This window comes from Peromyscus leucopus, chromosome 23 (genome assembly GCF_004664715.2).
Source record: "Peromyscus leucopus breed LL Stock chromosome 23, UCI_PerLeu_2.1, whole genome shotgun sequence".
Taxonomy (NCBI): Eukaryota; Metazoa; Chordata; class Mammalia; order Rodentia; family Cricetidae; genus Peromyscus; species Peromyscus leucopus.
The window spans coordinates 15,217,808-15,334,390 of NC_051082.1; the positions used below are offsets into that span (position 1 = coordinate 15,217,808).

At 50.5% G+C, this 116,583-nt stretch overlaps 3 protein-coding genes across 10 annotated transcripts; 2 read left to right on the top strand and 1 right to left on the bottom strand.

The window, feature by feature from the left end:
* The first annotated feature begins 506 nt into the window (after positions 1-506).
* On the top strand, positions 507-44,941 carry Ccdc62 (coiled-coil domain containing 62). 7 transcript variants are annotated; one of them, XM_028885828.2, is made up of 13 exons: positions 507-677; positions 3,218-3,410; positions 8,181-8,347; positions 11,058-11,159; positions 13,869-14,040; positions 17,516-17,617; positions 24,202-24,290; positions 24,796-24,911; positions 26,949-27,677; positions 31,011-31,155; positions 35,070-35,186; positions 43,012-43,104; positions 44,166-44,941. In XM_028885828.2, exons 1-12 carry the CDS (start codon positions 513-515, stop codon positions 43,063-43,065), a joined length of 2,151 nt encoding a protein of 716 aa, XP_028741661.1. In that variant the 5' UTR covers positions 507-512; the 3' UTR covers positions 43,066-43,104; positions 44,166-44,941. The 7 variants fall into 7 exon arrangements, with proteins under 7 accessions (XP_028741661.1, XP_037054627.1, XP_028741660.1 ...); XM_037198732.1 differs by having other exon boundaries at positions 44,169-44,257; XM_028885827.2 differs by lacking the exon at positions 43,012-43,104.
* A 4,433-nt stretch (positions 44,942-49,374) lies between these two features.
* Hip1r (huntingtin interacting protein 1 related) lies at positions 49,375-79,938 on the top strand. 2 transcript variants are annotated; one of them, XM_028885826.2, is made up of 32 exons: positions 49,377-49,586; positions 66,252-66,315; positions 66,553-66,695; positions 66,931-66,987; positions 67,803-67,883; positions 68,278-68,354; positions 68,596-68,657; positions 71,650-71,790; positions 72,380-72,437; positions 72,527-72,602; positions 72,714-72,854; positions 73,015-73,076; positions 73,264-73,336; positions 73,414-73,597; positions 73,683-73,771; positions 73,848-73,964; positions 74,195-74,296; positions 74,514-74,708; positions 75,490-75,637; positions 75,758-75,844; positions 76,159-76,266; positions 76,438-76,574; positions 76,769-76,879; positions 77,006-77,064; positions 77,248-77,278; positions 77,373-77,435; positions 77,676-77,776; positions 77,887-77,992; positions 78,090-78,213; positions 78,292-78,353; positions 78,455-78,661; positions 78,824-79,938. In XM_028885826.2, exons 1-32 carry the CDS (start codon positions 49,494-49,496, stop codon positions 78,869-78,871), a joined length of 3,207 nt encoding a protein of 1,068 aa, XP_028741659.1. In that variant the 5' UTR covers positions 49,377-49,493; the 3' UTR covers positions 78,872-79,938. The 2 variants fall into 2 exon arrangements, 1 of the variants encoding a protein (XP_028741659.1); XR_005089912.1 differs by lacking the exons at positions 77,373-77,435; positions 77,676-77,776; positions 77,887-77,992; ... (2 more) ...; positions 78,455-78,661; positions 78,824-79,938 and having other exon boundaries at positions 49,375-49,586; positions 76,974-77,064; positions 77,248-77,282.
* A 3,631-nt stretch (positions 79,939-83,569) lies between these two features.
* On the bottom strand, positions 83,570-111,234 carry Vps37b (VPS37B subunit of ESCRT-I). The gene is given in 5 exon segments (XM_028885825.2): positions 83,570-83,941; positions 83,943-84,164; positions 85,023-85,105; positions 87,739-87,910; positions 111,068-111,234. Coding segments are annotated over 5 exon segments (861 nt in total). The 5' UTR covers positions 111,179-111,234; the 3' UTR covers positions 83,570-83,668.
* Positions 111,235-116,583: the final 5,349 nt, after the last annotated feature.

Genomic DNA, 116,583 nt, shown 5'->3' on the forward strand with positions numbered 1-116,583 from the left:
GTGGACCTGCCTCAAAGGCCTTTGGGGGGGGCACCAACTGGAAGTTGTCCTCCGCACAAGTGCAGGGGTGCACACACCTGAAAATGAGACCGGGTCTCCCCAGGTCTCCGGTCTTCCAACCTCAGCCCCAGGACCCAGCAATAATATGGTAGATGCTGATATAATAAAGTGTCACGGTTCTCATCACTATTGAGAGCAGACAGATGATGGACAGGCTGATTGATCCTTCTGTCCTGAGTGATCTTAAGTTTAGTCCTGCCTGCCGGAGCGATTATCCACAGGGAGGGAAACGGACGACCCTCTGGTTGGGTTACGGGGAACCAGAAAGCGAGTGAGCCGGGGCTCCGGGACCTGGAAACGACTTTGTCTTTGGCTCTGGAAGGCTTAGCCTTCCAGCGTGAGAAACCAGGTTCCCGTTCCCAAGCCCGGCGCATGGCCGCAAGTCTCGCGAGACCTGGGGCGCCCACCTGCGCGACGCCTCAGCGCGGTCGGGCCGGGCGGTTTGGGTGCGCATGCGCTGCCGCGAGGGCGCGGCGTCCCGGCCGGCGGGCTTGCCCGCGCCTCTGCGGCCCGGCGCCTATGGCGTTTCTGGGGTGACGCGCTGGTGGCACCGACTCGCTCTGGGGACGGGGGCCTCACCCATGATCCCTTCGGCGACCTTCTTCTCCCGGCGCCAGGTGAGCGCCGCTGCCCCGGGACGCGGTGCAGAGAGGGCACGGAGCGGCCGTTTGCTCAGCCCGACAAAACCCGGGGCCGGGCTGACGGCGACGGCGACGACGAAGCGCGAGCACCCGGGCATTGCTGTTGAACGTTGGCAGGGACCTTGCCCTCCCTCGCCTACTTCGCGGTAGCCCGGCGAGGGGACGGACCGTCTCACAACGTCACTTTGACGGTCCCGAAAGGGAAGTTGCCCGAGGTTTGCATGTGTGCATCCGCGTCGGGCGAGGCGAACGCGCTGGATGCTCGGCTCCTCGCCCGCCCGCCCGTTTTCCTCCGCCGAGCTCCGTGCCCCTTGCCTGCCCTTCCTATAGACTGGAATTCAAGTGTTGTGACTTGGAATTCCAAGTCCTTTCGTGTGGGTGTGTTAGTTACTAGTAAGTGTAAACCATTATTATGTATAAGTCCTTTTCAAAACGCTGTGGTCATACACGTGAGTCCCCGATGAACTTGTACCGCCCTTCACACCCCGTGTGTCTCCCTGCCTCTGCCTCCTGAGTCCTGAGGAGCTAGGTATGAGCCACCGTGTCCCAGCTTTAATTATTGTCTTTAAGTTAGAATTAGCTTAGTGGTAGAGTTGCCAGGAGCGCGTGAGTTCCAGTCCTGCTCTCCACGCATAAAAACAGAACATAATTCGGCACCATATGGTTTACAGTACATTTCATAGTAGCACAGTGGATAAAGGTTCGTTAAACCTGGCCTGATGAATTGTGTTTGATCCCCGGAGCTCAAATGGTAGGAGAGAACCAACTTCTGAAAGTTGTTCTCTGACACCCCCCCCCCCAAACACACACACACATACATGAATTAAGCCAGGTGTGGTGGTGCACACCTTTAGTCCCAGAAAGTACTTGGGAGGTAAAGGCATACTGATTCCTGTGAGTTCAAGGCCAGCCAGGGCTGCATAACAAGACCCTATCTAATTGTAATTAATAGTAACAACAACTAATGTTGAGAGATTACTATAATCGAGGCACTTATAAAGCCACAGGCCTGTAATCTCAGATACTTTGGAAGCTGGAAAGTTCGAAGCCACAGAGCCTAAGGGGAGGGCAATTTAGTGAGACTACATCTCAAAAGGTATTTCCTTAAAAAGCTGTGGGAACTGGAGAGATGTTTCAGCAGTTGGTCAGGAGCATTGGCTGCTCTTCCAAAAGACCTAGGTTTGATTCCCAGCGCCTATCTGGTGGCTCACAAATGTCTATCATTTCATTTCCTGCAGACCTGATACCCACTTCTGACCTCCACAGGCACTGAGCTTGGAAGTGGTACACAGATACATATGCAGCAAAACACTCTGCGGTACCATCCCACCCCTTTAAAGATTTGTTTTTTATGTGTTTGGATGTTTTGTCTGTATGATATCTGTAGACCACATGTATGCCTGGTGCCTGGGGAGGTAAGAAGAGGGGCATCAGATCCCCAGTACTAGAGGTACAGACAGTTTTGAGTTTCTGTGTGGGTGCTAAGAATCAAACCTGTGACCTCTGGATCCTTTCTGCCCTTGTTTTTAACTAGATATTTTGAGTTTGGACAAGCAGCAATATTAAATTGCCCTTGATAGATTGAGTGCATTTCAATAATTTGTCTGTTAATAGTAGGTTTTAATTATTGTCTGTCTCTTATTATTTTTGTTATTGTTGCCGTAATATCTCACTATATAGTCCTAGCTGTCCTGGGACTTGACATGTAGACCAGGCTGGCCTTGAACTCATAGAGATCCACTACCATTACCTTTGAAGTGCTGGGACTAAAGACTTGTACCACCATATCCAGCTTAAATTTTCTCCACCTCACCCCCCCACAGGGTTTCTCTGTGTAGCCCTGGCTGTCCTTGAACTCACTATGTAGATCAGGCTGGCCTCAAACTCACAGAGATCCACTGGCCTCTCCCTCCCAAGTGCAAGGATAAAAGGTATGCGCCACCACAGCCTGGCTATTTTCTTATAGATTAAAATTAACATTCTTTGACAAGAATTATTTATAATATTGTTAAAAACAATTATTTCATGTTTACCTTTCCTTGATTTCTCCAAAATTTCTAGGCTGGGAGTAGATTGGGACTGTAACTCAGTTAGATCACATGCTCATTAATGCTCTGGGTTTGAGCTCCAGGACCACACATACAGAAAGGTTGCCATAGGGGTCTGTGTGTGTGAGTGTGTACATGCGTGCTGCAGGGCACAGAAGGGCAGAGTAGGGAATAGCATTGTTGACTGGAACAGGAAGATGGACAGCAAAGCAGGAAGCCGCAGAAGCGGAGTGTGCTGTGGTTAGCCAGAGGTTTTGGAAATGGTCCTACTCTCAGAACTGTGTGGTCTGATGGAAGATGATGGCGGCAGACTGTGTGGTATAACTTGCTGTATCGCTCTTAAATGAGGATAAAACTCAATTTCACAATTCAGAGTTGGCAGCGAACGAGTATAATTGTTTGGAGATATGTTGTGGCTGATGTGTGGTATCGCGTTTCTCTTGATTCACAACCACCCTCCATGTTTAGAACATCGGGTCAGAAGTTGAGAATTCCACTATTGAAAAACAGCGGAAGGAGCTGCAGCTGCTCATCGGAGAACTGAAAGATCGAGATAAAGAGCTCAATGATATGGTCACGGTGCACCAGAGACAGCTTCTCTCATGGGAAGAGGATCGGCAAAAAGTGTTGACGCTGGAGGAACGTTGCAGCAAATTAGAAGGTCAGAAACACACGCAGCTCCGTCTGTCTGTCTGTCTGTCTGAGTGCTGACACCTAGGTAAAGAACTCAGCTCCTGGTGTCCCCGAGTCCAGTCCTGTTGAAGATGGGCGGACTTGATAAACAGCCACGTGGGAGAGTGCTGGCCAGAGCTACAGTTAGCGTGGAGGGAAGGCTGTGGGGGTAGCCCAGTGGTAGGAAATGCTCAAAGCCCTGACTCGCCACAGTCATTTTATAAGACATAGACGGGGTGGCAGGATGGCTCAGCAGGTAAAGGTGCTTGCTGCCTGAGTTCAGTTCCTAGTACCTAAACAGTAGAGAGAGAGAGAGTTGGCTCCACAAGTTATCCTTTGAATTTTACAACATATAGATATGTTCTTATAAATATACCATAAATAAGCCGGGCAGTGGTGGCGCACACTTTTAATCCCAGCACTTGGGAGGCAGAGGCAGGCGGATCTCTGTGAGTTCGAGGCCAGCCTGGTCTACAAAGCGAGTTCCAGGAAAGGTGCAAAGCTACACAGAGAAACCCTGCCTGGAAAAACCAAAATAAATAAATAAACCATAAATAAATATTTTTTAAAAATTTATGTGTATGAGTGTATGTATGCCTGCACAATATGCATGCAGTGCCAGAGGAGGTCAGAAAAGGGTGATGAATCCCCTGAGACTGGAGCTATAGGTGCTTATGAACCATTATATGGGTGCTGGGAATCGAACCTGGATCCTCTAGAAGAACAGTAAGTGCTCTTAACTACTGAGCCATTTCTTCATCCCCTAAATATAATTTCAAAAAACTCAAAATAGTGCTGGGAATATAGTGTTAATCCCACTAAATGAGAATAAAGACCATTACTCAAATTCTTTGGTCAAATATGCAAGCTTTATTTTCCATCAGACACAGCTGTCTTCCTAAAAGGGGCTTTGAGTAAATAGCATCAAACATAGGAGACAGTAGGGTTTATATAACCCAAAAAACTGCAATCAATACCAGGGAGTTTTCAAGGGTTTGGAGGTTTCCAGAGGAATTTGTGTTACATAGGAACTTGGCTGAAATTTCAAAATTACTTGACAAAACATCTTATCAGGGTGGAAGTTAGGTATTGTGGTGATATATTGTGTACCCTAATAGATTTGCCTGAAGATCAGAGAACAGGACAAGCCACTAGATTAAACATAGAAGCCAGGCAGTGGTGGCACACACCTCTAATCCTAGCACTTGGGAGGCAGAGATCTGTTTGCATCTCAGTGAGTTCAAAGCCATCCTGGACTATATGAGACTGACTCAGTCTAAGAGAGAAACAGAGCCAGGCAGTGGTGGCACACACCTTTAATCCCAGGATTTGGGAGTGTTGGGATTAAATCTTTAATCCCAGCATTAGGAAAATTGAGACAGGAAATGATATGGTAGGCAGAGAAAGGCATATAAGGCGTGAGGAGACAGGAACTAAAGTCTTTTGGCTGAGGAAGGCTTTTCAGGCTGAGGAGTCCTAGAGGTAATAGGTGGCTTGTTCCTTTGTCTCTCTGGTCTTTCAGCATTTACTCCAATATCTGGTATTGTTTTTTTTAATTAAAAGACCATTTAACATTCAAGTTACAGGTCTAGGGTATGGAACAGGTCAAATTCTAGAAAATGAGTCAAGACCTGGTCATATCCAAGTTTTATTTTGACCTTATAACAAGATGGCTTTTAATCTTAAAGTAGAGTCAGGCTGGTCCATCAGTAGCTCAGTTGGTAGAGTGCTTGCTTAGCATGAATGAAGCATTGGGCTCTATCCCTGACATCATATAAAACCAGGATGGTCAGTGGAGGTCAGATGACCAGAAGTTCAAGGTCACCTTTGGCTACGGTAAATTTGAAGCCAGCCTGGAGTTCTTGAAACTTTTCTCAAAAATTCGGAAAATAAAAATAAAAAAGCAGAATACAAGTATAAAAGATTGCTAATTGAAAGTAATATAAATAGGGCCTGAAAGATGGTTTAGTTGGTAAAGGCACTTGTTGCCAGACCTGGGGACTTTAGTTCAGTCCCCAAGAGCCTCATGGTGGAAAGAGCGAACCAGCTCTCACAAGTTGACCTCTGACCTCTGCACACACTGTGACACACATGCATAAGCATGTGCACACACACAATAAATGTAATTTTAAAAAACTATAAGTAGTATAAACAGCCAGGTGTGGTGGTACACACCTTTAATCCCAGCACCGGGGAGGTAGAGGCAGGCAGATCTGTATGAGTTCTAGGCCAGGCTGGTCTACATAGTTCTAGGACAGCCAGGGCTACAAAGAGACCCAGTCTCAAAAAAAAAAAAAAAAAAAAGGTAGTATAAAGATACTTCTTTAAATAACACAGATTGTATCTAGCCATCAATACCTAGTTTTTGAAGTAAGCAGGATTGGGGCTGGGTATGCACATTAGTGGAGGTGCTTCTTAGCACCCAGAGGGCTCTGTTAATCTTCAGTGCCACATACAAGAGGAAGCCTTAATAAGTTCTTCATGGAAAGAGGAACATTTAATAACCAGTCAGTATATTAGTATGTCCTCATTCTCATTAGTAAGTAGGGAAACACAAACCATAATGATAGACCGTTGAACGTTCGTTAGACTGGCAAGAGCCATCAGGTGTTGGTAAACCAAGCTGGAGTCAACTCTGCAGCTATGCCAGTCTGCCTCTTGGTACCTGACCTGGGGAGCCGTGGAGGCTCAGACCTTGCTAGCCCACGTATGGGAAGATAGAGAGCCACAGGAGGGCTATGCACTGCTCATGGGAGTAGGTTACCGCAATTATTTCACAGTGCCTAGTCAAGCTGAAGACATACATACCCTACAAGAAAGGGTCTAAAGTCTGAAAGATGTTCTAGCTGTGGTCCAGCCATTCCACCTCCAGAAATTGTCACTTTAGCTGCCTAAAGAACCTAGTAAATGCAGATTGTGGGCTGAGGAATATGACTCACTGGGAAAATACTTGAAGCCCTGGGCTCCATCCCTGGCAACCCCTGGCCTCACCCCCAAAATAGGAGATTCTGATATAATAGGTTTGGGATTAAGAGTCTGCATTCTTTTTGTTTGTTTGTTTTGTTTGTTTGTTTTAATTAAAAAACCCTTTTTAAAATTTTAATGTATATGGGGTTTTTGCCTCCATGTTTGCCTGCTCACCACATGTGTACAGTGTGTTCAGAGGCCAGAAGAGGGCGCTGGATCCCTGGGACTGGAGTTAAGGTTGTAAACTATCATGTGGGTAATTGGAATCGAACCTGGGTCCTCTGAAACAGCAGCCAATTCTGTTATCCACGGAACCATCATCTCTCTAACCTCTTCTTCTTCTTTTTTTTTTTTTCCAAGACAGGATTTCTCTGGGTAACATTCTTGGCAGTCCTGGAACTTGGTTTGTAGATCAGGCTGGCCTCGAACTCAGAGATCTGCCTGCCTCTTCTTCCTAAATGCTGGAATTAAAGGCATGCACCACCACGGCCCAACAATCTCTTATTTATTTTTTAAATAGATTAATTTATTATTTTTATTTTATGTGTATGGGAGCTTTGCCTGGATGTATGTATGTGTGTTGCACACGCGCCTGGTACCCTCTGAGGCCAGGAGAGGGCATTGGATCCCCTGGAACTGATAATACAGGTAGTTGTGAGCTGCCATGTGGGTGCTGGGAACCAAACCCAGGTCTGCAAGAGCAACACTGAACCATTGCTCCAGCCTTTACTTTCTCATTATTCCATGGGGGTGTGTAGGCATGTGCACACGGCTAAGTGCTGACTCCTGAGAGGGTGCTGGTGAGAGTCTGATCCTCGAGAGCTAGAGTTACAGGCAGTTGTGAGCCACCCAGTGTGGGGGCCAGGAACCAAACTTGAGTTCTCAGCAAGAGCAGTCTCAGTGTAAGCTCTTAACTGCTGGGTCACCTCTTCAGCACTTGTTTTTGTCTTTTCTTTCTTGTTTTTTAATTTTGGAAAGGGTATGCTGTAATTCAGGCTGGTTTTGAACTTGCTTTGTAGCAAAGGATGATCTTGGGCTCCTCATCTTACTGTCTTCACCTGCCTGGTGCTGGGCTGCTGGGATTACAGATGCCATGCCTCGGGTAGGGGTCTCATTTCTAGCAATTTCCCCAATGATGCTAGTGCTTCAGGGGCAAGGACCAGATTTTGAGTAGCAAAGCAGAAAAGTCCCAGGACACATGTAAATGATCATTCAGAGCAGCACCATTTAACAGCTGCAAAGTAAGCATAACATAGATAATCACCTAGGTAGATGTAGAGTAGATAAATGCATGTTGGAGTTATAATTAATAGACTCCTATTGCAGCGTTAGTGATGAACACAAGTTATAGCATGGGTGGCCCTCAGGATCTAATCTCAGCAAAACAAGTGAAGGGACAAACTCCTGAGTATAACTGCATCTGTGTCCGGCTCAGACTGTGCTTTGGGGTGGATGCAGAGCAAGGTAGAGAACATTAACAGTAAAAAACTTGGTGGTCAGCAAGTGCCTGGCACACCATCCTCAGCATGAGGGGTAGGTGGGCAGCAAGGAAGGGACCATTCTAAGATCAGGGCAGTGGCTTGGAAAGTGGAAATTAGAGAGATTATGTTTAGGAAGGTGTCTTCTGGGTTAGTGCCAGTGTTTATTTCTGGAATACATGTTAGGTATTGTTCATTTCACAATAAGATGGTTTTTAAAACATTTAACACACCTTTACTCTGTGATCTGATTTTGAAAAAATGTTGCCTATTACATCTCAGTGCAGACACAGTGATTGAAAAATTTCCCTCAGGTGAGCTGCATAAAAGAACTGACATCATCAAGTCTCTCATGAAGAAGGTCAAAATGCTTGAATCCAATCAAATAGAATGTCAGACAGCTCTTCAGAAGACTCAGCAACAGCTTCAGGAAATGGCTCAAAAGGCTACACACTCTGCCCTCCTCTCGGAAGACCTTGAGGTTGGTTGTAATTTTTAATGAACTTCATTAGTCCATTTCAGTTACAGAAAAATGAACTTTAAATGTCACCATTAAAAATGGCCTGTGTGTATGGAAGTGTGTAGTGTGTGTTCTGTCCGTCTTGGCTTTGTGTTCTCCCAGCTTTCTGGCTAGCTGCACAGCACTGTTCTGTCCTGGAGGTGAAGTTTCATCATAGCCCATAAAGGGCTTTGCTGTTTGGTTTAGAAGCATTGTCCTTTTTACCAACAATGGCTTATTTCAGAAAACCTCCTTTCTTGAGGTCTGAAATAAGTACCTTCAAGTTTTGGTAGCTTCAGATTTGGCTTTCTAGATTCTGAACCCCTCTCTTGTCCTCCCCTGCCCTCCCCTCCTCTTCCTTCCCTCTCCTTCCTCCCTTCCCTTTTCCTCTCTCTCTCTCCTTTCCCCTCTTCTTTTCCTGTTGTGGAGATTAAACCCAGGGCCTTGAAGAAGCAAGTGCTTTACATTCCCAGTCATTTTTCCATGTCTCCTTTAGTCTCCTCTAGCTAGTGTTGAACTGTGGTCCTCCAGTCTCAGCCTCTCTCTCAAGTGCTGAGATTAGCCTAAGCTCTGTCTGATACGATAAACACACACATGCCCAAGCTAGTAACATATCTGGGGTAAAATTGGTAACATCAAGTTTTCAGTATTTCATTCTTTGTTTTTTTTTTTTTTTTTTTTTTTTTTTTGTTTTTTGTTTTTTTTTGTTTTTTTTTTGTTTTTTCAAGACAGGGTTTCTCTGTGTAGCTTTGAGCCTTTCCTGGAACTCACTTGGTAGCCCAGGCTGGCCTCGAACTCACAGAGATCCGGCTGGCTCTGCCTCCTGAGTGCTGGGATTAAAGGCGTGTGCCACCACCGCCCGGCTAGTTACCCTCATTCTTTCTTTACTATTTGTTTATTGTTGGATTTTTTTTGTTTTGTTTTGTTTTGTTTTTTTGAGATAGTCTCACTATGTAGCCCAGGCTGGTCTCAAACTGGTAATCCTTCTGCCTCAGCCTCCTGAATGCTATGATTACAGTTTGTGACACTGTGCTCAGCTAAGCTGTATATTGTAGAACAGTTTTAGGGTTACAGCAAAATTGTATGGCAAGTACAGAGTTCCCATGTCTGCTATATCCACACACTCAGCCTCCCCCACTTCTGAGGCCCTGCAGCACAGTGGTCTGTCTGTTATAACTGGTGAATGTGAGTGGACACATCATTACCAGCTCAAGTCTAGTTAGAGAAAGAACGGCTTACTTTTTGTGTTTTGCTTTCTATAGGATTTTTGCAAATGCATATTGGCATATTGAACGAAATCCAGGATAAAGGTTTTTTTTTAGCCTGGATATTAAAAAAGATGTGCAGAATTCACTAAGGCTACTTCCTTGATGAAAATCCAGTTCTCATTTATTTATTATCTTCTTTACTCCCAGCCTAGAATTATGAATAAAAAATAGGAAAAGGACACAAGTCATGAAAGAAGATGTAATTTATGTTTTTTCTAGTTTCAACTATCATAGATTTTTTTTCTTTTTTTTTTGTGCTAGATAGTAATTGTAATTGACAGTGAATGTGTAAAATCATAAGCAAAGCTCCATGACTTCAGAACAGCCACTCTGTGTTCATGGAGAGGCATAGAATTTGGGACTGGGCTAGTTTTTGAGTGGCTTCCTTAAACCATCTGTGTGGTGTTTTATTTGTGAGTTAACTAAAATAAAATGATGTTACTTAAAAATAAATGTTTATCAACTTAACCTATATAAATCAGTACAGGTTAGAACAGTTGTTAAGTATTGAGAGAAGGCTCGAGTCAATAGGAGAATAGGTATTTGCCTTCTTTTTTGACGATTGTTTATTTAGCCCACTTTGTGTGTAACTGTTTGCCTTTTCTAACCTGCTTTTCTTGTTATCTGAAAATACAGTTCTATGATAACGTTCCGTGAAGAGGTTCCGTGGACAAATCATCTGTGTAGCACTGAAGTCAGCATTTGTGCATTTTTTGTCTTGTCTCCTCCTGATGGCAGTGGTGCCTTTGTCACCTTTTGGAAGGTTGACATTTTGTTTTTGTTTTGAGTGCAAGTAGTAGCTTGCTTTTCACTTCACAAATATATATATATATATATATATATCTCCCCAGTAAAAGATAGATAACATAGTGTGTTACCATCCAGGCTCTATTGAAGCATTTGCTTCCCCCACCCACAATCAAAATAGATACAGTTGGTGGGGACCGGCCAGTAATAATGTGTGGAGTCTTTAAACCAAGAGTAATTTTTTACATTTGAAAATGACTCGTTGACAAGCAGCTGAGTTAAGTGAACTGACTTGGCTTGTCTCTCAGGAGGCAATAGGGTACAGGTGGTGGGCATGCGAATCTGTGCAGTCCAATCTCAGTGGGTGTGAGCACTCGATGGTGCCGGCACACCTCATCATCTGTGTGTCAGTTTCCCGGGCATTGTGTCAGCCAGTTAATCCCCTAGCTCTTAGGCAGTAAATGCAATGTTTCCTCCTCATTTCCCCCCTTTAAGATTTTATACTATGTCTTGTTTAAAGGCCTCTGAATGTATGTGTATGTGTTATTAAAACATTTTTCTCAGTTGAAAAAAAAAAAAACATCAAATTTAAAAAATAGAGACACGAGTGTTGACTGTAGTCAGTAACATAATGAGAGCACCCACAGACTCAATATTTTTGTGTTGTTCCCTTGTAGGCTAGAAATGAAAATCTCAGCAGCACGTTAGTGGAACTTTCTGCTCAGGTAGGACAGTTGCAAGCTAGAGAACAGGCTCTCACGACCATGATAAAGCTGAAGGTAAGTGAAATGCCATACCTCCACTCCCAGGGCACTCTGTACTGACAGAGCTCACCCACACACCCCGGCTCTCCCCAAGTCCTTAGCAGCCCAGAAACAGAGCTGCTACTGTTGCGAATTTCAACTTCCTCTTTTAAAAATGAAAGAAAGCGTGGGGCAGTGGTGGTGCATGACTTTAATCCCAGCACTCAGGAGGCAGAGGCAGGCGGATCTCTGTGAGTTCGAAGCCAACCTGGTCTACAAAGCCAGTTCCAGTACAGCCATGACTGTTACACAGAGAAACCCTGTCTTGAAAAAAAAAAAGCCAGAACAAAAAGAAAAAAGAAAAAGGTTACACAGTGCTCCCAAAGCTTCTGCACTCCATCTCAGTGAGTCCGTCCCTCCCAGGTACCTGCTGTAGTCTCCTGAAGATAGTGACCCTTAGATGCTCGCTAGTCTTTTAGTAAAACAAGAGAACTGGCAGCTGGCAGATGCTGGTACAGTGAAGCACGGGCTCCTCAGAGACAGGGCGCTCCTCTGCCGCATGCATCTTTGGCAGTTGCTAAGCAGGGGATGATGTTGGTGTAGTGGGACATTTGTATGAATTCATCTGTAATTTTCCCCCAGCATTAACGCTGGGACATGATCATGAGCAACCTTTCTGAAAATTAAAGAGAAAATATTAAAATCTGTAGAGTTAGCTTTAGTGAAAATAGTGACCAGCATGATGTCCATCACGGCACTGGCAGAGCCTGTGAAAAACTGAAGGTGTTTCCAGGTGTCCCCATGTTAGGGCAGTGTGTCCATAAAGAAGCAGCATGCCCTCGATCAGAGTTCTAATGGAGGTGAATGGTCTTCGCTAGAAGCACATGCTTATCCTGACATACTTAGAAAGACTGAAACAGGAACTCCCAGGTTCCTTGTTTAAGACTCACAGGGATTGAAGGAATTGTCTCTTTTGTTATTGGCTTAACTGCTTATTATTTTTAAAGTTAGACACAAAGTTTTTGGTTTTTGTTTGTTTGTTTTTGTTTTTTGTTTTTTCAAGACAAGGTTTCTCTATGTAACAGCCCTGGAACTTACTCTGTATCACTCTGTAGACCAGATTGGACTCGAACTCACAGAGATCCACCTGCCTCTGCCTCCTGAGTACTGGGATTAAAGGCATGCGCCACCACCAACCCAGCTTGTGTACTGTTTTAATAAAACAGTTTTTTAAATGTATGGCAGTGGGATCTGAACCCAGGGCCTTTTACATGCTAGGTAAGCACTCTAATACTGATCTACATCCTTAGCCCTTCTACTGTTTTTAAAGATTTTGTTTTGTTTTGTCTACTGGCCTGAAACTTGTACTGTAGCCCAGACTGGCCTAGGACTCATTGATCCTTCTCCCTTAGCCTCCAGAATGCTGAGAGTCCATCCTGCCCAGTCTTCCTCGAGCTATTGAGTGGTTTGCCCCAGTTGTTTTCTCTCCATAAGCCCTCCAAGCCTGTGAGGATTTTATCAGGCTGCATGTGTGGTGCTGTGGGAGCAGTGGGTGGGCTCAGGAAGGTATACCTGTTAATCATAGTACTTCAGCAAGTGTCCCTGAGTCTGAGGAGTGAACCTGGGCAAGTGCTCTGCCACTGAACTACCTTAGCCGCTTATTGTTGTACATTAATTATGGGTAGAATTGCTTTTCAACCATAAAAGTTTCTAATGCAGCATGTTGGTCGGATGAGATTTTAAGAGTCTGTCCTTTTAACAAGCTGAATGTAGGTAGGAAATGTTGGCCCCATGGGACTTAACCTGTCATCCAGAGAATAACATCCCCATGGAAGAGCAGCCAACCCCTTACTTGCTGAACATTCTAGCCTGGCCATCAAATTGTCTGATTTTTGCTGGTTGTGGTGGCGCACACCTTTGATCCCAGTACTGGGAGGCAGGGCCAGGCAGATCTCTGTGAATTTGAGGCCAGAGCGGTTGGTCTACAGAGCGAGTTACAGGACAGCCAGGGCTATGTAAAGAGACCCTGTCTAAAAAAAAATGTCTGATTTTCAACTTTTCAAGAAAAGTAAGGTGTCGTGACAGCACATGGTTCCCCAGACCAGCCAACAACATTGAAATGGCTGCTTTAGCACCATGGTCAGATAAGAATTGTTTGTGCTGGGCGGTGGTGTGGCGCACACCTTAAATCCCAGCACTCGGGAGGCAGAGCCAGGTGGATCTCTGTGAGTTTGAGGTCAGCCTGGGGTACAGAGTGAGATCCAGGACAGACACCAAAGCTACACAGAGAAACCCTGTCTTGAAAAAACAAAAAAGAAATGAAAAACAAAAAAGATCTTTTTTTGTGTCTACTGATTTCTTTGCCACTTGGTGCTACCATAGAGTTACAACAACTGAGTTAACCTGAAAGGTGTTTAGAAAGGAACTCACTGCACAGTACAGTCTAATTAAGAACAGCCTAACTGATTATTTAGAATTTAAAAATTTAGACTAACCACTGCTGACTAGCCCGACAATCTGAGTTCAGTCCCTGGGACCCACATGGTAGAAGGAGAGAACTGACTCCCTACAAATTGTCCTTTGACCTCCACACACACAGGCTGTGGCATGACAACACCAAGCTCCTCCCCTCCACCCTCCACCAAATAAAAATAAGTGTAAGAGCAGACCACCACACACAAAAAATAAATGTAAAAATTTAACTTAAAAAAAATCTAGACTAACAGTTTTCTCCTTGGTTTTTAGGACAAAGATATTATTGAGGCAGTCAATCACATTTCAGACTGTTCGGGTAAATTTAAATTGTTAGAGCATGCTTTACGTGATGCTAAGATGGCAGAGACTTGTATTGTGAAAGAAAAGCAAGATTATAAGCAGAAATTGAAGGCACTTAGGTTTGAAGTCAGTAAACTGAAAGGTAAGGAAATAATTTAAGATAGTAGTACCTTGTCTTGGGAGTTTATTTCTTCTGAGTTCCCTTAGTCTTATACTTGAAAGTGGGTTTATTCCTGGCTATAGATCCTAACATGCAATATCTGTTTCATTTATATAGAATTGTGCCATAAGTTTTGTGATACAAGATAACAGAATTGTGGTTAAACTGCACCTTTTCCCTCAGAGCTGAGGACTGAACCCAGGGCCTTATCTTTGGTAAATCCCCAACCCTGCATCATATTTTTAAGGGACTCCTGCTTCAGTTCACTTGACTCTATCAGCTAGCTGTTGCTGGGACATGCTGTGTAATAAACAATGCAATGTAAGTGCAGCAGTTGTTAAACTGGAGCCGCTGGAGTTGGTCCACATGAGTTGGTTTAGCCTAGACCCAGCTAGGCTTCTCACAGACTAGTTCTGTTTCAAGTGTCTCTTCTCCTCACCCATGGGCTAGTCAGAGCATCTCTTCCCACAGTGAGGGCAGAAACTTGAAAAAGAACAGAAACGTTGGAAGATTTTTAAGGTTTAGGCCTGGACCTGCCATGGTGCCACTCTGCTTCGTAAGCACCTCATGTGGCCGAACCCAAAGTCAGTCAGTGGGGAACTGCTCAGCTCTTTGGGGGAGAAACATGTAAAATCTTATCAGGGGAGTTGAGGGATCTTGCAAATGCCTTTTGGGTGGTTTTCTAGTTTTGTTCTAGGTACTTCTGTGACTCACTTCTTTCTGATTCTTGATGTCTTCTAGTGAAAGATAGACCAAATGCCGTGTGTGTGTGTGTGTGTGTGTGTGTGTGTGTGTGTGTGTGTGTGTGTATAAGAATACCCATGATAGTGTCAGTTTACATTGATCTGTGAGGACCTAGAAGTAGGCCTACTCCTCTCTGGTCTCCCCCACCCCCGGGGGGCAGCTTGACCAGCGTGTGGGTGCTGAGGTGACCGTGGGACTGAGGAGCTATGGCTCTAGCCTCACATCTGCACCATTTTATAAATGGTGCCTGGTCAGGTTAGAGGACTGACTATTTCATAAGCCTCTGAGGAGCTGCCCCAGAGCCACAGCTTGAGGAAGTTGTTCTCACGCCTGTCCAGGGTGAAATGCTTCATAAGACAATGGCGGGCCTGGAGAGATGGCTCAGTGGTTAAGAGCACTGGTTGCAGAGCACTGGTTGCTTTTCCAGAGGACCTAGGTTCAATTCCTAGTGTCCACATGACAGCTCACCACTGTCTGTCAGTCCAGTTCCAGGGGATCCAACGCCCTCACAGATATACATGCCGTAAATGCAGGCAAAATACCAATACACATCAAATAAAAACAAATCATTAAAGACAGTAGCTTAGTCTTCCTGGACATAGTCAAGCATGAGTATAATGTGGAGAAGATTGCTGCCTACTCTCAAATTAAGTTGTTGAGATTCCGAGATCTGAGCCAGGCATAGCAGTACAGGTACTAACACTTGAGAGGTAGAGGTAGGATCGTCAGTTCAAAGTCATCCTCCACTACATAGGGATTTCAGAGGCCAGCCTCAGCTACAGGTGACCCTGTCTCAGCCCCATCTCCTAAATCTGAAATTGTTATCTTGACCAATTTAATGTAACAGTCTGAGGCTACAGAGATGGCTGCTCAGAGGTTAAGAGCACTGACTGCTCTTCCAGAGGTCCTGAGTTCAATTCCCAGCACCCACATGGTGGCTCACAACCATCTGTAATGAGATCTGGTGCCCTCTTCTGGCCTGCAGGGTCACATGCAGGCAGAACATTGTATACATAATAAATAAATCTAAAAAAAAAAAAAAAAAAAAAAAAAAAAACCAAAAAAAAGAAAAAAAAAAACAAAACAGTCTTGACCTTACCATGCCTTCACCAATGGTCATAAGTTCTTTCTCCATTTATAACATCAGCTAAAACCATCGTTTCACAAGACCCATAGCAGTAGTGGGGACAGACGGTTTGTCTTTGGGTCAGCACAGCACCAAGGATACACTGTGGGTCATCAGTGTTTATTGAGTTTGTGTGTGTGTCAAGAAGGATGTTCAAAAAGAAGTCTGTTGTGTCAATATTTATATGTTGTAAATATTTGATTAACCCAATATTTATTTCAAACATTTTTTAGAGTAGGGTAATGGGAAATAGAACAGAGAGCACTTAGTGCAGGTTGACTGAGAAAGTAGCTGTGAAGAGCTAGCACTTGAGCTATAACTGGAGTGCAGACAGAACTAGCCAGACCCCAACTGAGGACTCTCTAAGCAGAAGGCCCAGCGTGGATTGTAAGTGGAGCCGTTCCTGGTTTGTTTGTTTCCTTCTTGGAAAATGGAGCTCTGTATTTCTCTTTTCCCAGTTAGGTACACAGACATTCACTTCAGTTTGATGCTTTTGATGCTGTCTGTGTGCCTGGAGTTAGTGATGGATCTCACAGGTTCATGCCCAGGAGACTGTTCCCACTTAAGACACCAGTTCCAAATCCCAGGGGAGGCTCACATACTCGTGACCAACCAACTGGCAGTAAAGCAAGGGTTCCCACAGCCATCTGAGCGGCCGCCACCATTTTCTGAGCCCCAGCATTGAAGAAAGCTCAGGGAAGCACTTTGCCCCATTTCTGGTCTGGCTGAAACTCCGGAGCTGCGGATGGAAGTGGCTTCCTATGCAGAGCTCCTACATCCTCTCCTAAAGCAAAACCTGAACCCACATGTATGTAGCTGGGACTCTCCATCTCAGGTCCTCTGGAGTCTCTATAGAGCTCTGTCTTCCCCTTGGTTTGGAGGCAGGTGAGTAAGGCTGAAAATTCCAGCCCTTGATGGCCTAGGACTAGCTGGTGAACAGAGGGTTCTAGATGCTAGCTGGGGGGGGGATCTGGAAGGGTCCCTGTTTTGTTTCATTTGGCTTTGCTTTGTTTTTTGAGACAAGGTCTTGTCATATAGCATAGCCCAGGGTAGCCTCAAATTTGAACTTTGTGATCCTCCTGCCTCAGCTTCTTAAGTGCTGTCATTAGCAGAGGGACTTCTTTTGAATGGCAAGACATACTCATCAGTCAGAAAATTCCAAGAGATTCAGAATCTGTTCACCAAGATGGAGAACAAAACCCAGATTATGTCTTCTTTATCCCAGAGGCAGTCAAGGAACTGAGAGAAAGAAGAGGAGAGAGGTAGGGAACAGGGAAGGCCATGTCTCTGTGGGCCTCGCTGTTTACAGCAATGAATTTGGGTTTCATCCTGGTGCAGCAGGGAGGGCCTCTTACCAAGAAACGACACAAGGAGTTTTATTTTTAAAGATTGCTCTGGGTCCCCTGAGTGTAGCAAGAGAGGCCAGGCCAGAGCCAGGGAAGCAGCCAGGCCAGAGATCGTGAATGGCCCAGTTGTAGACCGGGCAGCGTCCTCAGAGGCGGCTGAGCACTTGGAGGTTTTGTGTAGTGTCTGGTTCCTAGGAGGCTGGTATTTACCTAAGGAATTTTCTTCCTTCTATGTATGAAGAGGACCTAACTGAAAAGACCACAGAAAACAACGATCAACGAGAAGAGATCATTCGCCTCAAGCAAGAGAAAAGTTGCCTGCATGACGAGCTGATTTTTACTGGTAAAAGAATTGGATTGAAGTGTTTGATAGTTGCATGTTTGTAACCTCAGCTTTTTGTCACAGGCTAAGGGGTGGACACTTCCCTAAAAATAAGGTTTTGGGTGTTTCCCCGTCTTTTGAGGGATTGGTAAGAGACTGGGCTTGAGTTTTTAACATTCTTTTAATATTTATTTATGTATTTTTGGTTTTTTGAGACAGAGTTTAACTGTATAGCCCTGGCTGTCCCGGAACTCACTCTGTAGCCCAGGCTGGCCTCAGACTCACAGAGATCCACCTGCCTCTGCCTCCCGAGTGCTGGGATTAAAGGTGCGCACCACCACCCCTGGGCAAGTTTCAACATTTTTATTCTCTGTCCAAGTAGCTGATTTTCTTCCTGTAAAGTGGAGATACCTCTTGTCCAGCTTGAATGGGTCATTATGCTTCTGAAGAAAACAAACGACTCCTCCTGGAAGCTCACGCTCGGGAAGGCGTGTGGCTCAGTTGGTGGAGTGTCTGCCCGACACACACACAGCCCTGGGTTCAGTCCCCGGCAGTAGCTGGGCCTGGGAGCAGATAACTTGTAATCGCAGAACTTGGAAAGTGGAGGCAGAAGGAGCAGAAGTAACATCATTTCAAAAGCATCTTACAGATTGATGAGGGGAGGTTGTTTGTGATTTCACAAATGCTAAGTAAACAGTCAGGAGTTCAAAGGGCTGGGGTGTAACCTAGTGTGCAGAGTACTTAACCTAGCACTAGACTTACCAGCACTAAAAACTCTTTAGGAATTCAGCACTGAGTTTGCAAATTGATTACCGTCAGTTACTAAGTTGGGGAAACACTCATGTATATGTGTAACTCAAAGTAAGAAAGCTAGGCACGAGTCTTCCTCAGTGATTCAGTGATAAGTGTCCCAAGCCTTCCTGTCACACACCACCATCCCCAGCACTGCCCCTGTCCATCCCACCTGAGACTTCCACTGGTGAAGTCCTCTCCCTTCTCGCTGTGGACATCGAGCTTGTTTATACCCCTGCCCACCAAGGGTTCCCTCATTTCAGCAGGTAGTATGTTAGGAAAACATAGTTTTGGAGGGAAAATTTCAAAGAGAAAAGAAATGAACATTTTTGGCCCAGACATTCTTCTCAATCCCCTCCTTTGAAGAGGAGAATTCCTGCAGTTTAAAGGGAAAACACAGCATTACCTAATTTTCACATACAATGGAATCCTCCATTTTAATCTGGCCTTAAGGATTAGGGTAGGACAGTGCCGGTTTCACCACTAGAGGTCACTGTGTTCATTAGTTCTAGGATTTCTGTCTTAGTTGTGCCTTGTGTGTAACTAAAGATAGACTTTATGGTTGAAATCAGACACTCTGGGTCAGCCTGTATGATTCCACTAAAGCCAAGACAGTCACAGGCCACAGAGAATTAGAACTAAGCAGATGCTGCAAAGACACTGCTTGATTTCCTGTGGTATATTCTGAGGTGTAATGCCAAAGATAATGTCATACAAGTCTTCAACTACCTGCATATCATATTAAGATACATATGTACACATAACACTGTCTGGGACGGTCAGAGGATGACGTCTAGTTTACAGGCTATTTTACACCACCAGCCCACCCTTGATTCATAAATATAAAAGCCTCCTTGATTCGTAAAATGTATGAGACTTGTTAAATAAAACTATAATCCATTTTGGGAAATAACTTTTAAAAACATTCCTTCAACCGATTAACTTTCTACTGAAGACAATTATACGTCATTGTTTCAAAAACAGTTTTTGTATGTTTTAATTATAAAAGTAAATTGAGGTGGCTAGCGATGTAGAGTTGGTAGAATGCTTACCTATTATACCTTGGGTTTATTCCCCAGCATTACAAAAACCAAAGTGTAGCAGGGTGTAGTGGCATGTGCCTTCAATCCCAGCAGGCAAAGACAGAGGCAGGTGGATCGTTGTGAGTTTGGGGCCAGCCTGGTCTACATAGGAAAGCCAAAGCTACATGAGACCCTGTCTCTAAACATACAAAAACAATGAAAAAACCAAGGCAGGTGTGTGTATGTGTGTATTATAGGTATACATCTGTAATTCCAGCACTCAGAGAAGGAGCAAGAGTGCAAGGTCGGCCTCAGTTTATATATAGTCAGTTTGAGGGTGGCCTGGATTATGTGAGACCCTGTATTTAAAAACAAAGTGAGGGCTGGGGATGTAGCTCAGTGGTAAAGCCCTTGTCTAGCATGCCCAAGGCTCTGGGTACACATAAAATAAGTACAGAATTAAATACATGAATAAGAATTGAGGGTGTGCATGCATGTAACTCAGTGGCTGAGTGCCTCCTGCCGAGCATACCCTGAACCCTGGGTTCAGTCCTCAGTGAAACAAAGGGGAGTGGGTAACAAAGAACTTGAAAAGGCTTCCTGTGGTAACATGCTGTCCGTTCTGTGGAAAGACTGTGGCAGAAACTTGACACATTGTATTCAATGTTGGAAGACGGTCTCAAGTTTTACTTTGAAGTTCAGAACTTTGTTTCCTCTTGTTGAAGGTGAAGCTGTTCCATAGACTTAGAGACATGTTTCATTTCTTTGTACCAGCTGGTCGGTCGTGTGGAGCTTGCAAAGAGGAAGATCTTAGTGTGTCTTGCCTGCTATGAATGAAGGCTTGTCCCATTGAAGTTCTACCTCAGGCTATACAGTCAGGACAAGGCAGGCCTCAACTAGACTCAGACCCCAGAGCGCCCTCCTCCATGCTGTGTTGTGTTCACGCAGAGCTATTAGCACAACCTCACGTCTTTCGTTTCTGTAACCAACTTGTAGAAACGGACAGACCCATTGCACTCTGCTCCCTCAGCCTAGCAGCTTTGCAGACCTCTGTCTGGACCAGGAAGCACGGCTGTTTCTGTGAGAGTTGCTTCCTGTGCGGCAGAAGGCTGTTCTAAAATCAGCATTTAGCTGGGTGTGGCAACACATGCCTGTAATCCGAGCCCTGGAGAGGTAGAGGCAGAAGGATCAGGGCTCAGGGCCTACCTTGGCTACTTAAGGTGGTAAAGGTCAGCCTGAATTACACAAGAGTCTGGATCAAAAACACACAGTGGGGCTGCGGAGGTAGCTGAGTGGTGAAGAATACCTACCCTGTAATCCTGAGGACCAGATGGGTCCCAGCGCTCAGCACCAAGCCAGGCATCCTGAAGTTCCCAGCTCTGAGGGGAACAGAGACATGGGATCCTTGAGGCTTGCTGGCTTCTAGCTCAGATCTAACCAGATTCAGGGAAAGACTTTGCCTCACAGAAGTAGGTAGAGACTAGCTAGGCTCTTGAGATGGCTCCAAGCCTGAGCATCTGAGTTCAATACTTGAGACATACACGGTGGAAGGAAGGAACAGATTCTTGCTCTCTGACCTGCACATGTATAACTGTGTGTGGCTCAGTGGGTAGAAATGTTTGCTGCTAAGGCTGGTAAACTGAGTTTAATCCCCAGGACCCACATTGTAGAAGAGAACTAAGTCCCAAATCCTATGACCTCCAGAAGTGTGCATAGCACGTGTGCACTTGCAGTTACTTTAAAAACAAATACAATAAATTATTTGCTCCTTATAAAAATATAGGTGGACCGCAGGCAAGAGCCCCCAGTTGGTTATCAACACCAAGTGGTCAGCCTTGAAATCACATGTGGCTAAGTAATGTTATATGGACTCTGTGTGTGTGTGTGTGTGTGTGTGTGTGTGTGTGTGTGTGTGTGTGTGTGTAAAACCCACAAAGAAAAAGAGGCTATGAATTTGAAAGAGCAAGGCTACATGAATGGGATTGGAGAGGGGAAAGGGAAAGGGGGAAATGATGTGATTTTATTTCACTTTTAAAAGAATCATCATTAAAAAAAATAGGTGGAAATTGATACCTCCTTTGGTCTCCAAGCATCTCACACACACTCATAGACATGCACATTAATAGACAAGTAGAAGTAAATCCTAATCACAAAATAATACTAAGATTAGAAATTAATGTTAAATTAAAATGTGTCTGTTTGCTTGCTTATTGTGTTTTTTGTTTTGTTTGAGCCAAAGTCTTATGTGGCCCAGGGAAGCTTTCAGTTCTTGATTCTCCTGCCTCTACTTCCCATGTGTTGGGAGTATAGATATACACTAGCATACCAGCTTCTAAAGTTTGTTTATTTATTTGATATTTTTTAATGAGTATGAGTGTTTGCCTGCTTGTATATCTGTATACCATACACATGTCTGGTGCCCAAGGAGACCAGAAAGGGCATCAGATTTCCTGGAACTGGAGTTACAGATTATTATGATCTGTTGTGTGGGTGCTGGGAACTGAACCAGATCCTATCTCAACTGCTGAGCCATCTCTTCAGCCTCCAAAAATTTATTTTTAATTGAGTCGTAATTCATCATATTGCCTGGAAATATAGCTCAGTATTAAAGCACTTTCTTAGCATGCTCCAGACCTAGATTTGATCTCTAACACCACTGATGTTATACACTTATGAAGAACAATGTATTAATTTAAAATACACATATATAAGGTTTGATACTATGGTATTTTAAATGAGAATATGCCCTATAGACTCCTATGTTTGAATACTTGGTGCCCAGTTGGTGGAACTGTTTAGGAAGGATTAGATTATATGGTCTTGTTGTAGGAGATGTTTCAATAGGGGGGGCTTTGAGTCTTTCAAAAGCCCATGTCATTCCTAGTGAGCTCTCTCTGCCTCTTCTTTTTTAAAAAGATTTTATTTTTTATTTTAAATTATGTGTATATGTGTGTGTGTGTGGGTATGTGCATGTGATTGCAGTGTTCTGGAGGCCAGATGAGGACAACCATGGGATTGGTGTTACAGGCAGGTGTGAGCTGCCTGAGATGGGTGCCAGGAACTGAACTGTGGTTCTCTGGAAGAGCAGTAAGCCCCCCTAACCACTGAGCCATCTCTCCAGCCCTTTCCCTACCTCTTACTTGTGGATAAGGATATAAGTTCTCAGCTGCTGACATGCTTCCCACCATGAGTCATGGACTCTAACCCTCTGGAATTGGAAGCCCCAGTAAACTCTTCAATAAGTTGGTGTGTCTCGTCACAGCAATAGAAAGTAACTAAGTAACTAACTAAAGTAGTAACTAAAGTAACTAAGACAAATACCAACTAAGAATAGTTTTATTTCCATCTCTTGGTATTGATTTTTTTTTTTTGGTTTTTCGAGACAGGGTTTCTCTGTGTAGCTTTGCGACCAGGCTGGCCTCGAACTCACAGAGATCTGCCTGCCTCTGTCTCCCGAGTGCTGGGATTGAAGGAGTGCCCACCACTGCGCAGCTCAAATCAGTTCTTCTGTACACTGTTAATGTATGTTTGGGGACAGTACCTTTTTCTTTCTATATATTCTTTTGTGTAATACTGATGCTAGGGATCAAACCTAAGGCCTTCCATGTGCTAACTAAGCACTCTACCACTAAGCCTTATCCCCATCTCCTAAAAATTACTTCTTTATATGTTTTTGTAATGTTTTAAATAGGGTCCTTCTGTGTTGCCAAGACTATTCTCTAACTCTTGGCCTCAAATGAATTTCATGTGTCAGACTCTGGAGTAGCTGGGAACACAGGTGTACATCACTAAGCCCAGCTTGTTAACAATAAATTCCTAGGACTGGAGAGATGGCTCAGCAGTTAAGAGCACTGACTGCTCTTCCAGAGGATCTGGGTTCAATTTCCAGCAACCACATGGCAACTGACAGCTCACAATTGTTTGTAACTGCAGTTCCAAGGGACCTGGTGCCCTCTTCTGCTCCAAAGGCATGTATGTGGTGTACATACATATATGCAGACACTCACATGCATACAATTTAAAAAGTAAAATCTTTAAAAATAAAAGCAATTCCTTAACCAGAGCTGGTAGGATACCATAATCCCAACAGTGTAGAGGCTCCAGGAAGATCATAAGTTCAAGGCCAGCCTGGATTGATAGAGGGATCCTGTCTCCGTGAGTAAAGATAATGACTACTTCTCAATACCTGCTCTCAAGCTTTGGGTTTTTGTTTGGTTTTTTGTTTTGAGTCAGAGTCTCAGGCTGGCCTTGAATTTCTGAGTTTCTCACCTCCAACTCCCAGGTGATGGAATTACAGGTATGTGCTCCTGTGCCTTGCTTGCTTTCGGGCTTTTTTTTTTTTTTTTTCTTCCATATTTTCCTATAAGCACAAACATATACTTTAAATCCTTTTTTTTTTTTTAGATTTATTTTTTTATTTATTATGTATACAGTGAGTGTTCTGTCTGCAGGCCAGAAGAGGACACCAGATCTCATTGTAGATGGTTGTGAGCCACCATGTGGTTGCTGGGAATTGAACTCAGGACCTCTGGAAGAACAGCCAGTGCTCTTAATCTCTGAGCCATCTCTCCAGCCCCTTAAATCCTTTTTTGACTTAACATTAATTACTTTGTGCATTTTCCTGTTTCATGAATGATCTAATTAGAATCACACATGAAAGCTCTTCTCAGTCAGTCATTCTACAGTTTGTAAGAACCACAGCAAAAATGCTAGTTGTTAAATCTTAAAACCTGAGCGATGTGTGTTGATATTACTGATGAGAAATATCCAATCATTTTTGTCCTTGTGCAGCCGAGAGAGAAAAGAGGAAGGATGAGTTACTTGATATTGCCAAGTCAAAGCAAGATCGCACAAATTCAGAGCTACACAATCTAAGACAGGTATGTTCCAGCTGTCCACTGGGACCATAGGCAGGGAATGTTGGGGAATTAGGAAGATGTCTGCCTGTTGATTTTGTGTGTATGTGTGTGTGGGGGGGTGGTGTTTGTTTGTTTGGGGGGCTTTTTTTTTTTTTTTTAATGAGACAGGGCCATCCTGGAACTTGCTCTGTAAACCAGGCTGGCCTCGAACTTAGAGACTGACTTGTCTCTGCCTCGAAGTGCTGGGATTAAAGGCGTACGCCGCCATCACCCAGCACCTGTTGATTTTGTTAATGGTGCCTCCTGGATGTTCACTATATCAGGCGTACGACATAGTTAGTGTAGCAGGTAGTGTCTTGGCTGTGGGAGTCAGAGTTTAGGAGACGTGACGTATGGAAATATCCTTCTGCTACCATAGGAGACAGCAAAGCAAACCATCTGGTCTGTTTTAGGATTTCAAAGTGCCAAACTGTTGATTCAGTTTGGATTTGTTCTTACTGTTTTGATTTGTTGACATCTCTGGCAGATTTACGTAAAACAACAGAGTGACCTGCAGTTTCTTAATTTCAATGTAGAAAATTCTCAGGAATTAATACAGATATATGACTCAAAGATGGAGGAATCAAAGGCCCTGGGATGCAGGTAATCTTAGCTGATGGTATTGATGTTGATTTTCACTTCCTCTGTGCTTGCTGTAAGCCAGTACCTGCTGCTTTTTCTTGTATACTAGGAAATAAATCTGTGTACACTAATAATTCATTATAATAATCCTAGTGCTGTGGAGGACCTGATGTGAGAATTTATGTGTAATCGGTAGGTGTCAACTAGTCATCTAACAAAAATAAAATCATAGGCCAGGTCTGTGTGTCTGTGAGTAAAAGGCTCTGAGCCTGAGTAGACACTGCAGATGACCAGGCCTTCAGTAGTGCAGCCCGGCCATTGCTTAGGCGATGGACTTACTGTAGAATAAGATCTGTGGGACTTGCTACCGGCCTCAAAGAATAATGCAAAGAATAGCATCAGTGGCTGCAGCAGGGGCTCAGCTTTTCCTGTTTGCCAGTTAGTAGGAGGCATCCTTCCCTCGATTGTGACAAGAATTGTGGGGATGAGGGGGCTGGGGAGATGGCTCAGTGGTTAAGAGCACTGGCTGCTCTTCCAGAGGACCTGAGTTCAATTCACAGCAACCACATGATGGCTCACAACCATCTGTAGTGAGATCTGGCGCCCTCTTCTGGCCTGCAGACATACATGCAGGCCAGAATACTGTATACATAATAAATAAGTCTTAAAAAAAAAAAAAAAAGCATTGTGGGGATGAGTGTAAATCCAGAACACTTTGGAGTGGCTTGATAGTGCAGATGAACTACTACGGCGAAGTCCATTTCCTTCCTTCTTCTTTTCTCTCTCTTTTGTTTTTGAGAGATAGTCTCACTAAGTCGTCGCCCTGGCTGGTCTTACACTGATGGCAGTCTTCCTCTTTACTGGGATTACAGACCTGTGCTGGCATGCCTAACTAAAGCCACTGTGCTTTTCAAGAAGAGGGATCCCATCTAGAGGGGCCACGAAGTCTGAACTGGATTGTCAGTGACCGGTGACTCCAGCTCCTTGGGAGAACTGGAATCGGTAGCTGCAGGGCCAGGGCGTGAGAGCTGTAACCGCAGCTGGCAGCAGCAGGCTTCACTGTGCTGCGCTGTACTTCTCCTCAGACCTTCTGCAGGAACTGCCACTCTGTTGCTCTGTGTCCCATCTATGGCTGCCACCAGCAGGCCAGGCAGGCCCACACAGTGTCTCTTTCACGCAGAAGCCTTTGACATATGTCTTCACTCTTTGAACTTCATTGCCACTGGGAGGCACTAGATGAGTTGAAGTTGCTTCTTAGAAGTAGTTCATGCCATGGCTGGCAGGATGGCTCCAGAGGTCATGGCACTTACCACCAAGCCTGAGGACCTGAGTTCAATCCCCAGCCCCCATGTGGTACAAGGAGAGAAGCAACTGCCATAAGTTGTCCTCTGACCTCCATTTCTCTCTCTCTCTCTCTCTCTCTCTCTCTCTCTCTCTCTCTCTCTCTCTCTGTCACACACACACACACACACACACACAACACACACACACACAACACACACAAACACACACAACCAACCAGCCAACCAATAAATGTATAAAGTAAAAAAAAAAAAAGGAAGGAAGTGGCTCAGGCCATCCTGGAAAGAAAGAGCTGTGCTTTCTCAGGGATCAGAATTGGTGAATACAAGCCCAGCATGGTGTGCACGCCTGTATTCCTAGTACTCAGGAAGATCACGGTTTCTAGGCCAGCCTGGGCTACAAGTGAGAACCTGTCTCAAATCAAACATAAAATCCCTGATAGGAAAAACCTTAGAGGGAAGCATGGCAAAGGTCTTGTTACATTTCTCTAGTGGTTTTGATTTTGTTGCTATTGTTCTGATGGTAAACACAGTGAGTGAGGGATGGGAAGGGGAGGGGATGTAGGCTTGATGTTCAGAAAGGCATCACCTCCTATGTTCACCTGTAGGAGGTGGGGCTGAAACTGGGCTCTGAAAGTCAGACCAATGGGTTTTATTGGGATTTAGGACCACTAATGAGGCTTGGGGGAGGTAATACTAGTAGATGATAGTATCAAATTTATCTTATAACTCCTATTTTTTTGTAATGCCACTGTAGCAGAGACATGTGTTTATCAGACCTTGACAATAACTACCCAAAAATCGATATTAAGAGAGAGAGAAATCAGAAGTCATTGGTTAAGGATCAAAAGTTTGAGGTCACGTTGGCTCAGCACAATAGGTCAGACAAGAGCTCTTGTGCCGTGTGCAGAGAGAAGAAGCTGCAGGTTAACACTGCGTTTGGGGAAAAAAGTGTAATTGCTCTCTCGTCTCTGTTTACCAAAGACTTACTGGAGAAACAAAAGTCTTGGTCTCTGGGTGGAAAAATCCAGACTGAACCGGAAAACAAAGTTACACTGTGCAAGATTCATGCAAAATCTCCAAAAAGCGATGGACTAGAGCTTCAGATAGAAGAGAAGCAGCTCTCGGAAACATCCATCTCGCTGCCCGAAGAGAAACAGTGGCATGACATCAACGTTTACCTGGGCCTTTCTAACTGCTCTGTTGCGAAACAGCCGGAAAAGCTTGATGGGGACTGCCATGACCCTGCAGATATGTCTGAAGTCTCATGCTGCACCCAGAATGAAGTCTGTATGGGGGACAGTGACCTGTGTGATTCCAAGTGCTGCCACCCGAGTAACATCATCGTCGAAGCTCCAGGACACATGAGTGACGTAGAGTGGATGAACATTTTCAAGCCTTCCAAAATGCAAAGGATTGTTCGCCACAAAACTCTGTGCACTTGTTCAGGAGGTGTCAGTGGAATGAAATATAATTCCTCAGCAAGGTTAGTGATGTTCACCTCTGTAAAGACAGGTGCATAAGCGACCACAGGCTCAGACAGGGCTGCAGTAGACATGTATGCCTATGGCCAGCGAGAAGGCACCGTTTGCACACTGCAGTCGCACTTAAGACAACCCTTGTGCTCTTTTCCTCTTGGCATAGACACTTGAGTCTTCGTGCAGGAAGACTTTATAGACTCCAATAAAGAGAGTTTGCACTGAGGGCGGCTTCTGAGGCAGAGGTTTTACTTAAAAATAAAACCAGTTATGAATTGGGCAAAGCTGTTTTGTTAGAAAACAAACAAGTAGGTCACTGTGCGGAGAGGAATGCTGTTCTGGAGCATTCCTCACCCTAGGATCCTTTCCACTTGATAGGCTGACCCTTTGAGGCCCAGACTGACTGCAGTACAGACCCCAAGTCAGTTTCTGTTTGTTCTTATCTAGGATCACGCCACATGGCACATACCCATGATGCCTCACCTCTGTGTCCAGCTCATACCTGTTTTCAGTTCCCAGGCGCCTCTGTGTCTAGCTCCTATCTGTTTTAAACTTTTCATTTCCTATGCTTTCTTATTTTTTAAATAAGTGAAAGACAGAACATTGGTGTTTAACAAGCTGATAAAAGCAACTGGCTTCTTTTTTCATAAGACAATTAGTATATGCTAAATTATTCAAGCTTGTCTTATTGTTAGAGTTGCTGAATCTTGTGGCTGAGTGGCACTGTAATAATGCCTGCTATTTTTAAGTAAAGCATAGCTCTTCAGAGCACAGAAAGGATGAAGTTTCTATATTGAGAGCCTTTTCTAATCATTGCATTGACTTTCACAGGACTTTAGGATTAAAATTTCTAGTACTTACATTATGTAGGGTATTCTTTGAGCCTTTTAAAGAAGCTTGAGTCATTAAAAACCATACAGATATTCTGCCAAGTGCAAAATTAAAAATCATTTGCTATACTAAATGTCATTAAGTCATTTGGTTTTTAAAGATCTTTGGAATGCTGCAAGTATCAGGAAGGCATAGCTGTCTGTTTATCCCTAGTAAGCAAGATCTTGTGTGTGTGTGTGTGTGTGTGTGTGTGTGTGTGTGTGTGTGTGTGTGTGTCTCTTGCTGGGAATTGAAATGGGGGATTTGTTCATGCTGGGCAGGGGCTCTGCCACTAAGCTACAGCCTTGAGAACCATCCCCCAGAAAACATTCTCTATTAGTAGGGGAAAGTCTGCATTGGGTAGTTTTGAGAGCTGTGTGTGTGTGTGTGTGTGTGTGTGTTAAATTGAGTGTACAAATAAATTCAAATTTACATTTGGGGTTTTCCTTCAAGGCCCCTTTGACCTCACTAACTTCAGTAATTTAATGTCAGCTTGTTCTGCCAGCTGAGCCACCTGCTCGGGACCAGTGCGTGATTAAGTAGGAGATAGTGGTGTTTTCCTGTTTCCCTCAGATTACAAGAACCTGTGTATCCACTTGATTATCTAGGTAAATGTTCACATTTGTGCCTCTTTCCACTAAACAAGTGAGGTCTCTTGGTGAGGGGAAGCACAGGCACTTGCTCTTCTGTGTTTCCTGAGCTCTGGTACCTGCAGGGACACCTGCCCAGTGCCGCTCCACTTTCACAAGTGTGTTGTGGGCATGTGTCATTTCACAAGCCAGAAGCCTAACTTTTCACGGTTTATTCTTACACTGTTAGTAGTGCTTACCCCTGCCGTCTGTGGGATCTTATCCCGAGCACCTTCTTGGTTTTTTTCACTAAAACTGTTTCTTTTGTTTCAGAGTTTGAACCCAGGGCTGAGAATGTTAAGCCAGTGAGCTTGCACCCCTAGCCTCCATACTTAAAAAAAAACAAAAAAAAAAAACTACATTTATTTATTAGTGTGTGGAGTTCAGAAGACAACTTAGGGAGTTGGCCCTCTCCCACCATATGGGTTCTAGAGATCGAATCCAGCTCCCCAGACTTGGTGGCAAACAGCTTTACCCATTGAGCTGTCTTGGTCCTTCTGTGCTTCTAAAGCTTCATTTATTGGTTTTTTTGAAACGGGGTTTCATTGTCTAGCTCTGGCTGCCTTTGAACTCACAGAGCTCTGTTTGCCTCTGCCTCCTGAGTTCTAGGATCAAAGGCGTGCTCTGCCATGCTGGACTTGGTTGGTTTTTTTTGTTTTTTTTTTCTGTTCTGTTTTTTTTTTAAAGGCTTTTTGAGACAAGGTTTCTCTGTGTAGCCCTGGCTCTCCTGGAACTTGCTCTGTAGACCAGGCTGGCCTCAAACTCACAGAGATCTGCCTGCCTCTGTCTCCTGAGTGCTGGGATTAAGGATGTGTACCACCACTGCTGGACTAAAGGTTTAAAAATACATTTTTTAAATAATTTTACCTTATGTATATGGGTGTTGTCCAAAGAGGACATTGGATTCCTTGGTACTAGAGTTAAAGCTAATTGTGAGCTGCTATGTGGGTTCTGAGAACTGAGCCCAGGTACTCTTCAGAAGCAGTAAGCAGCAGTGTGTGTGTGTGTGTGTGTGTGTGTGTGTGTGTGTGTGTGTGTGTGTGTGTGCGTGCGCAGTTGTTTGTAGAGGCCAGAAAAAGGTGTCAGATCTCTGGAAGCTCGAGTTGCAGATGGTTGTGAATGACCATGTGGGTGCTAGGAATGAACTTGGGTCCTCCGTAAGAACAGCACATGCTGTTAACTGGTGAGCCATTTCTCTACCCTACCTCTGTACTTTTTGAAAGAGGAAAATTCCTTGTTTTTGTAGTTACCCTGAACTACAGATTTTAATTTTTACTTGCAAAAGTATGTGTTAATGTATAATATGCTACTCAGATGAAATTATTCCATTCAACTTTGACTTCTTTCAGAAAACATGTTTAAGCTAGAGGTGGTAATGTATGCTTGTTAGCCAAGTTTGAGGCCAGCCTGGGTTACATAGCAAGACCCTGTCACAACCTTTTTTTTTTTCCCCCTGTGTAGTTTTGGTGCCTGTCATGGATCTCTGTAAACCAGGCTGTCCTCGAACTCACAGATTCTGCCTGGCTCTGCCTCCCGAGTGCTGGGATTAAATGCGTGCGCCGCCGCCGCCGCCCAGCTACATTCTTCTTTCGTTTTCCCTCTCTCTTTTTACTTTTTCTTCAGACAGCATTTCACTCTGTCCCCTAGGCTAGCATGGAACTTACTGTGTAGCTCAGACTGGCCTAGATGTGTGGTGGGTTAATCTTCCCGCTTTGGCTTCCTTACCAAGTGCTGGGATTATAAATCTGAGCAACACGCCGGCCCTTTTTGGTCCTCTTAGCGTACTTTGAAGCATATGAGTGACAGGTGTGTGACACTGTTTCTTTTTGGTCTCGTTTGCAGTGAGCTCATAACCATCCAGCCCCCACAGTGTTTGGGGTCCTCCAAGTCTGCTGAAAGAGAAGATGAGTCAGGGGCCTCTCCAGACAAAAGAACCTCATCCAAGAGCATGTTCATCAGCAAAGATGCAGCACTGTCCAATGAAAAGGTTTATGTTTTACGTGAAAGCTCCCAATTTAGCCAGCAAAGTTTCTCCTTGGCATACTTTTATTCTTCTGTAGCATTGTTGCTTAATTTTGTCCATTTCTAGGTTTTCCCGTCACGGGCTTGTGTGACTGAACCTTCTTACACACTGGAGAGATGGTTCAGCAGTTAGTGCTTGTTGCTGTTGGGCAAGACCCAGGTTTGGTGGCTCACAACCATCTATAAATCCATTTTCAGGAGTCCTCTTCTGAACATCACTCACACATGTGCTCGTGCATATAGGCAAAACACTCATACACATAAAATAAAATGCATCTGAATGTATTTTGGGGGTTTTCTCTAGGGGGCGGTTAATTTTTGGTTTTTTGAGACAGGGTCTCTCTACATAGACCTAGCCATTATGGAACTAGTATCCTGGAACACTCTGTAGACCATGCTGACCTCAAACTCAGAGAGATCCTCCTCATTTACCTCCTGAGTGCTGGGACTAAAGGCATGTGCCACAATATCTGGCACTAAATTTATTTTAAGTCATAGGCCTCTAAGGTTACTTGAAAATTTTTATTCTTTCACAATTTATACACACACACACACACACACACACACACACACACACACACACACACTGTTAGATCTTGTACTTTTCCCCATTGTCTTCTCGTCCCTTTTTAGGTTCTTTTCTTTTCTTTCGTGTGTGATTTTTTTTTTTTTTTTTTTTTTTTTTTTTTTTTAATCAGTGTTTCACTGAATAGCACTGGCTGTCTTGGAACTTATTCTGTAGACCAGGCTAATAGGTGTTTTCCACAAACACAGTAAGCCAGTTGTAGTGGAGTTGAAGAAGTATAACAACAGGTGTATTGAGCCAAGCAATGCAGGACAGGTTCACTGGACTCCAAGAACAGGCCAGAGAAGTCTGGAACCCGAACTAAGGCAGGAGATTTTATAGACTGTGGGCGAGGAGTGATGATCCACAAGCTGGGTTTGTGCCCAAGCATGGTCAAAAGCTGGGCATTGGGGGTGTGGGGTGGGGATGACTTGGGCGGCTGGAGGCATCAGGGGAGGAAGTGGCTATAGTCTCCAGGAGTGCAGAACTGGGCTTCTTGGCAGCCTTTCCTTTGTTCAGAGACTCTGAGCAGGCAGGGTTTGGAGAGACAGGAGTGGGGCTTTCCAGACCGTGCAGGTGAGCCGGAGGCTGGCCTTGAACTCAGAGATCCACCTGCCTTTGCCTGCCCCCCCTCACCCGCCCAGTGCAGGGATTAAAGGTGTATGCCACCACCATCCAGCTTACTTTTCTTTTCTTAAATTTTCATTTATTAATATTGTCTCTGTGTGTGTGATGTGCATGTGTGAGTGCAGGTGTGTGCTCATTCATGGGAAAGTCTGAGGCTAGCTTTCTAGTGTTGGTTCTGTCTCTCTACTGTGGGTTCCAGAGATTGAACTCATCCATTCTGCCACTCCTCAAGGTTCTTTTTAAAAAATATTTTTTCCTTTCAGAAACTGCTGTATTGATTTTTTTTTATTCAACCTGAAACCAACAGCAATACAAAAAGAATTGGCAGCAAATTCCACTCAGCTGCCTGTCCTTAGCCACCCATTCCTCCACACACCCTGTGACAGCAGTCTCCATAGAGTCAAAGGTGACATACTGGCGACCTTAAAGACGTGGCTGCAGAAATGACAGTGTGCAGTGTGGCATTTTACTACAGAAGGAACCCCTTACCTTTGTGAGTCCCCGGAAAGCTGGGTCTGGATGAAATCTCCATTCTGCCCATCATCATGGGCAGAGCAGGTCTGGTGATGAAAGCAGAGGATGTAGCTTTCCTTCCACTCTCCTGCCCGTGCGCACGTGTTGTTGTTGTGTGTGTGTGTGTGTGTGTGTGTGTGTGTGTGTGTGTGTGTGTGTGTGTGTGTGGTTTCTTCGTCAGCATCTTACTGATGGTAAGGATTCAGGAACTACAGCAGGGATGGGCACTTTCTCTAAGTAAAGGATGTTTTATAAATTCTTCCCCTCCTTTTTTGTTTGTTTGTTTTTATATGTTTTTATGGGCTTTTTTTTTTTTTTGCTTGCTTGCTTTTATTTTGAGACAAGGTCTCATGTAACCCAGGCTGGCCTGGACCCAGCTGTGTAGCTAAGGACAACCTTAAACTTACTTGTGCCCAAGTGCTGGTGTTAGAGGTGTGCACAACATCCTCTTCCTTCTCTATTTCTTTCTTCTTTAACAGGGTCCCCTCTTCGGTGCTTGAATTATAGGTATCAGCCGCCACACCAACATTTTCCTCCTTTCTCAAAACAAAAGTATAAACAAACAAAAACTAGCTAGGCTTTGATTACACACATTTAATCCCAGCACTAGGAAGACAGAAGCAGGCAGATCCCTGAGTTTGAGGTCGGCCTGGTCTACACAGTGAGTTCCAGGGCAGCTAGAACTACACAGAGACCCTGTCTCAAAAAAGAGGGGGATGTTACTGTCTGATTTTAAATAATAAGTGAGCGCAATAAGCTTAGATACAACAAATAGTTTTTCAGATCTTTTATTTCCTTTTTTTTTTTTTTCTCTCTGTGTAGCTTTGCGCCTTTTCTGAGACTCACTTGGTAGACCAGGCTGGCCTCGAACTCACAGAGATCCACCTGCCTCTGCCTCCCGAGTGCTGGGATTAAAGATGACACTGCCAGGCCTCCTTTTTTTTTTTTTTTTTTTTAATGCACAAATCCCATAGGAAGGAAGGCAGACAAGACAGAGGTTGTGTACACTCCTGTGACCTGACACTGCAGTCAGAAGCAGAATGATTGTGAGTGTGAGCTGACCTGAGCTACATAGTGAGTTCTAGGCCAGCCTGGGCTACAGAGTGAAATACCAGTCTCAAGAAACCAAAAAAGAGCTGGTGAGATGGCCACCTCCTTCTACATTATTTATTTGGCTGTAGGGTGCTTGGGTTTGGGTAAAGGCAATCGCAGCCAAGCCTGGTGATTGAATCAGACACCCAAATCCACTGGGTAGAAGTAGAAAACTGACTTTGCAAAGTTTTCCTCCAACTTCATGTCGTGGAACATATCTTCCACACACAAAACAAATCAGTGTTTCGTTTTTAAATTAAAGGCCATTTAGATGGCCCAGAGAGAGAGAGTAGGTACTTGCTACCAAGCCTGACAACTGAGTTTGGTTCCTAGAACTTATACTGGAAAGAGAACTAACTCTTTTAACTTGTCCTCTGATCTTCACCCTCAAAAACACCAATAAAAATACAATAGCAGGATTAAATTAAAGCACATATCACATACCTTTAGTGCTAAGGTTCTGTTTTGCCTGTTCGACCTGCTAATTATGACTTGATTTTTTAAGACTTATTTATTTTATTTAATGTGTATGAGTGCTCTATCAGCATGTATGACTTTATGCCAGAAGAGGGCATCAGATCCCAATTTAGATGGTTGTGAGCCACCATGTGGTTGCTGGGAATTGAACTCAGGACCTCTGGAAGAACAGTTAGTGCTCTAAAGTGCTGAGCAATCTCTCCACACACACACACCCTTTTTTTTTAAAGACGAGGTCTCACTATGTATCCCTAGCAGGCCTGGAACTCATTAAGTAGACTAGGCTAGCCTTGAACTCAGAGATCTGCCTGCCTCTGCTTACAAAGTCCTGGAATTAAGGGTATATGACACCATACCCATCCAGGTTTTTATTTAGGAAATGTCTAGAAAACTTTCCTTATAGTTAGTCGTAGTAGGCTCTGTTTACGTTGCATTATTTCACTGAGTAGGTTATAAGAAATGAAAGGAATTGGGTTTTTTTTTTTTTGTAATACTGATATCTACCATTGATAGAGAGTTAACATCTGTGTTATAAGCTGTGATTGTGCAAAAACACTTAAAAACCGCACGTTGGCTCATGGTGCTGAACTGCATTGTTTTTTCAGGATGACTTTTCTCCTACTAGTAAGCTCCAGCGCCTGCTGGCCGAGTCTCGGCAGATGGTCACGGATCTGGAGCTGAGCACACTGCTGCCCATCAGCTGTGAGAATCTCAACAGAAGTGTGCGTTCCCCTTTCTTTCTCTTAAAAAAAAAAAATTGTGTGTAGGTGTACGTGCAGCGAGGAGTGTGCATGTCTCTGTGTGAGTGCGTGTGTGCCTGCATGTGTGCCTGCGCATGTGTGTGTGTTGTGGGGGTATGTAGGCCAGAAGACAACCTCAGTGTTGTTGCTTGGGAGCTGTCTGCCTTGCCTTGTTATTTGAGACAAGGTCTCTCCCTGGGACCTTGAGCTTGATGATTAGGCTAGTCTGGCTGGCCAGCAGGTCCCAGGGGATCACTTTCTCCAGCTCCCCAGCACTGGGCTTACAAGAGCATGTATCACACCTGGCTTTTTATGTGGATGTTGGGGGTCAAACTCAGGTCCTCCTGCTTGCATGGCTACACTTACTGTCTGTTCTATGTCCCCAGCCCGGATTCCATTTTTTTGAGATGTACATTGATAGAGTCCGAATATGCCTCTAAGCGGTAGGGCTCAGGGAGTACTGGGAGGTGGCCGTTCTGATAAAATGAAGGCTTCAAGAAGAAAGGAAGGCAGGCCCTGTGCTGAGGAGAAAAAGCCATACTGTGGGCTAGAGAGTAAGACAAAACCAAAAACTGTCACTGTGTCAAAACTGCCCCTGCTTCTTTCTGATTGGTGGAACATCGGAATGCATGCATTTAGTGTTTGTCATTTTGTGCTGCTGCCTAGGGCCGTACATAGCACCTTACCCCTCACCTAGGTTCTTGGGTTGTTTTAAAATACACAGAGTTTCACAGAGTCTCCCTGTGTGGCACTGGCTGTCCTGGAACTACATAGACCAGGCTGGCCTCAAACTCACAAAGATCTATCTGCCTCTGCCTCCTGAGTGCTGGGATTAAAACTGCATACTACCATGTCTGGCTCCAAAATTTCAAATTTAAAGTGTACACAGGATTTTAAGAACACACAAAAGTAGAAAAAAATAATATAATTGCACATCTGCCATTTACAGTTTTATGTTCCTCCTCTGTATGCTTTAAAATGTACATTTCTTTACTTTTGTGTGTGTGTTTGAGACAGGGTCTTATCCTTAACCCTGGCTAGCCTGGAATTAATATGTAGACCATGCTAGCCTCTCACCTCACTCATGGAGATCTGCCTGCCTCTGCTTCCTTGGTGCTGGGATTAAAGGAATATGCCAGTATGTCTGGCACGTCTGTGTGTTTTCGTGTGTGTGTGTGTGTGTGTGTGTGTGTGTGTGTGTGTGTGTGTGTTCGCAAGCATGTGCACAGGCAAGTGAGAGAGCGAGGAGAGAGGAAGAGAGGAAGAGGGAGAGTAAGTGTGCATAGTATATGTGGGGTAGTCAGGATGGCTTGTGGGGTTAGGTCTCTTCCACTCTTGGGCTCTGAGGATCGAACTCAGGACACCAGCCATGGCAGCAAGTGCCTCTGCCTGCTGAGCCATCTCACTGGCTTTCCATATGCTTTCAGAAGCAGTTTAGAGCAAACTCAAGACATAGTCTTTCCCTCATGGGTATTTCAAGATGCACCTCTTTCAGGTGTGTGGTTTCTTTGGAGGGCGGGGGCAGGGCTTACTATGTAACTAGCCTAGAACTTACCCTCCTCCCACCTTTACTTCCTAAAGTACGAAGATTATGTGCATGTGGCACCATACCCAGCAGATGAGGACTTTCAAAAAACAACCATAATTACCGGGCGGTGGTGGCGCACGCCTTTAATCCCAGCACTTGGGAGGCAGAGCCATGCGGATCTCTGTGAGTTCGAGGCCAGCCTGGTCTCCAAAGTGAGTTCCAGGAAAGGTGCAAAGCTACACAGAGAAACCCTGTCTCGAAAAACCAAAAAACAAACAAACAAACAAACAACAAAAAAAAAACCCAACCATAATAACATTAACTCACTCAGGAAAGCCACTGTAGATCCTCAGTGACCTCTAATGACTGTCTTTGCTAGCTCTCTCCCACTTACTCCACACATCTGTTTTCTCTCTTTTTTCTAAGATTTTTTTTTATTATGTATACATTGTTGTGCTGCATATCAGATCTCATTAAGATGGTTCTGACCATTGTGCAATTCTCATGACCTCTGAAGAGCAGCCAGTGCTCTTAACCACTGAGCCGTCTCTCCAGCCCCTGTTTTCTCTTTGTTCAGATCAATATCCAGCCAAGGTCTGACCTTTGCATTTCTCCCCTGAAGTCTCTCTAATCCTAGTTCATCATTTCTTTTTTTTTTGCCTCTTAACTTTTTTTGTGGGGGGGAGCTGAGGACGAACCCAGGGCCTTGCACTTGCTAGGCAAGCGCTCTACCACTGAGCTAAATCCCCAACCCCAAACTTTTTTTTTTTCAATGTTGATTTTGAGACAGGGTCTCTCTATGTAGCCCCAGCTGTCCTGGAACTCTCTGTAGATTACACTGGTTTTGAACTCACAGATCCTTCTGCCCTGCCTCCTGAGTGCTGGTACTACAGGTGTGTGCTACTACTCCCGATCCCCCTTTTGTTCTTTATTTGTCCTGTTGGTTTTTTTTTGTTGTTGTTGTTGTTCTGTTGTTTGTTTGTTTGGAGGCTGGGATAGAACTGCTCTCTGGCTCTTACCAGCTCTTCCCTCGGTGTTGGGTGGATGTGACTAGACTTTAGCTGCTAAGCTTCTCCTTAGTTGAAAGCTGTCAGTCTTTCAGTTTTACACAGTGATTTGAGCTGTTTCTTCTGAGCATAGTAAGATTTCAGTGACAGTTGAATGAGCTGCTTTTTTTTTTTTTTTTTAAAGATTTATTTATCATGTATACAGCATGTATTTCTGCAGGCCAGAAGAGGGCACCAGATCTCATTACAGATGGTTGTGAGCCACCATGTGGTTGCTGGGAATTGAACTCAGGACCTCTGGAAGAGCAGTCAGTGTTCTTAACCTCTGAGCCATCTCTCTAGCCCCCATGGCTTGTAGATTTTATTGCCTCTATTTAAACAGTGTACAGAACACTAGACTTGAAGTCTATTCCCTAATTGTGAACTAAGAGCCCGGAACTTACACTTCTCATTTCAGATTCAAGGTACATTCCTTGGACATGCTGTCTGTGTAGTTAAAGATACTTGAAAGCCATTTAAGTTAAACCATTTTTGTATCTCTGATCAAAACCACAAATAATAATTTTTAAAAAGGTCCATAAGAGCCGGGCGTTGTGGGCACGCTTAATCCAGCATCGGAGCAGAGAGCGATTCTGTGAGTTGAGGCAGCCTGGGTACAAGTGAGCTAGAAAGCCAAATACACAGAAAATTTCAAAAAAAAAAAAAAAAAAAAAAAAAAAAAAAAAAAAAAAAAGGTCCATAAGAATATTATACAGGGCTGGAGAGATGGCTCAGCAGTTAAGAGCATTGGCTGCTCTTCCAGAGGCCCTGAGTTCAGTTCTTAGCATGGTGGCTCACAACCATCTATAGTAGACTCTGATGCCCTCTTTTGGCATAAAGGCATACATGTAGATAGAGCACTCATATATATTAAATAAATCTAAAAAAGAAAAAAGAAAATATTGTACAATACAAAAAATACTGTAAAGTACAATTTTTCCTTTGTAAATTTGACCTTTAAGCCGAGCAGTGGTGGCGCACGCCTTTAATCCCAGCACTTAGGAGGCAGAAGCAGGTGGATCTCTGTGAATTCAAGGCCAGCCTGAACTACAGAGTGAGTTCCAGAACAGCCAGGACTATTTCACAGAGAAACCCTGTCTCGGAAAAAAAAAATTGACATTTCAATATTTTTATATTTTTGTATCGATCAATTGATTGTGTGCGTGTGAATATGCACATGTATAGAGGCCATTACAGGAAGTAGTTGGCTCCTTCTACCATGTAGGTTCTGGTGATTGAACTCAGGTCATCAGGCTTAGCAGCAAGCTTCTTTACCCCCTGAGCCGTCTCGCCGACCCCAGAATTGCTTTCCTGTTAAAATGAACGCTGCTGGAGGTGTAGTTCAGTAGTATAGTGTATGCAAGGCCCTGGATTCCATCTCCATGGCTAAGAAAACCCTCCAAAAAACAAACAAAAATACCAAATCTTAATGAAGTATAATTCACATACAGTAAAATGAAGACATCTCATTAACGATTTTAATGTGGGGCTGGGGAGGTGGCCCGGCGTAAGAGCACTTGTTGTATAAGCGTGAGGACCTGAGTTCACACCACAGCAGCCACAGAAAAGCCACGTGCGGATGTGTGCTCTGAACTCTAGAGACAGGAGGGTCTTGTCGTCTGTCAGCCTTGCTCTAGATTCAGTGAGAGACTGGGTCTCAAAGGAGTATATGGCAGAGTGAGAGCAGGATACCCGTGTCCTCCTCTGGCTTCACTCACATGCGTGGGTGCTCACCCCTGCACACACAAGCACACAACACACACGAGATGTCTTCACTGCCTGTCCTTCTACTCTAATGAAAAAGTAGTAAAAATCCTGCTGATTCAGGAACCGTGTGTACCCAGGTAGTGTTCAGTGAGAAGAGAATTTCTATCACAGGAAGTTCCCGAGAGCCCTTTGAAGAGAGGCCTCTGTTCTCACCCACAGGCACTGACTGCTCTGATTTTTATCACTGCAGATGGTTACGCCTGATGCAGAGCATTGTAGAATGCAGTCACACAGCATACACTGGTTTTCCATTTGGTGCTGGGAACCAGCATGGGACCTCCCTCTGGCCTGTGTTTACTCTTCACCTTTTCCTTGATATTTTGAGACTTATCCATGTTGTTGGTGCATTGGAACTATGTCCTTCTTCATTGCCAATTGATAGCCCGTTGTATGACTGTGTGTGCATGTGGGGTGCACTTGTATGTGCAGGTACACATGCATATGTGTGCAAATGCCATGGAGGTTGGAGGACAATGTTGGATAGTGTTCCTCAGGCGCCACCCACCATTTTTTGAGACAAGGTCTTGTACTGGAACTCACCAAGTAGGCTAGTCTGAGATCTTCAGCCTGTTCTAACACATTCATACTCTTTCGAAGACTATTTTATGTGTGAGAGTGTTTGCCTGCATGTGCTGTGCGCCATGTCTGCTCAGTGCAGGGAGGCTAGAAGAGGGCGCTGTGTTTATGTCAGATCCTGTCTGCTATCTCAGATCTAACTCAGCGCTTCCTCATTTTGGTCTCCGTGGTCTGTGTATTTATCTCCATCAGCATTTCCATCAGGGTACACAATGGTTGATCCCCCTGCTACCCAGGCCCCACAGTAATGACTGGGAGTGGAAACTGAGAGGAAAGTTCAGGGAAAGGGACAAAGCTGTGACCTTGGGTCTAGACTGAAAAACGTACTGAAGCTGTGTGAGGCTGGTGAAAACTTGATTTGAGGGAATTCTGAGTTGGGAAGACCCAGAAGAAATATATAGTCCTAACCCTGTACTTTATAGATGAGGAGAGGGGATTAAATCCTTTGCTTAGCATTCCACAGCCAGGATCAGAAAATCAGTTAATCGGGGGAAAAAGAAAAAAAACGGGCTCCAAACAATATTTTTGGGGGGATTAACTGATTCTGGAGATGTCAGGAAACCGGATTTAAACAGCAGAAATGTTCTTGGCAACGTTTCACACGCTCTTTCCCCATGCCTTTGAACTTACTAACCTAGAAACAGGAGAAGCAAACAGTTTTATTAAAAATGTTGTCTCTGTAACAAGGAAGCAGGGTAATGGTCTGAGCAGCTGTCAACTCCGTGAGGTGCCACCGTCTGCGGCTAAAGTGAGGGCAGTGATTGTGGGGAAGAGAGAGATGCTCCTCAGGAGACCGCACGGTTTCTGCCCCTTTGACAAGCGATGTCACTTTGGGACTCTCCCAGACCCCTCTGCGTGGGTACAAAATGGCATCATTCCAGGTTTTCCTTGCAGCCTTGCTTAATAGCAGAGCGTACGTTTACATAGGACAGGGACTGTTCGCAGCAGGATGCAAAGGTACAGACCACATTCCTTCATGTGGGCACTATATTATTTACTGAATAAGAGAGATGTGCAAGAGCTCATGGGTGGAGGTCAGAGGACAACTTGCAGAAGACCATGTGGATCCTTGGGGCTGTAACTCAGATCATCAGGCTTGGTGGCGGGAACTTTAACTGCTAAAGACATCTCACGGCCCATTTTTAAATATTAGTTGGTGTTTTTGAAACAGTGTAAATGTGTTAACTATTCAACAACAGTAACAGCAGAACCCAGCAATTTAAAACGTAGGTAGACCGAACAAAGGAAGGTAATTTGCAGTGCTGCTGACCACACCCAGGGTGACCCTGACTGCAGCTGAGAATGGGGCAACTCGGCCCTAGACCGAGCTGGCCTTGTGACCAGTACACAGCGCTGGACATTCCATTTATGAGCTTAAGATTATGCCTGTAATCCTGAAACTTGGGAGGCTGAGGTTAGAGGATCATGAGTTCAAGGCCAGCTTGGGCTACATAGTGAGACCCTGTCTCAAAAAAACAAAAAAGTCATCAGGCATGGTGACACATACCTTTATCCCAGAGCTCACCAAGTAGGCTAGTCTGCCTGCTCAGTGATCCACCTCTCTGTCCTCCAGCTATGAGAGTACATGCCCATATTAACATTCTTGGTTTTGTTTTGAGACCAGGATTTCTCTGTGTCCTGGAACTCACTCTAGACCAGGCTGTCCTCAAACTCACAGAGATCTGCCTGCCTCTGCCTCCCAAGTGCTGGGATTAAAGGCGTGCGCCGCCCAGCCACACTTGTATTTTTTAAAAGATATATTTATTGTTATTTTATATGTATGAGTGTTTTGTTTGTATGTATTCTATACATATCTGTACAAGCTGGTCTACATAGCAAGTTCCAGGCCAGCCAAGGCTGCATAGCAAGACCCTGTCCCAAAACAAACGTGCAAACAAACAATAAAATAAAGAAAAATTTGTGCACACCTTGAATCCCAGTACTTTGCAGGAGGATCTCTGTGAGTTGGAGACCAGCCCAGTCTATATAGCATTCCAGGACAGCTAGGGCTACATAGAGAGACCCTATTTAAAAAAAAAAAAAAAAAAAGCCAGGCGGTGGTGGCGCACACCTTTGATACTAGCACTTGAGAGGCAGAGCCAGGCAGATCTCTGTGAGTTTGAGGACAGCCTGGTCTACAGAGCGAGATCCAGGACAGCCAGAGCTATACAGAGAAACCCTGTCTCGAAAAACAAAATCTAAACAAACAACCACAAAAAATGTCAACAACAACAATGATGAGCTGGTGAGCTGGCTCAGCTGGTAACGAACGGCTCTTGCCTGGCAAGGGTTCTGTATCCCTAGACCCACCAGTGGCAGGGGAGCAGCAGCTCTCAGGAGTTGTCTTCTGACCGCCATACCCACGCCATGATGTGTGCTTACACACACTCGCACACATACACGCACATCACCATACAAACAAGCAGAGAAAGACAACAACAGAAAGGCTTTGTGAGCCAAGCACAGTGCTAAGTGCCTATAGTCCCAGACACACGGAGACCCAGACGGGAGAGTCTGAATTTAGGCTAGCCCAGCTGAGAACCACACAGTGAAAGTGTCCCCCAAAGACAAGGACATTATAGTGTGTGTGTGTGTGTGTGTGTGTGTGTGTGTGTGTGTGTGTGTGAGAGAGAGAGAGAGAGAGAGAGAGAGAGAGAGAGAGAGAGAGCGCTAGCACTGTGGCATGTGTGGAGCGGTCAGGGAGTTGGTCCTCTCCTACTGTGAGTCTCAGGTACCCTGTTGAGGTTGTCAGGCTTGCTCCTCCTGTACTTTTTCTAGTCCACCAGTCCCTCAAGATCTTTGGAAGGCATTCCCGCTATACGCGTGTCTAGTTGTCTAAAGTATTTTTAATGTCTGTAACCTGGATACTAATTTTGGAGTTGTTTTCTAGAAATTAGAAGTCTCAGAAGAGCCAGATGACAAAAACACCCTTGTCAGTCATTGAAGGAGACAAAGTCAACTTGGACATTCACTGTGGCCATGTGTAGGTCACCTTTGCTTGTCTCACTTTATATTGAAGTTGATATTAATAAGTAACTAGGACCGTTGATAATGTAGAGTCAAGGCCACATATTCATCTGACCAGTAATTCTTCCTCTTCTGCCTGATCTACCTTTACTATAATTAACCTGAGTAGAATGCCAATTACTTGTAAGAGAAAAGATTTTTTGTTCTCAATACTGATACTTTTATATCTAAGGAAGTTGGTGTATAAATCCAACTTTAAAGATTGGAATCTTAGCCAGGTGCTGGTGCTGATGCACACCTTTAATCCAGCACTCGAGAGGCAGAGGCAGGCAGATCTCTGTGAGTTTGAGGCCAGCCTGGTCTACAGAGTGAGTTCCGGGACAGTCAGGGCTACACAGAGAAACTCTGTCTTAAAAAACAAAACAAAACAAAACAAAAAAGCAGGCACAATCTGTAATCCCTGTGGGGAGTCTGATGCAGGCAGAATTACAAATTCAAGGCATTAGATAAACCTAAGACCCTGCCTCAAAAGGAAAAGGGGGTGGGGTGGGGAGAACTCAAGGCCAGATATGGTAGAATACACTGTGGGAATCCTAGCACTCTAGAAGTTGGGAAGACTGAAGCAGAAAGATGAGGCGTTGGAGGTGAGCCTGGGCTACACTGGTGAGACCCTGACCCAGAAAATAGAATTTTTCAAAAGGCATCTAAATTTACATTTGAGGATCACTTCTGTACGTCTGCCTAGAAAGAATCACGTGACTTCGAGCTTTGTGAGCCTGCCACCCAGGAAGTACTTTGTTGGGTTCTGTTTGCTTCTGTCAGACCTTCTTTCCAAGTGCAGCTCTCTGGACTGCGGCAGAGATGCCACAGGTGCCGCCCATTGAGCGCAGGAGCCTTTCCAGTAGGAAGGCAGGACGTCTGAGCACCCCTGCCTCCCCACCCCCACCCCCACCCCCACCCCGTATATAGTACAGTGAGGGAGCCAGGATGTGTAGTCAGGGTCTCAGAGGCCAGGAACTCTTAGCGTGCCGTGCAGCACTAACCTTTCATTTTGTTAACTACTTCTGTTCCTTTCAGAAGCAGGACTCTGTTTGGAAGGCAGAAAGCGGATACCATACTTCATGTAAAGACAAAGGAGATTGTGATTTCCACATAAGCAGCATTTAGTACAAAGGCGAGCAGAATCTCAAAATTTACTTCTTAAAGCAACTGTATTTTGTTTTTGATGAACCATTTTTGTGTAAAAAATTTTTATACCAAAGAAATGAGGTCGTATTCTACACACCTGTTTGGAACTATGCTAAAAGGAAAAAACAAAAAACCTCTGTCAGGATGCAGACACGATTTAATTAAGCAGAGAAGCTCTTTAAACCGGGCGGTGTCCAAGAACCCGGCATGTATGATGCTGCTTTCGCTGGTGTGTATTCACATTGTAACTTCTCAGAGTCAGCTCCCTATGTGTGACGTAGTCTTGTCTTCTCTTAGGGTTTTAGCACTGGACTTTGTTGTGTTGATGGGCATGAGATAAGATGGTATAAAATGTTTGTAATGGGACACTATCACCTTGCTGGCAGTTAAGGCCAGTCTGTCCTCGGTCGACAGCTGCATCTTGTCTGGCTCTGTAGTAGGCAGTTCACTTACACAAGACAGCGCTTGCTGGAAGATCAAGTTTTGTATGGATTTTTAAAAATATATTGAAGACTATATAGATAATAAAAATATATTATATTGAAATATAATTCCATTTTAACTTTAAAAAATTTTAATTAAAAAAAAGATTACACTATTTGCTTCTGCCCCTTCTACTAGAACTGATCAGTTTCATTCAATAAAGATATTTTTAATAATAAAAATAATGTTTTGGTTTCCTTTTACAATACAGGACTAAAACACAGAACTTTATTATGTATTTTTTGGTTTTTCAAAATGATTTCTTTGTGTAGCCTTGGCTGTCCTGGAACTAGCTCTGTAGACCAGGCTGGCCTTGATTCTGTGAGATTCAACTGCTTTTGCTTCCCAAGTACTGGGATCAAAGGGGTGTGCTACCACTGCCTGGCTAACAAGGAACTTTAAATGTAACCTGGCAAGTTAATTTCTCGGGAAAGTATTCTCTTAAGCAGATATCAAGGTTGTATTGTGCTGGGTCAGTGCCCCTTTGTTAGAGGCTTCAGGGTTTCTTGAGAGATGATTGTTATGAGGGGAAAGGCTCACCCTTGTATTGAGGGTGCTGAAAAGAAACTGAGCGAGTCTGGCTACACTCTGTAAATACTGGCTTTCTCTTCAGACTGGTTGATGAATCCAGCAAGACTGAGAACATAGAGCTGATTCTGAACCAGCACTTGCCAGTTGGGAAACCCAGAATGCCCTTGGAGAGGCCCCAGGTTCCAGGCTGAGAATTCAGATACTAAATTTTTTCCTGTTCTGTGTACCAGGCTCATGACTGCTCCACTGGCCTGCTGACAGGAAACATCCATTAGACATTCCATGGAGGAAAACTTAGGGTAGAACAGGATTTGAAAGACTGCATTCTTTTATAGCTAAATGTAATTTTAGTTCATAGGCTTGAAATATCTATGATACCTATGTACTCCAGGCTGGCTCAAACTTGTGATCCTCCTGCCTCAGTTTCTCAAATGCTGGGGTGACAGGAGTATACCACCATGCCCAGCTTTATAACACCTTACTCAACAAAATTATTATGAATTAATTAACATAAAATTCAGAGTGACCGATTTTAATATGGTCAGCTCCTCTGTCTCAACATGTTCTGTTTATATAGGAGTCATTTGTCATGTGTGTAGGAAAGAGTTGCAAGATAAACTAGCCTTTAGGATTTGTGTTGTGTCTTACCATTCTTAAGACCAGCATATCAGGAGGCAACTGATTTACACTATAATCTGTCTGCCAGAAATGATCTCAGCATTGGAAAAGACTGATACAGGGTATTTTTGGAACTTCTGAACAGACCTTTTAAACAGAAATAGAAACACCCCCTCCAGACGAAATTCTGAATCAAGACTATACATAAACACTTAAAACAGTTTTACCCAAAAGGTGCCAAGAGAATGCTTAGAATTGAGACTGTGTGGTATGAGGCCAAAGACGGAAGCCTTGTCACACTCTGGATAATGACCCATGGTGTCTTCTGTGTCCCTGATTTGTAAGCCTCTTGCTAGGGTAATGCCTCTAGCTTTCTTTCCTTTAAGACGGTGTGATTCTGGTAGTGTACAGTGCAAGAAGGTTAATCACTTAAGCCTCCAGGAGAATGATCGTAGCTAGTAACTCTGATGTTCTGGAGAACAGAGTGCATAAAGTCAACTAAGATGCCAGACTCATGCATCCGGGTTAAAATGTGTGGCCTTCCAGAAGAGTCTATCAAATGCACAGTGCACATTAACCAGCCCTGTTAAGGAGGACCCCTGGGTTCTCAGCCAAGTAATGCTTAAAACAAACAAAAAGGATCTGTAACCCCATCTACTGGGGAGGCTAGGCAGGAGGATGGCAAGCCGAAGGCTTAGGCTACAGAGTGAGTTCAGGTTCAACATGGGCAACTTTAGTGAGACCTCATCTCACAACGAAAAGTAAAAAGAGGGCTGGAGCTATAGCCCAGTGATAGAGCACTTTCCCAGCATGCACAAGGCCCTGGATTTAATCCTGGCACCTCACACATACAAATTCATCATGAGCACACCACACACCTTTGCCAGCCATGGGAGATAACAGTGTAAGCCTTGCTTACATTCTAGTAGGGGACACAGACCCTAAGTAATCACTGGGAAGACTGGTGCTATAATGCAGAATGTTGAGATACTGGCACATAGGTCAGGGTGGAGGAATCAGGGAGGCTTCCTAGAGAACTAGCATCTAAACCAAGAGCTGCAAGATGGGCAGACACTCCCAGGCAAACAGGAAGAGAATTCCAGGTATAGTAACAGCATGTGCAAAGTCCCTGAGGCTGTGGAAGGGGGATGATGCATGTGCAGACTTGATAGTCCAGGATGGCGCAAGATGAAACCCGAGAGGGGCTGGGAGGATCGTGCCTGTGTGTGTCAGTGAGGCAGTGGCTATTACAGCATACAGTCTTTTTCAGTGAGCTCCCAAAACTTTGCTGCCTTCCTGAGTTCTCCCAGACAGGATCTAGTCTGTATTCCCCTGGAGGAAGATTAAACAGCCGTCACAATTTACCAAAAGGGAATCACGGCCAGTTAGTGACAGCCTGGCGTGGACCAGGCCCCTTAATTAATCAAAGGGGTGGAGTTTGCATCTTTGTACCCCCAGAAATGCCCATTTATAACATAAGCATACAGTGAAGTACCCATTCTGTTCTCTGCTCTCTGGGGCTGGTGTATTCTTTCAAACCTTCATTTTATACTCCACCGCCTTTTTTACTCACTCTGTAGACCAGGCTGGCCGCATAATCACAGAGGCCCCGTGCCTCTGGCTCCCAAGTGCTGGCATTAAAGATGTGTGCTGCCATGCTTGCGCTCATGCTCATTTTTTAAGTTAAATTTTATGTGTTTGTGTATGTGTACATGTGCAAGCCACAGCTCGAAATAAAAGGTCAGAGTCCTCCCTCTCCTTCCATCATGTGGGTCCAAGCCTTGAACTCAGGTCATCAAGCTTGGCATCATTGCTGGCCCTCATACCCATTTTTTTTAAAAAAACATGGTCATGTATTAGGTGCTCTGCTAGGCATGGAGAGCAGGATGATGGTTAACACAAGGCCACCTTGACCTCCGGCAACTCAGAAATCTCACGAGCAGATGCATTACTTGTAAAAGCCATAGGAACTCCAGTATCATCGAGTCAGTGGCGTGCTTGTCAGAGCGCACTGGCTCGAAACGGGGCAGGTGGGAGACCACATCCTGACAGCATCATTTTGCAATTGTGAGAGCCGGGACTGAACTTGGGTGCTGTGAAGATAAGCCCTTTTCTTGGTCTGTAAAGATGAAATGCGATCCTGCAATCCTGATGACTGGATGGTGAGCACCACACCTAGCACACTAATGCCTCTGTTTACTAAAAAGAATGGGCGTGTTTGATAATGACAGGCCACTGTGGGAGGTGTGCTATACCCAGTGGGAGCTGTGACCTCGTGTGTGTGTGTGTGTGTGTGTGTGTGTGTGTGTGTGTGTGTGTGTGTGTGTGTGTGAAAATTACAGGATAACTGCTTTGGTCCCCTGTGAGAAAAAGTCTGAGAAACAGCTGGCACAGAGCAAAACAGCGCCTTCTTTTTTATTTTTATTTGAAACCATGGCCGTTTAGTGAATTGCTGAGGATTAGGAACTAGATAATACATATAAAGGGTTTAGCCCCGTACCTGACAAATATCGGCTGCTGTTGTTACTCTATCGTTATTCGGGCGAAGAAGCTTTTCATTGATTGGTATTAGATAAAGCACGGCTAATCTCGGTGTCGGAGAGGGCCTTGTCCAACTCTGAAATGTTCAGTGGATGTCAGCACAGTAAGGAACGGGCAATGGCAAAGAAACTGTCCCCCGGGGTCCTCAGAGAGCTTCATCTAACCTGGGAGACGATGGTCAGGCGTCTGACTCAAGGTAGCGTTTCCTCTGACAGGTCGTTGAAGCTTCATCTCAAAAAGCAAGGGGGCTGGAGGGATGGCTGGGCTCAACTAAAAAGACAAAGAAGCCTGGCTGTGCGGCTTACCCACCGACCAGACTCAAGGAGACCCAGTTTGTTCCGGTTCCGTGTCTCCCCACCCAACCCCCCCACCCGCCACCCCGAGGTTGTAGAGGGAGACCCAGAATGAGGAAGGTACGGTGGGGCACAACTAATTTTTCCTCAGATTGGGAGGCGAGAAGAGGGTATGTAGCGGGGCTAAGGGGGGATTTGGTTTGTCAGGGGGCGGGGTGTGTTGGGAAGTCCTGGGGAGCTAGAGGTGTGCAAGGAGATGTGCAAGGAGATGTGCAAGGGGCATTCCCCGTGAGTCCCCGGGGACAAAGCAGGTGCAGAGTCTTGGGGCTCAGGGCGTCCCCGGGGGACCAGAGGGGTGCTGGGTAGGGCGTCCCAGGGGACCAGAGGGGTGCAGGGCAGAACGTCCTGGGTGACAGAGGGGTGCAGGGCAGGGTGTCCCGGGAGTCCTAAGGGACCCAGGTGGGTGCAGGGCAGGGTATCCCTGGAATCCTAGGGTTGATGTGGGGATGCAGGGGGGCGGGGCACGCCAGGAGTCCTGGGGACCGGGGGGGGGGGGCGGCGGGGGGCGGAGCGTGCGGAGCCGGGGAGGGCGGGGCGCCGGTTGGACGGGCCCGAGTGACTGGCGGGAGGGGCGGCGGCTCCTCCCCGCGTGGCGCGGCGCGCGGCCTCCGGGTGCCTAGGCTCGGGGCCGCGGGCGGTGACGCCTCATTCTCGCGGAGCCGGGCCGGGGACACGGTCGGACGGCGGCGACATGAACAGCATCAAGAACGTGCCGGCGCGGGTGCTGAGCCGCAGGCCGGGCCACAGCCTGGAGGCCGAGCGCGAGCAGTTCGACAAGACGCAGGCGAGCGCGGGCGCGGGCAGGGCGGGCAGGGCGGGCAGGGCGGCAGGGCGAGCGGCGGCGGCGGCGGCGGTGGTGCGGGGCCCTCGGTAGGCTCGGCCCTGCGCGGACGGTTGCGGGTTCCGCGGCCCGGGCGGCGCAGGTGACCGGAAGCCGCGCTGCCGCCGCCGCCGCCGCCGGGCCGGGCTTCGGGGATGCGGACGCGGCCCAGGTGCGCACGGCCGGCCGCGCGGGGCCCGGGGCGCCCTCGCGCCCTGCCCGGCGCCTTCCCGGGGAAGCGCCCGGCTCCCTTTTGCTGTTTCCACGGCCGCACAGTTGGCTGATGATCTGCTGGGGGAAAAGTTTTCACGGATGTCGCCAGACTTGTTGGCCCGCGCGGGGGCCCACTTATAAATAGGCTGCCACCCCCTCGTTAAACACCGGCGCCTGACAGACGGAAACTTCCCAGGCTCCTTCCTGCGCTCCCACGCGCCGCTCCTCTCCCGGGAGAGGGCCCGACCTGAGAAGGTGGCGTGGAAAATTAAATAATGCCCTGGTGCGCCCTCATTCACGCATGGGTTCTGGGTTCTAGGACCCACGGTGCAGGTGTGGCTTTGTCTATTTTTTTTTTCTTGGACAGGGTCTCATGTAGCCCCACGCTAGCCTTGAACTCCTAATCCCCGCCGCCGCTTCCACCTCCCAAATGCTGCTATGGTGGCCATCCACCACCACGTCTGGCTCCCTCCTTTTGGTTTTACAAACTCTGCCCTGTCTTGGGTGGACGCGCAGTGGGGAGGGGGATGGTCACTACTTGATTATTTGCTAGATAGACTAAGCCAGCCAAGACCGAAATGGCAGCGTTTTCTGTTTAAGCTTTAACAATAAAGGAAGCCAAAGACTCCTCCCACCTGAGTCTGAAGCAGGTTGCTGATATTTGCATTTGTGGGTGCCACTGGCGAGTTCCCCCCCACCCCCCTTGGTCAGATCAGAGAGCAAGGACTCCTGCGGTTGCTTTCAAAACAAGTTAGCACAAGCGGTTTCGTTTTGAAATAGGAGAAAACGTGAGATCTAACCTTTGTGCTTCTGATGGACTATGATAGTAATAAACTTCAGGACTCGAGTGAACCGTGCCTGCCAAGTGTCAGTACCAACCTGGCTTGCAAATGATTATTGTATCCATGTGAGCTCCATCTGGTCCAGCCTGGATCACCCATCATGAAAAACAAACATGGCGTTTGATGTGAAGTCATTAATACATAATTAATTGTGCTAGTAGACTTGCAGAGCCTAGGGAGATGGACGGCTGGCACTGAGAATCTGGGTGTTATCAGGACCCTGATTTATTCCATGAGTTTTAGAATTGACCCCCTGCTTTTGAGCAGGTGCAGAGAAAGCTCTGATTTTAGCTGCAGGAAGAGATGGGGGAGGAGATGGGATTTTAAAGGTCAAGTTCATTGATCTTCCGCTTTAATGATTATGTCAAGGGTAACCTTCCTGAATGTCAGGGGGACAGAGCCACATGTGGTAGGTGGTTGGTTTGTAAGTGAGGTGGTACTTTTGACTTGGCTTTGTCCATTTTTAAAACTTTTAGTGCGTTTGTTTATTGTGTGCGTGCACACTTAAGCGCCACAGCCCATGAGTGGACGTCAGAGGACAACATGCAGGCTTCCTCTCCTCTCACCCTGTGTGTTCCAGGAATCAAATCCAGGTTGTCTGGTTTATCCGCAGGCGCCTTTACCTGCTTGAGCCATCTTGCCTGCCCTCCTTGAGTTTTTGAGGGATTGAAGGGATTGCTCACGAAGCGTAACTTTGTACTGAGGAGTCTCATGGGGCTCACCCACTCCAGAGCAACTTTTTCACAGGAGAGAGAGAGAGCCTGAGCCCGGCATCCGGCTATGTGTCTTCACGGTGACTTAGTGAGGGATGTAAGAATGAGAGTTTGTAAGTGGTTAATATTTAATTAGATCATTCCCAGAAATATCGAGCAAGCCGCCAGCCTGGCTCCTTGCAAGTTAGGCCTAGAGAGAGCCCTGGTTACCGCTTCCGCGTCTCCGTTGGGATAGAAAAAAGCACATCCAGTACTAGGAGCTGCTTCCCTTTGGAACACACCGCCTGTCTTGACATTGACTGTGGCAGGGTGGCGGCCATGGGGCAGCTAGCTTGGAAGTGAAATCCTCAGCAACCTGGCAGTCTCTCCTCCGGGCTCCTGGGGCCCGGAGGAAGAGGAATGCTTACTTGTTTGCTCTGTGGACAGGACACGCCCTGTTTTGCACAGAACTCTGTGGTTACCTCTCAGGAGTGTCGAGGGAGGCAGTCATCCTTCCATTGGCAGCTGGCGCTTGCATTATGAGCTTCGGACCCCGGTGGCGTGTCCCAGAGACCGTCCGCCCAGCCCCATGACTGTAGTCCCTTCGCGGATAAGACCCCTTTTCAAAATGTCGCGTTTTGAATATAAAATGCTGCGCAGCTCATTGTACCTGTAGTCTGAATCCCAGACCTTTAAAAAGACGGCGTGACTTCTTAGAGCATACTCGTGGACAGGGTAGATCTGATCTCTCTCGTCTGTGTTAAGGGCAAGTGGTCTGACTACAGAGCCTGCTTTTTCTGCCGAAAGCAGGGCTGGTTCTGTGTTTCTGGAAGAGTGTACTCGTGAGATACTGGGAGGTAGGTTGAGTCACGTCCCTGCAAAGATGACCGCAGCCTAACTCAATGTATTATTTGCGTAACTCCGATTGCAGATGGAATCAGTTGCTCACCCACTGACCTTGAGATGGGAGGTTAGTATGAGTCACCAGGTGGGCCCTATGTAGCAAGGGTCCCTAAATGGAGACGAGGGAAGCAGGAGCGGCAGGTGGTCCCAGTGACACGAGATGACACTCTGCTGGCTGCACGCAGCGTTGAAAGAGCCGACAGTTAAGGAATAATACCATCCTTTATAAACCGGAGAAGGCAGGGAAACAGATTTTGCCCTAGAACCTCCAGAAAGAAACGCAACCCTTTAACCCTGTGATACCCATTCCAGGGGCCGGGAAGGTAGTTCAGTGCATAGACTACTTGCCCAGCATGCATGAACCCATGTGGTTGATCCCCAGCACCACAGAGCTCTATCATGGTGGTGCATGCCTGTAACCCCAGGATTTGGGGGTGGGGGACAGAGCAAGAGGATTAAATGTTCAAAGTCATCCTTGCCTGCAGGGCCAGTGCATGGGCTATGAGAACATTCCAGACTTCTGGACTGCGGAACTGTGAAATGTATCCGAGCTGCTTACTAAAACTGTAGCAATTTGTTATAGCAGCCAAGAGGGGCTTATACACACTATACAGTAAACACAAGTGGTGCCTAGGACATAGTAACGGCTCAGCAAATAGTTGGCTGACTGTTCTCCTGTCTGTCCACCCCCAGAGTTCAAAATCTGGGACCTCCTGAAAGAAGTAGGCCATCTTTGAAGCACACCATGACCCACGCTGCAACTAGAAGCTGTGAACATCCTGATTGTATCTTCCTTTCTGTGGGAAAACACATCGCCCTTTTCATTTGCTTCTCTGAGCCATGATTTACCCACAGCATGCAGAGACAGAGGGAGGGGCCTTTCTCAGGTCGGGATCCGAGAAACCCTTTAATCATAGTGCACGGTTCAATCCAGGGAAACACTGGCTTCAGAGGTGAAAGGGTCAGGGGTGAGGCGTGCCCACTGGGGAGCCAGGGGCTGAGGCAGCAGCAAATGGAAATGGTTCATACCTTTGGTTTTCCAGGTCAGTGACACATCTCAGTAGCCCCCGAGGGACCAAAATCTTGTAAAGATTAACATTTATTGACAAGTCATGACTTCCGGGTGCAGCTGCTCCATACGGCAGCACAGCTGAGTTCCATGCAGAAGAGAAGCCAGGCGTATGATACATTGTAGGTCATCTTCTGGCTTCTAGAACAAGGTAACAGGCAGGTGAAGTTAGTTTGGGTTGTATCTTTGACTTCGAGCACATGTCCTGAATCAGTCCCTCTTAACACCGGATTACTGTTAAGTATGAATGGGGTATTTCTCATTTTGCTCATCCACGGAGTCAGCCTTTCGGGCATTCAGCAGCTGCCTGTGTGAGAATCGGCCAGACCTCAGTGATGGCAAATGGGGGTGATTTGGCAAGGCGGTGGAGCCCCCAGGCATTGCTAGCATGTGGATTTTTCTCAGCCAGGTGATTCTCAGAACCTAATTAGTAGAGGCAGGCCACCGGAGCGAGCAGGTGTCCGGAACCTGCCCTAGGTTTCTGGCAGTTCTGGAAAGCAGTTCTAGAAAGCAGTTCTGGAAAGCAGTTCTCAAGTTCCGGGATCCTTTCAGATCCCGTGCTATACGTGGGGCTGTCACTCACTCAGCCCTGGTCTGCTCAGAGCTCAGGGTGCTGCTCGTCAAAGCTCAGCCGCAGAGCGCTTGCCTACACTTGAGAAGCCCCAGTTTGATTCCAAGCCCTGCAGAAGGGGGAGGAGTGTGATTATAACATGTTACTTACATGCTTGCACACTCAACATATTTATAACAATAGGAAAAAAAAAAAACAGCCCCAGAGTTGGAGAAGAGCCCTAACCCACATGGTGGATGGCCAAACCCCCCAGCTCTGTCCAGCTGTTATAATTGGTACTGGCTGAGGCCTTGGGGGCTGAAGTGGTCTGCCCTCCGTCCACTGTGTCCCCAGGAGCAGGCAGATGCAGTGTCACCACAGCTGGCAGAGTGAGAGGAGACAAAGTCAGGAAGGGAAGAACAGGCTGGGCTCACAAACGCTTTAAAAAACCTCCGAATGATTTGAACCCAGACCAGCCGTCCTTAAAGACCCTCACAGTGCACCCAGGTGGGCTGGGGCCAGACTGAGGCTGCCAGAGTTCTGAAGTCCCCTCTCCCGGGCCGAGCAATCCTAAGGGACACTTGCTGTCAAGGTGGGACGGGACTGGGCTGCCCGTTCTTCGCCCTTCTTCCTGCCTTTGCTCCTCTGCACCCCTGGGACACACTGGCAGGGCACGCCCACTACCTCTCTCCACCTAGTCCTAGAATCGGGGTGTGCAGAGGGAGAGGAAAGAGTCACCACTGTATCCCCTCCCCCGGGGAGAAGGGGCATCAGCTTTGACAAGTGTGCCAAGAAGTTAAGAACGTGGGTCACTGCTCTGTGCCTCTGTTTCCCCACTTTCAAGACAATAATAATCACACAGTCCTGCCCCGATGGAGTAGCTGTCGGCATGTGCAGGGGTGGAGCAAATGTGGAAGCAGTTGGATTGTATGCAGGAAAGCAGGCAGGACTGAAGGAAGAGGAAGTGTCCCTGTGTCCCAAGTATAGCCAGCCGTGAGGGGACAACCGAGTCAGACTGCTGGACAGAGGGACAGCTGGGTAGTGCCTGGAGGGTGGTGCATGGGGCACCATCCCTTCAAGAACGAGTGTCTGGTGTACACCTTTTATAGACCATCCAGCACAGGCCTAGCCATCCCTGTGGAGATGTGGTCTGCCATACGGGTTCCCGGGAGTATGGGGTAGAGGCAGCTTGGGACTCCCTGCAGACCTGTCCCCTTTCTGAATGGGGTAGCAGCTCCTCCCTGACCCAGCTCCGAGGCCAGTGTCCAGCTGCTGCTGTACAGGAGCCCTGTGAATGAAACCCAGCCGGTCACTTGATCCTAGCAGCTGGGTCCCTGCCGGCCGTGAGTGGAAACCCTATGGGTGTAGGTCTGATTGGCAAGGGATGGGGAAAGTCAGCTGGCTAACCTGAGACGCCTGGCCAGCCTGGAACTGCCTTGGCCAGCCTGGCTGTACTGGCCAGCCTGGCCCCTCCTCTCCTCCACCTGGGAACCCCTATTCATTTCAGGGCTAACTCGAGTATCACCTTGGTCATGACGCCATCTGCCTTCCTCTGCCCAAGCTTTTCTTCCCTTTGTCCCTCTGGTTCTGATGGCATAATGTGTGGTGTCTTCTAGCTCCTCTGTATAAGTGACCTGGCAGAAATGAAGATATTCTAGACTCGTGGTTCTCCACCTTCCTAATACTGCAACATACAGTTCCTCACGTTGTGGTGACCCCCCCAACCATAAAATTATTGTCGTTGCTGCTCATAACTGTCATTTTGCTAGCGTTATGAGTCGTGATGTACATATCTGATATGCAGGGTATCTGATATGTGTCCCCAAAGGGGTCATAGTCCACATGTTGAGGACTGCTGTTCTAGAGAGACACACCTCTTCGCTTGGACTGTTGAACCAATGGACCCCAAGAAATGGGGGTCTCCCCCGGAATCTGACACCGGCAGAAGGGAAAGGCTGAGAGCAGGAAGGGGGACTTGTCTCCTGAGGGGATTGTCGGTTCTGAGACCTGCAGCCCAGCCTGTGGGGGTCAGCGGGGCGTCCTCACAGGGTCCGCTGGGATGTTCCTGGCCATGGCTCTCTGTTTAAACTTTAATCTGACTGCAGAACCCTGAAAGTGGACTTGAGGGGGTCATTAGATCTTTGCCCCTCTTCCCAGTGTGGCCACGTTGACTAAATCTTCCTTTTTTGCTTTGTACTGTTAATTTGGCTGTTTTCATTGGCTTCTGGAAGACAGGTCACTGAACAAGTTCGGTGACGTGGACACGTCACAGCCAGCCTGCCGAGCAGGAAGAAGTGGCCGCTGTGGGGTTGGGTATGTGTTTCCTTCCAGGGTCAGCTGCTGTTCAGATACGCCCACCGCCATACCTGAGATCCTCAAGTGGGGACCGTGTGACCTCCTTAGGGCTCCACTGAGCCTCATAGGAAGGACAGCCTTGGGAACTGGTAAGCCCGAGAGGTCCTGGCCTCCATGGCCCACAGCACCATACTGGATTGAGCAAGCCCATGGAGGAGGACATTAGTCCCGGCAGGACTTTTTTCTTGGTCTTGCTACGTAACCATAAGCCGCCAACTGCAGTAGGTTCGGCTGCCTGGGTGTGACTCAGTCCTCTGGCTTGTGGGACAGTCAGGTCTGTGTTGACATCACCAGTACCTTGGGAACAAAACCGCCCAGCTGCCTCCCTGTCCGTCTAGATTTTGGCACAGCAGAGGTCTGACTCAGGACCACATCTTTCTCTCTCTCTTCCGCCCACCAAGTCTGGAGCTGGGGTGGCAATGGGTTGGGCCATGAATTTGTCAATAGTGACCATGGACAGATTCTTTCCCGGGACTTTCATGCTGTCCTTCGAGGTGTGGACTGTGCAGAGTCATGCCTGTGTTTCCTGAATGGTGGGATGATGGGGAGGCCAGGAGCGAAGGGACAGGAGACTTGCGTGAAGAGGGGCGCAGTTGAATGAACCAGGACCAGTCGCTGCTGACTTCCTGTCTGCTGAAGTGACCCGGCCTTCGGTCTCTTCGCTGCTTTGCACGTGGCCCCTTCTTCGCTTCCTCAGCTACAGAACTCCTGTGTTTGTGGTCATCAATGGCCTTTGAGGTAGCAAAAGTGTTTGAATGAGAGCACTCTGTCCTCCAAGCCAGTCTTTGGAATCACAGAGCAAAATAATTCACCGCCCTGCCAACAGCCCTGAGCCCGGGCTCTTGAGGAACCTGCCTGTCCCTGCCAACTGCTGCTGTTAGGCCTCGTGATAACCACACAAGGAGGCTTCAGTTGATTCATTTCAGGGGAGATTTTAAAAATAGAAATTGTTTTAAAGCTACCTTAATAATTAACTCTAGCGGCTCAGTTATTAGCTGGAGAAAGACACTTCCTTGAAGTTACCCAGGGCTTAGGTCTGAAAGAGCTTGTGTCTCAAGTGCCCCCTCTGACACGTGTCCAATAAAGATTTATTGACTGTCCTGGAGACGCCACAGAGGGGAAGATGTATGGTCGTTGCTCAGTGTCTAGGGCAGTGGTTCTCAGCCTTCCTAATGCTGTGACCCTTTAATACAGTTCCTCATGTTGTGGTAACTCCCAACCGTACAGTTATTTTCACTGCTACTTCATGACTGTGATTTTGCTACTGTAATGGATTGTAATGTCAATATCTGATATACAGGATATCTGATATGCGACCCCCTGTGAAGGAGTCATTTGACATCCCCCCCCAAAGGGGTTGCGACCCATAGGTTGAGAACCACTGGTCTAGGGAGTTAGGTCCAGAACCTCTGAAAATATCAGGATCTGAGGGACCTGTTGACACACATCTTTAATCCCAGCATTCAGGAGGCAGATCTCTGTGAGTTCTAGGCCAAGCCTGGTCTACATAGTGAGTTCCAGGCTAGCCAGGGCTACGCAGTGAGACCCTGTCTCAAAACAAACACACCAGAATCCATAGATGTTCAAGTTCCTTGTATAAATGTGCAGTTTTCACATATGTGGTTTATACACATCCACTCACATGATTTAAATCATGGACCTGATATCAATTACACAACATGATCTGGTATCCTCTGTTGCTCAGGGACTTATGGGACAGAGGCTGGGTGTGGGCAGTCCAAATGCAGAGTTTTCTCCTTGAATATTTTAATTGGCATTTGGTCAAATCTATTGAGTATGAAATTCATGGATGGGGTGCCTGTGTGTTCATGGAATTGGAGACAGAGTGTAAGTGATAATCTAACAAGACACTTTCAGATGTGAAATTAAACAGGATACAGCCAGGCATGGGGGCGCACACCTTTAATGCCTGCACTGGGAGGTAGAGGCAGGCGGATCTCTGTGAGTTCCTGGCTAGTCATAGGCTCTCAAAAACAAAACCAAAAAAATCCAGGATGTCTTACAGCCTAGTTAGAGTAGCTATGGACAGGCCACCAAGAGGCTCAGAAGTGTGACGGGAGAGTCATAGAGACGCATTTGACAGTGCTGTGCGTTGATTGGGTTTTCCTTCCGCTTGCTGGGGATGGAGCCCAAGGCCGCGTGCGTGCGTGCGTGCGTGCGTGCGTGCTGGACAGGAGCTCTTGTCTAGAGCTGCTGTGTCTTCACTTTCAAGGAGGCCCCAGAGTTCTCTGCTTCACAGCTGGGGGAGCTAAAGTCAAGGCACAGGACTAAAGCAGTGTCTGCGGTGTGTTAGGGGCACCCAGCTGAGGTGCTGCAGCCAACAGCAGAGAAACTGGGTGAAAGGAGCCACCTGTCTTGGGTGTGTGGGCTCCCGGAAAAGCAGGTGGCGAATCCAGTCCACCTTTATTCTGGGCCCACTGGGCTGTAGGTTGCAGAACATGGGGCTGACACTATGAGCACTGTCTGAGGAGTCCCACAACCCCCTTGCCAACCCCACCATGGCTCCTCCGTGTGCTGGATGGCCACAGGGGGTGGTGTGTTAGCACTGAATGCACAGCCAGTCTCTCACCCAGAGCACCTCACTCCCATGTGCTCATGTAGACAGTGTCTCCTCTGCTGAGACAGGACCCTCTAGATGCCTGCGGGGACCCCTGTAGGTCATGGTCCAGTGGGCTTCACCGGACCCGCTCTTCATGGCATCTCTTTTTTCTGAGACAGGAAGAATGGCGTTGTCGTGGATACGCAGGGCAGGTACACCCCGAGGACTTGGGCTCCCCTGGGCTGTTGTCCAACTTGGACATGAGATTGAAGCTGCTATGAGGATCCAAGGTAGGGAGGCGAAGGGCAGGTCCAGCGTTAAGAGTACAGCACCAAGGCGTGAGACGGGGTGTGTGTGTGTGTGTCCGTGTGTGTGTGTCCCCGTGTGTGTGTCCGTGTGTGTGTCCTGGCTCCATCTGTCTGCCTGTCCACCCAGGCTAGCCCTTTATCACCCATGTCTTAAACAATCCCACAGTCCAGAATCCATGTCCTGATTTTAGTCAGGCCAGGTCCTCTGTGCTTGGGGAGCCTGGGAAGCTTGATTTCGGAGTGGGCTGAAAGGACACCCACATGGAAGCTTCTTCCTGAACTGTCCCTTCAGAGAACCGGAGAGGCTGCCTCTGTCATTCTCCAGAACCAGGGGCCTGGGAGTGAGACTTGCCAACCACTTGGAGCCGAGGGACAGTGGGCAGACGCTCTGCCCTCCCCTGTAGCTGTTCCCATGAGAGTCTCAGACATGACCACACGAGGGTTGTCCTGTTGTGATGTGTGGATGCTTAGGTAGGTACAGGCCTGGGTAGAGTGACACAGTGTGTTTTACTTTTGTGACCTGGGGTAAGTGGCTGACTCTCGAAGCCTCAGTGTCCTTCTGAAGACCTGGTGAGGTACCTTGGCCAAGCCCTTGGCACAGGGATGGAATCCTTATGGTACTGGGACCTGGTTGCTGGCCCTGTGGCACATGGTGTGGGTTCTTTGAGCTTGGCTGCGTTGGCGAGTCTGTCTCGGGGCTGGGAGGCCTTTATCCTCCCATGGGCCTGTGTGGCTGCCCTGCGCTTCCTCCATCCGCCGCCCTCCCGAGGGTCAGTCCTCAGTCCGTCCTGCTGCCGGCACCGAATGGAGCAGGATGCAGATACCCCGTCAGCGACTGCTGGTTCCTGGGGCATAGGCGTGGTCCACACGCCCACCCTCTGCCATGTCTGCTGACCGCCATCTTCCTCTGCAGGTCCCCTAGCAATTTCCAGGCATCTCACAGTCGCCATGGAGTCCATTATTGCCATTTCCTCCAGAACTGTCCCCTCGCTGACTGAGGGGGCCAGGCAGAAGTGGGCAATGGGGCCAAGCATGTGGCGCACCCCTCTAATCCCAGCACTTGAGAGGCAGAGACAAGTGGATCTCTGAGTTCAAAGCTAGCTTGGTCTATATAGTGACCAGCAAGGGCTACATAGTGAGACAGACAGAGAGAGAGGAGAGAGGGAGAGAGAGAGAGACAGAGACAGAGACGGAGAGAGACACACAGAGAGAAACAGGAAGGGAGAGGGAGAGAGAAAGAGAGAGAGAAAGGGAGAGAGAAAGAGAGAGAGAAAGGGAGAGAGAAAGAGAGAGAGAAAGGGAGAGAGATCCCCTCCTGTATCTCTGGGATCCCCAGGTGCACGCTTCCTCTTCACTCAATTGTATGGCAATGGCTCTTCTTGGCTTCCTGAGGAGGCAAACAGGACTCGGGTGGGTTGCCCTTCCCTGAGGTCTCTCCAGAGTGGTGGACCCTGAGAGCTAGGAGGGATCACCTTTGCCTGAGTGCAGCTGCTGCTGCTCCTGATGGACCAGGATGATAGAAGAATGTTCTGGGCCAGGGATTCCCTCCTCCCTCCCCTTTAACTTTGCGGTTTTCCACCTGCTGAGTGAGGGTGAGGGTGATCTGGTTCCAGAACCCCAAGTTTCACTGAGGTCAGACCATATCACACTTTAGCCTCAGAAGAGAGCGAGCATACTAGAGTCCGTCAGACTCTGTTCCGCACACTGTGAGGGTCTGAGGTTCTCTTCACTCCTCTCTTTGCTCAGATGTGCCCCACAGCCGCCTCGCTGGGGAAAATCCACGTGGGAAGCCCAGGGGAGGGGGCTGGCTGTCACCCCTGGCTGCCCGCTGCTGCCTGGGAGGCGGAGTGAGGGCCAGGAGTCCCTACAGACTCCCACTGTGTGAGCACTGGGTCTCCTTGTGTGGCGCTGGCCACCCCACACATCTGCCCACCCTGCACACAACGGGCCTGTGTTCCCGGGAGCCAGCCTGCGCCTGCACAGGATGCCTAGCTGTCACGGTCCTATCCCTGGTGGCCAGCTCAGGGGTGGGCGGCGCCCAGGCCCTCCACAGAAGACCCTGCCATGGTCCCTCCCGGGTTGCATTCCTCAGTACCTCATGACCTCCTCCCTTCTGCACTGTAAGTGTGGGGGCAGCAGCCACACACACCGAGGAGAGACTGCTGCCATGTGCCACTGACATGCCATGGGGTGACAGAGAGGAACACTATCAGATGGGCATTTGGAGAATCATAAATCAGATTTAAAGAGGGCCAAGGGCAGCTAGTGTGGCACACACACTTGGGAGGTGAAGGCAGGAGAGCTCTGTCTTCCAAGCCACCCTTTACGTAAGTTTCAGGATGGACAGAACTATGGAAGAGACCCACCCTGTCCAAACAGCATCAGCAAGGGAGCCAGCCGAGGGTCTGGTGCTCCTTGGGGCTCAGGGGTCTCGTGGTGAGAGGTGTGGTGCATGTTGGGGGCTCAAGGAAGCAGAGGCCTGCGTGCCTGCCGGGTGGTGGCGGGGCCACCGCATGCCTTTAATCCCCGCACTTGGATCAGGAGTTCAAGTTCAGCCTCAGCTCCGTAGTGAGTTTGAACCAAGCTCCTCGACACCCTGTTGTAACAAAGGGTGGGGTACTGAAACGGCTCAGCTGTTAAGGGTCAGGGTACCACCAAGCCTGACACCTGGAGTCTGGATCCTGGGAGTCACGTGGAAGGAGAGAGCGGACTCCTTCAAGTTGTCCTCTGACTTCTACACCGCCCCACACCCATGAACCCACACATACACACACCACACACACAAACCACACACACACACACATACACACACACACACCCCCCCCCCCCCCCCCCCCCCCCCCCCACACACACACACATCACATCTCTCACTCTCTCTCTCTCTCTCTCTCTCACACACACACACACACACACACACACACACCACACACACACACACACACACACACACACACCACACACACACACACACACACACACACGAAAGAGATTTTTAGGAGTCAGACCCTCAAAGTTTGAACCAACACCGGCTACTGAGTCGTGTTGAAGTAAACGACCTTCTCTGCCTCCTCAGATTGTTACTTTGCTGGCCAAGGTGGATGTAGAAATCTCCAATTTTTTTTTTTGATACTTTTTTTTTAGAAGTATAAATATTTATTTGTAACAAAGGAGTTTGTATACAGTGTTGAAAATCTAAAACTTGTTAAATACACATTTGCACTTCTCCTTTTTAAACATTTATAATCATTATTTTATATAGATAGAGATATGTGAATACAACATCGAATTCAGTGGTCCTTCAGCATTTTCCACTTAAATGTTTTTTTTTGTTTTTTTTAACATAAAAACAGGTGATAATCCAAAGTCTAGAGTTATTTGAAACTGGAAAATATTTTCTCTGTAGAAAATAGTAAAAAATGGTAACATTTCCCAATAAGCCCTTTTAAGCCAAATAATAGCTGAATTATACACATAAATACTGACTAGATTCTGGGATACAGAAGAAACCTATCTTCATCTGTTCAGAGAGCTATGTTTTACTTAAGTTGTATAAGTGCGCCTGGCGGTGGTGGCACACACCTTTAATCCCAGCACTCAGGAGGCAGAGGCAGGTGGATCTCTGTGAGTTCGAGGCTAGCCTGGTCTACAGAGTGAGCTCCAGGACAGGCTCCAAAGCTACACAGAGAAACCCTGTCTCAAAAAACAAAAACAAAACAAACAACAAAAAAAGTTGTATAAGTGAGATTCGTATTCATCTTCCCCTTCACTGTTTGATTTACGGCGGACATTTTTCTATAAGCTAATCCATAATCTAGAAAGACTTTAGCCTCCCCTCCTGAAAGTACAGCCAGCATATTCTTTCATCAGCTTGATGCGGTACAAATTCTTATCCTAATAGTGAAATGTTTCACTAAAGCTTGTCCAGTGATTGGGCAAACCTAAAACTTGCTATAAGCCACAGTCATTCTAGGGTTCTCGATGCTAGGTAGCCTCCCTGGTTCTGTGGGTTGCGATCTGGTTGTCCTTTGCTTTTTTATCTATTATCCACTTATAAGTGAATACATACCATGTTTGTCCTTCTGAGTCTGGGTTACTCATCCATTTGCCTGCAAATTTCATGATGCCATTGTTTTTCTCTGCTGAGTAGTACTCCATTGTGTATGTGTACCACATTTTCTTAATCCATTCTTCAGTTGACGGGCATCTAGATTGTTTCCAGGTTCTGGCTATTATGAATAATGCTGCTGTGAACATAGCTGAGCATGTATCTTTGTGGTATGATTGGGCATTCCTTGGTTATATGCTCAAGAATGGTATGGCTGGGTCTTGAGGTAGATCAATTCTCAATTTTCTGAGAAAGTGCCACACTGATTTCCACAGTGGTTGTACAAGTTTGCTCTCCCACCAACAGTGGAGGAATGTTCCCTTTGCTCCACATCCTCTCCAACATAGACTGTCATCGGTGTTTTTGATCAGAGCTCTTCTGACAGGTGGTATCTCAGAGTCATTTTGATTTGCATTTCTCTGATGACTAAGGATGTTGAGCAAAATCTCCAATTTTTAACCATATATGTGTCTGTGCAGGTGCCAAAGAGGCCAGTGGTCCAGTCCTGGAGCTGGAGTTAGAAGTGGTTGTGAGCCTCCTGATGTTGATGCTGGGAACTGAACTTGAGACCTTTGGAAGAGCAGACAGTGTGCTCTTAACCCATGAGCTCATCTCTCCAGCCCCTGGTTTTGGTTTTTGTTTTAAGGCAAAGAAAAGCAGGGGCTCTGCTGCAGGCTGGGGGGGGGGGGGGTCTGGGGTCTGGGTCTGAAAGGTTTCATCATGGCCTCTTGGGGGCCTTTTCCCTCAGAGGAGAAGATTCCCTGCTTACCCATCCCCAGACTGTACTCACCACACGCGAGTGCCTCACCCCTCCCAGGTCCTCGTCATCTGGGCCACCGGGCAGTTCACCGGGCAGTTCCGTCTCCTCCCTTCCTCCCCAGCCGGCGTCTTCCAGGACAGGTGGCATTCATCACTGAGCCAACTCCCAGCTCAGGTATCACTGTAAGGAAGACTGGGCTGCACAGCCCAGAGACGGACGGACGGACGGACGGACACTGCGTGCTGTGGGCCACAGCTGCTCGCCTGTTGCTCGGGGTGGCCCAGCTCACTTACCACATGACCCCTGCCAAAGGAGAGCCAGCTGTCGCTGGTGTCTCAGTCACTCTAGGACTCAGCATGGAGTCCAGCAGCCCTGGCTCACAGCAGGCCAGGGTACACAAGACACCAGACCCCTCTGGGCTTCTGCTTCCTCTAAGAAAACAGCATGCCAGCCGTCTCCCAGGTTGCTTCCGGGAGGTTTGTGCAGTGCTGGCATTTGCCAGGTCTCTCTGATTGTCCCCATGGCTGCCATTGTGCCAGTCTTCTTCCCTCGGTAGAGGTGACATACCCTTGATGTGCACAGGGGCAGTCTTGCCACAGCTACCGGGTGGCCACCCTGCGTTTGTTATTCTGTACATCAGAGCAGAAAGGAAACCGGAGCCCTACCAGGTTAACTACTCTTATGGGAAAATTGAGCCAGCCTGCTTAACATGTGCTGAGACATCCACTGTGGGCTGAGACATGTGGCTGAGACATCCACTGTGGGCCTGAGACATCCACTGTGGGCCTGAGACATCCACTGTGGGCCTGAGACATCCACTGTGGGCCTGAGACATCCACTGTGGGCCTGAGACATCCACTGTGGGCCTGAAGCATCCACTGTGGGCCTGAGACATCCACTGTGGGCCTGAGACATCCACTGTGGGCCTGAAGCATCCACTGTGGGCCTGAGACACTGTGGGGGGGGGGTGAGCTCCACTGTGGGCCTGAGACATCCACTGTGGGCCTGAGACATCCACTGTGGGCCTGAGACATCCACTGTGGGCCTGAGACATCCACTGTGGGCCTGAAGCATCCACTGTGGGCCTGAGACATCCACTGTGGGCCTGAGACATCCACTGTGGGCCTGAGACATCCACTGTGGGCCTGAAGCATCCACTGTAGGCCTGAAGCCTCCACTGTTGGGGAACCACTTCCCTGACAAGTGGGGCGTTACTGCTCAGATACTGCCCTGAGAGAGCATGGTGGTTTTTGGGAGAGGCAGAGAAAGAGAACATATCACCCTGTCCAGCCCTTGCTGGCCTGTTGAGTGTGTCCCCAAGTGGCCTGCCCAGTGTGGCTTCTCCACTCATCTGGGTGAGGGCACTGTCTGGGTCCGTTGCATGCCCCGGCCTCTGGATCTGTGTCTGTCAGTCCATTCCACCCCCCTGCCCGAGGCCTGGGGAGCTCTTTTCAGTTCATAAACACAGTGACCTGGAACAGAGGCTCATCTGAGCTCCCAGCCCTGTCCCTGCCGGTGGAGTCTCAGGGGGACTGGGTGAGGACGGTGTTTGTTCTGTGCCCTGGCCTCCTGTCTCAAGGAAGCCTTCCCGGCTGGTGTGGAGCTGGGGAAATAAGATGTGGCCAGCGGAGGCAAGAGCCATCTTCAGGACCATGGCTGTGGTTTGGTCAAGTGTGAGGCTTCTTCCTTCTCTGGTGACAACAGCCAGGTGCCAGGCAGACTTTCCTTTGGCCGTCCCCATCTTCAGGGGGCCACCATTGTCCTCCTCGGTGGCATGAGCAGGCACATGAGTGGCAGCCAATGACCGGGCCTGGCTTCTGCGTGGTTCTGGTGAGCCTGGCAGCTGGCGTCCTCGCCCTGGGCCCTGCTGTACAGGAAAAGGGGTGACGTGTCCTTTTCTAGAAGGAGCAATGTGAGGACAAGGGGTTCAGTTGGGCCAAGGGCCAAGTCGACTGCTTTTCCTGGTGGCGAACTTGGACGGAGGATGCTATGTCGGGCCGTGGCCTTAGCCTCTCCTCCTGGAATCGGGGGCCTCCTCAGGGAGAGCAATGTGAGGTAGATCAGTCGTGCCTTTCTGAGGCACAGCCCAGCTTTCCGCCGTGTCTCCCTGCCCCCCTGAGCCTGGAGCTCTTGGTCGCCTGTGGCACTGACGTCAGCTCCAGGTCATGTAAGAGAAGGTTCCTCAGCATGGCTCCGAGAAGGCATTCTTCCCTCTCCTTGCCAGAAGACAAGCTGCAGGCGGGGGTCTAATCCTGCCCTGTCTCCCTCACAGGCCATCAGCATCAGCAAAGCCATCAACAGCCAGGAGGCCCCTGTGAAGGAGAAGCATGCCCGGCGTATCCTTGTGCCCCTTGGGTCCTGGGGAGGTGTCAGGAGACTGGGCTGAGCATGCTGCTGACCCAGGGTGTGCTGGGTCGGGAGAGCATGACCTCAGAACTCTAGTGGTCGTGACCTGGGGTGGATGGGAACTTGGGACACTGCAGAAAGTGCCAGGCCCCAGTCAGAGGGGCTGTCTGCAGAACACCTAACTGCCCACGCTCAGTCTGTCCCTCACTTGGCCTTGACCCTCTAAGGCATCATTCTGGGCACTCACCATGAGAAGGGGGCCTTCACCTTCTGGTCCTACGCCATTGGCCTGCCGCTGCCCAGCAGCTCCATCCTCAGCTGGAAGTTCTGCCATGTCCTTCACAAGGTCCTCCGAGACGGACACCCCAACGTGAGCAGTGGCCCCAGCCCTTCGTTCCCACAGCCTCAGTAGGGCAAAGCCTCCATTCCACAGCTGACAGTACCCACAGTGTCCCTTGGAAGTGTACAGCTTTGTCCTTCTGTCTGTCCCCCTGGCTCTGGACTGTCCGTCCCTGCCCACGGCCCTTTACCTTGTCCACCCTGTCCTGGGTCGGGAGGGGCCTCTCACGGTTGGTTCTGTGTCCTCACCCTCCTCCTGGCCACAGGTGCTGCATGATTGCCAGCGGTACCGGAGCAACATACGGGAGATCGGCGACCTGTGGGTAGGTGTGGGGCAGCATCCGGGGCGCTCTTGCCTCCCTCTGGGCAGCGGCTGGAATTGTCGCAGGGTTACCGTGTAGGCCAAACTCCAGTGGGGGGGGGGGGTTGCGGCCGTGTTGTTGGGGCCTAGGCGGCTGATCGGCCTCCACCTCCTTAGAGCAAGCCCGTTAGTCCCCAAGAGTTGAAAAAGTTCGCATCCCCGTGCCTGTGTGGAGAGCGGGGACTCCTAGGCTCCCCCAGAGTGCGGCTCCAGAAGCCAGGTTATAATTCTCTGACTCAGTAGTCAGAGGGAAGAGGGCCCCAGGCCTCGTTCTCTGAGCTCTCCTGGACACTTAGCCGAGTGGATCTCAGGAGGAGGGTGCTGCCTGTTTGATTCACCACACTATTGACTCACCACAGTGCCTGCCGTGGACACGGGCCCGGCTGGTGTGGCCACACACCGTGACATTTGCAAGAGGGAGCTGGACTCTACGTCCAGGCCAGAATGGCCTCCCCTGTCTGCCACCAGCGCTTTACTAAAGCGCCCCAGCTCAGAACTGCTGTGCCCTGACCAAGGGCTCTCTGCCTCTCACGAGACTGTCTCTGTCAAGAATGACAAGGCGTGAGATTAAGGAGAGGAAAGAGCTAGAGACAATAATGAGATTGGTGAAGGCTGGCAGGGGATGTTTGGTGGGCGAGTGAGCGGCTTCTGGAAGAATGGCCCTCGCCTCTTCTTCCTCTGCCGCCTCAGTCCTTCCTCTGCCTTGATGAGTGCTCAGTCCTCAGGAGTCCCGGGCAGGCTCTTGACAGTGACCTCACACTGGCCTCCACCCCACAGGGGCACCTTCGTGACCAGTATGGACACCTGGTGAATGTCTACACCAAACTGTTGCTGACCAAAATCTCCTTCCACCTCAAGGTAGTAGAACTGTGGGGAACTCTTCCATCTGGGACATCCAGAGGCGTAGAGGGGGGTTGGCACCTGTCCTGTCCGTGGTCTGTCTCCTTACCATGGAGGCTAGGATGATTGACAGAAGACAGCCAAATCACCTCCGTGTTTACATAGATCCCTTTCGGCGGATGCCCACCCCATCCATGCCCCAGTGGTCGTATCTTTCAGTCCTGGCCCCCAGGCTTTCTGTTACCCCCAAACTTTCAGCCCCTTTGGCTTAACCAGAGCGACAGGGTCACTGGAACGAAGGATTGGGAACCCTCTCTGGCCACTCTCCTCGTGGGAGCTGTCAGGAGCAGGGATGGGGCCAGTATGTGACTGCTCACTGAGGCTCTAGCTGAGTGGGGGGCTGTCTCTGCAGCACCCCCAGTTTCCTGCAGGCCTGGAGGTAACAGACGAGGTGCTGGAGAAGGCAGCTGGAACAGATGTTAATAACATGTGAGTCTGGGTGGCCTCAGTTTCTCCTAGCAGGGGCTATGATGTCAGATGAAACCACACCACTTGGGTTGAAGGTCATGGTCCCAAATGGGCCAGGCTGTGGGTAAGGGGTGGGCTTGTTTGGTACTCAGTGTTTCTGCCTGGTGGAGCGTGTTTCCTGTTCCAAAGAGGTCTTGGGGATTAGGTGGGTGTGTCCTGCACCCCACACATCCCTCCTTCCCTCCCTCCGACCCTCTCCTAGTTTCCAGCTTACCGTGGAGATGTTCGACTACATGGACTGTGAACTGAAGCTTTCGGAATCAGGTGAGCAGGCCCCTCATGCGGGGCCATGAAGACACCCGTGACCAGACTGACATTTTCGGGGTTGTTTTCCCGGGCCTGTGCTCCTGACGGCGCCCGCTGTGCGGCAGGCAGCCCAGGGCTGTGTTCTTCAGTGCACCTGTTCCTCGGCCCCGCCAGAGCACAAGCAGAGAGAGGCTTCCCTGTGCTTAGGCCCCTGTGTGTGTGTCCAGGACACAGCACATGAGCATCACTGTGGGCCCCGGATGTGGAGGGGTGGGGGGATGGAGGAGCTCTCTAGGCCCCTGCCTGGCCTCAGCAGCTGCAGTTCCCCCCCCACCCCCGGGAGAGAGAATGTGGGTAACATTTCCTGCTCTGTTCTGAACTGCCTCTGGGCCCCTTCAGACTGTTCAGTGGGGAGAACTGGCAGCCGCTGGACAGGAAATCTCAGAGGGCCCACCCTCTCGGGCCAGGGGGGGATTGTTCTGGGCTGCACCTTCAGAGTAACTGCCGGTGACTCAGTGTTGTCCATGGCAAAGCCCGCGATGCCTTTTTAAGGGAAAACAGGGACTTGGGAAGAGGCAGGACAGCCACCCTATACCCTGGGTCTGGGCCTGTGGCTCTGGTGGGTGAGAGGTCAGCTTGGAGCCTGCCCAGGACTCAGCATGGGAGCAGAGGCCAGGTCACCAGGGTGTGGCCCAGCAGAGCAGCTGGACCCAGGCCACCCGGAATTGTGTCCTGGCAGGAGAGCTGAACCCAAGCTCCCCAGGGCACACAGGCCGTTAGATTCGAATCATACAGCCTTCCCCACCCTGGCTCTCTTGGCCTGGAGGAGACCCACGTGGGTAGGCTGTATTCCCTACAAGGCAAGTGGGGAGAACCCACAGACTCCCATTCTTGGCGACACAGATGTTTTAGTGAGGTACAAAGACCTCACTGTTACCTGAGCTTCTGAAGACACACCTGGGTGACAGGTGTAGGGTCCCCTCACCTCAGCCTGCAGCACAAAAGACCGGAACCTCTGCACATCCCAGTGCAAAGCTGGCTGCAACATGCCGCCTTCAAAGGGAGCACAAGGCTCTTAAGAGACATGTGCTACTCCGAAGTCTGAGGCAGGAGAATCATGAATGTGAGACCTGCTTGAGCTAGAGTGAGTTCAGGGTCAACCTGGGGAACCTGATGAGACTCAGTCTCAAAAGCGAAAAGAGGGGGCTGGAGAGATGCGTCCGTCCGTGCAGAGGGGCACTGGCTGCTCCCTAGCGGCCCTGCAGCTGGTTCCCAGAGCTCTGCTGGCGGCTCCCAACGGTCTAACTCCAGCCCTGGGGATCTGATGCCCTCTTCTGGCTTCTGAGGGCACTGCATGCAGGTGGTGCACCTATCCGCATAAAATGAAAAAAAAGGGAAGAACTTTAAATAAAGAGGTCTGGGCGTTGTGGCGCAGGCCCTTAATCTGTGTGCTTGAGAGGCAGCGGTAAGCAGATCTGAATTTAAGGCCAGCCTGGTCTACATTAGCCAGGGCTGTAGCTCAGTAGTGGAGTGCTTACCTAGCACACAGGGGACCCTGGGCAGGAAGGAGGGAAGGAGGACATTCTGCCTTGGGCAGAAAGATCTAGAGAGCACTCTGTCTGAAATAAGACAGATTGCAAAACAGTTTACTCACACAGTTGATGCCAAAAGCAGTCACAAAACTGTCATACCTGGTGTGACTTCCAATTAGGACGGAAGGAAAGGTGAGGGACCTCCCATCCCCGGCTTTTCCCGGCCACTGCTAACGGCCAGAGCAAGGCTCCAGGGGCTGGGGCTTCTGGAACCACTGAGAGAGTAGCCCAGTGTGGGGCCTGGCAGCACTCCCACCCTGGCTCACGGCCTGCTAGTTGTCATTCCCAGGGAGGAGGCAGCCTTGCGTTTGTCCTTTATCCCTGCTCTGGAGTTCTGATACAAGGCCTGATTGTCAGGGTCTCCAGGACAAGTGAGGGATCAGGTCACTTGGGGCTTCAAAGCCTGTGTCCAAGACCGTGACCGGAGCAAACCCCAGTCTGTCTACTTTCTATAAGATGAGGTATTGGAGTGACAGGTTATTTTCACAGGTATGCGTGTTCTGCCTGCGTGTACATCTGTGCACCACGTGTGAGCCTGTGCCTGCAGAAGCCACAAGAGGGTGTCAGGTCCTCTGGACCAGAGTCACAGGGAGTAGAGGCCCGACGTGTGTCCTGAGAATGGAACTCAGGTCCCCTGGGAGAAGGGCCATCTCTCCAGCCTGCTGCTGTTTTTGAGACAAGGTCTTGCTTTGTAGTCCAGTTTGGCCTTGAGCTCAATCCTCCTGTCTCAGCTTCCTGAGTGCTTAGATATAGGTTTGTACGCGTCTAGCTGGAGTGACAGTCTTTTAAAACAAATTTCACATTTTAATTTCTGTTGTGTGCGTGTGTGTGTGTGTGTGTGTGTGTGTGTGTGTGTGTGTGTGTGTGTGTGGACATGAATGTGCCGTGGCACACGTGTGGAGGTCAGAGGACGACTTGAAAGGATTCAGTTCTCCTCTATCATATAGGCCATCATTTCCCACTGAGCCATCTCTCTGGCCTTCGGTGACAATCCTAAGCGTCCCCATTCCCTAAGGTTCAGTGTAAGTTTGAGGTCCTTGTGTGTGGAGCGCCATTTCTGTCCTCCTTGTCAGGCCCACCCTGGTGGAAGGTTCTAGAAACCCTTACTGAACTGGAGCGCACTGAGAGCCTTGTTGTACTGCTTGACCTCATTCCTGGGGGCGTGTCCTCGGCCCTGGCAGCCACCGGCCCAGGGGCTCCGGTCCCAGGCTAGGGCATGCTGTTGAAGGCCCAGATTGGAGTCCCAAGCCATCTTCAAATCCTCGCCACGGTCCTGACAGCAGCGTGGGGGGCCACTCATTGATCCCGGGGCCACCGCAGCCTGCGCTGTCACTGGGGGGGGGGCCGGGCTGGGGCCACCCTGTTCCCATCTCCAGCCGCATCTGCTCATGCTCTCTCCCGCCTGCTCCTCCTCTCAGTCTTCCGGCAGCTCAACACAGCCATCGCCGTGTCCCAGATGTCCTCCGGCCAGTGCCGCTTGGCCCCCCTCATCCAGGTCATCCAGGACTGCAGCCACCTGTACCACTACACGGTGAAGCTCATGTTCAAGCTGCACGCGTGTGAGTTGTCCAGCCTGGGGGGGGCAGATGAGGCCCTGCATCCCTCCGTGTGACCGAAGGGAAGGGCTGAGGGAGGAGCCGCCGTCGGGTCGCTGTAACCCGTCCCGTTAACACCAGGCATAACGTGCCGTATGAAAACCACCGCTTTCCAAAGAGCGGCCGGGCGTGTAGTTTTACAATTCCCCGGCTCTCCGCACGCCTGGTGTCACGGGAAGAGGACAGCGGCCCCGCCCCTGCTCCTGAATGGCTCACCATGTTTTCTGGGGGGCGGGGGGAGGGGGAGAGAGGCAGGAGTGAAAAGGTCTCACTGTAGTGTTAGCCAAGGTCTTCAGGTCACGTGCGCTGCTCAGGGCGACTTTCACAGTGGTTGGTACAGGGCCCCCAAAGCCAGGCACAGGTGAGGCGGCTGTCGCCTTCTCTGAGTCAACGTTAGCGCTCAAGGGACCCATGGAGCCGCCTTCCCAATTAGGGTGGACTGGGGAGGCCACGGTGACCCACTGTTCTCCCGTGGGTCTGGAATCTCGAGGGGCAGGGAGGGAAAGCATGCCTCAGAACAGCGTGGGGGGTCCTGTTCCCTTGTGCTCCTCAGGTCTCCCAGCGGACACCCTGCAGGGCCACAGGGACCGGTTCCATGAACAGTTTCACAGGTACCAGCCCAAGGGGGCAGGACTAAAGCATGGGCTGGAAAGGGCTGGTGGCCCCCTGTGACCTGTCTCCCCGCTCCACTCCATTGCAGCCTCAAAAACTTCTTCCGCCGAGCCTCGGACATGCTCTACTTCAAGCGGCTCATCCAGATCCCAAGGCTGCCCGAGGTGCCCATCCTCCCCTCCCCCACTCAGCAGCCCCGGCTCCTTCCAGGGGGGGCTCTGGCTGAGTCCCCGAAAGGCTTGTGGAGATGGCCGAGCATCTTGCTGTCCCTGCAGGGACCCCCCAATTTCCTGCGGGCCTCAGCCCTGGCTGAGCACATCAAGCCTGTGGTGGTGATCCCGGAGGAGGCCCCGGAAGATGAGGAGCCTGAGAACCTCATCGAGATTAGCAGTGGACCCCCTGCCGGGGAGCCGGTGGTAAGCGCCCCAGTCTCCCCGTGTCCCACTGTGTCACCCCGTGAAGAAGGGTCTCCGACACAAGCTGGGCAAAGCCTAGGGTTTGCTCCTCCACGGGGCCTCCCCCACCAGGGAGGGCACAGGAGTGTGGGGCAGAGGTCCGTTTTCTCCGCTGTGGCAGGTGGTGGCTGACCTCTTCGATCAGACCTTTGGACCTCCCAATGGCTCCGTGAAGGATGACAGGTGAGTTCCCCGGGTGCTGCTGACTGGGGTGGGAGGCTGGAAAGGCCTTCTGACTGGAAAAGCCATGGGTGGGAACTACAGTCATGAAAATCCCCAGGGGCCGCTAGTGAGGTCCAAGAACCCCGTGGTGGGCAGCCTGTGACCTTCCGGTTGATGAACTTGACCCCACCACGCCCTCTGTCCGCAGGGACCTCCAGATTGAGAACTTGAAGAGAGAGGTGGAGAGCCTCCGGGCTGAGCTGGAGAAGATCAAGATGGAGGTGAGGGGGTGTGACCAAGGGCGGCCCCCACACGGGCGGGCGGACCTGGGCTCCATACTCCCCTTCCGGCCCTGCAGGCCCAGCGGTACGTCTCCCAGCTGAAGGGCCAGGTCAATGCCCTGGAGGCGGAGCTGGAGGAGCAGCGGAAGCAGAAGCAGAAGGCCCTGGTGGACAACGAGCAGCTGCGCCACGAGCTGGCCCAGCTGAAGGCCATGCAGCTGGAGGGCGCCCGGAACCAGGGCCTGCGAGAGGAGGCGGAGAGTGGGTACCTCCTCGGTGGTACCCGGCAGCGGGAGGGTGGGTCCTGTCCTGCCCGCCCATCTCACCCGGCCTGGCCTCTCTGCAGGGAGAGCCAGCGCCACGGAGGCGCGCTACAGCAAGCTGAAGGAGAAACACAACGAGCTCATTAACACGCACGCAGAGCTGCTCAGGAAGGTGGGTGCCAGCCTCGGGGGTGGGGGGGTCGGGGTGGGTCGGGGTCCAGAATCAGCACCCGTCCCCTGCCTTCCAGAACGCAGACACAGCCAAGCAGCTGACGGTGACGCAGCAGAGCCAGGAAGAGGTGGCCCGGGTGAAGGAGCAGCTGGCCTTCCAGATGGAACAAGTGAGGCGAGAGTCGGAGATGAAGGTGTGTGGAGAGTGTGCGCGCCTGGCGCCACGTCCTCCCTGGCCCCACGTCCTCCCAGTCCCATCATCCCATCCCAGCCCCGTGGCGTCCCTGCCCCACGGCGTCCCAGCCCCACGGCGTCCCAGCCCCACATCCTCCCAGCCCCATCATCCCATCCCAGCTCCATCATCCCATCCCAGCCCCACGTCATCCCAGCCCCGCTGCCCTACTGACACGCTGTCCTTCCCTAGATGGAGGAGCAGAGCGACCAGCTGGAGAAGCTCAAGATGGAGCTGGCAGCCCGAGCCGGAGAGCTGGCCCACGCACAGGAGGCCCTGAGCCGCACAGAGCAGGTGCCTGCTAGCCGCGAGCTGGGCCCGGGCCGGCGCAAGCCGGGCCCGTGGATTGGGCCATAGTCATGTGGCCGTGGGCCCTCAAGCAGGCCGGGTGCATCATCCTTGGCCCTCAGGAAGCACCCAGTCTGGGGAGTGGTGGGATAATAAGGCATGGGCTGCAGACACGGGCCAGGCCAGGCGGCGTTGGCGTGGCTGTTGACATCCGTGTTCACAGAGCGGGTCGGAGCTGAGCTCCCGGCTGGACACCTTGAGTGCGGAAAAGGATGCGCTGAGCGGGGCCGTGCGGCAGCGGGAAGCCGAGCTGCTGGCTGCCCAGAGCCTGGTGCGGGAGAAGGAAGAAGCCCTCAGCCAGGAGCAGCGGCGCAGCTCCCAGGAGAAGGACGAGCTGCAGGGGCGGCTGGCAGAAAAGGTGCGGCCTCCGCGAGCCCGGTCCCCGGGTCGGGCACACGGATTTGGCGGGAGGGAGCGAGGATTCTCACTGCGCAGAGCCTGGCTCCCTTCCCTCTCCCTAAAGCCCAGGCCTGAGAACCAGGTTCCACGTCCCCACACCCTCGCCGCCCTGTTGTACTGTCTTTTAGCCAGCCAAGTGGGTGCAAAGCCCTTGCTTACTGTTCTGAGACAGGGTCTCTCTAGATGTAATCCAGGCTAGCCTCAAATTCAGGGTGGTCCTCCTGTCTCAGCCTTCTGAGCACTGGGTGTGTCCTGCCACTCACAGGATTTTGATTTGCATTTTCTAGTTGTCTAAGAGACTGAATATCTCCTTTCCTTTTTTTTTTTTTTTTTAAAGACAGTTACATTTATTTTGTTGGGGGTGGAGGGCAGAGGGCAGCTCGCAGCAGTTATTTCTTTCCTTCCGCCTTCTGGGTCCCGAGGATTGAACTCGGGCTGTCAGGCTTGCTGGCAGACCCCTTTACCTGCTGAGCCGTTTTGCCAGCTCATTGAACATCTTGCTGTGTGCTCAGTGACCCTTTGAGATAGGTCTGTTCCGGTCCTGAGCTGTGTGCCCCCCACCCCCACCCCAAGCCCTGGGGCAGGAGGGCACCGTCTAGGAATCTCTACCCCAGCTGGGCTAGGGCAGCCTTCTTCCATGCAGGGAGTCGGCGAGCCTTGACCAGCTGCTGCCACTGTCGATCCTTGGAGCTCGGCCCCGGGCCCTGCAGGATCTGAAGGCGCTGCCCCCTTGTCTCCAGGAGGCCCAGGAGCAGGGGCTGCGGCAGAAGCTGCTGGACGAGCAGTTTGAGGTGGTGCGGAGCGCTGCCGCCGAGGCCGAGGCCATTCTGCAGGATGCGGTGAGCAAGCTGGACGACCCTCTGCACCTGCGCTGCACCAGCTCCCCGGGTATGTGCCCTCCGGGGCAGAGAGCCGCTCCTCCGTCGGGGAAGCTTGCCCCTGGCCCCGCCCTTGAGAAGCAGGCGGCCGGGGCCGAGGCCTCACACTCCTTCCCTGTACTCCTCGCAGACTACTTGGTAAGCCGGGCCCAGGCAGCCCTGGACACGGTGAGCGCCCTGGAGAAGAGCCACACCCAGTACCTGACTTCCTCCGAGGGTGAGTACAGAAGTAGTCTCTGTAGGTTCCTGAAGCTCGGTAGGGCAGCCTGGTGCGGGGTTCTCGGGGTGACAGGCGCCTCTCCAGGAAACCTGTGGCCACTTAGAGCCTTGTGCCTGCTGACTCTGGACAGGGGGTGTCTGCAGGAAGTAGAGGGAGCAAGGGCCCTGGGGTCCCCCTGACTTGGAAAATGACCTCCCAGCACCCCCTCTGTCCTCATCCGTACACTGGGGTGCTGGAGCCTTGGCCCAAGCTCCCTGAGGAAAATGATAGTTGCCTTGACTCTGCCCACCCCCTTGGCCTCACCCCTGCAGATGCTTCTGCCCTGGTGGCAGCTCTGAGCCGCTTCTCCCACCTGGCCGCGGACACCATCGTCAACGGCGGCGCCACCTCCCACCTGGCCCCCACCGACCCTGCTGACCGTAAGTCGTTCCCGGTGGCAGGGCTGGGCTGCTTCCTCCTGTCTCCCACAGGGTCTTCACAGCGTAGCGGGGACAAGTCCTCGCGTCAGGTCGTGGGCCAGGGTCTGTGGGGACCTTATCCAGGATCCAAAGCAAAGGCTCCCCTCACAGACCTTCCCTTCACCCCAACAGGCCTGATTGACACTTGCAGGGAATGTGGAGCCCGGGCCCTGGAGCTCATGGGACACCTGCAGGACAGGACAGTGCTGCCCAGGGCCCAGCCCAGCCTGATGCGGGCCCCCCTGCAGGGTATCCTTCAGCTGGGCCAGGTGAGGTGTGCAGCCGAGGCAGAGTGCGGGCTGACGCGGGCCTAACCTCTCCGTCCGGGCCAGGAGCTAGGCTAGGAGGACGGGTGCTCACAGCCTGCGGCTTCAGTAAACAGGGTGGACCCTGCATACACCGCCACCTCCTGCCGGGTCTGCTGTTCCCTGAACATCTACCTGTCTGACTCTTACCATCCCAGGACCTGAAGCCGAAGAGCCTGGACGTGCGGCAAGAGGAGCTAGGGGCCATGGTTGACAAGGAGATGGCCGCCACCTCTGCAGCCATTGAGGATGCTGTGCGGAGGATTGAGGTGAGAACTGAGCATCAGGACTCCCCCAGTTCCTGCAGGAACTAACGGGGCTGGAGGCTGCGTCTGAGCGGGGATAGACAGTATATTCCTGCAGTCCGCTGGCTCATGCTCTGTCACTGGGGATAGGACATGATGAACCAGGCCCGCCATGAGAGCTCGGGAGTGAAACTGGAGGTCAATGAGAGGTAAGTACCGCTTCCATGCCCAGAGCCCCAGTTTAAAGCAGCTTCCTCCCTGACTGTTGAGCTGGCCAGAGAAGGGGCTGGGCACGAGGCTGCACACGTCCCTGCCCTGCTGTGGCTGAGCCTTGCAGGGTGATGTCACAAGGCCACACTGCAGTTGTCCGCTTCCTTCCCCGCCCTCCTCAGGATCCTCAACTCCTGCACAGACCTGATGAAGGTGAGTGCAGTGGGTGGGTGGGTGGGTGGGTGAGCGACCCCAGGGCAGGCTCTGTGCCAGGACCACCTGGAAAGCCACGTCTTGGTCTTGGCAGGCCATCCGGCTCCTCGTGATGACCTCCACCAGCCTACAGAAGGAAATCGTGGAGAGCGGCCGGGTGAGCAGCACGGGCTATGGTCTGGCAGTCTCCCTGGCTGGGTGGCAAGAGCCATAACCTCAGACGCCCTGACCCTTTGTGCATGAAACCCCCCACCATACAGTGTCTGCTGCCACAGCTAAAAACCCCACAGCTCAGGGAGGCTTCAGGGATATGCCTTGTGTTTCAGGGGATACCCTCTGGGCACCCATTCCTACCCGAAATGTCCTTGATCCTCTCTTGTCCTCTCATCACCACTAGGGGGCAGCCACGCAACAGGAATTTTATGCCAAGAATTCACGGTGGACCGAAGGCCTCATCTCTGCCTCTAAGGCAGTGGGCTGGGGAGCCACACAGTTGGTGTATGTCACCCTAGGTGGGGTGGGGTGGGCCAGGCACTAAGGTCTGGTGTTTGGGGTTGCCCTGCTGTTCGTGGTGCAGAGACCCAGACTGACTGGCCCGCATCCCTCAGGGAGTCGGCTGACAAGGTGGTGCTTCACATGGGCAAATACGAGGAGCTCATCGTCTGCTCACACGAGATCGCAGCCAGCACGGCCCAGCTGGTGGCAGCCTCCAAGGTGAGTGAGGCCACACTGCTACCACTGGCCCCCACTCCGGGCTTTGGGTCCGGCCCGGCCTTGGGCCAACCCAGCCGTGCCCACCTGCCCCCTGCAGGTGAAGGCCGACAAGCACAGCCCGCACCTGAGCCGGCTCCAGGAATGTTCCCGCACTGTCAACGAGAGGGCCGCCAACGTGGTGGCCTCCACCAAGTCGGGCCAGGAGCAGATCGAGGACAGAGGCGAGTGCTTGGGGACCCAAGGGGCTTCCCAGAGCGGGTGGGGGAGCTCACTCAGCCGACTCCTCCCCCCGACCACAGACACCATGGATTTCTCCGGCCTGTCCCTCATCAAGCTGAAGAAGCAGGAGATGGAGACACAGGTGAGCACCTCGGGCCCCAGCCGCCGGGCTCCCTCTTAGGAGGATCTCTAGAAAAGGCCCGGGACTCCCGGGCAGGGCTGAGCTGGCTTTGTGGCCCGCAGGTGCGAGTCTTGGAGCTGGAGAAGACGCTGGAGGCGGAGCGCGTGCGCCTGGGGGAGCTGCGGAAGCAGCATTATGTACTGGCCGGGGTGATGGGGACGCCCGGTGAGGGAGAACCCAGCAGGCCCAGCCCAGCTCCCCGGAGTTCGGCCACCAAGAAGCCCCCCTTGGCCCAGAAACCCAGCATAGCCCCCAGGCCAGACAACCAGGTGCCAGGCATCATTACCGGGTTCGGGAGGAGAGTGTGTGCGTGTGCGTGTGTATGCCTGTGCGTGCGCGTGCATGTGTGCATGTGCGTGTGCGTGTCTGCACCTGGATGGTACCTGTGCTTCTGGCTTCATCTACTGACCCCTCATCTTTGACTCCTGCAGCTCAACAAAAAGGATGGTGTCTACCCAGCTCAACTCGTGAACTACTAGGCCCTCTAAGGTGTTGAGCAGGGCGGCTGCTGGTCATGCCTGGGCCTCGTGTAGCCATCTGGTCAAGAGGTCTCTGAGAGTCCTCCAACGCCTGCACCTGGAGCCCAAAGCAGTCTCCCCAAGACCCCAGCCTTCACCAGCCGAAGAGGCCTCAGCTCCGTGGGATAGTTCATCTGGATTTGAGTCTATTTATCTTAGGTAGGAACTGCCCAGAGCAGCCGGGACCCAGCAGGCCTGAGCCACGATGCAGCGACCATCTGGGCGGTGTGAATATTGTGTTCTCTCTTCCTAAGTCTAGTCGGCACACTGGGAAAGGCCAGGAGCCTCCCTGCCTCTGAACTCTGAAGTGTGAGGCTGAAAGTGAGCAGAAAGAGGGTCCTCGGCTGGCTTTTGGGGACAAGGGGGATGTGGCCCTCACGGGAGAGCAGGTGGCTGGGCTGTGTCATCCTCTGGGGGCCTGGTGCTAGGACATCCATGCTCAGAGCCCCAGGAAAGGGCTTGGTGTGGGAGCCTGGCAGCAGGTGGCCGGGGTGCCTGCTCGGCTGTGCCTGGGGCAGCCCTGGCTCAGGGGCCACCTCGCTGACCCTCCACTTCCTGATTTCCGTTCTCCTGGCCCAGCTGCCTTCACCCATGTGGCTGCTTATCACCCACCTTCATGGGTAGATTTCAGCCCTCCTAAAGCTGGGGTCTTTCAGCTCAGTAAGAAGCTAATAAAAACAAACAGAAGCCACAGCCCACTTTCTGAGGGCTCAGGAATTCCTGTGGGGCCCTCAGGTGGAACAGCCCAGACTTGGAGGCCTGGCCTTGCCTGCCCCCGACAGTTTGAATAAATTTGTGTTTCTGGAGCCTGAGGAGGAATGGTTGGGGTGGGTATCCAGGCCGCCAACAGAGACAGCAGCTGGACTGGATAAGTGCCCAGCTTCCCAGCTGCCTGCCCTGTGCCCTGGGAAGGCTACCAACCATGGGCCAAGGTCCGGGGCTGTGGGAGGGAGCCAAGGCCTTTGCCCTGTCTGGTCCCTGTGTTTGAGTTCCCCTGGCAATAAAACCCTGACTGTTGTCAACAGTGACCTGGTGAGGGCCTGCGCCAGCTTTTCATTTCCCTAGAGATGCACACACAGATCCTGGCCCTGTGCTGGAGGCCGCAGTTGACACTAGAACCTGGGGACACCAAGAGCCTTGCTAGTACAGCTGGTGGCTGTCACCACGCACCAGTCTTCCTGTCGATGGCTACCGCAGGGGCCATCCCTAACTGCAGGCTGAACCAGCCATCGCCCTCCCACCGCCAAGGCCTCCCTAACTGAGGCCACTGCTGGTCCAGCCTGGAAGTCCTACGCTCTCCCCAGGACCTCACCAGGGTTAACACCAGACACCACATCTGTGACCATTTGTCCTGGTTACAGTTGGCAGTTTCCAGACTTCTAGGGTTTGAGCTGGTAGGTGAGGACTGTGACCTCCTTGCCACACGCTCCAGGTTCCAGAGATCACCACTCAACTCACAGCCTCAACAGAGGTGGCTGGGGGCCCTCATGCCCACACTCAGCATTTAGAGGACACAAGAATAATGTGTCCTGTTGGGGCAATCAGACTTCTGTGTGTTCGAGTGCTTTGCAAATTGATCTCCAGTGTAAGGCTAATGGAGCTGGCTGCCAGGTCTGAATCATGGGTTGTTTTTGCTTTTTTTTTTCATTTTTCGAGACAGGGTTTCTCTGTGTAGCTTTTGCGCCTTTCCTGGAACTCACTCTGTAGTTCAGGCTGGCCTCGAACTCACAGAGATCTGCCTGCCTCTGCCTCCCGAGTGCTGGGATTAAAGGCGTGCGCCACCACTGCCCTTCTGAATCATGTTTTTATAGAACTTCAAACACTTCTTATTCATATTTAAAAACCAGAGAAAATGGGTCCAAGCTAAGCTAGTGACCCCAAGGGTCCGTCTGACCTTACATCCTGGGGACTCCAAACTGGAACTGGAGACTGGTCATCACAGGTATCCTACACCGGAAGTCAGTCCCGAGCCTGAATCATTCACCAGCCTTCTCTCGTCCCACTTGTAAGTAAAGAGGGTCCAGGGAGAGAAAAGATCCAGTAGGTCTGAGGTCATAATCATAAACCACCAACCAGGCAGTGATGATGAATGCCTTGAATCCCAGCACTTGGGGGCAGAGACAGGCTGAGTTTGAGGCCAGCCTGGTCTACAGAATGAATTCCAGGACAGCCAGGGACACAGAGAAACCCTGTCTTTGGAAGGAAAAAAACAACAAACTCTCAAATCACCTCGAAGTCGGACAAACAGGGAAGGGCTCTAAGCTTCTTTAGCGACTATGAAAGAAATGATCAGATTCTTTTTCAAGGTGAATCGCTTGCTTCCTCCTGATATGACCACAGGCATATCATCGTAGGGCTCCTCAGAAGGTCACAGGACAGCTTGAACAGGGTTGCTCTTCGGTCACATCCCTTGTCGGGGCCTTGGGGTCCAGACACACAGCAGCACAGGTCAACAGAGCACAGGTCACAGAGTCCAGAGCTCCACCAGGGGCAGAGGCACACAGTCCCACAGGCAGGCGTGCGGCTCAGCCTAGGGTGCCATGTACCTGAAGGCACAGGGGCGTGGCAAGGCCCCGCCCTCACTGTACCGAGGCAGCACACAGGGGGGCTTGGTGTTGGGGAGGACCGCTGTTCTAGAAACAGAATGTTAGAGCCCCAAACCCACCCTCGGAAACGGCCTGTGTCCTGACAGGGACAGCCGGGAAGTCGCCCTCAGCACACTGCCCCAGCTGCAATCCCAACAGTCCTGGGTCAGCAGCGTTTTCTGTTACTGCTACATATAAAATACAAGAGCCTAGCCAGGCATGGCGGCCCACACTTTAATCCAGCACTCAGAAGGCAGAGGCAGGCCTGGGCTACAGAGCGAGTCAGAAAAACAACCAAAAAGCCCTATGGCTAGGGCCAGGGATCCAGAACACACCACAGCTTTATTTTTTTGAAATGGGTCTGTGTAGCCCTTGCTGGCCTGGAACTTGATTATGTAGAGCAGGCTGGCCTTGAACTCAGCAATCCTCCTGCCTCTGCCTAGCCATCAGGCTTTTGTTTCTAACCCCAACAACATTCTCTGCCCCTGCTGGACCTGTGATCACTGACATTCTAGAATCATGTCACAAACACCCCCAGGTAAAGCAGTGGCAGGCTGAAAGAAAAATGAAATAAGAAATGCAACAAACTGAAATGAGTAATTCTCAATTTATTAAGAGTTCTACAGCTTTACAACCCGGTGCCAGCTGTGGCCCTGGGCAGTGATGGCAAGGTCAGCCTGGCAGCCCCTTCCCACTCCACCTGGAGCTCGCCCGTGGCTGCCGCCCATGACCGCGTCCGGGGCGTTCCTGGTGGCAGCAGAATCAAGGTGGCATACAGCTTTGTCTCTTTATAGAACAGTTCCAGTGGGGAGGAGTCCAAGTCCGTGATCAGAGGACAGGACCTGGGGACAAAGGCTGGTGGCCCTCCCTGCCAGGGACAGGCTCTCTGACCAGCTCTGCCTTGACTCTGTCACCTTGGGTGGCAGCCAGCTGGCAGGGTGAAGGGTGGCTCTAAGGTCTGCCCACAGGCACACAGCCCTCTTCCGGGAGCAGGGATGGCGCTGCCCCTCCCCGACCTGGGCCTGGGAACTCTGCACATGGCACCCGCAGATGAGATCCCAGAAAGGAAGGAGCCGCTGCTGCCAATCCCGTGAGGGGGGCTTCCCCAAGCCCCTCCCACGCCCTCGGCCAACACCCCAGCACTCAGCGACGGCAGAGAACACTGTCCGGGAGTACCCCGGTTGAAGGTGGATGGGCCTTCTCTGACCCATCACAGAGCAGGGAGACCCGCCAGGGCCCTGCCTAACTGGGGGCCCAACAGGGCAGCCATGGCCGGCACACTGCGGGCATCTGAGTCCTGGCACCAAGTGAAGCTAAGGCACAGCGCGGGCACTGGCCGACGGGACCGTGCACCGCTCTCCGGACAGGAAGCGGCGGCACTCAATAAATCTGCATTTTGAACCAGCTCGAAACAGTATCTGCATTTTTTAAAAAAGTTTCCCTGAATGGTCTTGAGAGTGTCAAAAGTTTTCTTTCCAAATATAAAACAGGAAAATTACAAGTGTAGTAAAAACACGGAGTATTTTTTTCACAGAAACCGTCATGAGGCTTGAGGTGTGAGGAGAGGGCCAAGTCCAGCTCACACTGGCCTCCCACCCAGAGCCACAGCTCTCCTGGCCTCTGCACACAGCAGCCAAGTGCAAAGCCTGCTCACGGCTTTGAAGCAGGAGAGCATCCAGTCTGGCGGGAGGGAGAAGGGTCCGATGGCCTGCTGGCACAGACCACAGCCCAGCTGCCCGGCCAGGCCGGCCCGTGCAAACCAGGCCTCACAGCGCCACAGCAGCTGGTGGGCCAAGACTTGAAAATGAAACAGATATCGTTAACCATGCTTATTAAATAAAGCTGCAACCGGAGGGCCGTGATTCTAAATCGGAGGGGGGAGGTTTCTCTTCCCAAATGCTCAAGTCCATCAACACTAGATACTTAGAAATCACACCCGGAGCACAGACTGATGTGATGAACGGGCCTGTGGCCTGGCACCAACACAACTCCCTTGGTCCACAAAACTCCTTCTCTATTACTTACCATGGACCTACAGTTCTAAAGTCAGATGGACACACTGGCCCAGGGCACCCACGCCACTGGCCCAGATGCTGGACTCCGCGGCCTCCGTTTGCAGAGCCTGGCACGGCAGGCATGGGGGTGTCTTGCAGGAAGAAGAGACCCGCGGAGCTCACTGGAGGATGAAGCCTGGCTGGTGTGGAGCCAGCCGTGGAGGGGGTCTCTGGGGCAGGGCTGGCGGGTACGGTGACACCAGCTGTGCCGAGAATCCTTGCTGAGAGGGGAGGCCCACCCTGGGGGGCAGAGGCGGGCACTGTAATCCTGGGTATGGAGAAGCCTGTCCTGAGCCTGTCATGGCAGCCGTGAACGGGGTGGCTATGTGTCCTGCAGGCACTGGGGGTGGAGGCGGGGGGATGCGCCGCGGCACGACACAAGGGAGCCCGGCGGGCCTCCAGAGGGGGATAGGGCAGGGGGGTGGCAGTTGATGGCTCAGGCACCCTGGGAGGTACTGGGGCCCCGGCCTGGGGGAGTCTCTGTCCCTTCAGCACCAGCTCCTGGAGCTTCTCCACTTTTACACGTCGCATGTGAGCCAGCTTCCGCTTGCTCTGGTAGACGTCGATGAAGGCATCCAGAGGCAGCTCCCCATCCAGAAACTTCTCTGCCATGTTCTACAAGAAGCAGGAGAAAGCTGGTTAGGAGACAGGCCAGCCAACTGTTAGGAAGCAAGCGCCCTTCACAGTCCAGGCAATGGGAAAGGGGTCCTCTGTTCCCTGCAGCACCCCATCCGGGAATACGCCTCAATGCCTGTCTTCTGGCCTGGGCCTGGGCGACGCTGGCCGAAGCCACCACCAAGCAGAGTCACAGCAGGATGAGGGGTAGTCCTGCTGTTGGCCACCCTCCACAATCACAACAGATGGCGGGGCTGGCTGGCCTTGCCGTACAAGGCCACAGCCCTGAGCCACCACACAGCTCTCTCCTCCAGAGACGTCCCTGCCCAGGCTCTGCCCTCTGGTTTCCACCTGGCTGCACCTGACCAAATGACACCCCCCCCAACAGGTCAGCAGCAGAGAACCCTGCCTGTGGCTATCAGGGCCCACCAAAGCCTAACGGTTAGTCAGACCAGCGTAGCCTGACCTGGGCAACCTGCACCAGCCCTGATTCACTTCCTCCCTGACAGGGCTCTGGCCATGCATTCAGCCAGCCGTGTCTGGAAGGCGCTGCAGCGACCAGCTGACTCACTGACCACAGCAGACGCCTCTCAGCCACTGGCACCCAAGACTGGCAGGGCATCACACACACCCTCCTCTGGGTCAGCGCTGAACTGCCTCCTTGCCCTCTGAACCCCTGCCTAGCACGTTCTCTAGCCAATGTCCCCACTTGCCCTCAGCCCCGTGTGCTTGGGAAATGCCACCTCTCGGCAGCGGAGGTGTGGGGTTCCCGTGTCCTGAAGGAAACAGGTCCACTGACTGGACAAGGTGACCCAGAAATGCGGCCCGAGGTAGTCCCACAAGGTCATCCAGCCTTACCTCAGTGTCTTCCTCAATCTTGGCCCCTTCTGCTTGAAGAAGTGCTAACAAGGTCTCCAAGGAAGCACTGTTGGACTGTTTATCTGGGAAAGCAAGAAATACCACGGCATGAGGCAGGGCATCCCACAAGGACGCTTTCAGTTTCCTTGTTAGAGAAAGTGTGTGTGTGTTTTGTTTTTGAGATGGGGTTTCTCTGGGTAGCCCTGGCTGTCCTAAAACTCAGAGATCAGCCTGCCTCCAGAGTGCTGGGACTAAAGGCGTGCACCACCAAGAAAGTCATTTTAACTAGAAAGGCAACAGGAGCAGACTTTCCAGGATCTGAAAGCAAAGCCTCAAATACACCAGAGGGACTGCAAGGAGCAGGTGCCAGGAGGCAGAGCAGGCCAGCACCCCACCTCAGAGCGCAGGCCAGCATCTGTCCAGGGGCTGGCTGCTTCCCATGTGTGACTACACTAATCATCCGGGCTTTCTCCAGCACTGAGGGTTAAACAAGGGCTTCACATGCAGAGGCGGGCAGTCTGCCACTGGCCTCCATCTGCATCCCACCCACTCATACGGTAAGATACAACCTCACTAAACTGGCCAGGTGGCCTGAACCTTGAAGTCCTCCTCCTACAGCGGCGGGCCTTTGTCACCATTCAAAGGAGCATTTCCTACCTTTTCTCCTATCAGGCCCCATTTTTGACTGATACCTTAATCTAGCACACACTCAAGCCTTAGGTCTTAGATTAGAAAACGTAGGAGAGCCGGGCAGTGGTGGCGCACGCCTTTAATCCCAGCACTCGGGAGGCAGAGCCAGGCGGATCTCTGTGAGTTCGAGGCCAGCCTGGGCTACCAAGTGAGCTCCAGGAAAGGCGCAAAGCTACACAGAGAAACCCTGTCTGGAAAAAAACAAAAAAAAAAAAAAAAAAAGAAAAGAAAATGTAGGAGGGGCTGGAGAGAAGGCGGAGTTAAGAGCACTTCCTGCTCCCCCAGAGGACCTGGCTTCAGTTCCTAGCACCCACATCAGGTAACATACATTCACACAGACACCTACATAAAAATCAATCTTAAAAAACAAACACACCATATGAATAAAACCCGAGTACTTCCTCCACCAGGTCAGGCCAGAAGAGACCTCCCCGAAGGCTCCACCATGTCCGTTCCCTTCCGCTTTCAGGGTTGGCCTCTGCAGCAGACAGGGCTGTCCTGGCCCTGCAGCCCGAGTGTGCTCTGGCTACTTGTCTCAACTCAGCATCACCTCCCTGCTCAGTCTAGACACTAGGTGGATCTGAGATTCATTTCTTTTCAAAGCTGCCACTCCACTGTGTCAACACCACGCCCCAGCACTCACTCTGCAGATGGACACTGAAGATTATTCTTCAACTTACTGATTCTACCAAAACAAAAACCAACCAACCGAAAACCCAGTGTCTGTGCTGGTCCTCGTGGACATGGCGTCCCCTTCCACGGGCGCGTGCCCCGGTGTCCCTGAGTCACAGACTATACTTTGTGTTCAGAAGGCCGGGCCACGAGGCTCTTCCAAAATGGTGTCCCAAACCAGCATTGGGTATTTCTAGTCTTTTCAATTTTCCTTCCGTTCTGGGTGGGTGTTGGTAACTTTATTGATGTTACAGAGACAGAAGCAACTAGAACAAACAGCAGCCACCACTAAAGTTCACAAAAGAAGGTGATTTTGGTTTTCATTTTTGAGACAGGGTCTCGCTATGTAGCCCTGACTGGCCCAGAACTCATTCTGTAGACCAGGCTGGCCTAGAACTCAGAGAGATCCACCTGCCTCTGCCTCCCAAGTGCTGAGATTAAAAGTGTGCGCCACCACACCTGGCTCCTACAAGAGTTCTTCTCCCTCCCTTTAATAGTTTATTTTTATTTTATATGTATTGATGTTTTGCTTGCATGGATGTCTGTGTTAGGGTGTCAGATCCCCTGGAACTGGAGTTACAGACAGTTGTGAGCTGCCATGCGGGTGCTGGGAATTGAACCTGGGTCCTCTGGAAGAGCAGCCAGTGTTCTTAACCACTGAGTCATCTCTCTCTAGCCCCAAGATCTTTTTTTCTTTTTGGTTTTTTGAGACAGGTTTGTCTGTGTAGCTTTGGAAACTGTCCTGGAACTCATTTGGTAGACCAGGCTGGCCTCGAACTCACAGAGATCCACCTGCCTCTGCCTCCCAAGTGCTGAGATTAAAGGCGTGCGCCACTACTGCCTGGCCTCCCCGAGGTTTCTTAATCTAAAGCCCCAAGAACCTGTAAGAAGTGCTGAAGTTGCTGATTTACACCCGCAATTCCAGCACTTGGGAGGTAGAAGCAGCAAGGTTCTACCTTTTGAGAGAGCGCGCGCGCGCGCACACACACGCGCACACACACACTCAGTCCCTCCATCTCTGCACAAAGGTGAGACTCGCCGTGACATCTCAGCATGACGCTGCAGTGATAAGCTTTCTGGCCCTCTAGAACCGCACGCTTCTGACCCACCGCCAGGACTCAGAAGGCTGCCTTTTCTCCTCCGCTACCTGGAGCGGGTGCAGTCTTCAATTTAGAAAGTGGCTCGGCCCTGATCCAGCGCCAGTGTGATTTACACACACACCACTGCTTGTTACGGCCGAGTCTTGGTCGTGGCCTCGAGTTTTTCCGGGTCATTTTCCTGGCAGGGTTATCGCTTAAACTATTGTAGCCTTCCTGCAACTCTTTAGTCTCAAAGCTCACTTGAGGAGAGTTACCTAGCTTGGTCTTCTTTATCTGATAGGCCTCAAAGAGAACCTGGAGCTCCTGGTATTTTTGGGTCAGGCGAGCTTTCTGAGCGTCCAGTTGGGGCTGGTACAAAAGGTTAGCCTCTGCCAGGCTCCGGTTGCTGGCCAGCGTCATCTCTTTGTTAAGCTGAACAGTCTGCGTCTGCAAGAAACACACACGAGGCTGGTGAGACCCACAGAGCTCAGTTCACCGGCAAGTGCTGGGTGCCCCCTCCCAGAGCCTCCCCCCCCACCCTGCCCCGCTCTCCCAGAAGGCTCCACCTGCTGGGCAGAGACTCCCGCCCCTCCGCCTTCTTGTGGGCGCTCCCCCCAGTCAAAGGGCAAGGCCCGCTTCCCTCCCAACGGTTCAGCGCAGGACTCTGGCGTCCGCGGCTGCACTGCCTTGACTTCTGGCCAGCTGCTGCTCTGCTGGCGGAGCCGGACAGCTGTGACGGCGCAGGCAGGACTGTCCAGGGCCAGCTGCTTCGGCTGCAGAGGAAATCAGGGCCACTTTTATCGGAGGGGTCTAAGCTGGCAGGATGCCAACGTATGCTTCATCGGCCTCGGATCAAAGGAGCCCAGCCGGGCAGAGAGAGAACTGTGTTTACAGTGACCGATCCTCCCATGTTTCCCACGCCCAGCAGCCCCGCTCCTGGGTCATCCCATCAGCAAAGCCAACCCACAGGGAAGGGGTAACTGTGCCTGCCCATCAGGCTTCTCCTCACTGACTCACACGGCTATCCGGCTGACAGATACCGGAAGCTGGCTGTGCGGACCTTGGGGTAGGAGGCTGTGAGGGGTTAAGACAAAGCCCGGCCACAGTCTGTTCGAAGACCATTTCCCTATTTCCTCACTCAGGACATGCTTCCTCTCCCCAGCCTGCCCACTGTCGCCTCACTCTGCATTTTAAGTTCACCCCCTCACCAAGGCGAGGTGTCCACACCTCTCCCGGCAGCTCATCAACCCCACCCAGCCATCGGTTTTCCCGTGAAAATCGTCTGCCACCCCGCCCAGGCTATTTTTGCGAAGACTTCCTTCCTCTCCGCATTCTGTATATAGTCCTCTGCTCCCCCACCTCCCACCAGGTACCGGGTGGGACTGCACAGCGCACTCGCACACGGCACACACAGCAGAGACAGGGAACCCCCAGAACAAGGGGAAAGCCCTTGAATGTTGGGTACCCGATCCCCACGCAGGAGGCACTTGTTCAGCTAGGACCACAGGCCCTAACGACCACAGTCCTCTGAAATCGGAGAGGACCCCAGTCCCAAAGCCACCTGACCCCCCCTCCATCTCAACACTGTAAAACAAGAGCCCGCAGCACCCCAAGGCTTAAGCAAGCAGGGAGAGCCCAGCAAGGGAAGCGGTACTTTAAGGAGGGTCCTGGGAGGCAGGTAGGGCTCCTGGGCCCCCTCTACCCCAGAGGCACCCCGAGCTCTCTGTGGGCTCTGTGGACTGAAAGCCACATGAATCTTGCCTTCCACTGTTAAACTGTTGGGAAGAACCAACAAAAATAAACCGTGTCCATCCACTCTGGCACTTCTTATGAAACTAAACATGGAAATACCATTTGACCCAGAAACTGTACTTCTGGGCATTCATCCAGAGAAACAAAAGCTCAGGTGTGTAAACACACACACACACACACACACACACACACACACACACACACACACACACTCTTCTGCACTTGAATTTCCCAGTAGATCTGTTCAAAATAATCTAAAACTTGAAGCAGTCAGCTCTGACACATCCACACCATGGAATACTATTCGGCAATGAAAAGGGAGAGTACACACTCATTCTTGGAACAAGCCGAATAAACCCAAGGAATCACACGGAGTGAAAAAATCCAACCCTGAAGGGCCATGTATCCCATGATTCTACACATCCAGTAGTCTCAGATATCAAAACGGAGAGGTGTGGGGTTTGTGAAGAGGCAGAGGGCTGGAGCAGACAACCTCTGATTGGTGACAGACGTCTCCATTCTGTATCCTGTTGGGACCAGGGTCAATACCCTGGCTGTGAGAATGTAATGTGTTAGAACTTTGCCAGAATCTACCACTGGGGGAGGGGATGAGGGACACATTTAAATCTATGGTTCCAGCAAAATCAAGCTTGGTCATAAGCAAACAAACTGCTGTGGGCCCCTCCTGCTCCCCACAACCCAGTGCTGCCTTATGAGAGGCAGGGGCATGTTCAACTCACAATCGTCCTGCCTCGGCTTCCCAAGTACGGAGATGGAGACACCATGACCCACCCTCGTCAAGTCATGCGGCTTGTACACGCCAATACTGACACTGTAATTAATTCTCTGTTCCATAGCATCTGCTGAAAAGCCACCCTCTTCCAGGCCTAAGGTAGGCAGAGAAAACTCAGGAGAACAGGAACACTCTCAGGAAAGTGACATCAACGGAACCAAGTCTTCCACCCTCTCTGTAAGGCCACTCCTGCCTCTTCCCTGCTGGCTGAGAACAGACTCTGGAGCTGGCCTGTTCTTCACGCTCTTGCTCAGAGCTTCCGACTGTCCTAAACTCACAGCCATCCACCGCCGCTGCACTCTTTCTACAGTAAGAAATGGCTCTTCTTGCTCACCGTCTGTCACGTCCCATCAAAACCCAAGCTACTAGATGGTCCTTGGCACACGAGACCCCAGGACACAGGGACCACCCACTGAAATCTGCTGATCCACCAGTACGCACACCCCCCCCCCTTACAAACAAACCAAAAATCACCTGCTTGCTGGTTAACCGTGGGCAAGGCCCTGGGTCCATCCCTACCATCAAACAATGCAAAAGGTAACAAAATATGGGGTAGGAAAAAGTGAGCTGTTGTCAGGGGACACAGAGCATTGTACGCAAGAGCTTTGTGCACCCGCCGAGCTCTCTAAGAATGTCACTTGAGTCTAAGCCTATCTGAGGGCACGTGGGGTCACACACTGTGGGTAGTTTCCAAAGCAGAATGTCCCTAGAAGTTCTCAGCAGAAGCAACACAGTGGACTCGGGGTCGTGAGGTGGGCGTGGGAGAGGTGGCATTCAAGTACTTGCCTTGGCATCCTTAAATGCAGCTCACAACAGCGGCTACCAATCAGAATGCTCCTGAAAGGGGGTGTTGGAAAGCCCAGTGCCCATGGGCTGGGGCACAGCTTGGCAGCGGAGCACCCGCCTAGCATGCGTTCAGCTACACACACCCTAAATCCACACCGACCACTGCCAGCCGGTGTCTGGAGGGGCCCAGGCAAAGACACTTTCCCAAACTCTCGGGGGATCCCACCATGCAGCTACACTGAGACCCACCACTTTAGTTTCTCTATGCAATGCAAATACAAAAATATCTTGTTCCCGCAGGGTACAGTCAGGACCACTTGCCCTACATAGCACAGAGTCCTGGGAGGAAACACAGGACGCCTGTGCTAAAAACAAGGCACCCTGACGGGAGCGTACGTACGCCAGAGCCACCCACCAAGAAAGGCAGCCAGACAACTCCCACCGACGGGAGCCGGGCTGTTAAACCGGCTGTATTTTTTATACCCTTTGGGCCAGCTGGTGGCTTTTATGTGAACAAGTAAGGGCTGGTGGCCTAAGTGGCCACCCCGGGAACGTCCCCAACCTCCAGAGACAAGGGCAGCAAGGACAAGGGTCGGGAGTGCCGTGGCCAGGCGGACCTTCTTTTCCTGGCTTTTGTAACTTTGGCAGAGACCAGGGGGTGGGCCGGCTGGAGGGACCAGGGAAGTTCAGCGGGGCCACCCTGGCCCAGTAACGGATCTGAGAACACAGAGGGATGTCCACTTTAGCAAATGTCAGGCTTAAAAAGAATCCACTTTGCTCACACCCTTGTCCTCCTGACAGCGACGGCGTGTGTCCCACCAACTGAGACAGGCAGTGGCTGGAGCCCTTGACCTTTTCCCACGGCCCATCCTCCTTCTTAACCATAAAGAAATCTTTTCAGGAAACCATTTCTCTGTGGTGAAGGACCATTTCTGTAAATGTTCTAGTTTCACTTCGCCTTCCCTTTCCTCCTACGGGAAAATGATCGGTGCGTGACATTGATCGGGGGCCATTTGCATGGCTACTTCTGGCCCTGAGCTTGAGGAAGGCTGTCTAGACCAGCTGCCCAGAGTTAGTTAACATGGCCACCCCGGCCTGGTGGAATCGGTTCACTTTCAAACTCTTTCTAATTTGAACTACCACTTGATTTTTTATTTTAATCACTTGATTCATTTTAACAGAGAAACAAGTCATTTCCTCACCTTAAAAACAAACACAAACAAAGCCCCACCTCCCTGAGGTTAGTGCAGACAGAAGGCAGACCCCGTGGGGAAATAAGGGCCTCCCTTTTATTATTATTATAAAGGCGAAGGGGGGAAGGGGCAGCTGGAGAGAGTGCACAGGTAAAGAGGCCGAGGACTGGGGTCAGATCCCAGCCCACGATGAGCCCGGTGTGTCTCAGGCTGGAACTCCAGTGCTGAGGTGAGGAGCTGGCAGAGTCTGGAGCTCCGGGCCGGCCAGGCCAGCCAGTGGGTGAGCGCAGGTTCAATGAGACCTAGTCTCAAAGGATATGGAGGGAGAAAGTGCAAACCCCAGGGCTGATGGCTGGCCTCCATCAGTGCGCATGCACGCACACACGCAGGTACACACGCACACACGCCACACCAAAAGGGACACTGACTGAAAAGAGACCCATTAGAAAATAAACCCCCGCTGGGTGGCGGCGGCGGCGCACGCCTTTAATCCCAGCACTCGGGAGGCAGAGGCAGGCGGATCTCTGTGAGTTCCAGGCCAGCCTGGTCTCCAAATCGAGTTCCAGGAAAGGCGCAAAGCTACACAGAGAAACCCTGTCTCGAAAAACAAAACAAAAAAACAAAAATAAACCCCCCAAGCAGCAGACAGATGTAGCTCCCTCCCTGTGCCCGCACCATGCTTACAGCCGGGACACAGACAGGGACAGAGACACGAGACTCCCTGAAGGCCCGCTGGCTAGGGCCAGGTCAAAGGCCGAGTTTCCAGTGGACGCTGTCCAAACCAGCTACTTCTCCAACATGAAGTTCTGACCCAAGCCGACCAGGGCTTGGCTCCCTCGTCTGTAATTATAACCATGTCTTCCTCAATGCCAAGGCCGGTGAGTCTGTCTTTTTCATGGAAAACTACTCCTGGCACGCAGTCCCTGACTCTCGCCTTACACACGGGATGACCTCAGCATGAGCCACATGAGCAAATCCGAACACATGAATGGAAAAATCTCTTTATTTCGTTTTTCCACACAGGGTTTCTCTGTGTAGTTTTGGAGCCTGTCCTGGAACTCACTCTGTAGCCCAGGCTGGCCTCGAACTCAGAGATCCGCCTGCCTCTGCCTCCCAGGCACTAGGATTAAAGGCGTGCCGCCACAGTCTAGTTAGAAATTCTTAACAGTCCTGGAAGTCTGTCAGATGATGCAATCCAGTGAGCATGGGGACCCGGCTGGGTCACCTCTGACCTGTCACTCTGTAGGACAGTGTGTGCACAAGGTGTGCGACGTGGCTATATTTAACAAGCAAACCTGTTACTGGGCAATAAACCGAAGTCCCACACCTGGCAGATAGGACACTTCCCACCAGATTTGTTCACGTGACTCCTAGGTCCCCACTGTCCTGCCCACACCTCTGCCTGCCAAGCCTGCCAATGGCTCTGAGCTGCCTTTATAGCTAAACTGAGCGGGCCCCACCCCAAACCAGACCCTCACCCTCAATGCTCTCGGTGGCCTCTTCGAGTGACAGAACTGTGGCCACAACCCAGGGAGCTGGCTGCAACAAGGAGTGAGGGACGAAGACTGGCGTTCTCCTGGGTTCTCCTGGACCCTCCAGGGACCACAGGCACATCATGCCAGGCTCCTGGCCCCCCGGACTGTGCCACACACACCCCTGTTTTGAGGCCACAGGGCACTAGCACAGGGCTGGCATCTAGTCCCCCAGGTGTAGTGGGCAGCCATTCCAGCTTGGACCTGGAAGTTCCAACCCCCGTTGAGGCTGCGGTAACTGTCATGCCTACAAGGCAGGGCCAAGGGAGGACCCTGAACCTTGGGGTTGACTGGAGCAGAGCTCCAGAGAACACCGCTGGACTGCGATACACCTTCCCCAGACCCTGCTACCTACCTAGCTATCCCTTCATTTGTAAGTTGCGCCACATTTGTAAACTTCCCTTTTAACTACGCGGAGCGGCCTTAATCATTTCACCAATACCCAGGTGCACCCTGGTTCCGGTTGTCCCTCCAAGTCAACGGACTGAACTATGCCTCTAAGATGGAAGAAGGGTGGGTGCCTCTCTCACAAGGAGACACGGCAGGTCTCCCAGGCTCTCCCTCATGCTGTCCTCCTCCCAAACTTGTCCCCAGAGAGGAATCAATATCAGCACCTTTTCCCACCAGGAATCCCTCCATCCAGTGTGCCGTGTCTGGCCAGAAGTCTGCTTTCCCTATTCGGGGAGGCCCTACGAGCTCAGTCACCCGTTTGATGAGGACACTCGGCCCTGTCAGAGCACAACTACATCAACTACATGCCCTGTGTGGTGCTCCTTGTGCGATCCCAATACTCCAGATACAGGAGGACAGCTGCCAGTTCAAGACCAGTGCACACATGCGCACGCATGCGCGCGCGCGCGCGCGCGCGCACACACACACACACACACACCGCCACCAGCTCCTCTGAAGGGTGGAGTCTTTAACTGTCTACAGCTTGGGTGGCATTATAGATTAATGTTGGTGACTGCCTGTCATCGTGGTTTGCCACAGCTAGAAATAAAGGGAAAAGCGTAAGATTATGATGGTGATTGCCAAGACAGACCCCAGCACACGGGACACGGGGTGGCTTGGTGAAGCCCTGCCAGCTGATGGTCAACCCTCCCCACTTGCAAGGCTTGATGGGCATGTGAAAGCCGAGTTAACCACGACAGCCCTGAGGCCACTGCAATTTACCCATTTATTTAAAAAACCAGAAGCTTCACAGGGTCCCAGTCCTAAACAAAGCACTGGGCAACTAATGACTGTGGGGGGGGGACGGGGACGCCTCCTGCAAGGATGGACACCTTACAGGCTGCCTTACCCAGTGGTCAGCGCTGAGGCCTCCGCACACAGAACAGAAGGGCGCACACAGACACATGTATGCAACAACACTACCTAAAAGGAAGAGCTGTCGATCTGAGGAGGGGAACACAGGAACGACTGGGACTGGGACGAAAGGGAGGGAGAGAAAGTGTGTAATTCTATTTTAATTGAAAGTGTATTTTAAAAACCACAAGCAATTGCTCATCCTGGTCAGTCACAACATGCTCCAACTCAGTAACTGGTCGTGAGTTCATTCCCTCGTTCGTTCAAGAAACACACAGGACGCCCATCGAGCAGACGACGATCTGGAAGCAGTCCAGACCTCCAGTCTCGTGGTCAAGACCATGGCGTGCAGAGGCCCCGCTGGCTGGGCACTGGCCCAGTCCAGGATGGGTCTTGTCACTAGCGGCGTGGGCCTCGTCCAACAGCGCCGTGCCCGAGTGACAGCCTGGACGGTGGAGGGGAAACCAAGCAGCCGTGATCAGGGAGCTTTAGGAGCTGACTGAAAACGTCACGGCGGCCACACAGTGCCATACGTGCTAACTTCTGGTCGGGTTCTGTGCCCTGCTGGGATGCTGTGGAAGGTTTTGGCTAAGTGTGTTTTCTGCGTGGTTTGGCCAGGAACAAATGGAGACGTGAGTTCACTACCCTCCACTCCCAAGTTCTGATAGCCACCCGGAAGTCACCCCCACTCCAGTCTAACTTTTTTATTTCCACACACAGAGCAGCCACGGAGAATGCCACAGCCACGTGCAAACCTATTCCAGGTTCGTGTAAAGGGCTGGACACCGAGGCAGAGTCTTGCCCACACCGGAGGACCCATCCATCCACACTGGGTCACCACACTTCACTTTTCAAGAATCTTAGAGCAGCCCCCGTCATTCACCCTTGGAAGTGTGGTGCATGCCGGTAGGGCAGCGCACGCCTTTAATCCCAGCACCCGGGAACCATGCCGAGCAATTCCGTAACCCTGGCTCCGATGCCACAATCACTCCCGAAAACTGACACTACCTCTTCAGCACCAGCCGTCACCTGCAGTGGTGGCTGAACTCTGCAGGGCTTTCGGCCTTCCTTGGTCACGTGAGAAACAACGGACACAGGAACAGGGTATTTCCCTTCCCTATCACCCTTTACAGACAACTTCTGAAACAAGCCTGGCGGCTTGTGCCTGTCATCCCAGCACTCCGAGGCTAAGGCAGGAGGATTGCTTGATTACAGTGCGAGACTTTTTGTCTCAAAAGACCAGGAAAAACAAAAGCCAAACAAACGAAACCAACTTCTGGGAGGGAGGGAGGGAGGGAGGGAGGGAGGGAGGGAGGGAGGGAGGGAGGGAGGGAGGGAGCATCCGCATAATGTCAGGTGACCACTTGTGATCAGTGTAAAGCTCTCTGTAACCCGATGCCGAGGTCCAACCTCAGCTTTGCTCCACTCTGCCATCCACAGCAAAGGGTCGAGACTGCCCGGAGTCCTTAACACTGCAGGCCTGCAGACCCAGCAGCAGGGCGAACGGCGGCCTGCGGTCCCGAGGGCACGTGCTCTGCAGTGACACCAGGCCGCATGAGACCTATCTCACCCATCTTCCGAACGCCAATCACCAGGTCACAGCTTTACGTTGTGGGTTCTTTGTAACGGTATGTTCATGTGTGTCTGTGTGGGTACGCACGAGGGAGGGCTGGAGCAGGAGCTGTGCGTGTTCTTAACCTCAGCCATCTCTCCAGCCACATTAGGTGGTGGTGGTGGTGGTTGTTATTATTATTACTATTACTATTATTATTATTATTATTATTATTATTATTGAGACAGGGTTTCTCTGTGTAGTTTTGGTGGCTGTCCTGGATCTCACTCTGTAGCCCAGGCTGGCCTCGAACTCAGAGATCCACCTGCCTCTGCCTCCCGAGTGCTGGGATTAAAAGTGTGCACCACCACCGCCTGGCCTATTATTTTTATATTACATAGTGTGTGTGTGTGTGTGTGTGTGTGTGTGTGTGTGTGTGTGTGTGTGTGTGTGCGTGAGGGGAGTCAGAAGACAACTTGTACGAGCTGGTTCTCTCATTCTATCGTCAAACTCAGGTGATTCTAAGACTTGGAGATAGTCACCTTTACCCTCTGAGACATCTTGCTGACCCTGCGGTTATTAGAAAGTTCAAATTCATCTCCCATTCAGAAAGACAGATGCCAGTCCCCGACTGACTTTGGGTTTTCAGAGGCCTGTGATCCGAGCCCACAGGGGAGTCCCCCACAGGTCTGCTACTGCAGTCTGAGGCGGCCTATTTCAATTCAGATCCCCCTTGGCTTTCCTGAGAAGAAGTGAACAGCTGCAGAGTCAGGCTGCCTGACACCGTGACAAGCGGGAAGATCTGACTGTACAGAAACTCAGTGCAGCGCTTTAGTGCTGCAGAACATTATGAAACTGTCCTAAAATACGACTGTCCCGGGGGCTGAGTGAAACCATCTCCAAGACGACAGCCCACTCAGGAAGGAGCTCACCAGCTGCTTATCAAAAGCTCCACCCACTCGGCTGAGAACCAAGGCTTCCTGGGCAGTGGTGGCGCACGCCTTTAATCCCAGCACTCAGGAGGCAGAAGCAGGCAGATCTCTGTGAGTTCAAGCCCAGCCCGGTCTACATAGTGAGTTCTAGTATAGTACAGTCAGAACGACATAGTGAGACCCTGTCTCAAAGAAAACACACACACACACTAAAGGACCAGAGGTTTCCAATCACTTTTTTTTTAAGTAAAGCTGTCGAGCCGGGAGGTGGTGGCGCACGCTTTTAATCCCAGCATTCAGGAGGCAGAGCCAGGTGGATCTCTGTGAGTTCGAGGCCAGCCTGGTCTACACAGCAAGTTCCAGGAAAGGTACAAAGCTACACAGAGAAACCCTGTCTCGAAAACCAAAAACCAAAAAAAAAAAAAAAGTAAAGCTGTCGAATGCCTTCTTATTGGAACGGAAGCTTTCCCGGGAGCAGGTAATGACCTCTAAATCTAAACTCAGTCCTATCCCATGTGGCTAAAGATCAGGATGCCACTGACTTGAAGAACAAGAGCTCACAGAAATGCAAATGTGGAGGCTTGAAAATAATGGGACCAGTCCCAGAGAAGAAATAAAACTGACTCTGGGACACACAGCTTGCCAGTGTCCTCGTTCTGGCAGGGTGACAAACCGGGGCTTGGCAGTTCCTAGAAGACTTATTTCCTATTATTCAGATAAAAACAAGCAAGCTCAGGCTGGGGGGGGGGGGGGCGGCGGCGGCAGCGGTAATGCAAGCCTTTAATCCCAGCACTCGGGAGGCAGAGCCAGATGGATCTCTGTGAGTTCGAGACCAGCCTGGTCTACAGAGCGAGGTCCAGGACAGGGACCATAACAACACAAAGAAACTCTGTGTGGGAAAAAAAAAAAAAAAGCAAGTTCTTGCAGCTTGGAATTACTTGGATACGGTGTAAGGAGCAGGAAAATGACAGGTTTGGTGGCTCTGATAGCTGGTACCCACTTTGAGACGTGACCTGACTACAGCCACCTGCTTTGTGGTAACGCCAACCCTGGGTAGAGGCAGGAAGGAAGGAGGGCGGCGGGAAGGCAGGATGGGACACCCACACTGATCACGATGCTAACTGCCCTTGTCCCTGGTATCCCGAAAATCTGTGTGTGTGTGTGTGTGTGTGTGTGTGTGTGTGTGAGAGAGAGAGAGAGAGAGAGAGAGAGAGAGAGACAGACAGACAGACAGACAGACAGAGACAGACAGAAAGACAGAGAGAGAGAGATATCCAGACCACTGAATCCCAACTTCAACTTCTGCTAAGCCTGGGAATTCTGTACATACTCAGAACCAGTTAGCCGTTAGTTAACTAGGCAGGATTGGTTAAAGCACCCTCAGGATAAACATCTCAAGTGTTTTGTTTTCTCTGAGACAGCTCTCACTAACAGTCCAGGCTGGCCTCACACTCACGATCCTCCCGTCCACTGCCTCAGGAGTGTTGGGAGAACAGGTGTGCACTGGCTAACCATTTTATAGGCAGGAATGTACCCCCCCCTTCACTTAAGACAAAGGTCTGTGTGTAAGCAGGTGCATGTGTGTATGCACACGTGTGTGGAAGCCAGACACATGTTAGGAGTTCATTCTTCAGGGGCTATCCACCTTACCCTGAGCCATCTCCCTCGTTCCCAAGGTCTCTTCATAAAAAGCTCCTCTCTCTCTCTCTCTCTCTCTCTCTCTCTCTCTCTCTCTCTCTCTCTCTCGCTCTCGCTCTCGCTCTCGCTCTCGCTCTCTTGCCATGCCATGTGCATGCCTAGTGTCCACAGAGGCCATAAGAGGGCATTGGATGCCCTGGAACTAGAATTACAGATGGCTGTGAGCTGTCATGTGAGCGTTTCGAACTGAACCCAGGTCCTCTTGTAGAGAAACCAGGGCTCTTGACCACAGAGCGATGTATCTCTCCAGCCCCTCCAACTTCTTTTCACATGGCCACATCCTTCCACTGAGTGAAAACCCAGCACCAGACAATGAGAGCGCCATGAGAGCGGAACCCTGGGGGTTCTTTGATTTGCTCCTGGTCTAGTTCCAACCTCGGTCACCAGTGAGGTGAGGTGAGGTTCTGTTCTGGTTTTTTCCTGGTGGAAGACTTTGTACCAGCGCTTTCTAAGGCACACGGCTTGGTCTTCAGAGAAGCAGCCTTCCTCCTTCCACTCAGTTCATCAGCTGGAGAGTGCGGCCCAATTACCAAGCAGATAAAGCCAGGATGGAGAGGTCTGGCAACCAACACAGTTGGCCCTGGTTAGCATGTGGCTGCCAGAGAGAGAGAGAGCAGCAGAATCGCCAGGCTCACCAGGAGGGGTGAAGGATGTCACACTTCTTATTATGTAGGTTTTTGGAGACAGGTCTCTCTACATAACCCTGGCTGTCCTGGAACTCACTATGTAGACCTCGAACTCATAGGGGTCCTCCTGCCTCTGCCTCTCAAGCAGTGGGATCAAAGGCGTGCGCCACCACATCTGGCTGTATTTATTTACTTACTTACTTGTTTGTTTGTTTATCCTGAATGAGGGGTCACTGCACTGCTGGTCTTTAACCTCTGACCTCAAACGATCCTCCCCCATCAGCTGTTAGGACACTGCACGCGGGGAACCGGGAACGGTAGCATTCTGACCCAGCCCTTGGAGACTCGCCCAGCATCCTGATGTAAAGGCCCCTTTAAGAACAGAAACTGCTCCCCGCCTCCATTCCCAGGAGGTGTGCACCCCTCTCTTCCCCTCTTCTCTCTCCCCCACCCTTCTCTTTCTATCTTTCTCTATCTTTCTATCAAATGAACTCTCTCCTCGTGGATGCAGTGCCTGGGCTGTGAGGGACTGTTCACTCGCCACAGCCCACTGCTGCGTCTGCCTGGCATGTTTCCCTCACCCGAGGGGCCACCTTGGCCCGGCCAGCCAGGGCCCCGGCATGCAAGATCCTAACATCAGCCTCCGAGTGGTTAGGATGACAGGCACATGTTCCCATGCCTGGCACAGTCCCTCTTACAAACTTTTCAGTGCACACACAAGGGTGAGCAAGTAGAATTGCGAATGGGTAGACAGGCCGGGGGACATGCACGAGGTGAGAGAATATGCACACAATTTCTGGGACTTGTTTGCACCATGTGGGCTCTGCAAATCAAGTTCAGGCTGTCCACCGCTGTTACCCACTGAGCCCCCCACTGGCCTGCCAGCCACTTTTTGGGACGGCAAAGACAGACGGAGAATTGCTGGGGAGGCACTTAGTGAAGTGGAAAGGTCTCAGTCTAGAGCTTCTGTGGTGATCTTGTTTTGTTTGTTTGTTGATTTTCAAGACAGGGTCTCTCTGTGTAGCCCTGGCTATCCTGGAACTCACTCTGTAGCCCAGGCTGGCTTTGAACTCACAGAGATCCGCCTGCCTCTGCCTCCTGAGTGCTGGGATTAAAGGCGTGCGCCACCACAATGGGGCTACTTCTGGGCTAATTTAAAAATGAAGACTCTCCTCTCCCCTGTCCACCCTTCAAAAAATCCAGCTACTAAGTTTCTAACCCCCCACTTTTTAATTTCTTTTTCCCCTTTGTGGGGGACAGGTCTTACCTGTCTTACTCAGAGTGCTCTTAGACACAGAGGCTCAAGTGACCCCCCTGTCTCGGCCTCTCGAGGAGCTGGGACTTGGAGGGAATGCCACTGCACGCCCAGAGCCTGGTTCCCTGCCAGGACCACCACCACCAAAGCACCCAGGTTTCTCATGGCCTCGGCTTTCTTTCCCATTTCCTCTTACCCACAACTTCAAGAGATTTGTGTGGGGGCAGTTCTCAGCTTAGGATCCTGGGGGACCCTGGGTTTATGCCGAGTAAGACTGTCTTTTGATGACTCTGCTCTTCTCTTTACTATGTATCTTGACGTGACCCTTCTAACCCCGACTCTCAATTCCGTTTAATGAGCTTCACTCTCGTGACTTTGATTACTCATGCTCACTTCAGTATAAATGAGAAAATCCTAGTCTAACCAGGTGTTTGGTCATCCCCCGCCCCCCTTTGTGGGTAGTTAAAAAGTCAAAAGAGAAACTACTGCTCTCTAGATTACTCTATTTAAGTTCCTTAACAGAAATCTAGTTATTTCATATAGAGAACCAGATGCCTAAGCCGTCCTGACTTCCTTCCCATCACTATACCAAAAGCCCCGAGTTAATCAGCTTATAAAGGGGTGCTTTGTTTTAGCTGCTCACACTTGCGTGGTTCTAGTCCGTAGCGGGGCTGACACACTGCCTCAGGCCTCTGGTAGAGGGGACCAGATGGCGACAGCACACAGGACACAACAGCCAGACACACACGGTGACACAACAAACTATTCACCTCATGGCCAGGAAGCAGAAGAGCAAGGAAGAGCCAGGGTCCCATGAGTCCCTTTGGGCTTACACCCTCAATGACATAAAGCCCAGGTCCTCTGCAGAAAGTGATCTTAACAAGGAAGCCATCACCAAAGTCCCAATACTAACTAACCCACTGTAAAGAAGAAGAAAAGCTAAATGCCACTTAACAGACTCAAAGATGCTAGTCACAAAATTTATGATGGGGAGAGAGCCACCTGAGTACCCAGAAACACACAAATGAGGACAAAGACAGAAGATGTCAAGCAGGCACTGAAAACCACGCTTTGGGGACTGGTAGGATGACTTGGCCAGCAAGCCTGATGGCCTCAACTCCAATCCCTGGACCTATACGATGACAGGAGAGAGCTTTTCCTTGAAGGTGGGCCCTGACCTGTCAGAAAGAACAAACACAAGCTACTTCCCTCCTGAAACAGAGTCCAAAACTCACGTGGCCTTCCCCCATGCCACGGAATTCATTAGAGACACCTCACAACGAACTCTGTGCTGCCACTGATATCCCAGGGCCTTGGGCGGCGGCAGCAGATGTCATTTATCCCACAGTAGGCCCCAGGGACCCGGGCGGGAGTCTACTACAATCAATCAGAATACTGCACACCCTCCAGAACTTCACCTCACATTCTCCTAACCCCCAGGGGTCCTCCATCCCACCCTGACTGGAAGGAAACAAAGCAGCCTCTCTCCAGCCCATTAACCACCATTTCCCCAACTCTATTTGCTGAGAGCTGTGTAATCACCAAGAATTAAGACTCTGGGAATGAATGCCTAGAGGGAAATGTCTGTCAGCTCAAACGGCCCCACACTCCTGTGTTAACTACAGAAAGGCCTTCAATTTACTGTCTTCTTACCATCGGGTACCATGTTAGCTCACACAGCCTATCCTGTTTAATCCTCGGGGTAACTAAATGGGATGCCTTTCTTCCCGTTCTTTTCCCAGGCTGGCAGCAATCTCCCTATACAGCTGATTTGGTCCTGAATGCCTCTGCTCCTCCTGTCTCCAGCTCCCAAGTGCTAGGAGCACACAGACTCTCCTCACTCTGTGTATCGGATGCTGGGATTAAATGCACACCATCTGAACTACAGCCCCTTTATACAAAACAGCCCCCTCTCTTTTGTTAAATAAAAGGTCTCAACTATGTCACCCTGTCTAGCCTTAACTCATACCCCTACCTGAGCTTCCCACACTGGGCTAACAGGCAGACGCCACGACACCCGTTTTAGGATACTACGGTTGATACCACCACCATGTTAACAGTGGGGAAGCTAGTATTTGGGAAACTCGCCCCAAAGTTTTCTTGCGCCCCAAATCTTGTCTTAATCTCCTACCCTTCCTACCACACATGGTAGCTACACCTGTAGTCCTAGTACTGATACGAAGGCAGGAAGGGCCAGTTTGAGGCCAGCCTGGGCTACATAGCAAGATGCTATCATCCTCCCTGCCACCACCAAAAAGCAAATACATACACATAAGGTTGACTTTCCCATCTTTGTAGTTTTTATAACTTATGCCACCTCTTTTCCTGCCATTTTCTTGCTGAACACACACAAACACGTATGGATCTGTTAGCTTTCTACCACATCTATGTGTGACCCACAGACACATAGAGACAGACAGACAGACAGACAGACACACACACACACACAGACACACACACCCCACAGTTCACTGTTATTCCATCTGGGCAAAACAAGGCCCAGCGAGCTCGCTGGGAGTGCAGTCTCTGGCCCTGAAGTCCACTGTTCTGGCTGCTCAAGGTTCAATTGCATCTTTCAGCCTCCTAACTGATGTCCATGCTTCCTAATCTTATCCCCTCTAGTCCATCCCCCACACTCCCACATGCACACCAGAATCATCTGCATAAATGTCAAGGGCAGCCAACCGCAACACTCCCTGGCTTAAATCCTGCAGTGGCTCTCTAGAGGATCAGGCCAAGCTCTTTACCCTGGTGGCCTGTGAGGCCATCTGGTGCCGCCCGCCCGCCCGCCTCCCTCAGCCTCGCACTGGTCGCTCTAGCCCTGCTGGTCTATCACTGGGCACGCCTCTCCTCAGTCTTAGTTCTGCGGTCCACCCCCAGGCCCCAGAGCCCACTCCCTTATTACCCCGTTAGCTCTACCTCAACCTCTGCTACAGCTGTGAGGCCGCCTCCTCCAGGAAGTACTCTCTGCTGACCTTCCCCATGCCTCAAAGGCTTCCTGGGTCTCCCCTGCCTGGGGCGTGTTAAATTCCAGTACTTCTTGTGGATTTGGCTCCGTGTACACCAGCATGATGCTAAAGGATGAAAATCCGGGGCTGAGGGTCCAGTCTGATGGGGGAGCACCCGGCTCGAAGGTGGGAGGCACTGGGCCCTATCCCCTGCCCCACAAAAAAAAGAAAAAGGAAGCTGTGGCTTACTGGTTTCACATCCCCAGAGCACACAACGGGTTCCCCATAAAGGCTGAGTAAATGAATAAACCTCCTTGAACTCAGCTAGGGCCACAAGAATGAAACAGCTGTCTGTAGGCAAACATTAACTGGCACCCACTGTGTCCCTCCACCATGCTGGGCACCGGGCTGTGGACACGAACACAGTCTCAAGAGGCCATGCGTTAACCCTTGGAGATAACAAAAGCTTTGATTTCGAAGAATTAGGTGGTCAGCCAGATGGCTGAGCACGTAACCGAGACAACAACGTGACTTCAATTGCTGGGACCTATGGGTAGAAAGAACCAACCCCCACCCCCCCCAAGCTGTCCTCTGACCTCCCCACAGGCACACACCTAAACGAAACGCCCAAGGTTCTAAGAAAGCAAGGAACAGCAGGGCAGTGGTGCACACCTCTAATCCCGGCACCCGGGAGGCAGAGGCAGGGAGGTGAGTTTGGGACCAGACTGGCCACAAACAGACCTTCAAGTCGGCACAAGACAGCCCAAGACCAAGCTCTCAGCACAAAGGAGATGTATCTGCCCAGAGGGGCAAAGGGCAGGGAATAAGAGACAAAGACAGGAGACAGGACCAGGGAGAAGGGAAGAGGAATGAGGGAGAGGGGAGGGAAGGGGTGAGGGAAGGGAGGAAGGGATATTTGTCCGGAGGGACAAAGGACTGCCTCTGGATAGAGGAGACTTGGCAGTTTATAAAGGAAAAAGGGAACCCGTGTCAGGATGAGGTGTTTAAGCTATTTAGGGTATGTTACGTTAAATGGGCATGCTAATTAGGGGAGCCAAATTGATGTGTGTGTGTGTGTGTGTGTGTGTGTGTGTGTGTGTGTGTGTGATGGCTGGACTTCAACACTTTGATAGCTGGACCTTGGTGGTCAGCCTCAGGAGGAAGTGGCCAAATAAGGGAATGGACCTTGGTGGCTGGCTTTAGGAATGTAATCTAGCAGGGCAATGGTGGTGGCGCAGCCTTTAATCCCAGCAATTGGGAGGCAGAGGCAGGCGGATCTCTGTGAGTTCGAGGCCAGCCTGGGCTACAGAGTGGACAGCCTGGGGTACACAGAGAAACCCTGTCTTGGAAAAAACAAACAAAAAGAATGTAATCTAACGGTTTAGCAAGGAAGAGGGAATGGGAGAGAACAGTGAAAGGTAAAAACCTGTTGGCAACATGTTGGCTACAGTCAGGCCGGCTGGAGCCCTTCAGTTCTCACGGCGAGTTGCTTAGTGAGAGTCAGTCATACAACCCCGAGATAGCAAAGCCAAGTGCATCACATCTGGAGTTCCATTCTCCTTCAAGAAGAAGTCCCACAGGGAGCGTGGTCTCCGCCTCTGTCCTGCCAGTGAAGACAGCTCTTCCAGGTGACGCCAAGGGGCAAACAGCCAAATGCAACTCCAGTCTCACCATGTTACAGGCACCAGCGCTGCCAAGTCTCTGTAGATAACCTTGCACCGTGCTTGGTATGAATCCCCATGGCAACGTCCACTACAAATACCGCAGTCAGGGTCTCCCGAACAACACAGCTGGCCTTCCTCGGCCCAGGGGCACCGCCACTGCAGATCAAGTTCAGTGCGGCTAGTTCTTCCCCAGGTCAGTCAGACAGAAGCACAGTGAGAAGATGTCAAAAGGGGGTCACTGAATTCCGGGCTCTTCTCCCAGCTAGTCCATGGCACCTCCTTGCTTCTGGCGACACACTAATTACCTAGCAGTCATTCAAACCTTACAGTCCCTTTGATTTCCAAGCACTCAAGGCAGGCTGAGGTCAGAACCTCAGGGAGATGGTTCTGGGGAGCTCCAGAGCTGCACACACTTACTTCCTCCTGCCCTGGAGGTGCCCTGCTGGAGCCCCACATTCCGACAGGTATCATTTCTCCCTTCCCACCTATAGGAGCCCTCCTGCACTCAATCCGGGCTGTTCTCCTCGTCCCCCGAAGCCACGCCACTGCTCACGGTGGCACTGATGGGGACACCCTTTTGTCAGGCATTACGCTGACGCCAGTGTGGAACGCGGCCACAGGGAAGTGGCCAGCTTATAAAATGGGTATCGAATGCCACAGATGACGCCAACGAGGAGGCTAAGGGACAAGGAACATGTCTGTGACTGAGGGAGCAGGGAAGTGGATGCCCAGGGAACAAGAGGTATCAGGCTGGTGCAACTCAGACCCTGGTCTGTCTCTCTCTTCTTTTTTTTTTTGGGGGGGGGGGCGGATAGTTTTCTTACACTGGAGTCCAATCTGGTCTCAAATTTGTGACAATCCACAAGCTTCAATCCACCAATTCAGAAAAGCTCTAAGAAAGGGGGGTGACCTCTAGGGAACACTCCCTCTGGGTCACACAAAACCCTAAAGGCGGGTACCACCACTCTCCTTAAAAGTCGAGAAAACTGATGCCCACGGACTTGAAGTAACTTAAAGGCAGTCACCCAGTCATGTGACTCTTACCTATCATCTTGCCATAAAACTGTAACACTGCTATTTAAAAAAGCCAGACGTGATGGCCCACACCTTTAATCCCAGCCCCCAGGAGGATCTCTGAGTTGGAGGCCAGCCTGGCTGATATAGTCAGTCCAGGACAGCCGGGGCTACAGAGTGAGACCACTGTATAACCTCGGCAAGTTCAAATCTCGGTTTCTAAAAAAAAAAAACCAGGGCCCACCAGCAATGATTCAGTCTGTGTGATCCCAAGGAGTCCCGGGTTAGCGTTCCATTTCAATGAGCCATTATGACTGGGGCAGTAGCGGCTGTCACACAAATCACGGCCTAACAGCCTCAAGGAAGCGGCTTCTTCCAGACCCGAGTTCTTTACTTTCCACAAAAGACCGTCTTTTCAGACGCCCAGGATTTCTGTGTGCTGACACTCTCATTCCCACAGGCACAAAGCCGAGGAATGTGAATCCTCCGTGAGACGGTTAGCTGGTGTGGATCGGGCAGCACTTCCTGAGAAGACCCAGGGAGAAGGGACCCAAGAGGTCCGGCCCGTGAGCTTGTCTAATGCCCCAAGCAACCGTTCCTTTTATGGGAGTGCCTTGCCAGTCAACAGGGTTCATGTGGACAGATAAAGGCACATTCCACTGCCATGTAAAAATAAGTTCAAGAAAGAAAGCAAGCCAGTAAGATGGTTTAGGGCAGTGGTTCTCAACTTTCCTAGCCCTGTGACTCTTTAATACGGTTCCTCATGTTGTGGTGACCCCCCCCCAACCATAAAATGATTTTCACTGCTACTTCATGGCTGTGATTCTGCTACTGTTATGAACTGTAAATATCTGTGTTTTCCCTAGTCTTCGGCATGACCCTTGGTCATCGTTCAACCTCCAGGGAGTTCATGACCACTGGTTTAGGCGGCAAAGGCCCTCACTGTACAAGCCTGAGTTCAACTCCTCCATCCCACGGAGGAAGGGAAGGGCGTACTCCTCAAAGTTGTTCTCTGACCCCCACTTGGACATCAACATCCATTTGTACTTAAAAAAAAACAATCTGCCAGGTGTGATTGCGCACGCCTTTAATCCCAGCCACGTGGGAGGCAGAGGCCGCTGGATCTCTGGGCCAGCCTGGTCTACAGAGTGAGTTCCAGGACAGCCAGGGCTATGTAGAAAGACCCTGTCTCACCCACACAAGCACACTTTTTTCCCCCCCAAAAGAGGAGAAGGCCCACTAAGGATGTCTGCATTTAGGGACCAGCATAATGAGCAGGAAGACAGGCAAGGGGAAACCACACAGGGCCCCGGAGCGCCTACAGCACGACATCATTTTAATGTCCGGAGCTGCTAAAACTCACACACTGCAATTAAAATAGTGTAAACGAACACAATGCCCACTGCAGTTAAGCCTAGAGTGAAGAACGTCTTCAACAAGCCACACTTTACAGCAGCCACAAAATATCCCCTCAGGCTGGGAGAAGCCTCACTCTACAATTTAAAACACTTCCTTCTGCCAGTTTAAAGAGAGAGAGAGTCTTCACTTCAGCTTACGGCCAGTCCATTCCCCGAGGCTTCCTAGGGCCACTGAGTCACCCAACCCTTTCGACTGTAAAAAGGTAAAATGTTTTCTAGGCTACTGGCAAGTCTAAATTTACCTTAAAATTTTTAAAATGAGACCTTAGTCATCTGTTGGGGTGACATCAATTATTCTTTCAAAAAGAGAACCCCAGGTGTTTACTCTGTGTGTGTGTGTGTGTGTGTGTGTGTGTACACATACACATATGTGCATACGTACACAGAGCAATATGCATACAAGAGTGTGGAGGCCAGAGGAAAACCTCTCGGGTGTTCCCACCTCGGGTGTACCTTGCCTCCTGGAGGGCAGTCCACCTTGTTTTACGAGTCCCTCACAGGCCTGCAGTTCACCCACTCGGCTAGACTGGCTGGCTGGTGTACCCAGGCAGCCTCCTGTCTCCCCATCGGCATCCCTGGCTTTTTACACGGGTTCTGGAGATTGAATGCAGGCCCCTGTGTGTCCACAGCAGGTACCTTACCAACAGGGCTCCGGTTCCAGCAACAACTGTTATTGATAACATATGTTATCATCATATTGTCCTTCCCCGGAGCTGTTCAGAGAGGTGCAGTGATCTGCCTACAACCACACAGCACGAGAGCAGCCAAGTCCAGTCCACAGTCTATGTTACCAAAGCCGGAATGCCCCTTAACACTTTATCATAAATACTCCATTTGGTCAGGGGTGGGTGGTTCCCAGAATATTCGCTTGAAACCAGGCCAAAATAAACAAATTCATGGCACTGTCAAGTGAGGGGAATAACTAGGTTTGCAAACCAGGTATTTTGGTTTTCGAGTGGTTTCCCTGTTTTCAAATCATGACACCTTCACAAACAAATTACTGCTCGCTAACTTCAATAACACTACCTGGTCTACTCAGGTGGGGTCCGTCGGTCCTCAGTATTTCCATAAGGTACTATGGTAAGAAGGACACTTTTCCTAAGAAATTTTAAATCCTTCCAGATTAATTTACCTTTCTCCTCCTATTACAATCTCCAGGTTTCAGCTGGGTGTGAGGAGGGCACACGCCTTTTTAATCCCAGCACTCAGGAGGCAGAGGCAGGTGGATCTCTGTGAGTTCGAGGCCAGCCTGGTCTACAAAGCAAGTTCCAGGACAGCTAGGACTGTTACACAGAGAAACCCTGTCTCAAGACACCGAATCACAACAACAACAAAGAAAACAATCTCCACATTTCTAGGGAGAGGACACATGGGAAGCCAGAGTCACCCACCGCCAGGCTATTTGACTCACCCCCCCACCGATCCCTCCGATAAATAGCAGTTTGTTTTATGAAATGTCCCACCTACAGAGTTCCAGTAGCTGTTCTGACTGACACAGAATAGTCAGTCACACACGGCAAAGCAGCAGCTTGCAGGCAGAGTCACATGCTGAAAAGCATACCTATCATTTTATTATTAAACTAGAAAGACACTCTGTGACGGCCAACAAAAAAAAAAAAAACGTCTCCCAGGAACTGCAGAGAAGCGGAGACAGGATTGTCCTTTCTCGCGCAGACACGGAATTCTCACTCAGCCAAGAAAGATGGATTTTTGTCTCTTAATTCTCTGAAATGGAAAGTGCCACATGGATACCACAAACTGGGTAAATTGCATCTCGGAGCAACGTTCTGAGTGCCAAGCTGCAAAGCCGGTGAATACAAGGGGCGTATTAATGGAAAGACTGATACCATCGTACTACAGTGGCCCCTCTGTCGAAGCAGACAATGATCTGTTGAGGGTTTTCCAGGGATTCTGAATGTACAACCTTCTTACAAGCCCCCTTGGAAGGGGGCTGGCGGGGTGCTGAACAATCCCTCTTCGGAAAGCCAGCCAAGAGCCCCTTACACCAGCTTCTGGCAGGAGGAAAAACTAGGCACTGCGGGCATAGGGAAGCTCAGACTTCCCAGACAAAGGAGGGAGGTGGGCCAGGGAGAGCTGGATCGGACAGCCCCGGGCTCAGCGCATCCGAGTCAGGACCAGTTGGGGGAGAGGGGGAAAGGGAAGTACTACCAAGGGTGAAGTCAGTCACTCCTGCCGCAGGGCAAACCACAGGCGAGGTGTGGAGGAAGATAACCAGAAACATGGGCGGGCACATGCCTTCCAGAGGCTGGGCAGGCCCTGGACTAGGAGAGAAGGGGGGGTCAGCAGTCAGCTCCCAGTCCCCCATTAACTCTGGTGCCAGAAGCAATTTCAGGAACCCAAAGAGGTGGGCAGACAAGCGTGGGGGCACAGCCAGGCACGCCACAGTTCCCCTCATCCCTCCTTTCCCCCGAAGGCCGGGATGCCTGGAGGAAAGGGATCATCCTCTTGCCGCCCACAGACCGGTTCACAGAACAAGCTAAGGAAGGAACTCTTGAGCCAACTCTGCTAAGGCCGCTCTCACGGGAAGGGGCACTTGGGGAGCCCGGGAGCACGGGGTCCCTGCCCACCGCCAGCCTGGCTGGCTGCGGCCTGGGGCCTCTGAACTTCCGAGGACCCCTCTCAGAATCCCATCCTCAACTCGGCTCCAGATCTCTTGCTTCCCCACACGCCCCTCTAGGAATCGTCCATCCACTCCGGCTGGCCCCAGATCGCGCCCGCAGGAACCGGCTCCAGGGCCCCGCCGACTTTTCCAACCCCTCCAAGCGTTCCCAACACCGGCGCCGAACCTACCTGCCTGCCTGCCTTGGTCCCCCTCGAGTCCTCGGGGAGACTCAACTGCTGTCCCCTCCCTCCCTTCCTCCCTCCCCGGCCACCCACCCAATCTCAGCGCCCTCACTGCCTCTCACGGCCCCAGCCCGGGCCCCCCAGACCCCCCACACACGCAAGGTCCCGGTTCTAGGCTCCGATCCCCGTCTCAAGCCGGCCCGGGGCCCTCAGTGTCGTCGTCCCCCCAATCCTCTCGCTTCAGGGCCCCCCACTCTCGCCATCCCGGCAACCCCCCCTCCCCCGCCCCGCCGCCCCAGCGCGCCCGCTCCCCCCGAGGCGCGCCGCTCACCTCCTCCATCCCCCGGACCATGTCGCCGAGCTGCGCGTCGTCCTCCAGCAGCTCGTGCAGCTGCATCAGCGACAGCCCCGCGAAGCGCGACTCGCTCGCGGCGCCCGCCATCCCGCCACTCGGCCGCCGAAGCCGCCGACGCCGCTGCCGCTGCCGCTGCCGCTGCCGCCGCCGCCGCCACTCGGGCCGCCCAGGCTCCGCCGACCGGAAGCGCCGCCCTCGGGCCCCGCCCACTCCGCGCGGGAGGGGGGAAGAGAGGGCACGTGACGCCAGCGCTGGGTGTGACGTCATCGGCGCCCGCCCGGGTCCGAGGCTTGGGAGGAGAAGCGAGAAGCCGGGGTGTCACGGCGGTGAGGGGGATGTCATGAGGTCATAAAAGCCTTTTTTTTCCTCCCCCACCCCCCCCCCCAAAAAAAAACACATAGCAAGGATTCACAGAGCAGGCTCGCTGGGCTTGGTCAAGGCTCTCGCCTGCTATCCCTGCGCTTGTGAGTTCGAGGCCACCCAGGTCTACATAGTCAGCCCCCTGCCACAAGCACGGAAAAATAAAAACAGAAAGCAAACTTGTGCCAAGAAATGCCTGAAGCTTCGGAGTCGAGACCGAATCCCAGAGCCCTGAAGGAGGAGACTGAGTGAGAAAAACACGTTCAGATGCCATCAGCGCCCCTGGAATTTAGTACAGCATTAGGCATTGAGTATAGAATTAAAAAAAAAAACAAACAAGCCGGGCGGTGGTGGCGCACGCCTTGAATCCCAGCACTCGGGAGGCAGAGGCAGGAGGATCTCTGTGAGTTCGAGGCCAGCCTGGGCTACAAAGCGAGATCCAGGAAAGGCGCAAAGAAACCCTGTCTCGAAAAACAAAACAAAAAAGACTTTGTGTGTGTGTGTGTGTGTGTGTGTGTGTGTGTGTGTGTGTGTGTTGTGAGTACAGTGCCCTCTGAAGGTGGTGTCCCATCCCCAGCTGACCCATCTCTCCAGTCCCATAATTTATCTTAGTGTTTTGAAGGGGAATCTCACTGTAGCCCAGGCTGACCCAGAATTCAGTCTGTAACCCAGACTGGCCTCAGACTCACAGCGATCCTCTTCCTGCCCCCTCTGAAATGCTGGGATTGCAGACAGGAACCACCAGGCCTGGCCGAGTGTATACAGTTCTGAATAAAACAGGACAGCCCACCTACATAGAGCGACGGGGAGCCCCAAACAGACGAAAGTAGCATACACCCCAGGAGCTCAAAAAACAGTGCTTCCAAAATAACACAGTAAGAAAGAACTTACTTAGAATTGTAAGAGGTGCCCTTCCAGAAGGTAGCAACCGAGGAGATCTGAAAGAGGGAGGAACCCACAGCCATTCCCTTAGGAAGCTGGGGCAGCAAGTCCATCATGCGTGAAGGCCCTGAGGCAGGACGCGTTTGGGACATTTCATGAATGGGAGAGAAGTACATGGGAGAAGGACTCATGTAGGTGGCCCCTTTGACCCTGCCAAGGGGAAGATGCCCACACATCCAGGTGAACCAGCTGGGCCCTTGCAGAGACACACAATTTAGGGTGCAGCGTCTCAGTCTCCCTAGCTATCTGGAGATGGAGGAGTGAGGGAATTCATTACCCTGCTTTAGACTCCATCACAGTTCCAGGCTCATCTCTACATGGACATATGGAAACTGAGTCTCTGGAACCCGCCCACAAGTCAAATAATTGGCAGGACTCCTGACTCCAAGTCTGGCATCCATCACACTGATGTCACACGGAGCTGTAGTCAGGCATTCAGCAGATGCTTGTTGGCTGACCGGTGGCCTTCATGTGCGAAGATGAGACATCTGTGACTCCATAGTAGAACACGAGGTCTGAGCTGTCCACCCGTGCATTTGACCGGGCTCCACTGACCAGGCGTCTAGCCCTTTGTGCTCAGGGGAAGGCACACGAAGTTAGAAGAGCTGTTTAGTTTTCACTACAAGCAGAAGGTTTTACGGATGTCAGAGAGGGAACTTTTCGTTTTCTTCCCTTTACATTGTCATAATTGGTCCAGAAATATGATCCTGAGGGCGAAAGACAGGAAAGGATGTAGGAAGCCGAGTTGATGGTATTTGATCTCTCTCTCCTGGAAAGGATCACACCTGCCTAGGAGGTAGAACTTAGGAAAGACCACCTGAGGTTTAGACGGAACTCCTTCACGGTGCCCACGGAAGATGAGAGCCAGGGTAAAGGTCAGAGGTCGCAGAGGAAAAGAACCTGTTTCTCTAAGCACAGACCAAGAGCAAGCCGGGAAGCCGGAAGTGACAACATACATGTGTAATGCCAGCATGTGGGAAGTGGAGTTCAAGGTCAGGCTGGGTTACATGAGACCCTGTCTCAAAAAAAAAAAAAAAAAAAAAAAAAAAAAAAAGCCAGAGCAAGCTGTACCGGGCTGTTTCTTTGGGGCCACCAACCAACTCCCAGATCAGGACACAGAGACTTATTAGTTTTGAATATTCGGCCTAACTTTAGCTCATTTCGGCTAGTTCTTTTAACTGAAATTCACCTGTTTCTCTTTGTCTACCTTTGCCTCGGGGTCTTTTTAGTGTTTTGTTTTGTTCCTTCTGTAGATCTTACTTTCTCTGCTTCCTGTGTCTGCGGACTGGCAGTTCCCTGACCGATCCCGGGCATCTCCCTTGTTCTCGCCTCTCTTCTTAGATTTCTCCTCCTATTTATTCCCTCTGCCCACCAGCTGTCCCCCCCCCCCATCCCTCTCCTGCCTAGCTATTGGCCGTTCAGCTTTTCACTAGACCAATCAGGTGCCTTAAGCAGGCCAGGTGGTACAGATGCAACACATCTTTACATAATTTAACACACATCCGTACGTCATTAAACAAATGCGGCATAAACAAAAGTAACACACCGTTCCACAGTTAAAGTAATAATATCCCACAACAGCAGGGTCGCTTCTGCATGGCTCACCAGCACAGTGAGAACTCGAGGGCTTTGTATTTTTGTTTTTGTTGTTGCTGTTTGGTTTGTTTTGGTTTTTCGAGACAGGGTTTCTCTGTGCAGTTTTGGTGCCTGTCCTGAATCTCACTCTGTAGACCAGGCTGGCCTCGAACTCACAGAGATCAGCCTGGCTCTGCTTTCCCAGTGCCGGGATTAAAGGTGTGCGCCACCAACCCAGCGGGCTTTAAGTGAGGCTCACATCCCAGTGTTCCAGCTCTGCTCGTTCTCAGGGCTCCTCACACCCGCCTCTTTACCACCGACCTGTTCAAGTCACATACCACTTCCTTTGTCAGAGAAAACCACAAAATCGTCTTGCTTCTGCTACTCCCGAAGTGTCTCTTCGCTCTTCAAAGGAGCTGAGAGAAGTCCAGAAAACCACCGCCAGGGTTCAGGGTGCCGGTGTCAGAGCTGCCTGTGGCATGCGCTTCTCTGTGTTTCGGATGTGTGGTGTTACGTTTCTCTGCACCTACATCTCCTGTCGTACTTGTGGGTTAGCCAGGCTTTTGCTCTGAGGAATCGAGAGCCACCTCTGTACATGGCTGCCAGCGCCTTCTCAAAGGGAACGTTGTTGTTGGGTAATAAGCCAGGCATCTCCTGTTACACAGCATCAGGAATCGTTAGGAAAGCACCCGGTACTTGCAAAAAAGAAAAAAAAAATCTTCCTGTAATTTGTTTTTGTTTATTTGTTTTCTTGGTTGGTTTGTTTTTTTTTTTTTTTGAAACAGGGTTTCTCTGTGTAGCCCTGGCTGTCCTGGAACTTGCTCTGTAGACCAGGCTGGCCTCAAACTCACAGAGATCCACCTGCCTCTGCCTCCCAATTACTGGTTAGATTAAAGGCACGAGCTACCACATCTGGCCTATAATTTTAGTGGTAAAATCTCCTAACCTTAGGTAGAATTCCTTCTCTTTAATAGTCAGTGATAGAATTATCCATAAATGGTGTCCCACTTAAAGCCAGGTATGGTAGCTCATGCCTGTAATCTCAGCATTTGGACACCTGAAGCAGGAGGATTGCTGTGAGTTAGAGGCCTGGGCTGTCTGTATATAGTAAACTCCAGACCGACCAGCCTGGGCTGTAGTATAAGACTTCATCTGGAAAGTGAGGAGACTAGGTTTCTGCATGGAGAAGGTGGGAGAGTCTGCGTGACGGCGATAAGGTGTGCCTGGCCTCGGCTATGGCAGGTGTGTAGGTGCTAGAGGAATTGTTCCCCAAGGCATCAGGTGTGAGGGCCGCACCCCTTGGAAGACTCACAGCCTTACATGCTGTCATGCGCTCACACCCAAATACCCAAAGTTACCTACGCACGAGTCATCCACGGGGATACAACTGTAGATAGTTTTGGCTTTGGAGAGTAAACGAAGTTGCACAAGAGGATGCAAATGCCTATTTAAAGCTGATGTTATTTGGGTGTGTCATCAAAGTAGAGGATATAAGATTATTGAGAGGGTGTTTTTTTTTTTTTTTTTTTTAAGGTTTTTGGGGGTTTTTTTGAGGCAAGATCTCACTACGCAAGCCAAGCTGGCCTCCAACGCAGGGTGATTCTCCTGTATCGGCATCACAAATGCTGGGCTTGCCAAATACGTGCCACCACATTTACCTCATGGCTGGCTATTTTGTTAAGGATTTTATTTTTAAATATGTGTTTGTATGTGTAGGTTGTGTGCAGCTGAGTGTACAAGAAGGTAAGCCAGAAGAGGGTGTCAGGTCCCCTGGAGCTGGAATTACAGGTTGTTGTAAGCTGCCCGATGTGGGTGCTGGGAACCGAACTCAGGCCCTCTGCTGAGCCATCTCTCTAGCCCTAAAGCTGATTGTTTTGATTTGAGGTTTGAGGCTTGGGTTTTAAATGTATATCTTCCTGTTCAGAGGATAAAATCAATATCCTATATCCTTATTTTACCTGATAGGTATATGTCCATGTATGTGTGAGTGTGGGTACATGCGTTTTGAGAATCAGTTCTTTCCTTCTGCCTTGTTTTGAGTCTCTCTCTCTCTCTCTCTCTCTCTCTCTCTCTCTCTCTCTCTCTCTCTCTCTCTTTCTGCTCTCCACCACCCCTCTTGCCTTAGGAGCGCTGGGGTTGCTGGTGTGTCCACTGCATTCAGGTGTCCAGGTTTGTCTGTTAATGTGGTTTCTAGTAAACCACAGTCAGGTGGTCGGACTTGCTGGGCAGGTATTTTTATCCACTAAGTCATCTGGTCCTTTCACTGGTCTCCTCCTCCTCCCTTTCTGTCCTTCCTTCCTTCCTTCCTTCCTTCCTTCTTCCTTCCTTCCTTCCTTCCTTCCTTCCTTCCTTTTTACAGACTTCCCTGCCTAGCCATGGCTAACCTGGACTTCATTATGTAAACCGGGCTAGCCTTAAACTCATATGTATTCCATCTCCATTCCCAAGTGCTGCTGTCAGAGGCCTGTGCCGTGGTGCTGTTTCAGCCATCCTAACCATGACTAAGTGCTCAGTTGTGTGGCGGTGAGGACATTTACACGGCATGCCACTGTCACCACTGGAGAGCTCCCTCATGTCACGGGGCTGACAGCCCCACCCGCCTGTGTCTCCACTCC

Excerpts from the sequence above, each read along its gene's own strand:
- Hip1r (XM_028885826.2), top strand. The coding sequence starts at position 49,494 with ATGAACAGCATCAAGAACGTGCCGGCGCGGGTGCTGAGCCGCAGGCCG. Across the intron at positions 71,791-72,379 it reads CATGTTCAAGCTGCACGCGT|GTCTCCCAGCGGACACCCTG; the intron begins GTGAGTTGTCCA and ends TGTGCTCCTCAG. Across the intron at positions 74,709-75,489 it reads AGGGGCGGCTGGCAGAAAAG|GAGGCCCAGGAGCAGGGGCT; the intron begins GTGCGGCCTCCG and ends CCTTGTCTCCAG.
- Ccdc62 (XM_028885827.2), top strand. The coding sequence starts at position 513 with ATGCGCTGCCGCGAGGGCGCGGCGTCCCGGCCGGCGGGCTTGCCCGCG. Across the intron at positions 11,160-13,868 it reads CGACCATGATAAAGCTGAAG|GACAAAGATATTATTGAGGC; the intron begins GTAAGTGAAATG and ends CTTGGTTTTTAG. Across the intron at positions 14,041-17,515 it reads TGAAGTCAGTAAACTGAAAG|AGGACCTAACTGAAAAGACC; the intron begins GTAAGGAAATAA and ends CTATGTATGAAG.